This window comes from Pelophylax lessonae (genome assembly GCF_965119305.1).
Source record: "Pelophylax lessonae genome assembly, chromosome: 8".
NCBI classification, from domain to species: domain Eukaryota; kingdom Metazoa; phylum Chordata; class Amphibia; order Anura; family Ranidae; genus Pelophylax; species Pelophylax lessonae.
The window spans coordinates 253,534,556-253,652,216 of record NC_138775.1 but is presented as its reverse complement, the minus strand read 5'-3'; the positions used below and the strand labels follow the sequence as shown (position 1 = coordinate 253,652,216).

General features: G+C 43.3%; 3 protein-coding genes across 4 annotated transcripts in view; 2 read left to right on the top strand and 1 right to left on the bottom strand.

The window, feature by feature from the left end:
- Positions 1-5,288: 5,288 nt before the first annotated feature.
- On the bottom strand, positions 5,289-39,010 carry LOC309561397 (uricase-like). 2 transcript variants are annotated; one of them, XM_082265278.1, is made up of 8 exons: positions 38,966-39,010; positions 36,848-37,066; positions 30,705-30,821; positions 24,707-24,785; positions 10,371-10,557; positions 8,570-8,693; positions 5,608-5,691; positions 5,289-5,445 (listed from the first exon to the last, which is right to left on the bottom strand). In XM_082265278.1, the coding sequence occupies exons 1-8, from the start codon at positions 38,993-38,995 to the stop codon at positions 5,371-5,373; spliced, it is 915 nt and encodes a 304-aa protein (XP_082121404.1). In that variant the 5' UTR covers positions 38,996-39,010; the 3' UTR covers positions 5,289-5,370. The 2 variants fall into 2 exon arrangements, with proteins under 2 accessions (XP_082121404.1, XP_082121405.1); XM_082265279.1 differs by lacking the exon at positions 38,966-39,010 and adding an exon at positions 37,195-37,218.
- Positions 39,011-50,846: 11,836 nt separating this feature from the next.
- DNASE2B (deoxyribonuclease 2 beta) lies at positions 50,847-92,090 on the top strand. Its single transcript, XM_082264862.1, has 6 exons — positions 50,847-51,002; positions 57,773-57,944; positions 65,171-65,252; positions 74,640-74,801; positions 88,432-88,629; positions 91,717-92,090. The coding sequence occupies exons 1-6, from the start codon at positions 50,902-50,904 to the stop codon at positions 92,049-92,051; spliced, it is 1,050 nt and encodes a 349-aa protein (XP_082120988.1). The 5' UTR covers positions 50,847-50,901; the 3' UTR covers positions 92,052-92,090.
- A 12,099-nt stretch (positions 92,091-104,189) lies between these two features.
- RPF1 (ribosome production factor 1 homolog) overlaps positions 104,190-117,661 on the top strand; it is a 15,278-nt gene continuing 1,806 nt past the window's right edge. The window contains exons 1-8 of the mRNA XM_082266634.1: positions 104,190-104,463; positions 106,849-106,905; positions 107,460-107,540; positions 109,200-109,295; positions 109,881-110,034; positions 113,761-113,843; positions 116,181-116,362; positions 116,470-116,596. Of these exons, the coding sequence (XP_082122760.1) occupies positions 104,248-104,463; positions 106,849-106,905; positions 107,460-107,540; positions 109,200-109,295; positions 109,881-110,034; positions 113,761-113,843; positions 116,181-116,362; positions 116,470-116,596 (996 nt within the window). The 5' untranslated portion in view covers positions 104,190-104,247. The remainder of the gene's footprint in view (positions 104,464-106,848; positions 106,906-107,459; positions 107,541-109,199; positions 109,296-109,880; positions 110,035-113,760; positions 113,844-116,180; positions 116,363-116,469; positions 116,597-117,661) is intronic.

The window sequence follows — 117,661 nt, the reverse complement described above, 5'->3', positions numbered from 1 at the left end:
GTGGCCGTGGCAACCTACATTTTCCCACGAGGGTGCTTTGTTCCTGCTAAGGGTTGTGGTTATGGGGCTATTGCCTCCACTGTCGGCATTCTCTTGCTTTTACATTTCTGATGTTGTTTCTAGTTTTTCCTTGCTGTTTTCTGCTTGTATTGTTTATTTATCTTACGTCCTCTGACAGTCGCAGCCCTTCCATATGTTCTTCGCTATTGGGTAATGGCGCCCTCTGCAGGAGCAGGCTAGGTATTTTTCTGTATCTTCTCTGCAAAACTTCATAAATAAAATATTTACAAAAAAAAGAAAAAGTGCGTTAGCACATTGCAGTGCCATTTATTTTAAATGGCACCCCCAATGCACCAGTGCAATGCAGCCATAAGTTGCGGTGCACTGCGTCTTAAAAAAAACACTGCATTTGTTTGTTTTTTTTTGTTTTTTTGAAAACAATGAGCTGCCTTAAAGTCTAAGTGCCCGTTCACATACGAGCGACGCTACTTCGCACCGCGACCTCGGAGCGGCCGCCACGGACTTCATAACATTGAAGTCTATGGCGGTCGCCTCCTGGTCGCCCCAAAGAAGCTCCGGACCCTTTTTCTAAGTCGGAGCGACTTGTGTCGCTCCTAATAGAACAGGTTCGCAGCTTCCCTATGGGAGGCGACCTACGGTGACCTGTGAGGCGACCAGGTCGTCTCACAGGTCGCCCTAGTGTGAACCGGGACTAAGTCCACCTTTTACAGAAAAATAATACATGCACATATATTTGTTTGATTTTTAATTTTCTTTGCATAGGAACCTGCAGAGCATTGCATCCATGATCAGTGGTCGTGGATTCAAGGCCAGGCTCCTGCAGACTTCCTCCAGCTCCATGTCTGTACTAAGGTGCGAACTTTCAGTTGGAGAACTGTAGGAAGTGTCAATGGTCTAGGAGTGTTCCACATTGAAATCCATGAGTCTGTCTGCCTCGCTGGAAGATGGGACTTGTAGTACAAACATGCAAAAAATGCTGTGCTAATCATCAAGGAAACAAAATAAAATGATTAGATCATATAACTGAAAAACGGTCACACTCAATGACATAAAGCAATACCCAAAGAATCATTTATAACACACACATATAAATACAGTGAATTATGTGTCAAAAAATATAGTGACAATTAGTATAGAATATTGGTAATTGGTAGAAAACAAACAAGTGCAAAAGTTCATGAAAAATGTATTTTAAATTAAAAAATAAAAAGAAATGTCCTAAAAGTAAATTCCAAAAAATAAAAAAAGAAGGATCCATAGAAACATGCAAAAGGAGAGAGTCCAGCTTCCCAAAAAATCTCCATGGATCAACACCAATCAGTAAATGGCTGCTTACCAGAACAAATTATCCTCCAATTCAACTGAAAAGTCAAATGAGTCTTAGGGATAAATCTCCCAAACCCCTGCGCATGGATACTGTGAGTCCCCGTGTTCTTCTAGTTAGGCTATCACTCCCGGTGTACACATGCATATAAAATATGGCTGACTCATAGTGTAATACTATGTACAATTGTTCATTTAAAGGAGCAAATGCACTTACATGGTCCATGTTAAAATCAAGTCTAACGAAAAAGAAGCTGCAGCGGTGGCCATAAAAACTGAACACCGGAAAAAACGGCGTAGTAGCGCAGTGACGTCACGTTTGTTACCACCCAATGCGTTTAGTCATACGTTTGACGTCAGAAGCTGGACTCTCTCCTTTTGCATGTTTCTCTGGATCCTCCTTTTTTTCCTTTTTTTGGATATCACTTTTGGGACATTTATTTTTATTTTTGAATTTAACATATATATTTTCATGAACTTTTGCACTTGTTTGTTTTTTTACCAATTATCAATATGCTATTCTTATTGTCACTATATTTTTTTGACCCATCATGCATTGTATTTATGAATGATTCTTCTATATAGGATCACAGGTCTCTGTGTTCATTTCACAAGTTCCTTTCCCATACAGTTAGAAAACACTCCCCTAGGCTCACACTTAACCCCTTTAATCACCCCTAGTTTAACCCCTTCCCTACCAGTGTCATTATTACAGTAACAGTGCATATTTTTAGCACTGATTACTGTAGTAATGTCAATGGTCCCCCCAAAAGTGTCAAAATCGTCAGTTAGGGCTCCAATCTGTCCGCTGCAATGCCGCAGTCCCACTAAAAATCACAGATCGCCACCGGTACTAGTAAAATAAAAATGACATAAATCTCTCCCCTAGTTTGTAGATGCAATACCTTTTGCGCAAACCAATCAAAATACGCTTTTTGGGAATTTTTTTTTACCAGAAATATGTAGCAGAATACAAATTGGCCTGAAAGGATGAAAAATGTGATTTTTAAATTTTTTTTTGGGGGGGGGGGGGATGTTATATCGCAGAAAGTGAAAAAAATATATTTTTTTTTTCAGAATTGTCGCTTTTTTTGTTTATAGCGCAAAAAATAAAAATCTCACAGGTGATCAAATACCACCAAAAGAAAGCTCTATTTGTGGGAAGAAAAGGACATCAGTTTTATTTAGGTTCAGCGTCGCACGACGGCGCAATAATTTGTTAAAATAACGCAGTGCTGAATCACAAAGAATTGCCTGGTCATTAAGGGGGTAAATCCTTCTGGTCCAGAACTGGTTAATGGAAATGATGACATTGGGATAGTGAAAATATAATTTAACTTATTTTATAGCTTGTTTATTAAAGAGCTACTCATATTTATGATAGATAGATAGATAGATAGATAGATAGATAGATAGATAGATAGATAGATAGATAGATAGATAGATAGATAGATATTCCTTGAAACTGGCACATATGGATATTTTTAGCAGCTCTTAAAAGTCCACTAAAAATGAATATTTCGGGGTGGGTGCCGGTGGTAGAATCACTCACAGGCTTCCTTTACCATTCGGGGACTATAACAACAAGATCTCAGTACCTACAATTCTAGATCTGCTTGCTGCTTCCATTACTTTGGTGTGGCGCACGCCATGAATGTAGTGGGAGGAGTCTGCTGGTGTAGGTGGAGCTAATAGTTCTGATGTGGAGATCTCATTGGAATGTCCAAGAGCTATAAGAGGGACAGTCGGTGATCCAAACTGCTGAGATGCACCCATAGCTGATTTCATTTATATGGAGCAGACTGACCTATTCAGTGGGATGTATTTTAAGTACAAGTTACCTTTTTTGCTGTAAAATAATATTAGAAATGAAAAGTTATTTTATTAAATTTTGGTGACAATCAATGGAATAAAGTTGAACTTTCTAAGTGTAGGACCAGAACACAATGGTGCTTCTCAACTTGTTGGTGCTGAAACCCTCACAGGAAATATAGATGTATTTTATTACCAGACAAGATTGCATGAGAGACGATTGCTGATGCTTGTCAGTGCTCCGAAATGTACAATAAACATTTATAACATCTCAGTACGCTGTGTGTGATCTCTACGTGTCCATTGATGTTTCTGTGGCTTCATTCATTCTCTACCTGTAGGAGGTATCCTCCTTGTTTTGCATGTAGAATGTATCTACAGGAATGGCCAAAAATATTGGCACCTCTGTATTTCAGTCAAATAATGCACCACTTCGCCCAAAAAATTGTTTCAATTTCAAATGTTTAGGCATTCTCATGTTTTCTTTCGTATGTATTGGTATGACACAAAAAAGTGGTGAAGCAAAAATCCAAATCTGACACATTACAGTCAAAACTCCGAAAATGGACTGGACAAAATTATTGGAACCCTCAATTTAATAACTTAAAGCGGAGTTCCACTCTAAAAAATTTTTTTAGATAAAAATACCCCCGGCACAATCAGGGCTAGTACATTTAAGCAACAATAGCCTCTGAACTGTCCCCTGTTTCAATTACCTTTTAGAAGCAATACTTACCTTGAAAATGTCCTGTCCAGCGCTGCCATCTCAGGTGTGGGCAGCTGAAGCCGGAGCCTCTTCGGTGTCCTCTTCAGTGACATCAGAGTCCCAGAATGCCCTGCACCAGCCCTGCTCATCACTTCCGATGCAGGCGCGTCATCCCTGCACAGCTCCTGGGCATGTCCAAAAGCTGTTCAGCAGGGAATGACGCGCCTGCACTGGAAGTGACGAGCGGGGCCGGTGCAGGTGCATTGGCTCCTGGGATCGATGACGTTCATCTCCCAGAAGTCAATGCAAGGAGGAAGTGATGTCGGCGGCCGTGTCCGCAGAGGGAGGAAGAGGAAGGAAGGTAAGTATATTTTCTTTAAAAACAAGGTAACTGAACAAAAAAAAATTGTAATCATCCAATTAGATGGGGAAAAGTTCATTTTGAGGGTGGAACTTATACTGCAGCAGGCAGCCCCTCCTGTGCGAACCAACGTAGGTATACGTCGGTCGTGCGCCTGCAGCTAGGGGGTGAGCGCACGCCCCCACTCGGCAGCGGGAACTTGGATGCATGGGGCAGACGGCTCTGATTGCCACCTGACACCCGCAATCATTCCCCGCTGAGAGAGGACAGTCAGCTGTTGTAAAGCCGTTCTCTCTGGAATGATTACAGAGTGCCTGTGCTCCTTCTATATATATATATATATATATATATATATATATATATAAACCTTTTTTTTCTTTTTTTTCATCTTCAGCCATTGTAGGAGCATGGTAAACACAACTATATGTTTGTAAAGCCCCGTACACACGATCAGATTATGGAACTATCTGTCGTCCGTTTTTTGTGGCATGCTAGTCTGATGTGGAAAGTGAAGAGGTTATTTTCATACGAATTTTCCCGTACGACAGAATTCTACTTCAGAAGTGATGTCATGTGTTGGATTGCTTTGTATGTGTTCTTTCGTCTCTGAGCATGCCTAGTCTTGCTCTTAAGATTTTTTTCCGTCGAAATCTGTACTAATGAGACGAAAATCGGACGTTGTATTACGGACGACAAAAATTATATAGCCTTCACATCAGGATTTGCTTTCGACAGCCGAAAAGTCGGAGTCGGCTGTCGAAAGCACCATACAAACAATCCGAAAATCGGCAGATCGGTCGTTGGACGAATTCTCCCTTCAGATTTTCTTATCGTGTGTACGGGCCTTTAGTTATTGTTTCTGGGCTTCAGGCATCTAGCACTGTTTTGGGACTCTTGCCTTTGAACTTCTTCTGGCAGAAACTCACCTGGTTATGGAACGAAAGTGGAGCGTTTATTTTTTGGCAGCGAGCTGTAAGGCTGCTTTTTCTGTGCTGTGTCTAATAAAATGAATCTATCCAAAAAAAAAAAAATCTTTCTTCCTAAACAAATAAAGTGCAATTAAGGTGAATGCAATCATTTGAATATTTTATTTTTGGTAGTAGTAAATCACACTGGTCAGCAGACACTTCCTTTACTCCTGCAAAAATTATAACTTAGATGGAATTCTTCTTCGGACACTGCCAGCGATATTTCCATAGGGCTTGTCTGAGGGCAGCAAGATCTGTTTAAAAAAATAAAATTAAAATTATTATTTTTTCTGCGCAAACAAAATAAAAATCTGGAACAGCAAGTAAGTAAAACCCTGAAAGCTACATCAAAAAATTATAATTAAAAAAAATGTTACATTTCTAACCACAGGAGTATTGAGATTTGAGATGATTACCTCATCCTGGTTGTTTAGGCCAAATTTGCTCATGTCAATATTAAAATAATGCTTGTTTGGTAAAATAACTTCAATCTCTTCAATCTGAAAAAAAAAATTATACTACTGTCAGCAATGTACAATTGAGAGTAAATACAAATAACAGATTTGGCTACTTGAGATATATTGGTTCTATTTTTTTTCTCTAAGGGAAACAAAACATTTTTATCCGTTCTCTGCAATGTCCTTTTCTTTAAAATTCTATTAATTGCATTGAAAAAGCAGAAGTAATGGCCACGAGGTGCTTTATCTCAAAAAAGGAACTATTGGTGTTATGGTCACTGTAAACAGGATAAATGATTATGGTAACCACTTGAGTACCAGCTTGTAATACTTCTTCATTTCCAGGCCATGTGATAGTTTGACTAACAATTATTCCATTATGCAACACTGTACACAAATTACCAATTTAAGACTGGAAGGATTTGCCCCCTTAATGACCAGGCCCTATTTAGCGATTCGGCACTGCGTTACTTTAACGGACAATTGCGCGGTCGTGCGACGCTGTACCCAAATACATTTTTTTTTTACCACAAATAGAACTTTCTTTTGGTGGTATTTGATCACCTGTGCGATTTTTATTCTTTGCGCTATAAACAAAAAAAGAGTGACAATTTTCAAAAAAAAAAAAAATGTAAAAATCAAAATGTTTTTAACATTTTAGGTCAATTTGTTTTCTGCTACATATTTTTGGTAAAAAAAATTGCAATAAGCGTATTTTGATTGTTTTGCGCAAAAGTTATCGTGTCTACTATCTACAGGAAAGATTTATATCATTTTTATAGTTTTTTTGTTTTTTTACTAGTAATGGCTGCGATCTGCGTTTTTTTGCGGGACTGCGACATTGCGGCGGACAGATCGGACACCTAACTGACATTTTTTACACTTTTGGGGGTACCAGTGACTTCTCCCTGGAATGATCACAGAGCCCCTGTGATCCTTCTATATAGGATCACATGTCTCTATGGTCATTTCAGAAGCCACGCCCCCCCACAGTTGGAATCATTTCCCTAGGCTCACATTTAACCCCTTGATCACCCACAGGGTTAACCCCTTCCCTGCCAGTGTCATTATTACAGTAACAGTGCATATTTATAGCACTGATCACTGTAGTAATGTCACTGGTTCTCCCAAAAGTGTCAAAAATGTCAGTCAGGGGTCCGATCTGTCCGCCGCAATGTCGCAGTCCCGCAAAAGAAATCGCAGATCGCCACCATTTCTAGTTAAAAAAAAACAATAAAAATGACAAAAATCTTTCCCGTAGTTAGTAAACACAATAACTTTTGCGCAAACCAATCAAAATACGCTAATTGCAATTTTTTTTACCAAAAATATGTAGCAGAAAACAAATTGGACTAAAATGTTAAAAAATTTTGATTTTTACATTATTTTTTGAGAATTTCATATAAAAAAAATGTGAAAAATATTGTTATTTTTTTAAAATTGACGCTCTTTTTTTGTTTATAGCGCAAAAAATAAAAATCGCACAGGTGATCAAATACCACCAAAAGAAAGCTCTGTTTGTAGGAAAAAAGGGACATCAATTTCGTTTGGGTACAGCTTAGCACGACTGCGCAATTGTCCGTTAAAATCACGCAGTACCGAATCGTAAAATAGTGGCTGGTCTTTGAGCAGCCAAATCTTCCGGGCTTAAGTGGTTGAATAGCATAGGGAATGATTCAAATCCCAGTCCTGTTCTGCTGTTCAGGGCTCCATTGGAGAAATATTTACTCGCTTTTCAATCTCCACATACAGAACTGAACCTTTTTTTGTTAGAGTAGAGGAAGCGACAATTCATGCACAATGGGCGTTTGCTAACTTTCTTAAACCTCTTTTCCTCCTGGCAGAAAAAAAAATGGTCGAAACTTGTAAACTCATGTAGCGTGTTTAGGTGCGTCAAGCACTTGGGCGGCAATTCATTTAATTGGTCAGAATAATAATTTATTCTGGCCATTGAAATGAAAAAACTCTAAATGTGCCTAATGCGTAGGCGCGTCAAACTTTTTTTCTTCCAAAAGTCTGCTGCTTCTGGACTGGCTGTGGAGTTTTTTTTTTTTTTTGTGTCTCTAAACACCCCTGCTTCTAAACTCCTCTATGTGCATAGACACATAAGCTAACATGCAAGGGCGTTATTGGCAGGAAAGAAATGCCAGTAAGCAAGAAAGTTATTTTATAATTTATAAAAAAAAAACAAAAATATTTTAATATTAATTTAAAATGTATAAATTCATTTTTAATTTATAAAAAAAAATGCCAATAATAATTTAAAATGTATAAGTTAATTTATAATTTATAAAAAAAAAAAAAAAACCCCAATAATATTTTAATATTAATTTATATTTTTTTATTGCTGTCTGTGACCCTGTTGCAGATACAGTTGGATAGAGTCGGCAATGGTTAAAACTGTTGCCAGTGTTTTATTTTACCATCTGTGTCTTTACTTCCTGTCTTGGAGGCTCAAAAGGAAGTGAGAGAATATATTTCCAATGTAAGGGGAAATCTCTCTTGGGAAACCGTCACCAGAACTGGTGTCCCCATTGGAAGATTTCTCCTTTATTCCCATTCTGGTCCAAAATTTTGAATTTTTCCCTATACTTTCATTCCCAGTGATATTGGAGATCAGGACAATTGGAGAAGGTGCATTTCCCTAATGGAGACAAAGACAACAATAAAAACTTGAAAGTGGTTAAAAGTGGTTCTAACCCTTCCCCCCTCTCTAACCCTAACTTTTCACCATTCCATCCAAAAAAAAGTAATTTGTGGAAGGGGTTCTATGCGTTTTACTGCCCTGTCCGCTTTATTATACAATATATGAGGTAAGGCGTGGTTATGAGAGGGGTGGAGCATATTTGTCATGCTTTTTCGTTCTGAAAAGTTGTCGGGGGTAAACATTATTTTTTAACTTTTGGACAGATGAGAATACCTCTGGAATCCGGCTGAGACCCAACACTTGGATGTCATAAAGAGTTTTCTGGACGGATGGAGAGTATTCTCCTTTGTCATAAGGTCCAGCAAATATATCCATGATTATTTCCTTCATAATTTGCCTTAAGAAAAAAAATATCACACAGGATTTTAAGCTAATTACATTAATTACATTAGTCATGTGATCTTTGTCGAAGGTGAGATTTAACTTTGGAGTGGTTGATCCTCTCCTTTAGCAAAGATCATGTCTTAAATGTGGCCTAGAATTTTGGCCATGCAACCGGCACTGAAAGGAGACTGGAGCAGTATATTCTCCAAGAAGGAGACATATTTCAGCTGTGCCATTATTTACCCAGCCCAGCAGCATCTCAGTTACTAATTACATTCAAATACACAAACTCCTACACATACAGTGGCAAGAAAAAGTATGTGAACCACTTGGATGTAGCTGGTTTTCTGCAGTAATTTGGCATTAAATTTGATTCTGATCCTCATCGAATTCACAACAATAGATACTGTGCTTAACCTGATACCACATAAACCTGATACCACATAAACAATTCTAATTTCTCATGTCTTCATTAAACTCACACATTAAACATTCACAGTTGGAGGAAAAAGTAGGATTAAGCCCCGAAAAGGGTGAAACCTGTCTAAGGAGTTCTCTATAGGTGGAGAACATAAGCTGAAGCCATCTTTCACCCATCTCATTCATATTTATGCAACAGGATATCTGTGTCTGAGTGCAGACTGGAGCCTAACAAGCCAATTCTGTCTGACTTGCACCATTCTTTTCACATGCTGATCCAACAGACACAGGTTTGGAGGGCATTTGAGTGGTACTATTTTCATTGTTTTGGCCTATATTTTAAGATCGCTGTTTATAAGAAGCATCAGCTGATGTCAACCATGCCTCTCAAAAAGGGGCTCTCTGAAAACATTTGATCAGGAGTACATGATCTGCATAAGGTTGGAAAGGGATACAAACCAATCTCAGAGTGGTTAGGCATCCATCAGTTGACAGTTAGACAAACTGTCTATAGATGAAGACAGTTTAGTACTGTGGCTACTTGTACTTTTCCTTGAATAGGGCATCCAGCAGAGATGACTCCCGAGGCACAATGCAGAATCTTTAAAGCAGAGTTCCACCCATTTTTTTTTTTTTTTTAATGTACAATCATTCTCATGCCCATCTGCAATGCTATTCTAAATGGCAATTTATTTATTTATTTTTTTCAAAATGCCTTCTTTGCCATTTCTTTATGCAGCACTTTTGGTTCCTAGGCAGTGTCAGTGAACTACAGATAACTGTCATCTATGACACGAGTCCATGGGAATCACCTAATGCTGATATCTTGCATGATTTCCAGACCAGAAATGAAGTGATGGGGAGGAGTTAAGCGCCATTTTGTCCTCTGGATTGTCCTCCGATTGACAAGTTGCCATAACGATGGAGTGGGAACTTCTGACAAGTACATATGACGGGTCTCTCGACTGGTATTAACCCCAATGGCACAGAAAGATTACCGCTGTGGGGGTAGGGGGGATTAGATGGCAGACAATTTCAACCAAAACCTCAGCCAGTAGCACAAGGGACACTTCACATTGATGGTAAGTACCGTCCCTTGTGCTGATTTATTATTTTATTTTAACTAAACTTGTGTTTTATACAACAAAAAGCAGGGAAAGGGCATCTGTGATTATTCTATGAATTTATATTACTAAACCTCCTTTCTACAATCTTCTGTAGGAACATTAAGCAAATTCTGTGCGCTGGTCATGTAAGTCTCTTTACGCACCATTTAGAATCAAAGTTAACCCCTTGATTGGTGTTGTATCTCCACTTGCAGTTGACCACAGTGGAAAAGCAGCGGTCTTTCACATCTTGGAGTGTTGTGAACTGATCCTTTAAAAACCCTTCAAACCCGGACTGTGTTGTCTTCAAGACTCGAAGTTCTTTGATCCCAGAGTGAATCACTGGCTGACCTATACAAGCCGGACAAAACAATGCAGAAAAAAGAACATAAAGACAAATCTTTGGTTGGTAATAAAGATGGTATTAATACATACAGCGGGTATAGAAAAGAACCACAACCTTTAAAATAATCCCTAATGGTTGCTTGGCAGCATGAAACTAAGACAGGTACAGTTTTTGTTTTATCCAGCTGTATTTACTAGTGCAACTTATAACATCCAAGTAAAAGATAAAACATCAATTAAAAAAAAAAATCAAAAACAGAATAATTGAGTTGGAAGAAGGATCACCCCCCCCCCCTCTAAAAATGACTTGCAAGCTCAATCAGGTGTAGCTAATCACCTTTTCAAGGACATTTCACTTTCAACTTTGATCAGCTGTGGTCATATTGATTAGTTTAGCATGAAAAGATCTTTCCTGGAGCATTTCAGTCCCTGGTAGTGCAACTGAAGCAAACAATAAACTATGGGTGGCAAAGCACTGTCACCGGGATCTCCGGGATAAAGTTGTGGACAGGCACAAGTCAGGAGATGGATACTAAAAAACTCAACGGCTTTATCACTTCTTAGAAGCACAGCAAAGTCTATTATTAAGAAGTGTAAGGTATTTGGTACAACACAGACCCTCTTTGGATCAGGACGTCACTCAACACTTGATGAAAGAGCCAGGTGGAAACTGATCAGAGAGGCTCCCAAGAGACCTACAGCAACTCTGAAGTAGTTGCAGGAATTTATGACAAAGAGTGGTCATTGTGTGCATGAGACAACATGAGACAACAATATCACAAATTCTTCACAAATGTGGCTTGTATGGGAGGGTTGCAAAAAGAAAGCCACTCCATAAGAAAGGCCGCATGCAATCACAACTGAGCTTTGCCAAAACACACCTTGAATATTCTGAGGCCACATTGAAAAAGGTGTTATGGTCAGATGAGACTAAAATTGAATTATTTGGCCTCAACACCAAACGATCTGTCTGGAGGAAATCCTATACAGCTCACTATCCAAATAACACCATTCCTACAGTAAAGCATGGAGGTGGGTAATATCCTGTTATTGGGGTGTTTCTCTGCAGCAGGGACTGGAGCACTTGTCAGGATAGAAGGAAAATGGATGGGGCAAAATCTGCTGGCAGAAAATTGTCAATGGAAAGAAGGTTTACCTTCAAACATGACAATGACCCAAAACACACAGAAAAAAAATAACTACACAGTAGTTGAAGGAGAAAAAGGTGAATGTCCTTGCATGGCCTAATCAGAGCCCAGCCTTAAACCCCATTAAAAATCTGTGGAATGACTTGAAGACTGCAGTCCACAAACAGTCACCATAAAATGTAACTAAACGTGAGCAATTCTGCAAAGGAGAGTGGGCAAATATTGCAAAGCCTGGATGTGCAAAGTTAATAGAGACATATCCCAACAGACTAAAGGCTGTATTTAAAGCATAAGGTGGTTCAACAAAATACTGACATAAGGGGGTGATCCTTTTTCCAACTCACAGTGATTCTTTTTTTGAAGTTTTTTTTTATCCGGACATTTTTGTGTTATATCTTTCACTTGGATGTTAAAGGTTGAGTAAATTAACCACTTACCGACCGACCGCCGATTTACGTTGGTCGTTTGAAGCTAAATACCGGGGTTATGGCAGCAGATAGCTGCCATAACCCAGTATTTTTGAAAATGGCGGGCGATCGGCTTTCAGGTAAGGGTGGTCCCAGTAGCGGATCTTACGGTGCACCGGAAGAGGTAACCCACCTCCCGTCGCATCCCGATCCTTTTCCCCGCTTACCAGACCCGCCGGCAGCGGGGAAAACAATCCGGTCCCGGATCCTCTTAGACATGAAGATGGCCCTCACTCGACTCTATGGTCTTGGAGGGCCGGAGCAACGTCAAACGTCGTTGCCTAGCAACCGGCTTAAAGAGCCGATTTTTTTTTAACAATTTTTTATTCTTTTTTAGTGTACATGTGAGATCTGAGGACTTTTTGACCCCAGATCTCACAATAAAGAGGACCTGTCATGGCTATTTCTATTACAAGGAATGTTTACATTCCTTGTAATAGGAATAAAAATGATCAATTTTTATTTTTTTTTTAAAACTGTGTAAAAATAAAAAAAAATAATAAAATAAATAGGAAAAAAAAAACACCCTGTCCCCATTAGCTCGCACGCAGAAGCGAATGCATACGGAAGTCCCGCCCACATATGTAAACTGTATTCAAACCACACATGTGAGGAATCGCCGCGATTGTTAGAGTGAGAGCAATAATATGAGCCCTAGACCTCCTCTGTAACTCTAAGATGGTAACCTGTAGAAATTTTTAAAGTGTCGCTTATGGGATTTTTAAGCACCAACGTTTTTTTTGCCATTCCGTGAGCGTGCACAATTTTAAAGCATGACATGTTGGGTATCTATTTACTCGGCGTAACATTCTCTTTCACATTATGGAAAAAATTGGCCTAACTTCACTGTTTTCATTTTTAATTAAAAAAAGTGATTTTTTTTTCAAAAAAAATTGCGTTTGGAAGACCGCTGCGTAAATACGGTGTCATAAAAAATATTGCAACGATCTCCATTTTATTCTCTAGGGTCTCTGCTAAAAAAAAATATATATATATATAATGTTTGGGGGTTCTAAGTAATTTTCTAGCAAAATAAACAGATTTTCTCTATCGCTCATTGACAGACGTAGTCCTCGGTGATACAGCACCTTCGGGTTATGTTGCCTCCACAGGAGCAGGACTAGACAGGAAATAAAAATGCTCTGGCCACACCCCAGGGGCAGTCCCCGAGGGTATATCCTCTCTCTCTCCGCCACAGCAAATCAGTTTTTTTCTGTCTAGTCAGGAGTAAGGGCCTAGATACCTTGCTGGGATCTTCGGTCCTGGCAAGATTTTTTTCTTAAAAAGATTTTTTAGACAGCTTTTTTCTCCAGTGTTCCTGTGAGATCTTCAAGCAAGAAAGCTGAACTGGGCGACGGGCTGGATGTTGAGATCCGGTGGTCACCCCAGTTCAGCCTACGAGCGCGTGCAGGCCATAGCTCCGCGCTGGGTCGGCCGCGACATAGTCCCACTGGGGGACTGACCCCGCGAGTTAAACGTCTCGCTGAAACGCCAAGGACCATGAGTCACGGCGTCTGTATTGGTCGACAGCCCTCCCGCCCCGGTGGAGAGGGGTACTGTCAGGAGTTGGTGCCCGTCTGGTTCCGGTATGGTGAGTAGTATGTTCCCCCTTTTCCCCTGACGGGTCTTGTGGTGAACGCGAGCCCCTCTCTGTATGGTAAGATAGAGTCCCCCTCTATCCTATAACATGGCACAGATCCCCCTACTTTGAGTGTGATTTTATGTGCAAAAAGCCAGGAGGCTTGGTTTGGGAGCTAACAATCTAATTGTATACATGTTAAAAAGATTGTAATCAGTGGCAGTATGGGAATCTTACTGTGATAATAATAAAGTACCTACCAGTCAGAAGCCACGGACATGTAGACTGCCTTCCTAGTCAAATCTCCAGCAATAGCAGGCCTTCCGAACGGCCATGCGGTCCGCCAGGGCCGGTACCGCCAACCACGCCAAATCCCCATGCAGAGAAGGTGTTGTGTGCTCTGCAGCACGCCGCTATTCGGTACAGGCCGCCGCCATTTTTTTTGCTGGATCGCACAAGCCGCCATTTTGGCGTAGCCTCGTGTCTCCAGCATGGGGGCGGCCATGTTTGAGGTGATCCAAACACCTCGTGGAGCTAGGGGAGGCGCCGGAAGGCGTGCAGAGGGGCGGAGCCGCCTCCTTTCTTCCTGGGCAGCCAGCCAAAAGACTTCCTGTTTGTGAAGACAGCGCTTTAACCTGTTGCAGTTAAACTCTGAGCATCAAGTGGTGAGCCTGGGGGTCTATCTCTCTCTCTCTCGATCGATAGGGATCCCTAGCAGGTAACACTAAGGGGCTTTTGTGGAGCTGGGGGTCTGAAAAAAAAAAAAAAAAAGTTTTTTTATTGAATTGTATTATCCGGGAAGTTACTGGAATAATCATGGACCCTGCCACACAAATTCCCCCACCTGTTTCCCTCGAGGGGGCCACGGGACCCGCCGGTGCACAGAGTATGGATGCATTTACAGCAGTTTTGGAGTCTTTGGTGGCTCGGGTGGAGGCAGCCTGTCAGGGACGGGGGTCAAGGAAGCGACCCCCGCCTACCCCTATATTATCTGACACCTCTGACTCAGATTCAGAGATGGTCACTGCAGCTGCAGGTCCCTCTGCAAGGGCTGTTACCTCAGGTAAAGCTCCCTCAGACAGTGAGGAGGACGTTCCTTCTCCCGCTATAATTCAGGAAGAAGCATTGGTGGACGCACTAGTTGTGGCAGTGCGGGAAACCTTAAGACTTGAGGTTTTACCGGCAGAGGCAACTGAAACAGAGATTCCCTTTGGTACTAACAAGCCCATCAAAACGGTGAAGGTTTTTCCTGTACCCAAGTGTTTTGGTAATAAAATTAAAGGAGAATGGGAGCATTCTAAGCGTACCTTTACGATTTCCAAGCATATTGCTAGACGCTATCCATTTGAGGAATCCTTCATTAAGAAATGGACGGTACCACCAGTGGTGGATCCACCTATTTCCAGGCTGAATAAAGCCACGGTTATCCCAGTGGAGGACACTTCGTCCTTTAAGGATCCGGTGGATCGAAAGATGGAAGCGGAGTCCCGCACTATCTTCTCCCTGATAGGGTCAGCATTTAGACCAGTAATTGTTATTGGTCTTGTTTCCCAGACACTAACGGAATGGGCGAGATTGGTACGCCAAGACCTAAGGGGAAAATATATCCCCCAGGGAACATCTGATTTGATGGAACAGATTATACAAGGGCTACAGTTTGTCTGTGACGCAGCCTTGGATGCTACCCCCCTATTAGGGCATGTATCTATGTCAGCGGTAATCCTCAGACGTGTGCTGTGGTTAAAATGCTGGTCAGCTGACCTAGGTTCCAAAAAGACCTTGACGAATCTCCCCTTTCAGGGGAATCGTCTATTTGGGGCCACCCTAGATGAAATTATTAAGGATGCCACTGGGGGCAAGAGCACTTTCTTGCCACAGGCTGCTAAAGCTAAGGGACCTCGCAACAAGCGAGGACCTTTCTTTACCGCCCATAAAGGGTTCGTACGCCCGGCTGGAACAAGCGGGAAAGGCAAGACTCCTCCAGGAGGGTTTAAGAAAGGCTGGTCGGACAAACAGAGGACCGACTCAGCCAAACCCGAAGCAAAGGATTACACAGCCTGAAGGTGCGCCCCCACCCGGGTTGAGGGTGGGGGGACGTTTTCACCGGTATTCAGGACATTAGATCGAGCATCGACTACTACTACCGGTGCGATTCTTCCCTTCCAACATTTAAGTACTACAGGGAGCGGTAGTCACCGTTCCCTGAATAGATCTTTTCCTTTACCTTTTCCTAAGATTAGTCTCTATTCCCCACAGGAATCGGATCTGGTTGACCAGACAGACCAAGAAGCCTCTAGCCGGGTGACTTCGGTCCCTGAGGTTCAACCAGAAAAGATCACCCTTCCTGATAGGAATCAGGTATCTGATAAATGTGTGGGAAGAGAAAACGACCAGACTTTCTCGGATGGTCGGGCCAGATAGCTCTAGGGACGCCTGGTTCAGATCCAGTCAGCGCCAGTGGTCCTAGAAATTCTAGGCTGGCCTCGTCAAGCCGGCCTGGCCCACTTGGACATGCTAGTCGCAGACGTTCCGTGGGAACTTCGTCTCAGGGAATGTCTGTGGTCTCAAGGACCAATTTACCATCGTGCTTTACAGTCGCTGGTTTTAATGGCCTGGCCATTGAGACCCAAGTACTGAAGGACAGAGGGTTGTCAGCTTCAGTCATTCCTACCCTTATTAAAGCAAGGAAAGCGACTTCCAGCAAGGTCTATTATCACACATGGAAGACTTATATTGCGTGGTGCGAATCTTTAGGATTTCCTCCACGTACCTATTCGGTGACTCGAATATTGGCTTTTTTGCAAAAAGGGGTTGAGCAGAAACTAACCTTGAGCACCATCAAGGGTCAAGTTTCAGCATTAGCAATCTTCTTTCAGAAACCTTTAGCTACCAAGTACTTGGTGCGGAATTTCATCCAGGGGGTGCGGCACCTGGCTCCACCAGTCCGCGTGCCCTTACCGCCCTGGGATCTTAATTTAGTTTTGTCGGTTCTACAGAAACCTCCCTTTGAAAACATCAGGGAGATTCCCTTGCTTACTTTATCCCAGAAGGTGGCCTTCTTTGTGGCTATCACTTCTGCCCGCAGGGTGTCAGAACTGGCTGCATTATCATGCCAGTCCCCATACCTAGTGATTCATAGGGATAAGGTAGTACTTCATCCTAAGCCATCCTTTCTTCCTAAGGTGGTTTCAGATTTTCATCTGAATGAAGATATTGTACTACCTTCCTTGTGTCCTCAGCCCAATCATCATCGGGAACATGCGTTGCATTCCTTGGATGTGGTTCGGGCAATCAGGGTATACCTGAAAGCTACGGAATCATTCCGTAAGACGGATTCACTTTTTGTGATCACGGATGGCCCCAGAAAGGGGTTGCCTGCATCTGCCGCGACTATTGCCAAATGGATTAGACAGACGGTGGTACAGGCTTATTCCTTTAAGGGTCAGAGTCCTCCGTTCCCTGTTAGGGCGCACTCCACTCGAGCGCTCAGTACTTCCTGGGCCTTTCGCCATCAGGCGTCAGTGGTCCAGGTATGTAAGGCGGCCACCTGGTCGTCGGTACATACCTTTACAAAATTTTATAAAATTGATGTGACGGCATCGGCGGATGCCTCATTTGGCCGCAAGGTTTTGCAGGCCGCAATTTGAGGAGACCGGTGGTCTACCTCGAGGGTTTTTTTCTGTTTGAAAAATTTCTTTTTGTTGAGTCTCATCATTAAGGATGAGCATTGTAAACTTCTAGTTGGCACCGGTTGGACCTTCTAGATTGGGATTTGATTTCCATTTTCCCACCCCTCATTTGTGATACTGCTCTGGGACTTCCCGAAGGTGCTGTATCACAGAGGACTACGTCTGTCAATGAGCGATAGAGAAAAATGGATTTTTGTAAAATCTTACCGTAAAATCCTTTTCTCTTAGCTCATTGACAGACGTAGTCCCCGCCCCTCTGTTTTTGAGTTGGGTTGGGTTAAATTCTCTAAGCACTGCTTTTGTGACATAACTGATTTGCTGTGGCGGAGAGAGAGAGGATATACCCTCGGGGACTGCCCCTGGGGTGTGGCCAGAGCATTTTTATTTCCTGTCTAGTCCTGCTCCTGTGGAGGCAACATAACCCGAAGGTGCTGTATCACCGAGGACTACGTCTGTCAATGAGCTAAGAGAAAAGGATTTTACGGTAAGATTTTACAAAAATCCATTTTTTGCTTGTAAACACCAAGTGTCAAAAATAGGCTTGGTCTTAAAGTGGTTAAGTAAAGGGGACATGTCATCCCAATGAAGCTAATATTTTAGCAATAGTTGTGCGCGTTCCCCAACAAGAAGTTCAGGGAAGCAGCACACGGCAGCCAATGGATGCAGGAGGGACAAAAATCAATTACTAATGGTTTTCATAATGTCTAGTAAGGAATTGTTTACTTTAATGAAGCTGCAAATTATTAGTAGGTTGTTAAAAGAAAATTACCTTTCGTACTACTTTAATGAGGTTGTATATTAATAAAAAATGTATTTGATATACAGCTAGAATGTGTGCCTGAATCTGGTTTGACATCAGTCCCCTACCATCATCTACTCAACAGCAAATAACCGGGGAGAGAGCAGGGCAGCACTAGGGCCCAATCAGGTTCTAGCAGAAATAGTAGAGTGAACAAAGTTGGTGACTTATCAGTATGTTGCTTCTCTTGCATTGTCCAAGTAACAGGAGGGGGGTACAGAGGTGATACCGATATAGCAGACCTTCTACCTAGTTAAATAGACTTACCTTACACCTGGATTCAGAACTGGAAAAGGTGACATCACAGTCCTTCCTGCAAAATTCAGGGCAAGACTCTAGAACAGTGTCCTTGCAACATCTCATGAGATACATGATCCTCAGCATTTTCAAGATCTCGGCGGAAGGACTGTTACATCACTCTCACATAGACACTGCTGGAAATGGGTATATTTTGTAACTTTCCCAACAGATGCTTTTTTAGATGTGGAATGCAGTGTTTTTATATTGCGTGAGGTGGGCAACTTTAGTGACTACACTATCCTGGCTGGCCTGGCAGAGTTATTTCAATGGCAAAGGTAGCTGGACAGACCTACAAACTACAAATCCCCTGATATATACAGTAAAACAATTTACATAGAATTAGATTATTTAGATTTTTTGATGGATATGGCAACTATAACACTACTGCCTGTAATAATTATGCCATTAATGGGTACAGTAACTGTTAGACCTTATTCACACAGGCAGAGCTGCTGTTAGAAATCACGGGCCCCGTACAGACTACCTGGCAGGGCCCCCCCAAGAAAATATTAAAGATATATTTAGCTAAAATTACAACAAAATCATTATTATATCACTATTATCAGACACAAATATAACATAACTCGCATAATTCCTGCTAAGAGCCGGTTCACATAGGCGCGACCCAACTTGCCGGGGCGACCTGTGAAGTCGCTGGGCGCAGCTCGCACCGCGACCTCGGAGCGGCATGCACGGACTTCATATCATTGAAGTCAATGCAGGTCGCCCCAAAGTAGCTCAGGACCCTTTTTCTAAGTCGGAGCGACTTGTGTAAATAAAAAAGAAAATGAGATGAGAAAAAGATACAGGCTGGGCAGTTGGAGCTCAGTGATCAGAGAGACAGAGAGAGAGAGGAACAAAGTTATAATTTACAAATAAACTCCTGAGCAGAGATAAGTGCTGGGAGGGGGAGGCCACACAAGGGAGGGGGATTAGTGAGGGACAACTGTCTCTTTCTCAACAGATAAAGGCTGATAGCAGGGAGAGGGACAGATCAGATTCAAGTGCTGGAGGAAGATTTCTGTATTTGTTGTCCATCACTAATCCCCCTCTCTGTGTGGGCCCCCCTGTGTGCTCGGGCCCCCTACAAGAGGGCTGGTGGTCCCCCCCTATCAGTGGCCCTGCACACAGGGCACCTGCTTAGCACCTCTGAACTCCTTGTCTCCTGGCAGGACAAAAGGTCTGTTTAAGCAGTAACGAACTCCACTGTCCAGAATGTTAATTTATTCCGTTCATTGAAATGCATTAACGTTCAAACTTGCCTAAGCGCTTCTAGCATTTAGGTGCATTTACACATGTTTAGGCATGTCTAGCGTTTTTCTGCTCTTTAGGTCCTCCTGAACGCGCTTGTGATGTTCTTTTTGTTTTCAGCCTGTAAATGCTGTTCTTATAATATGCCTGTAATTGCCTATGTGTTCATAGATACATAGGCTAACATAGAGGCGCTTTTACAGGCTACAAAGAAAAAAAAAAGCCAAACGTCTGTAAAACAAGTGTTTAGAAACCCTGTCTGCATGAGACAGTTACCTGCAATAACTACAACTAATATAATAACTATGGCACTGATAAATACAATAAAATAAAAATTCCTAATACTCCCATAATCCTTTCTAAACACATGGTCTACTGTATATCTACAATGTAGAAGGCACCAGCTTAGTTACTATTTGTGTGATCAGGTGCTCCAGTTTTTGGGCCGGTTACTCATTACCTCTGTACTTCTGACCCACATTCGGCATGATGGTCCCTATGTGTTCTGTCCTCTGGGTTGTTTATTCTGATCTTGGCTGAATGAACACAATTTGGGTGAAAGGCATAGGCAGAATAAACACTGTTAGCCTGTAGAATTCCAAATACAGCTTGGCAGTATCGCTGAATTATATTAGATTTGGCCTGTCCAAACCATAGGTGCCTGGCCTATACAGTGGGAATTGCTTACAGCGGAGGGCTGGCAATCTGTGCAGAGGAGGGTTTTGATACCTTCTAATAAGTTCAATTGGGAGTATAAGCGCCCATGCACTCTGCTCTACACCTATCACACATTTTTGTATAACACAGGGAGTAGCACACTTGATCCCATTATGTTAACAGATTCACCCTCCTAGCATACACTATTGACAATTATACACACCGGCCACCCCTTCACATCAATTTTGTGAATGACCGATGATGCCTAAATACTCCCCATATGCTTGAGTTCCCTATCCCCATGACTAAGCTGGGGGGGGCTGAGCAAAACACGTTGCGCATGGCCTGATTGGAGTCCAGGCTGAGGTTGCCACTCCATTCACCTCACAGGACACCTAGATGTGTGGCATTCGGGGGTCACCCCTCCTCCTCTTGAGTACATCGTAGGAGCCAGGATAGACTCCAATCCCTGCCTGCACTCTTGGCAGCCGTTGTGGATGAACTAGTTTGTTTACCCCCCATCTATTGAGCCTGAGCAGCACACTACCAAACAACTTGTCACAAGGGTTTTGATACCTGCTATGCTTTTCCCTGACAGATGCGTTCTCTCATGGGTGCCATCTGACATTTTTACATCTCTGCCCAGAGTACCCAGAGGAATTTGTAGCTTAGCTTATACATCTTCAAGGTCATCCCCTAGAACAGGGATCCTCAAACTACGGCCCTCCAGCTGTTGCAGGACTACACACCCCATTAAGCATTGTAAAACTCTGACATTCACAGACATGACAAGGCATGATGGGAATTGTAGTTCCTGAACAACTGGAGGGCCATAGTTTGAAGACCCCTGCCCTAGAACAACCTTTCTCAATCGGGGGTTGTGCAGAACCCTAGGGTTCTTTCAGAAATTGCTAGAGTTCCTTGAGCAATGAGCAATGTCCGCCTCCCAGGTAGGTTACCAATGACATCAATGATCTAGCAATCTGTAAAGAAGTTTCCCAATGGCCATTAATGTAAGGGGCATTCTTCCCACTGCCCACTATGCTAATGTACTATGAGCTGTGGGTATAATAATTCTTGGCAGGGGTTCTCTGAGACCTGAACGTTCTTTCAAGGGTTCTTTTGAGAAAAAAAAAGGTTGAGAAAAGCTGCGTTAGAAGCATCTCCAAGGTTTGCCTGTGCTTTGTTTTGTTTATATACACTCAGTGAATTGCGTTGGCCAGCCATGTATTCTTCAACACATGGGCAGCTTGTTTCTCATGATGGAGCAGCCAAAGTACCCCATGAAAGGTTTAGAGCAAACCTGCAAATGTTTTCATCATTCATAAAATAATAATTTTATTTAGTGACTTATTGCCCTCAAACTCTTTCTGTGCTCCCAAGGCACCCACAAACTTCCAGGTATTTCGATGTCTTCAACTTGGAGCGTCACCCATGCCCCTCCTGGGCACCTACAAGTAAGTGAATGCCCTGTAAGTGTCTGTTGAGAGACTCTCATTGGCTAGTGCACAGGTGAATTTCTAAGGCACAAAACCCCACTTACTAATCAATGCTTTTACAATTTCAACGGTCAACATCTTCAACTGGTCACACTGCAATTGGAATACATTATGCAACAGCTACAGTTACAGTTATAAATCTCTTACTGATTGCTAGTAATTGGTAAGGTTTTCTTGTAAAAAAAAGTAAAAATGCCCCCGCAGTGCTGATTACAGACAGCCTAGTCCTTTACTTACCTTCATCCCTGCTGCAGCAATGTAACAAGGTCCTAGCAGGCCCCCTTTTATATTCTATATGAATGCCATGTCCCCATTCATTTCTATAATAAGTAAACCTTTTCCAAGGTCCTCTGGAGGCAGCCGTGGGTGCAGCTACCCATAGGAATTTGAAAACTGGAGTTACCATACACATTGTTTTCTGGAAACTGTATGAGGTTAATATCTATAATGACAGTATTCAGTATATAGATTTCTTTTTTATTTGACAAACTTTCTCCACATATAACCACTCAAGGACCAAGACTATTTCTGACACATGTTGTTTATAAGTTAAAATCAGTATTTTTAGCTAGAAAATTACTTATAACCACCAAACATTATATATATATATATATATATATATATATATATATATATATATATTTTTTTTTTTTTTTTTTTTTTTTTAGCAAAGACTCTGGAGAAAAAAAAGGCAGTCGTTGCAATATTTTTTTTCTCGCAGTATTTGAGCAGCAGCCTTTCAAACGCAATTTTTTTTTAACAAAAACCTTTCACTGCATTTTAAAAAAACTAAACAGTAAAGTTAGCCCAATTTTTTGGTATATTGTGAAAGATGATGTCACGCTGAGTAGATATATACCTAACATGTTACGGTTTAAAATTGCGCACACTTGTGGAATGGCGACAAACTACGGTACTTAACCACATCCCGCCCGCCCTATAGCAAATTGACGGCGGGATTGTGGTTGTATTATCCTGACCGGACGTGTATTATCCTGACCGGGGGCGGGCAGATCGGCGATCGGTGATGCGAGGTGTAGGTGTACTGACGTAGGCTCTTTACCATATGACCAGCCATGTCCAATCATGGCTGGTCACATAGTAAACAGGAAGAGCCGTTGATCGGCTTTCCTTAGATCGTTCCGATCGATCCTTAGAACGAGTAAAGGAGCGCCGATCGGCGGCTCCCCTGACGGGGGGGGGGGGGGGTCGGCACTGGTAATCAGATCATTGATTACCAGTGCAGACCCTCGGGGGGGGGTGCCACAAGAACCACCAGGGATGCCCACCCATGACCCCAGGGATGCCCACCTATGACCCCAGGGATGCCCACTATGGCCACCAGGGATGGCAATCAGGGCTCAGGGAGCCCCCCATTGCCCTTCCCATCAGTGCTGCCCGCCAGTGCCCTCCCTATCAGTGCTACCCACCAGTGTCCATCATTCCCATCTTTCAGTGTCGCCCACCAGTGCCCATTATTGCCCACCAGTGCCGTCTATCAGTGCCCATTAGTGCCCATCAGTGCCGCCTATCAGTGCCGCCTATCAGTGCCCATCAGTGCCACCTATCAGTGCCCATCAATGACGCCTATCAGTGCCCACCAATGCTGCATATCTGTGCTATCTATCAGTGCCACATATCAGTGTCTATCAGTGCCGCCTATCAGTGCCACCCCATCAGTGCCACCCCATCAGTGCCTCCTCATCAGTGCAGTCTCATCAGTGCTCATCAGTGCAGGAAAAAACTTATTTATTTACAAAATTGTATAACATAAACAAAAAAAACTTTTTCTTTTTTTCAAACTTTTCGGTCTTTTTTTATTTGTTAAGCAAAAAGGAAAAAACCCAGAGGTGATCAAATATCACCAAAAGAAAGCTCTATTTGTGGAGGGGAAAATGACATAAATTTGGTGTAGGTACAGTGTTGCATGACCGCACAATTGTCATTCAAAATGCAACAGCGCTAAAAGGGGAAAATTGGCCTGGGCAGGAAGGGGGTGAAAGTGCCCTGTATTGAAGTGGTTAAAAATCTCCATAGGCGACGCTTTAAACATTTTTAACGGTTACCAGTTTAGAGTTGCAGCGTAGGTCTTTTTTTAGAATTGTTGCTCTCGCTCTGGCAAGCGTGGCAGTACCTCACATGTGTAGTTTAAACACCATTTTCATTTGCAGCCGTGACCGCTCGCTGGGACAACGGCCAAGAGGCTCCTGAGCCACATTGGCTGTTATCTTCTGTAAGCCGACCGCCGGCTGTAAAGTACTTTACCGGGATGATGCCTGCCGCTGCATATCATCCCGGTACAACCACTTCTCCGATGCCGACGTACAGGTACATCAATTCGCGGAAAGTGGTTAAATGCAGACCAAACGGTCCAGCAAAATTGGGGTTAGGGCAGACCATATAGCTAGAGCCAGATAATACAAAAAGCAACTCAGGGGCTTGGTGGATGTCCGGAATCCCAACTACCCTGAAAGTTTCTTTGGGAACATGAATGATGTACTCTGTAGAATGCTGCAGACTTTTTACCTTTATCAAAGCATAAAACAAATAAAAACATCACTTTTGAGTAGAATGACACAGAATTACACTGCTTTTAATCACCCTCTAAGAACTCAAAAAGAAGATGTGCTAAAAGATGTCAGTTCTAAGGTGCGTGTGTACGTACAATGCATTATGAATCATTCTATTGTCATTGATTGTGTACTGCAATACAAAATAATTACAATTTATAGCAAGGTACAAAAAAAGAAAAGAAAATCAGCTTACCTCCACGCTTTTGTTCCACTTCACAAAAATGAACACCTTCTGATGAATAGATAAATGCGTGAACATGCCGAACCCCGTCCTGCAACACAGCGGAGACAAGTCATGTTTTACATGACAAGCGTCGGTTCTAAGGTTGTGTATAATGAAGTTGGAGAAACACAAGGGAGGATACTTATCAAGCAAATAAGTTAAAGCATTACACTATATCAGGTGAAGGCAACCTTGGAGAGGTGGAGATCTACCTGAACAACATGAAAGAGGTCAAAGATCACCGGGGTCGGCGCCCTTTTATTAAAAAATAATTAACTAGCAAGACCTAACTAAATAGTAAGGAAAACTTAGAAAAATATAAAAGAACAAATGTCACTGTAAAAATTTAAACTTAGCCAACCCTACAAGTGGACAGTGTCAGCCAGTAGAACAGAGAACAGGGTTGATAGGGCAGGGAATGGTGTGTGGACAGTGTCAGTAGGGCAGTGGGCTGTGTCAGTAGGGCAGAGGACGATGTCAGTAGGGCAGTGGGTTGTGTCAGTAGGGCAGAGGATGATGTCAGTATGGCAGAGGACGATGTCAGTAGGGCATTGAGCTGTGTCAGTATGGCAGAGGATGATGTCAGTAGAGCAGTGGATGGTGTCAGTAGGGCAGAGGACGATGTCAGTAGAGCAGTGGATGGTGTCAGTATGACAGAGGATGATGTCAGTAGAGCAGTGGATGGTGTCAGTAGGGCAGAGGACGATGTTGGTAGATCAGTGGATGGTGTCAGTATGGCAGAGGATGATGTCAGTAGAGCAGTGGGTTGTGTCAGTATGGCAGAGGATGATGTCAGTAGAGCAGTGGATGGTGTCAGTACGGCAGAGGACGTTGTCGGTAGATCAGTGGATGGTGTCAGTAGGGCAGAGGACGTTGTCGGTAGATCAGTGGATGGTGTCAGTAGGGCAGAGGACGTTGTCGGTAGATCAGTGGATGGTGTCAGTATGACAGAGGATGATGTCAGTAGAGCAGTGGATGGTGTCAGTAGGGCAGAGGACGATGTTGGTAGATCAGTTTTTATTTTTATTAATTTTTACAATATTATTTTTGATTTTTTTTTTTTACAATTTTTTAGGAGCATGGCCTAGGAGCATGTTGGATGGCTTTGGTGAAAGGGAAGCACCCAGGGAGGCCGAGCAGCAGAAAAGAGAGGATCAAGGACAGGAGGAGCAATGGGGGAGGCATTTACTGGAACCAATCCACTGGATTTTCCTTCTGCAGTAACTGAATGCCGGAGGAAGGGAGAGGAAAGCTGGCTTTCAGCTTGCTGCCGGAGGAAAATACAGGGGATAGGTGGATGATGAGTATTTAAAAAAAAAAAAAAAATCGGAATTTCCAGCAAGTGACTGGGGATTTCAGATTTTCCTTCCCCACAGCATGTCGCCCTAGGCAGCCTTATACTGGCGCCAGCCCTGCCCATAGCAGTGTCCCCTGTCCCCTCCTCTTCCACCTATACAAGCGTCCTCTTCCCCCCAATATCAGTGTCCTCTGCCCCCCCTTACCCCCATACCAGTGTCCTCTACCAACCCCCATCCCCCTCTTAGCAGTGTCCTCCTCCCCCTCCCCCCACCCAATAGGAGTGTCCTCCGCCTTCCCCCTTCCCATAGAATTGTCCTCTGCCCCTTACACAACACCTCCCACACAAGCTTAAGCAGTCTACTACCTATTTGTGTACAAAGAGGAGAGAGTGAAAGGAAGCAAAGCTCAGGAAGGAGGGCAAGAGTTGCCGGAGTTAACTTTTCATATTAACAAACAGATGATTGGTTGCTAGGACTGCCCTATGTCCTGAAAAGTTAACTTTGCCAGTGGAGGAGGAGGGCGTGGAGGCTGGGTACCTAAGTAGTGGGGGTCAGAAAAGCAGGGACCTGTTCTTTATCTACCTACCTGGGGGCCAGCAACCTGTCACCTGCCTGTAATGAACAGGTTGCTGGCCCCCAGGCTATATGCACATGGACTATTTGGCCTTTCACTGTTAAATCCTGGCATTTTCAGGCACCTAGGTGGCACAGGTGCAGTGTCCATCCTACTGCCAGCAGCCTGTCAATATCTATGACAGGCTGAAATGTGTGGTGGCTTGATGCTGTACTGAGTGGTACTCATGATTAGGGGAATGTGTATTCAGGGACGCATCCCCTGAATGCAGAATTCCTGGGTTCAAAGCATACACCCCTGAACGCATATGGCTCTAAAGGTGAGTGCAGTTTGGTATAGCGTCCATTTACTGCAGATTTTAGCCTGTCATAGATTTTGAATGCTGGGATTACTACCCTTTTTGGTAAGCCCAAAAACAGCCTTCATTGGAGAAACTATCTATAGGGACCTATTCTGAGGAAAATTAAAGAGTTGGGCAGTCATCCTATGTTAATGTTGGACTTGCACTGTGCAGAATTATTGATGTCAAGACTGAAATTGTGGAGGTGGAGAATGTGTTGACAAAGAACTGTTTATTATGCTTCTGCTGATTATCAGGTGCAGTTGGCTAGCCTGCCATTAGATGGCTCTGTTCCCAATATAGTATGGTATAGGGATAGGAGTAATTGGGTGTTAGGCCCCTTTAGGAGGAAATGTATGGAGTTAGTGTCCATAAAAATGTCAGGATGGGAGGGGCCTAGGGAATTTGAGCATCAGAGCAAAACACCCCAGAGCTTTTCGTATGTAGTCGGCTACTGTCCTAGGGCCCTTAACAGAGTTGCATTCCCAGGTGAGGTAGTTCAATAACCAGTATGATCATGTGTTGTTGTCCTGACTCTATTATGGTTGCCTGCAGGCCATGAACAGGATGCAAAAGGCCTTTCAGGCCAGGCCTGAGTCCTCTAATATGATAAGGTGATAAGGGAAGATGGCTTACAGATTATGTGCTGGTGTTCTGCACAAGAATGACTACTAAAAGTTTACTCCTGTGTATGGCGTTCACCGAAGAATTCTGTCAGTTAAGCCTAGTACACACACAACGAATTTCCGCCGACCGGTCGTCCATCTTTTGTCCAGAGTTGTGTTTTGTTGGTTGGAATGTGCCTAGACTGCACACGAATTTTCCCGCCCGACAAAATTCTACTTCAGAAGTGATGTCATGTGTTGTTTGTTTTCTTTGTCTTCTTTCTTCTCTGAGCATGCCCAGTCTTGCTCATAAGATTTTTCCCTGTCGAAATCTGTACTGACTGCACAAAAATCAGCCGTGTTTTAACGGAGGACAAAAATTTTATAGCCTGCACACCAGATTTTTTTCGGCCGAAAAGTCGGAGTCGGTTGTCGGAAGCATCATACTAACAACCCGAAAATCGGCAGTTCGGACGTCGGACGAAAATTTCCAGCCGAATTTCGACTCGTGTGTACGGGCCTTAAGTCAATGTGATGTTTGAAGTCACGGCCACCTTTGAGAAGTTACAGTAAAGTGCGGAAGATATATTTTATGTGTGGACATTCCTTTATTCTTGAACATTAAGACTTTGGCTAGCGATGTCATTAGTGGGCCTACTGCCAGGAGTTTGACACAATATAGTAAAGGGTTTCATCTACCAGCAGGTGGGTAGCTGAAAACGTGAAGAAAATGTGGGGGGGGGGGGGGGGGAGACTTGCACAGTTTGGCGCCAACACAGCCATTCACAAGCCCCCTTATATGCTACAGTAAAAATCGTTAAAAGGCTGATTGTATTGACAATCCTTATTTCTACAGTAGAGGTGGTTCTTAGGCCTGAAGAATGTGAGTGACCAAAGATAGTGGACTTTCTCCACATTACACGTGAGTGTGTACCCTATCTCATCCCTGAGCAAGGAGGCTTGTGGATGAGGCCCTTGGCCAACATGGCTGTTGCTGGTGGCGAATGGGGCCAATGAATATATACAATGCAAAAAATAATATAAAAAGGTGCAAATAGCAGTGCTTTAGCAAACTAAATGTCATCCAGTTAGGGTTTACAGCTACTTGACACATCCCTATTTCCATCCCTTTCAGTTCCTTTCTTTAGTAACTGAATGTCTAAACATCTAAAAAGTGCTGACAGCCCTTCCGTCTACAACAAACTTTATTACTTGATTCTTGTTACTTCCTGATGTGACCAAATTTTATCAAACTCGTATTTGCTCAGTAAAACATTCATAGAGAGAATGTGGGCTTTTGCTGCCTTCTCTGCAACTTTTTGCACAGTACTGTGGTTTATAAATGTGCCGCTGTTTTTTTTTTTTCTTCAAGCTGCAGTGGGGCCATAATTCTGATTTAAATCTACACCCTTGTGTTGATCACTAAAGGGGTCCATTAACCACTTTACCACTGGAGGATTTTGCTGTCTTACGTCCAGGCCACTTTTTGCGATTCGGCACTGTGCGAATTTAACTGACAATTGCGCGGTCGTGCGACGCCGTACCCAAACAAAATTTACGTCCTTTTTTTCACAATTTGGTGGTATTTGATCACCTGTGCGATTTTTACTTTTTGCGCTATAAACAAAAAAAAAAGCGTAAATTTTGAAAAAATAACAATATTTTTCACATTTTTTATATGAAATTCCCCCAAAAAAATGTAAAAATCAAAATTTTTTTAAAATTTTGGCCAATTTGTTTTCTGCTACCTATGTTTGGTAAAAAAATCACAATAAGCGTATTTTGATTGGTTTTGGGCTAAAGTTATTGCGTTTACTAACTAAGGGAAAGATTTCTGTCATTTTTGATGTTTTTTTTTTAACGAGTAATGGCGGCGATCTGCGATTTTTTTTTGGCGGGACTGCGATATTGCGGCGGACAGATCGGACCCTTGACTGACATTTTTGACACTTTTGGTGGTACCAGTGACATTGCTGCAGTAATCAGTGCTATATATATGCACTGTTACTGTAAAAATGACACTGGCAGGGAAGGGGTTAATTTTATTGGAGAGGGAGGGGTTAATGTATGCCTGGTGCTTACTGACATGTGTGGGGGGAGGGGACTGAGTGACACAGGGACAGATCGCATGTTCAGCTATGCTGAACCCTGCAATCTGACCCTGCCTGTCACTTAGGAGATCCGCCCGCTTTGTTTACACAAGCAGGCGGATCTCCACACTCGATTCCCCGACGATCGGGGAAGAGCAGCGGCGATCGCCGCTGCTCCTCCCCTGGCCCAACTCCTGCTGTGACTGAAAACAGCGGGAGCGAAAGGGGAGTGTAGGTCTACGTCACCAGACGATAACGAACCACTTTGCCGAAGTAGAGCTCTAGTAAGCAGACGGCAAGTGGTTAAAAAAGTGGACTTGCCACCTGGCTTTAAAAAAAAAAAAAACACAAAGCTCTTCTCCTTATTAAAGCCCAGCAATATGCTGTACAAATACTGTATGCATTGTGCTCTGCTAGCGTTAGGAAACTGAAGATGGTAGAGCTTAATAGAAACAAAATAAAGCAGAGACAAAAACAACTTGAGTCGAGGCACGTGACCTGTCAAATCACATGACTGTCTCTCCTCCAATCACAGAGATCTCTCTGTTGCTTCTTCAGAGAGGTCTGCGTTTTGTAAATTGAGTATATCGATACCCACTTTCTACAACAAAATGGCACCCGTACACACACAGTCTGAGCATACATGGAACCTCACTTTGTTGGATTAAGCTTAAACCATTTTCTAACATGGTAAGGTTCACTGTATGCCCAGACTGTGTTCGGTAGGGTGCCATTTTCTTGTAGCCTTGAATATGCCTGACCAGCCGGTATTCAGCCCGACCAGCTCCTGCAACTAATATGGCCAGTTGGCAGGGATAATGAATCTGGGGCTTCTGAATGGTATCATTTCATTTGGTTTTGGTCTATTTAATATCAGCTTTCTGTTATGAATCAACCCCCAAGTATTTACACCTGATCAGTCAAATGATTAAATGAATCACCTTGCTAGCAAAAATTAAGTGGTGCTTTATGAATAGTGACATCTGATTGGTCACATTGGGTTATAGGCCATGTGGTACCCTTAGCCAATTACAAAACTCAGGCATAGGTTATCTAGATACCTTTTCAAAGCGTCTCCACGGGGCTTCTTCAATGTAAGTCTTTGCTTGTGTAACGTGGTCAAATGACGCCAGGAAATGATTGCAAAGTTCTAGGGAGAACTCCTCAATGGTTTTTATCTAAAACAAATAAATAGATCAGTATACAAGGCACCCATATACAGTACCTTTATGCAAAGAACTAACAAGGTAAGTAGTTGTCCAACATATCTGCTGTAACAGATGAAAAGGGCCAAGAACAGGGCAAGTAATAATTCCTTTGTTAACCTTCAAATTAGGGATCGACCGATTTTCGGCAAAGCCGATATTTTGAGGGCCGAAATGCACTTCCCCGATATATCGGAATCGGCCCCTGAGGTTACCGATATTGCCGATATTTCGGCAAAGTGCTTGTACCGGAGTGATGCTTGCAGCTAGAGGCATCACCTCGGTACCGGCGTCCATAGCAGTCTTGTAATGACAACCGATGCGGCTGAGAAGCCGCTCGGATGTCATTACAAGGAGCGGGAGGAGACCCGGGCCAAGAGAAGCCCCGATCAAAGCCACATTCGGCTCTGATCGGGTCTCCATGTAAAAACCCGGAAGTGATGTCACGACATCACTTCCGGGTACTCGGTGCCAAATTCCAAAAAATTACAGCATTCAAAACAGCCGCACTTGGCGTTTTGAATGCTTTTAAGTGCAGAGGAAGGGTTTGGGGTCTTTTAGACCCCTAGATCCCTCCACAAGAGTACCTGTCAAAAAAAAAATGTATGAAAATATCGGCTGATACTGATATGCGATGACCAAAATATTGGTATCGGTATCGCCAATAAAAAAAAGATATCGGTCGATCACTACTTCAAATATACCATCTTGTTCGCCATTCTTTTATTAGAAGCAAATACATAGTAAAAACACATGTCTATTGTGCTAAATATACAGTATTATCTATAATATCTGCCCGTATTTCATCATATTCCACCATGGTAGGTGCTTTGCTCTGCAAACAGGACAGTTATCAACAGGTTACATTTGAAACAGCCTATTTACTGCAATAATAATCCCACATATTTAGTTGGGGTTAGTCCTTCCTGCCACTTGATTGAGGTGTTAGTTAAGCCCTGGTCACTAGTGTGAAGAATAGTTTGCAGACATGCAGTGAGGCCAGCTCTCTGTGGATCTAACAGATATAACCATAGTAGTGATCCAAAAAAACCCTAAGTACTTTAAGCCCAGGTCAGCGTGGTGAGACGCCCCTAAAAGGCATGTTCACGACACCCTGACACACAGGAAGTGGGTTGAATGACGCTGGACGACATTCAACCTGGCAGACTGGTGGCATCTAGTGGTGGAGAAGAAGTATTGCAGGGGACAGCTACAGAATGAAGGTATTGCAGCCAGCGCTGCTTTTTTCGTTTTTTACCTGCTAGGCCTCATTTCTTTAAAAGATGGAGTTAACCTTTAACCCTAATAATTTTTTTCCCTCTATTGAAACTTTTACTGAAAGAAAAAAGTCTACAAGATAAACTCAGCAACGTGGAGGTTGTCCTTGGTGGCTTCTCATTCTGCAAGTGCTTGTTGCCTTTAAATCATAAGTATCCAAATAAAGACCTGTGATTTTTTCTGATCTGCACACTGTACAGATTAGTGCCTGAGAATGTATTGAAACGAAAGGGTCAACATAACAGTCAGTAAGGCAACTAGCATTTTCAAAAAGAAAATCTGCAACAATGACATTATCATATGTTGCTTAAAGTGGATGTAAACTCTATTCATTAAATTTGACCTGGGCACATATATATATATATACAGTCAGGTCCTTAAATATTGGGATATCAACACAATTCTAATCTTTTTGGCACTATACACCACCACAATGGATTTGAAATGAAACAAACACGGTGTGCTTTAATTGCAGACTTTCAGCTTTAATTTGAGGGTATTTACATCCAAATCAGATGAAAGGTGTAGGAATTACAACAGTTTGTATATGTGCCTCCCACTTTTTAAGGGGCCAAAAGTAATGGGACAATTGGCAGCTCAGCTGTTCCATGGCCAGGTGTGTGTTATTCCTTCATTATCCCATTTACAAAGGAGCAGATAAAAGGTCCAGAGTTAATTTCAAGTGTGCCATTTGCATTTGGAATCTGTTGCTGTCAACTCTCAATATGAGATCCAAAAAGCTGTCAGTGTCAGTGAAGCAAGCATCATTAGGCTGAAAAAAACAAAACAAACCCACCAGAGAGATAGCAAAAAGATTAGGTGTGGCCAAATCAACTGTTTGGAAAATCCTTAAAAAGAAAGAACGCACCGGTGAGCTTAGCAACACCAAAAGACCCGGAAGACCACGGAAAGCAACTGTGGTGGATGACCGAAAAATTCTTTCCCTGGTAATAGAAAACACCGTTCACAACAGTTGGCCAGATCAAGAACACTCTCCAGGAGGTAGGTGTATGTGTGTCAAAGTCAAAAATCAAGAGAAGACTTCACCAGAGTGAATACAGAGGGTTCACCACAAAATGTAAACCATTGGTGAGCCTCAAAAACAGAAAGGCCAGATTAGAGTTTGCCAAACAACATCTAAAAAAGCCTTCACAGTTCTGGAACAACATCCTATGGAAAGATGAGACCAAGATCAACTTGTACCAGAGTGATGGGAAGAGAAGAGTATGGAGAAGCAAAGGAACTGCTCATGATCCAAAGCATACCACCTCATCAGTGAAGCATGGTGGTGGTAGTGTCATGGCGTGGGCATGTATGGCTGCCAATGGAACTGGTTCTCTTGTATTTATTGATGATGTGACTGCTGACAAAAGCAGCAGGATGAATTCTGAAGTGTTTGGGGCAATATTATCTGCTCATATTCAGCCAAATGCTTCAGAACTTATTGGACGGCGCTTCACAGTGCAGATGGACAATGACCCGAAGCATACTGCGAAAGCAACCAAAGAGTTTTTTTAAGGGAAAGAAGTGGAATGTTATCCAATGGCCGAGTCAGTCACCTGACCTGAATCCGATTGAGTATGCATTTCACTTGCTGAAGACAAAACTGAAGGGAAAGAACAAGCAGGAACTGAAGGCAGTTGCAGTAGAGGCCTGGCAGAGCATCACCAGGGATGAAACCCAGAGTCTGGTGATGTCTATGAATTCCAGACTTCAGGCTGTAATTGACTGCAAAGGATTTGCAACCAAGTATTAAAAAGTGAAAGTTTGATTTATGATTGTTAATCTGTCCCATTACTTCTGGTCCCTTAAAAAGTGGGAGGCACACATACAAACTGTTGTAATTCCTACACCATTCACCTGATATGGATACCCTCAAATTAAAGCTGAAAGTCTGCAGTTAAAGCACGTCTTGTTTGTTTCAATTCAAATCCATAGTGGTGGTGTATAGAGCCAAAAAGATTAGAATTGTGTCGATGTCCCAATATTTATGGACCTGATTGTGTATATATATATATATATATATATATACATATATATATATATATATATATATACATATACATATATATATATATATATATATATATATACATATATATATATATATATATATATATATATATATATATGTGCCCAGGTCAAATTTAATGAATAGGGTTTACATCCACTGTAAGCAACATATTTTATATATATATATATATATATATATATATATATATATATATATATACTGTGTGTGTATATATATATATATATATATATATATATATATATATATATATAGATATATATATAAATAAATTTAAAAAATATATATATATATATATATACACACACATACATGGGAGGGAAAATTGGCATTGATGAACAGAACAGAAATGGGAAATCTTCAAAAAGACTGTATGTGAACTCCCTGCAAAGTATATTCCCATGGGTAATAAGTTTGAAGGCTAAAAATAAAACCTATGTGGCTCTCGACCAATGTTAAAAAAAGCTATAAATAAAAAGAAAAGAGCTTTTAAAAAATATAAAAATGAAGGAACAGTATCATTGTTTAATAGTTACAAAGAATATAACAGAATATGTAAAAAGGAAATCAAGGACACAAAAATTCAAAATGAACGTCAGATTGCAAAAGATAGTAGGACAAACCCCAAAAGATTCTTCAAATATATTAATAGTAAAAAGGTCAGATCTGAGCATGTAGGCCCTTTACAAAATAATCTGGAGTGACTGGGTACAAAGAGAAGGCAAATTTATTAAATACTTACTTCAGCTCTGTGTATACAAAGGAGCATGGGGGAGCTCATGACCATAATGAGGATGGTATTGACACAGCCCCAAATGATCCACAATGGCTCAAATTTGATATGGTCCAGAAATATTTAGACAGAATAAGGGTGGATAAAACGCCTGGACCAGATAACATCCACCCACACATCCTAAAAGAATTGATCTCTGTCATTTCAAAGCCATTGTTTCTAATTTTTAGGGACTCGTTAAAGACTGGAATAGTACCACTGGACTGGCGTAAGGCCAATGTGATGCGTATATTTAAAAAGGGATCAAAGTCTTTGCCAAGTAACTATAAACCTGTTTGTTTACCTGTACCCCAAGGTTCACTGTTGGGATCCTTACTTTTTAATATCTTTATAAATGATATAGGGTCTGGGATTAAAAGTACCATTTCAGCCTTCGCAGATGACACCAAGCTTTGCAGTGGAATAACTTCTTTACCGGATGTCTCCAACTTACAAGCTGATCACATTGCACTGTTTCATTGGGCAACTATGTGGCAAATGAGATTTAATGTTGATAAATGTAAAGTTTTGCACTCGGGGGCTAAGAATACGCATGCATCATACATACTAGGGGGAGTAAAACTGGGGGAATCCATAGCAGAGAAGGATCTGGGTGTTCTGGTAGATTATAAGCTTAATAATAGCATGCAATGCCAAGCTGTAGTTTCCAAAGCAAGCAAAGTCCTTTCTTGTATTAACAGAGGCAAGGACTCCAGAGAGAGAGATATCATTTTTCCCCTGTACAAATCATTAGCAAGATCTCATCTGGAATATGCACTTCAGTTTTGGGGAACCAGTTCTCAAAAAGGATATCGGGGAACTGGAGAAAGTACAGAGAAGGGCAACCAAACTGACAAGAGGCATGGAGGAGCTCAGCTATGAGGAAAGATTAGAGGAGCTGAATTTATTCTCTCTTGAGAAGATGAGGTTAAGGGGGGATATGATCACCATGTATAAATACATAAGGGGTTCATATAGTGAACTTGGTGTTGAGTTATTCAATTTAAGGTCATCACAGAGGACAAGGGGGCACTCTCTACGTCTAGAGGAAAAGAGTTTTTGTGTCCAAAAATGGAAAAGTTTCTTCACACTAAGAGCTGTGAAAATGTGGAATAGACTCCCTCCAGAGGTGGTTCTGGCCAGCTCGGTAGATTGCTTTAAAAAAAGCCTGGATTATTTAAATAATATAACTGGGTACTAATATTTATAGGTAAAGTTGATCCAGGGAATATCCGATTGCCTCTTGGGGGATCAGGAAGGAATTTTTTTCCCCTGCTGTAGCAAATTGAATCATGCTTTGCTGGGGGTTTTCGCCTTCCTTGCGATCAACTGCAGGTATGGAATTGTGTATGTGGGATTGTACGGTTGTGTTTTTTTTTTTACTGTTTTTTTGTTTTTTATTGGTTGAGCCAGATAGACTTGTGTCTTTTTTCAACCTGACTAAGTATGTAACTATGTAATATCTGTAGTGTTTACTTATCTCTCTCCAAAGCACTAAGTCCCGTGTCTTTCTGCTGCTCTGTTCCACTGTTAACAGCATGATAACTTCTGAAAAGTTCTCAGACACAGGAGATAAAAGCAGCTGAAAATTTGTATCAGGGTGGGTTCATAGAGATAGATTAGCAGAGAGCTGGTCTATTTAAAGCACACCTCTGCATGTTTCATACCTTCTCTGCCTATGTGGAAGGGGGGGTTGTGCCTTTCCTCCAATCAGCTGTCATACAGTGTATGCCAAGGCTCCACACCCAGTGCTGGAACAGGAAGAAAATAATTCTAACATGGTGTTCACTTTTTAAACAGTGTAGAAAGCTGAAGACAGCGGATAACCGCAGATTAACAAAGGTTTACTTTACATACAATATTACTTAATTTTTAACATTTCTGAAGTCAGTATTAAGAAGAATAAAAATGAATTACCCCTTTAAATTTTGCTAGAGCGTAGATGGTGTTCTTCACAGTGTCTGTTGGGATGATGTCAGAATTATCCCCATATAGATAATCCTTCTTTGACTGAAGAGTGAGTTCAACAGAGGCCTCGATTTCTTTAATAAAATGTTCATTGCCTTCTCTTTTAATCTGGAGAACTTTCACTGCATTCTTCCCATAGCCAGTGCGTGCAAATTCCACATCTGAGTCCTAAAAGATTTTAAGGTCAATGAATACCCGAGCACTAAATTCTCATAAAAACTTCAAAGAGTAAATACAAATTCCGAAGTAACTTTGAGTAGCTTTAAATATGTAGCTTTCGAGGAAACAATACCTACCATGAAAACAAAATCCTACCATAAGGCCTCATTCACATCTAGCATAATGGGAATCTGCGTTCCCACAAACATTTTCGCAGGATGCGAATAGGACAGCCAATATGCGACATATGTGACAAAGAGGCTCCAGAACTTTTTCAGGTGTGGAGCGTTTTTTTCATCTCGCATTTATAAACTTTATTAAAGCACGAAGAAGGTACAATCACACAAAAAGGCAAAACACACCACATCAGCAGAAGTAAAATAGCAGATTTCCGCATAAGACATACATAGCTGAACGTATGTCCAGGCCATATCGCATGTAAGAGACCCAAACCTCCTACTATTTTGTTTTTTTTTTTTGGAAGAGGAGGGCAGGGCGTCAGGGTGCCAACTGCCAACCCTCCAAGGCAATGAAGAAAAGAAGAGAAGGAAGAGAAAGAGAAAAGACGAAGGGTGGTCATGCCCTCTATCGATAAGATAAATAAGTTCCAAAGATCCCATGTCTTGGAATATTGTTCCCTCTTGTGTTGGGCCGTGAGTACCAGGTCCTCTATCTTATTTATCTCTTTCATCTCGCTTTTTTTTAACATGCATCTGCTAACTACACCTGAAAACGCATGAACAATTAAGGGCACCGCACGAACAATGCTCGTTTGTGTCATGTTTTCCAATTGCACATTTCTGAGTGCATTCCAGAAATGTGAAAGTGTGTTATACAGCCCAAGGCTCTTTCACATGGGCGGCCAGTAAAAACAGGTGGCTGAGCTGTGGTTTTACTGCATCCTGGCTGCCTACCTGAATTTTACCATTACAACCTGACAGGGCTGTAGACATGCCGCAGCCGTGCCAATTTTATCCCGAGCTGCAAAATTTGACAGGCGCCTGTCAAACTTGCCTGTTGAGACCAATGGGTCAGTGAACTTTAATTTTTTTTAGATTGTTTTAAACTATAAATATTGTTTTTTTCCTGGAAGATTTCTACGACTACCTCTACTGCTCATGTGCACATAACCTACATTTTTTGATTGACCTGCAAACAATTATAAAATCATTTGTTTAAAAATAAACTTTTCCAAAATGTTAGCTCATTTATTCTGGATCTTGAAAAAGGAATAAATTGTCTCAAAAGACACACAAACCAAAAGAAAATCGAAAGATGAGTCTAACAACTTGTTTGATTGATTGTCCATCTATAGTCAGCTTTAAGCCTAGTACACACGCAACGAATTTCCGCTGACCGGTCGTCCGTCTTTTGTCCAGAGTGGTGTCTGTTGGTTGGAATGTGCTCTAGACTGCACACGAATTTTCCCGTACGACAGAATTATATTTTAAGTGATGTCATGTGTTGGATTGCTTTCTATGTGTTCTTTCATCTCTGAGCATGCCTAGTCTTGCTCATAAGATTTTTCCCCGTCTAAATCTGTACTAATGAGACGAAAATCAGACGTGTGTTGACGGAGGACAAAAATTTGAATGCCTGCACATCAGGATTTTGTCAGCCGAAAAGTCGGAGTCAGCTGTCGAGAGCACCATACTAACAATCCGAAAATCGGCAGATCGGTCGTCGGACCAAATTTCTTATCGTGTGTACGGGGCTTTAGACTCCAAGTAAGGGAGTTAGAGCCCTGTATTCTGGTTGGAAGATCTCTTTGCTGGAGTCCATAACAGAGATAAGTCCCAAATGATTCCTCCTATCAGCAAATTTTAGTTTTGAATGGACCTGTCATTTAAATGCATTTCAAAAATTCATTATTACTAATCAGTCTTGTATTTATCTCTTTGTTCATACCTTCAATCCTCCAGAGTAGTGATGTGCCATCCTCCTTGGATGCCCAGGAACATCTAACATAGAACCTTCAAATATTGTGTTTTGTAATAGGTGGAGGTGTCAGGGGCTTGTCAGGGGCCACCCAACTGTATTTTGTCCCAGAGCCAGCTGCTGTTTGCTTAGCTGAAACGTTGGCTCTACCCATATAGTAAAATGATAGGTCAGAGCCAGTTATCATTTAACAACGCTGTTTAGACAACATTTTCGGGATTGAAAATTAACTAGTCTAGTTTCTCAATACTGATTGGCTAAGTGACCATGCTTTGATTTCTGCATTAAACAAGGAAAAACCCCATTAAGGTCAAATAAGTTTATTGTAGAGGAGTGGAAACCAGATTTAAAATATACCCAAAAAAACAACAATGTAATTTGTTGCAGATTACCAGTCCTCAGATGTGGAAGCTGCATTTGTTTTTATTTGCTAAGAGTTTTTATTTTATTTTTCTCTGGCAATCCTGCCAGAAAAACAGTTCCTGTCCTAGAATGACAACATTAATCGCAGTGTGTCAGAACTGAAACAGGTCAGGACTACAGAACCACCCCATCTCTATGTTATGGAGACGAGCAGAGGGGGGGGGGGGAGTTTCAGTAGTCCTGACCTGTTTCAGATCTGACGCAGTATGATTATTGTTGTCACTCTAGGACAGGAAGGGTTTTTCTGGCAGGGTTGCCAGAGAAAAATAAAAGAAAAACTCTTAGCAATTAAAAGCGAATGCCACTGCTAGTCCTTAGATATAACTGAGAAAAATATAACGGATAATGCCTTACGTATACTGGGTTTTTAGCCCAAGTTTTACTTACTTTTAGGGCCATATACGTTCAAGGACATTTGTCAGGAATACAGGTCTTCTGCATTTACTAAAGGTGGAGAGTGCAAAATATGGTGCAGCTCTTCATAGTAACCAATCAGCTTTCAGGATTCATTGTCAAAGCTTAATTGAACAAGCTGAAGTTAGAAGCTGATTGGCTACCATGCACAGCTGCACCTGATTTTGCAGTGTCCAATTTTAGTAAATCAACCCCCATAGGGTCCACTTGGTACAGCGTCCAGCCGCAGTGTATTTCAGCCTGTCGAGGACATTGACAACCTGAAGGCAGCAAGGCTAGACATTACACCTGTGCCTCCCGGGCACACAAAAACACCAGGACTGGACCACGCAGGGGCTAAATGCCCAGTATGTGTGAGGCCTAAAGCTGCCAATAAATGGACTGCATTTTGGCCAGTTCAGCAGGAACAGGACTAACTTCGATCCATGTGTGGACAGGGTGGTTGTACAGAAGTTGATCTACCAATTGACTTCTGTCTGTTTTTTCCTGATTGATCAGTGCTGCAGGCTAAAGCTGGCAACACTGACCAGTGTATTCTGATGGCGGGGAAGTCTCCCTGCTGTCAGCATACAATAACTCAGCGAGTAAATATAATACACCTTCCTATCTATTTACCTTACACATTCGCTGTGTGTGGGGAACTATTTGCTTTTGCAAAATCCAAGCATACTACTTCCACAGCCACCCCTCTATCCAAGGTTTCACTTGCCTCTTCATAAAAGGAAATCAGGTTTGTCTGACAATGTCTGTCTTTTATGAATCCATGCAGTCTGTTTTTTAAAATATTTTTTTTTCAGCAAGAACTCATCTATGTGGTCTTTTATTAAACTTTTCAATATCTTCTCGACCATAGGAGTTAGGCTAACAGGTCTATAGTTACTTGGTAAAGACTTTGATTCCTTTTTAAATATAGGCACCACATTGGCCCTACGCCAGTCCAGTGGTACCATTCCAGTCTTTAATGAGTCCCTAACAATTAGAAACAAAGGCTTTGAGAGGACAGAGCTCAATTCTTTTAGGATTCGTGGGTGGATGCCATCTGGTCCTGATGCTTTATCCACCTTTAAGGATGTGCCAAGCAAGGTACATGTAATACTGTTCCCTGGCAAGGGGTGGTCAGACGGTTAGTACCACTGTCACATACAATCTTCTCTGGTTGAAGATAGCATTGGGTTAATCTCCTCTCGGCCTGGGTCTGGTGAGCTGACACAGCTCTGGGCCAGTATGTTTTCTTTCACCAGGCTACATGCTGCAACACAGTATGTCAGTATTAGGCCTGGGTTGTTTTATATGGTCTGGGACACTTCTGGAAACTTAAATTATAAGGGGATGGAGGAAAAGGCCAGGTGAATACAGGTGACTGCGTTGTCACCATTGGACAAGACATGTAGTGTCACTACCAACTCAAGCAGTGTGCCCCCTCCTGACATGAAGGATATGTAGTGTCTCTGCCCATGCTTACTGGACCATGTAGCTGTGGTTATGTGTGGAAGAAATAATCAATATAAATCGATTACCTATAGCGCTTGCTGTGATAAATAATGAATATACAGTGGGTACGGAAAGTATTCAGACCCCCTTAAATTTTTCACTCTTTGTTATATTGCAGCCATTTGCTAAAATCATTTAGGTTCATTCTTCTTCCTCATGAATGTACACATAGCACCCCATACTGACAGAAAAACACAGAATTGTTGACATTGTTGCAGATTTATTAAAAAAGAAAAACTGAAATATCACATGGTCCTAAGTATTCAGACCCTTTGCTGTGACACTCATATATTTAACTCAGGTGCTTTCCATTTCTTCTGATCATCCTTGAGATGGTTCTACACCTTCATTTGAGTCCAGCTGTGTTTGATTATACTGAATGGACTTGATTAGGAAAGCCACACACCTGTCTATATAAGACCTTCCAGATCACAATGCATGTCAGAGCAAATGGGAATCATGAGGTCAAAGGAACTGCCTGAAGAGCTCAGAGACAGAATTGTGGCAAGGCACAGATCTGGCCAAGGTTACAAAAAGATTTCTGCTGCACTTAAGGTTCCTAAGAGCACAGTGGCCTCCATAATCCTCAAATGGAAGACGTTTGGGACGACCAGAACCCTTCCTAGAGCTGGCCGTCCGGCCAAACTGAGCTATCGGGGGAGAAGAGCCTTGGTGAGAGAGGTAAAGAAGAACCCAAAGATCACTGTGGCTGAGCTCCAGAGATGCAGTCAGGAGATGGGAGAAAGTTGTAGAAAGTCAACCATCACTGCAGCCCTCCACCAGTCAGGGCTTTATGGCAGAGTGGCCCGACGGAAGCCTCTTCTCAGTGTAAGACACATGAAAGCCCGCATGGAGCGAAAAAACACCTGAAGGACTCCAAGATGGTGAGAAATGAGATTCTCTTGTCTGATGAGACCAAAATAGAACTTTTTGGCCTTAATTATAAGCGGTATGTGTGGAGAAAACCAGGCACTGCTCATCACCTGTCCCAACAGTGAAGCATGGTGGTGGCAGCATCATGCTGTGGGGGTGTTTTTCAGCTGCAGGGACAGGACAACGGTTGCAATCGAGGGAAAGATGAATGCAGTCAAGTACAGGGATATCCTGGACAAAAACCTTCTCCAGAGTGCTCTAGACCTCAGACTGAGCCGAAAGTTTACCTTCCAACAAGACAATGACCCTAAGCACACAGCTAAAATAACGAAGGAGTGGCTTCACAACAACTCCGTGACTGTTCTTGAATGGCCCAGCCAGAGCCCTGACTTAAACCCAATTGAGCATCTCTGGAGAGACCTAAAAATGGCTGTCCACCAACGTTTACCATCCAACCTGACAGAACTGGAGAGGATCTGCAAGGAGGAATGGCAGAGGATCCCAAAATCCAGGTGTGAAAGACTTGTTGCATCTTTCCCAAAAAGACTCCTGGCTGTATTAGATCAAAAGGGGGCTTCTACTAAATACTGAGCAAAGGTTCTGAATACTTAGGACCATGTGATATTTCAGTTTTTCTTTTTTAATAAATCTGCAACAATGTCAACAATATTGTGTTTTTCTGTCAGTATGGGGTGCTATGTGTACATTCATGAGGAAGAAGAATGAACCTAAATGATTTTAGCAAATGGCTACAATATAACAAAGAGTGAAAAATTTAAGGGGGTCTGAATACTTTCCGTACCCACTGTATATACGTTAAAAATATAAATCAATAATCCGTGAAAAATCTATAAACATATGATGAATAAATTAGCAATCAAGTCCATATGTGAAAATAAATATGTGTAAAAATAAATATCAGATAGTCCAATATATAATGTAAATTCTTTTCTTCTTCCCAATAAAATGTGACCCTTCACCGTGGAGAATAAGTGAAATTCAGACTCACCAGAAGACGTGGGTCCTGTATGCCTTACGGCATCAGGACCTACCTTGCTTTGGAGACAATCTCCAGGTACAGGAACGTCCCTCCTGGCGGACCCGGATATCCCTTCTCTGGTACCGATATCGTTGCTTGCTCACTCCGGGGGGTTCCAGCACAGCTCAGCGGATCGGTGGTCCTCCTGTATAGGGTCAGCTCCAGCCACGGGGTATAAGGGACAAAAAAACTCGGATAGTGCAATATTGAATGTGAATCAGATTTTTATTGCACACCCCCGGTTCACTCCAAATACATGCAGTCCCAAAAGGTTAAATAGGTGTAAAGTTGAATAAAAACCACTACAGAAGATCAAATGGTGAAGAAAATCCAAACTGGTGTGATAAACCAACGGAAAAAACAGTCCATGCATATGCAGACACGCCGTCATACACGTGGGCTTACAGTGGAGAGCGGTAGTTCCGGTTATGTGTACCCTGCTGCTGACAGCATGGTTCAGTGGCAAAGGCACATTACATTCCACATGGTGGTGGGGAGTAGGCATGGCTTTCTGGACAAAAATAATGGTCCTGGGTACCTGCCACTCGCAGAAGGGGATAGATTCCATGAGCTTTAATGGAAGCAAATGCAAAGCTAGCACTTTTGCTAAGCTGCATTAAGACACCAGGCATGATGGTGATTTGGGGACTTTTTTTATTTCAACCCCAGCATCTGTGAAAGAGAACCCTGCCTTGGGAAGAATGCTGCTGAGGACGATAGGGTGGGTTAGGGAGAATTCTGCAGAGGTTAAGCCTTTGCTTGATCTCCTCATTTTGGCTCCATGACCCTCTTCCCCGCTTGAGGCTTCCTTCCCTGTCGTTGCGCTACAGATGTTGCAGAAGATGCAGCAGGAGAATCTTGTGGAGGGAGGTTTGGGATTTGAAAGTGAGGAATGAAGAGGGGAAGTGAAGGCCTTTTGCTGCCAACTTGTCCCAATGAGGTGCTGCTCCCACTGAGCTATATGGTGTAGAGTCATGCGTTTCCTTGTTTAATGTGGTACCCAAATGGCTGATATGTTACAGGTAGAGGCTGCAGACCACAATTATGATGTTGGCAGTAGGTACATTAAAATGGCCCGCACTGCAGACCTCTTTGGACCAGCCCTTGGAATAGCAATGGCTTGTACCTATGGGGAATTTCTGCCAGAATGATTATAATGGCTGCTCCCTCTCTCTATGATCTGAGGAATGATTGAGCACGACCAAGAACATACTACTGCAGAAACTCAGGGATGACCAAATATTTCTGCTCATTGCAGGGCAGAGATGTATAGTAATGAAGTAGAACTACTTAAGTACTGTACTTAAGTACCGAAAGGCGGTATCTGTACTTTCCTGGAGTAGAATTTTTTTCTCCTACTTCTACTTTTACTTCACTACATTTTTTCGATGATTTCGATACTTCTACTCAAGTATTTTTTTTTTGTGCTGCATAGTTACTCATTACTTTTAAAAAAATTACCACTGCCAGAACAGTAGATGGCAGGTTGCATAAAGCTCAAAAAAAATGTGTATAATGTCATTTGTAAATCAGCGCATACGAAAATAAAGGCTGTGTATAATAAAAGCTGCTATACCAAATCTTTCCAATAAAAAGAAAATATGAAACAAACAAATAAATGGTGCTACAGCGCTTAAAGTGCATCAAGAAACTACTAACAAACACAGGTTAATCATTTGAATAAATCATTTGAAATAATAAAAAACAATATGATGTTCAAACTTTTGACTTCTTTCTTTAATAACTACATAACACAGTACTTGTACTTCTACTTTCAGTACTTGAGTAGAAATTTTTTTTCAAAACTACTGGTACTTTTTACTTTTAGTACTTAAGTAGCAAATTTTTTGAAAAAACTACTTGCAATACTTAGGTAAAAAAAATGTTGAATACTTTAGTACTTCTACTTAAGTAACTTTTTCTGTGAGCACTTCCACTTCTACTCAAGTCACTTTTTGATCGAGCACTTGTACTTTTACTCAAGTAGAAATTTCGAGTACTTTATACAAGTCTGTTGCAGGGATATGACCAGATTATCAGAAGAGGAGGAGGGTGCATTAGCATTTGCCAAAAAATGGCCTTTCTGTGCTTGGGAGAAGGAAGGCTTTGCCATTCTTTTGTCAGCTTTGCTGCTGATATGTCACCTCTATTACCAAAGACCAGCAGGCATGCTTTTGCATATCTTTAAATGCAGGGTTCCGTCATTACCTGTTATCCCACAAGACTTATGTCCATGACCGATTATCCACCTACTGTTGATTCAGTTTGTTACACACCCAGCCAGACCATCTCTCTTTATTTAGGTGTGGCTCATTGCCTGAGCAGCAGCTAGTTTTCTGAGTGCCAGGTCCCCCAGTGCTTCCTCGTGTCCCTAGCTTCCGGAGAAGAAGTGACCCTTATACTCCTTGTGTATGCAGTTGGAAAGACTCCTAGTGACTCTGATATTCCTGGTGATTCTGTAGCTGAATTCTCCCTTTGTTCCTATTGTGTGTTTGCAAGCGCCTTCCAGTGTGATCACTGTATCTCCAGTGTCCCCAATGTCTTCCAGCCTGTCCACAGTGACTTTCATTGTGTTCCTGCTTGCAGTTTGTTTCCTTGGAACTGTTGTGTCCTTTGAGCATTCAAGTGACCTCTTGCCTCTGTTTTCTTTGTGTACCTGTGGTGCCCCCCTGACACCCCAGAGGCATGATGGCACCTCCAGAGGCAGGGGTGTGCCAGCAATTCACACCAGTGCTGAGTCCATGGCTAAAATGGGGGATCAGAGAAAGACAATTGGGAGCCACAGTCAAGAAGGTAAGGGTTAGGGTTCCGAATACCAAGCAGATCACTTACAGACACTCCAGATCTGTATCCAGCTTCACAGTGTCAGAATCTTTGCGCCAACCTGACAACACTGTAGGCAGTATCTTAGCTGGTTCACTGACTTTTCTCTCTCCATTTCCTAGGCTATGCAAATCCACCTCCAAATGAGGCACCAGCCTTTTTTGTGGCTTTCTCCTTCCCTGGCCTCCTCCTTCACCTATCAACAGGCAGGAACTCTTCCAGACCACTTTAGGCCTTTCTCCACATTCAACACATTTTAGGCCCCACACATGCTATGGGGCCTAATAACAGAGCTCAATCCAGCACCACCTCCCCATGCTTCAGTCTGGGGGCAGAGAGCAATTACATTACTTGCCCGAAATATATATATCTTTTCCCGGGCTGCACCAGTGGCTTGAACCTCCTACTGGGTTGGCTGAAGGAAATATAAACATTCATAACTCAGTCTTGTTATGAAATCTCATAACTAAGTGACACCTACTGGCAGCAGTGAGAAATCACAACCCCACTAAGCTTAGGCAAAGGCCCAGAGAAAAAACATACAATCAGTCTGGGCTTTAGGGTAATAGAGTCTGTTTGGGACAGGGTGCTACATATCTTTGCAGCTTTCAGCCCTCCAGCCCTCTCTGTTTCCCTGTATACTATTTGATAGGATCAACCTGTGTCTGCAGTGTCTTTCAGTGTCTCCTAGTCTATTTCCAGTCTGTTTCCTGCTTGGTGTTTTTGTGCACCTCTACCTGCTGCTGGAGATTCCAGTTTGTCTCTTTGCATTTATACTCACCCCTAGTTGCCCTGTGGGTCAACATGCACCTTTTCCCAGAGTCTCTGTGTTTTCATGCACACCTTCAAGCTTTGGCACACCTACTGTCTCCCTACAATCTCTGGCCCTCTCCTGTACTATGCCAGCAGTCTTTGGCCTTCTCCTGTACTACGCCAGTAGTCTCTGGTCCTCTCCTGTACTACGCCAGCAGTCTCTGACCCTCTCCTGTACTATGCCAGCAGTCTTTGGCCTTCTCCTGTACTACGCCAGTAGTCTCTGGTCCTCTGCTATACTACGCCAGCAGTCTCTGGCCCTCTCCTGTACTACGCTAGCAATCTTTGGCCTTCTCCTGTACTACGCCAGTAGTCTCTGGTCCTCTCCTGTACTACGCCAGCAGTCTCTGACCCTCTTATGTACTACGCCAGCAGTCTCTGACCCTCTCCTGTACTACGCCAGCAGTCTTTGTCCCTCTCCTGTACTACGCCAGCAGTCTCTGACCCTCTCCTGTACTACGCCAGCAGTCTCTGACCCTCTTATGTACTACACCAGCAGTCTCTGACCCTCTCCTGTACTACGCCAGCAGTCTTTGGCCCTCTCCTGTACTACGCCAGCAGTCTCTGAGCCTCTCCTGTAGAACGCCTGCAGTCTCTGACCCTCTCCTGTACTACGCCCTGCAGTCTCTGACCTAGTCTTGTACTACGCCCTGCAGTTTCTGGACCTCTTCTGTACTACTCCCAGCAGTCTCTGGCCCTCTCTTGTACTAAGCCAGTAGTCTCTGGTCCTCTCCTGTATTACGCCAGCAGTCTCTGGCCCTCTCCTGTACCACACCAGCAGTCTCTGACCCTCTCTTGTACTACGCCAGCAGTCTTTGGCCCTCTCCTGTACTATGCCAGCAGGCTCTGAGCCTCTCCTGTACAACACCTGCAGTCTCTGACCCTCTTCTGTACTACGCCAGCAGTCTCTGACCCTCTCCTGTACTACGCCAGCAGTCTCTGACCCTCTCCTGTACTACGCCAGCAGTCTCTGGCCCTCTCCTGTACTACGTCAGCAGTCTCTGGCCCTCTCCTGTACTACGCCAGCAGTCTATGAGCCTCTCCTGTACTACACCTGCAGTCTCGGACCCTCTCCTGTACTACGCCAGCAGTCTCTGACCCTCTCCTGTACTACGCCAGCAGTCTCTGACCCTCTCCTGTACTACGCCAGCAGTCTCTGGCCCTATCCTGTACTACGTCAGCAGTCTCTGGCCCTCTCCTGTACTTCGCCAGCAGTCTCTGAGCCTCTCCTGTACTACACCTGCAGTCTCTGACCCTCTCCTGTGCTACGCCAGCAGTCTCTGTCCCTCTGCTGTACTACACCTGCAGTCTCTGACCCTCTCCTGTACTACGCCCAGTAGTCCCTGGTCCTCTCCTGTACTAAGCCAGAAGTCTCTGACCCTGTCTTGTACTATGCAGTCTCTGACCCAGTCTTGTACCACCCCCTGAAGTCTCTGACCCTGTCTTGTACTGCGCCCTGCAGTCTCTGACCCTCTCTTGTACTACACCCTGCAGTCTCTGGCCCTGTCTTGTACTACGTCCTGCAGTCTCTGACCCTCTCTTGTACTATGCCCTGCAGTCTCTAAACCCTCTCCTGTACTATGCCCAGCAGTCTCTGGTCCTCTCCTGTACTACGCCAGCAGTCTCTGAGCCTCTCCTGTACTACACCTGCAGTCTCGGACCCTCTCCTGTACTACGCCAGCAGTCTCTGACCCTCTCCTGTACTACGCCAGCAGTCTCTGACCCTCTTCTGTACTACGCCAGCAGTCTCTGGCCCTATCCTGTACTACGTCAGCAGTCTCTGGCCCTCTCCTGTACTTCGCCAGCAGTCTCTGAGCCTCTCCTGTACTACACCTGCAGTCTCTGACCCTCTCCTGTGCTACGCCAGCAGTCTCTGTCCCTCTGCTGTACTACACCTGCAGTCTCTGACCCTCTCCTGTACTACGCCCAGCAGTCCCTGGTCCTCTCCTGTACTAAGCCAGAAGTCTCTGACCCTGTCTTGTACTATGCAGTCTCTGACCCAGTCTTGTACCACCCCCTGAAGTCTCTGACCCTGTCTTGTACTGCGCCCTGCAGTCTCTGACCCTCTCTTGTACTACACCCTGCAGTCTCTGGCCCTGTCTTGTACTACGTCCTGCAGTCTCTGACCCTCTCTTGTACTATGCCCTGCAGTCTCTAAACCCTCTCCTGTACTATGCCCAGCAGTCTCTGGTCCTCTCCTGTACTACGCCATGCCTGACCCTGTCTTGTACTAGGTAGTCTCTCACCCAGTCTTGTACCACACCCTTTAGTCTCTGACCCTGTCTTGTACTACGTCCTGCAGTCTCTGACCCTCTCTCGTACTACGCCCTGCAGTCTCTGACTCTCTCTCTTACTACGCCCTGCAGTCTCTGACCCTGACTTGTACTACGCCCTGCAGTCTCTGACCCTGACTTGTACTACGCCCTGCAGTCTCTGACCCTGACTTGTACTACGCCCTGCAGTCTCTGACCCTGACTTGTACTACGCCCTGCAGTCTCTGACCCTGTCTTGTACTATGCCCTGCAGTCTCTTACCCTGTCTTGTACTATGCCCTGCAGTCTCTGACCCTCTCTTGTACTACGCCATGAAGTCTCTGACCCTCTCCTGTAGTACACCAGGGCCGGCAGCCTCTGTTCAGTGAGTGGTAATGATGTACTGAAACCTCTAGCAACCAATCAGTGAGTGTGGACCAGTTCTTCATGTTTACATTCATTTTTTGAGACAAGTCTATGTGTGTGTTTATTGTTTTTTGGGATGGAGAGCAAAATTGCATGGGTGGGGGGGGGGGGGGGGGTTAAGAAAATCTCAGACTTTTTTTAACCACACCCCCTTTAGGCCATGCCCAACATTTAGTGTAATTGAAGCCATGCCCATTTTTTTTTGTCTGCTTTGTAAAATTCAACAGTTCAGTCACACCCACAAAATGGATTCTGCCGCCCCTAATTTACATACTGCTCCGCCTACACTGGCTTTCTGGAAAAAAGTGTCCCTATAAGTTTTTTGCAAATGTTGGCAACTATGATATAATGGTCACTGGAAGAATTCTCCTTACATTTGTGGTCATTGGTAAGAATCCCCCCTTACAGATAGCTAAAAGTTTGCTCAAGGAACTCCTAGCAAGTTCTGGAGGAACCCAAGGGTTAAACGGAACACTGGGAGAGAAAAACTTGCTATAGGGAGATCTAGGACCTCGTTTTGCTGTCTGGCAGGTTTTTCTGCATCACAAAATGAGCTTAAAGTGGAGTTCCACCCTAATTTTATACTTATCTGCATCTTCTCGCTCCGGGTCACCTGAAAAAGAAATGGATAATCGCATTTTTTTTTTTTTTTTTTACTTACCTCGTAGCGAAGAAAACATACTTACCTTACTTCCTTCTTCCTCCTTTCTCGGCCGCGGCCCGTCGTCACTTCCTGGCTCTGCAATGATTCCTGGGAGCTGAACGTCATCGCTCCCAGGAATCATTGCGCCTGCACCGGCCCCGACTACAGTTCCGGGGCGCACGCGTCATCCCCTTCTAAACAGCTTCTGGGCATGCCCAGAAGCTGTAGAGGGATGACGCGCGCGACCCGGAAGTGACGTCGGGGCCGGCGCAGGGCATCGTGGGACCGAAGAAGGCGGAAGAGGACGCCGAAGAGGACGCGGAAGAGGATGTCGCTGGCTTCAAGCTGCCCACACCTGAGATGGCAGCGCTGGACAAGACGTTTTCAAGGTAAGTATTTGTCCTAACAGGTAAGTGCAACCCTGGACAGATCAGAGGCTAGCCATTGTGGAATGCACTAGCCCTGACTGTCCCGGGGGTATTTTAAAAAAAAAAAAAAAAAATTCCAGGGTGGAACCCCGCTTTAACAGTACGAAATAAAATAATGAATATGTATGTATTCGAACTGAGTATTTAGATGCTTGCCTGGAGTTCAGCTTTAAACACAGGCACCACGCTGGTCACATGACTGCATTTCCTGTAGCTTTGTTGTATTAGAAACTATTAAACTTCTCCTTTTTGACAGCTTCTGAATTCACCGAGGAAAGAACATGTCTCCAGTCTATCTGATTTTACTATTAATCTTGTCTGCCGTCTGTCTCATCACATGTGAGATCTCCTGCCGCAATGAAGCTGGGGAACCTGTTGACTGGTATGTATCGTGTAGACGAAATGTTATCTTAAATAGAAGAAAGTGAAAGGGAACCAACCATTGTAGGTAAGAAGGAACATTTCAAGGAGGCTTCCAGGAGAGTTCATTATTGAGTTGACCCATCCTTTGCAGCTATACCAGATTTAAATCTTCTGGGAAGGCTGTCCACAAGGTTTAGGAGTGGGTCTATGAGTCTATGGGAATGTTTGACCATTCTTCCAGAAGCGCATTTTTTAGGTCAGACACTGATGTTGGAGAGAAGGCCTGGCTCACAGTCTGTGCTCTAAGTCATCCCAAAAGTGTTCTATCTGGTTGAGGTCAGAACTCTGCAGGCCAGTCATGTTCCTCCACCCCAAACTCACTCATTCATGTCTTTATGGACCTTGCTTTGTACACTGGTTGGAACAGGAAGGGCCAACCCCAAACTGTTCCCACAATGTTGGCCTTCTCATCCAACATCAGTGCCTGACCTCACAAATGAACTTCTGGAAGAATGGTCAAACATTCCCATAGACAAATTCCTAAATCTCATGGACAGCCTTCCCAGAAGAGTTGAAGCTGTTATAGCTGCAAAGGGTGGGCCAACTCAATATTGACCCTACAGACTAAGACTGGGATGCCATTACAGTTCATGTCCGTGTAAAGGAAGGTGTCCCAATACTTTTGGTAATATAGTGTGTGTGTGTGTGTGTGTATATATATATATATATATATATATTTATATATATATATATCTAGATATGTATAGCTATACATATATTAGGGATAGACCGATATGGTTTTTTCAAGGCCGATATTTTGGTCACAACGTATCGGTATATTTAAAGTTTTGAAAAATATCGGCAATATCGGCCAGTTCCAGGGCCGTTACCGATATATATCGGGGAAAGTGCATATCGGCCACCGACATATCGGCCTTGCCGATAATTGGTCGATCCCTAATATATATATATACTCTGTATATATAATCTATTTATTATCTGCTACCTTTCTAAAGTCACAGAGTCACTCAGCAAGCTTCAAGAAAATGAACAAAGAAAAGACACTATCCCATTTGGGCTGCCCACCAACAGCATGGAAAAATACAAACATTGGGGGGAGTTTCAGTTACAGTGAGTGTAGCATAGAAAGCAATGGGACTTTTCCTCTTAATCTTTTCAAGTTCAAGATAGTACTGAAAATACCTACAGGTAAGAAACCTTTGGATACCTCTTAGCACTTCAGCATCAGGGTGTTACATACCTGGCAGGAGAAGTTGATTAGATGAGGATGGCTTCTCTTTAGCTTAGGGCTCCTGATTAGGTGGACGGATAGGACAAGGGTGGCACAAGTGCCTTGCTGGTCTGCTGGATACTGGTACAGATGAATGGGAGCCACTGGTCAGGTCTCTGACGTGTGGATGACAGGCAGGGGACGGTCACTGGAGCAGCAGATGCAAAAGCTGAATACAGAATCAGCAGATGGGTACGCAGGCATGTGCATGATGGGTGGAGCTGAAGGCAGGTCTGGTTGAAGGTTGGGAAGGCCGGTCTAGCAGTTTGGCACAGAATCAGCAGCAGGTACTTGGTCAGGTTCTAAGCCATGGTCAGTATCAGGCAAGCAGATCCAGAGCAAAAGGAGCAGGCGGGAGCGTGGTTGTGGAGCAAGCCAAGATTGGTACAGGCAAATAGCAAGAGCAGGTCAGAACAAGCTGGGTCAAAATGAGGAAATCAGTCAGAAAATACTGAACTCAGGTTAATAGGTACTGTTGAAGATAAGCCAGCACTGGCCATGTGCAGCTATCTAATTTAAATAGTCTGCTTGGTGCCAAGAATAGCAGCATTTGCACACACTGTCATGCACAGGCCAATCTATGCTTGCGCATGGATTCTCATACAGAAGAGCCATCTTCCATACTGGCGTGACCTTTCTGACGCAGGAACTCAATTTGACTGCTTCTCCTTCTCATACTCCAGTTCTGCTGTAAAGGAGCCTGAGACCAGGACAAATTCAGATACTTAACCCCCTCCCACCGTGTGTATGCTAATTACGGCCTTACTAAACTGGATCTTCTTCTTCCATGAGGCTGCATATATGCATACATATGTTTGTCACCGAGAGCCCCAGGTCCCGTACTAAGGTTCGGGAACTGGTAAGCCCATTTCCTGATCACCTAATCATGGTGATAGCTTCTGATTGTCTATCACAGTGATCAGTCACTGTGCAGCCCACCACTGTGTTTTTTTTTCCTCTCCTGTTGAATGGAGAGAATGATACATTGTATCTTTTTCTCCTGCTAGAGGAGAAAATGTATACAAAACAAATGTGTGTAAAAAAAAAAAAAAAAGGGAAAAAAAGAAATGTTGATCAGGATTTGATCTAGATCAGTGGCAGGAATAGAGTTAAGCCCCGTACACATGATCAGATTATCGAACGATCTGTTGTCCGTTTTTTGTGGCATGCTAGTCTGATGTGGAAAGTGAAGAGGTTTTTTTCATACGAATTTTCCCGTACGATAGAATTCTACTTCAGAAGTGATGTCATGTGTTGGATTGCTTTCTATGTGTTCTTTCGACTCTGAGCATGCCTAGTCTTGCTCTTAAGATTTTTTTTCCGTCTAAATCTGTACTAATGAGACGAAAATCGGACGTTGTTTTGACGGACGACAAAAATTGTATAGCCTGCACATCAGGATTTTGTCGGCCGAAAAGTCGGAGTCGGCTGTTGAAAGCACCATACTAACAATCCAAAATTCGGCAGATCGGTCATCGGACGAAATCCAATCGAGAATCTGTGGAAAGAACTGAAAACTGCTGTTCACAAACGCTCTCCATCCAACCTCACTGAGCTTGAGCTGTTTTGAGGAATGGGCAAAAATTTCAGTCTCTCGATGTGCAAAACTGATAGAGACATACCCCAAGCGACTTACAGCTGTAATCGCAGCAAAAGGTGGCGCTAAAAAGTATTAACTTAAGGGGGCTGAATAATTTTGCACGCCCAATTTTTCCAGTTTTTTATTTGTTAACAAAGTTTGAAATACCCAATAAATTTCGTTCCACTTCATGATTGTGTCCCACTTGTTGATTCTTCACAAAAAATTACAGTTTTATATCTTTATGTTTAAAGCCTGAAATGTGGCAAAAGGTCGCAAAGTTCAAGGGGGCCGAATACTTTCGCAAGGCACTGTAACATACACATATGCGGTATCACTGCAATCATCAGGAGCAGGAGAATTTGTTTTTGTTTTATCTTTGGTGGTAGGTTATAATAATAGCAAGAAAAATACAATTACATTTTTTCGTTTCAATCTTTTTATTAAAGATTTTTACAAAAGGGTCTAAGATAGACATATTTCCAATATTATTGCAAAGGCAGAAGAATTGACAATTAAGTGGAATCTCTATTGGACAAAGCATATGCATAAGGAGAACACAAGAGATTAAACAAACATAAACCATAGAGGAGCGTATCCAGGAACTGTTAATTCTAAAATTAGAAAAAAAAAGATGGATGAACCAATAGTCTGATTAAACGTAGGGACTACTGTGCGTTGCATGAAAGAAAACTGACAGCTACGGTCGAAGACACTGTACTAACCATGTGAGGTTAAGTCCAGCAATCTCCCCTACTGAGCTGTTGTGTTCTGACAGGGGAACACTGCAATCAGCACCGTCTGAACACCCAGGTTCTTTTGGACAGACCGACATACACAGGGGAAGAATGTTAGCCCTTGTTTTTTGAACCAGGAAATGTCTCCCGACATTCTGCCCATGTGAACGGGGTTTTAGTGTCACTCATGTAACAAAGGTACATTTCCATATTTGATGTAACATTGAGGTCTGCTCCCAGACTGAAGGCTGGCCACCCTCAATATGCTACACAAAAACATGTTACCTACAGCGAATACTGTTGTAGTAAGAGATGTTTGCTCTGGTTGGAACCTGGAGTACACTCTTTTCATGCGCAATGACTATCGGCCCCTTTTCTGGGCTAAATACATTTTTTTTAAATATTTTTTTTACTAATTTGTGCCAGTTTTCTTTTGATAATAAGAAAAAATCAGGAGATGTCCATTACCATTTACCACCAAATTAAAGCCCAATTTGTCCTGACAAAGGTATAATCTGGATTTATTCCCTGTCCTGGTCTGACAATGCTATTCAGCTGCTCTGCACATGGCTGATCCCCTTAGTGTTGTCGGAACCTGGAAGCAGTGGCCAGTCACAGCTTTCTCCAGCACCAATGAACCTAAATGGTTTTTTGAACTCCAACATTGGTCAGTCTTTACAGTTCCTTATCTCTTCCCTTCAATTTGGCTTCCAGTCCTGACGTCAGTCCCAGGGGAAAACGTAACCCCCTACCCCTGCCCCTAATTAGGGTAGGACACAGACCAAGAATGTGCGATCACATGACCACAAGTAAAAACCAAAAAGGTACTTTTTACAGTGATTGTTAACCCCTTCACACCCAACCACAGTGTCCCTTTAGGTGCGTTTTTCCACTGAGGGAGACGGGGGCAGACTCCTACATAACCACTGTGATTGGCTTTTACAGTAGTCACATGATCAAGAGCCCATCCTGCTGGCTCCCAATCATAACTAGAGACTGAGAGCTGCCTATGACAGCTCGGTCACTGTGCTGGATGTATGCAGCGAGCGTTTCAGCCTACCATGGACACACACACTATCTCACAAAAGTGAGTACACCCCTCACATTTTTGTAAATATTTTATTATATCTTTCCATGTGACAACACTGAAGAAATGACACTTTGCTACAATGTAAAGTAGTGAGTGTACAGCTTTTAAAACAGTGTAAATTTGCTGTCCCCTAAAAAATAACTTAACACACAGCCATTAATGTCTAAACCTCTGGCAACAAAAGTGAGTACACCCCTAAGTGAAAATGTGTGGCCACCATTATTTTCCAGCAGTGCCTCAACCCTCTTGGGCATAGAGTTCACCAGAGCTTCACAGGTTGCCACTAGAGTCCTCTTCCACTCCTCCATGACGACATTACGGAGCTGGTGGATGTTAGAGACCTAGCGCTCCTCCACCTAATGTTTGAAGATGCCCCACAGATGCGCAATAGGGTTTAGGTCTGGAGACATGCTTGGCCAGTCCATCACCTTTACCCTCAGCTTCTTTAGCAAGGCAGTTGTCTTCTTGGAGGTGTGTTTGGGGTCGCTATCATGTTGGAATACTGGCCTGCGACCCAGTCTCCGAAGGGAGGGGATCATGCTCTGCTTCAGTATGTCACAGTACATGTTGGCATTCATGGTTCCCTCAATGAACTGTAGCTCCCCAGTGCTGGCAGCACTCATGCAGCCCCAGACCATAACACTCCCACCACTATGCGTGACTGTAGGCAAGACAAATTTGTCTTTGTACTCCTCACCTGGTTGCCGCCACATACGCTTGACACCATCTGAACCAAATACGTTTATATTGGTCTCATCAGACCACAGGACATGATTCCATGATTCCAGTAATCCATGTCCTTAGTCTGCTTGTCTTCAGCAAACTGTTTGCGGGGCTTTCTTGTGCATCATCTTTAGAAGAGGCTTCCTTCTGGGATGACAGCCATGCAGACCAATTTGATGCAGTGTGCGGCGTATGGTCTGAGCACTGACAGACTGACACCCCCACCCCTTCAACCTCTGCAGCAATGTTAGCAGCGCTCATACGTCTATTTCCCAAAGACAACCTCTGGATATGATGCTGAGCATGTACACTTCTTTGGTCGACCATGGCGAGGCCTGTTCTGAGTGGAACCTGTTCTGTTAAACCGCTGTTTGGTCTTGGCCACCATGCTGCAGCTCAGTTTCAGGGTCCTGGCAATCTTCTTATAGCCTAAGCCAGTAATGGCAAACCTTGGCACCCCAGATGTTTCAGGTGCCATGTTGAACTTCCAGTGACCAGTATGAGAGAGTGAGAGCGATAACATCAAATGTAACACATCTGCTTCCCATTCACACCTGAGACCTTGTAACACTAACGAGTCACATGACACAGGGGAGGGAAAATGGCTAACTGGGCCCAATCTGGACATTTTCACTTAGGCGTGTACTCACTTTTGTTGCCAGCTGTTGAGACAGTAATGACTGTGTGTTGAGTTATTTTGAGGGGACAGTAAATTTACACTGTTAGAGCCCATTCAGACTAGCGCAACGCGACTTTGGGGGGCGACTTGTGAAGTCGCGTGCACCGATGTGCACCTCGACTTCGGCACGACTTGCAGAGACTTCACATAATGGAAGTCTATGCAAGTCGCCTCCAGGTCGCCCCAAAGTAGTACAGGACCCTTTTTCTAAGTCGGAGCGACTTGTGTCGCTCCTATTAGAACGGGTCCTGTGCTAATCAATGGACCGTGACCGAGCGCGACTTGTCAGGCTGACAAGTCGCGCTAATGTGAATGGGCTCTAATACAAGCTGTACACTCACTACTTTACATTGTAGCAAAGTGTCATTTCTTCATTGTTGTCACATGAAAAAAATGTAATAAAATATTTACAAAAGTGTGAGAGGTGTACTCACTTTTGTGAGATACTGTATGTGCAACTTGTGGGTGGTCCAACCTCTTTGCTGCTGTTCATACGGGTTACATGGGCAGCAAAAGGTAATACAGTAACCTTTTTTAGACTAATCAAGCAATGCTATATTCACCATTTGGGGCGCTATCAAGGCAGTGACTTTTTATTTACTTTAATCTGAGGATAAAGCTTTGTGTATTGAGACTTTAGTATTGTGTACACTGTATAAAGTTCCATCAGTAATATGTTATGTTTTACAGGTTTGTGGTTTACAAATTACCAAGGTATAGAATCAATGAGACGGAGGGAACAGGACTGGAATATTTGTATCTGGACTCCGGGTCACAAGGATGGCAAGTCAGCAAATTCCTCATTAACATGACTCAGAGTGCTCTGGGGCAAGTGCTACAGCAGATGTATACATCTTATAAAGTGAGCACCCGTTTTATGTACTGTAATTGGTCAGCTGTAGAAATCTGATCTTACAATTTCACATAGAAGTTCCCATGTTGAATCAACCACCACAATCACCTGTCACTCAGGATACCTGTGCCATTTCAGGACTAATCAGGCCCGAATTTTTGCCTGAATTAGGACCTGAAACAGAGCCAAAGAAGCACTGGACCCTTGTGCAATCCGCTTCGCAGCAGCCATGGAGATGTGTGAACTGGCTCCAGTGAGAGCCGGGCACACTCTCCTGTCATGCAAATTGGATGCAGTGGAAACCCACATCCAATTTGTACTAGTGTACTAGTGTGAACCCAGCCTCAAAGTACACAGGAGGTGTGTAGTACATCCCTTCTTCCCCTCACACTTCCCAACTGTCAAAATGTCGGCTTCCTGTCGGAATGAATACAGGGAGCTGCAGCTCGGCTCGGTGCCTTATAGCAAGTAGAAGGGAGGGGCCAGGAGAATTGAAAAGGGACCTGAGAAGAGGAGGGTCTGGGCTGCTCTGTGCAAAACCATTAACCAGTTGCCGACTGCCTAACTTCTATCTACGTCTGCAGTCAGTCCCTCACAGGCAAAAAGCGTACTACGTCGCTAGCCTGTGAGGCTCTAGGGAGCGAGCGCGCGCCGCCAGAGGCGCGCTCCCGCTCGCGCCGCCAGAGGCGCGCTCCCGCTCGCTCACGGACCCCCCCCACGCGTGTGAGCGGCAGACCCGATGTCCGCCGCTCACTCGCGATCGTCGCGAAAGGCAGGCGGCTAACATAAACAAAGCCGCCTGTCAATCTCCCTTGTGTAACAGAAGAGATCATACGGTCCTGATATGTAGGACTGTCGATCTCTACTGTTACATGAAAAGCCACATCCAATCACAGTTAGAAGCATGCCCCTAAGGACACACTAACCCCCTCCTTCTCCAATAAAGTTAACCCCTTCCCTGCCAGTGTCATTTTTACAGTAAAAGTGCATATGTATAGCACTGATTATTGTAGTAATGTCACTGGTACCCCCAAAAGTGTCAAAAATATCAGTTAAGGGTCCGATCTGTCCGCCGCAATGTCACAGTCCCGCAAAAAAAACAACAAAAATGACAAAAATCTTTCCCTTAGTTAGTAAACGCAATAACTTTTGCGCAAACCAATCAAAATACACTTTTTGTGATTTTTTTTTACCAAACATTTGTAGCAGAAAACAAATTGGCCTAAAATGTTAAAAAATCTTAATTTTTACATTTTTTTTGAGGAATTTCATACAAAAAAATGTGAAAAATATTGTTATTTTTGCAAAATTGTCGCTCTTTTTTTGTTTATAGCGAATGATCAAAAAAAGGAGTGCTCCCGGTGATTGGTGCAAAATTAGCAGCTCACCTTAGGGGTAGACTCCAAGGAGTTACACACGCTTAAGAGTTATGGATACACAGCCTGTTCACTCCTCTCCTTCTGGTTTAGCTGACCCTCCGAGTGCGCCAGGAACAGCATAAAATAAATAGGAGAAGGGATCTAGTGCTCTCTGTTTAAGCTAGTTTATTAAATCAGGATGCACAAAAATCTACTTACATATCCCTGCACTTAAGCAGTGCGGGCTTCCAACAGCAGGCAAACATGGTAGTACACGTGTGTATCACCGGGAGCACTCGAGTGAGAGTGGAGCACTTCTTGCACTGTTCAATCACAGTTGAAGATTTCCATTTTAGTGTTTTTATTTGGACTTTTTTAGCTCACTTAATATCTATTATATTATATATCTGTGCACTATTGGGACTTTATTAATCACCTGATTTCAAACACTTGGATTGTTGAAAAGTTTATATTGGTATAAGCATTGATTTGCTTTCTTATTATGATTTATACATGCTATTCTGTGTATTATTAATTGTTAATTTTTTGATTCACTTGGCGCAGCAATATTTATTATTTATTTCTTTTGGTGGTATTTGATCACCTGTGCGATTTTTACTTTTTGCGCTATAAACAAAAAAAGAGCGACAAAAATAACAATATTTTTCACATTTTTCATATGAAATTCCCCTAAAAAAAGTGTAAAAATCAAAATGTTTTAACATTTTAGGCCAATTTGTTTTCTGCTACATATTTTTGGTAAAAAAAATCACAATAAGCGTATTTTGATTGGTTTGCGCAAAAGTTATCACAGCTACCAACTACGGGAAATTTATGTCATTTTTATTGTTTTTTTTTTTTAACTAGTAATGGCGGCGATCTGCGATTTTATTGCGGGACTGCGACATTGCGGCAACAGATCGGACCCCTAACTGACATTTTTGACAATTTTGGGGGTACCAGTGACATTACTACAGTAATCAGTGCTATATATATGCACTGTTACTGTAAAAATGACAATGGCAGGGAAGGGGTTAACTTTTATTGGTGATCAAGGGGTTAATGTTTGCCTGGTGCTTACTGACGTGTGTGGGGGGGGAGGGGATTGTGTGACACAGGCACAGATCGCAGGTTCAGCTATGCTGAATCCTGTAATCTGTGATTGACTGTCACTTAGGAGATCCGCCCGCTTTGTTTACACAATCGGGCGGATCTCCACACTCGATCCCCGACGATCGGGGAAGAGCGGCGGTGATCACCGCCTCTCCTCCCCTGGCCCGACTCCTGCTGTGTCTGAATAAGCGGGAGCGAGCTTCCGGCGGCGCGCGCGCGCCGCCCACAAGGGGAGGAGTCCAGCGACGTAGACCTACATTGCTGGACGATAACGAGCCACTTTGCCGCAGTACGCTCAATGTGAGCGGTCGGCAAGTGGTTAAAGTGTTACTAAACCCAGGAGCCTGCATTCACTATATCTGGTCTCCCACAGTACACAGAACATGGAAATGCAATTATTTTAGTAAATATAACCTTCTTATATACCTATTCTCATCAGCAGTGTATAGAAGTATCATGACTTCTGTCAGTGTCTGGTTAAAGCTTGTAGGAGGAGTTTCCCCTCTACTCTGATTGTCCTATGAGGCTGCAGGACCCCTGACCCTCTCTCTGGACAGTGCTGATTGGCCCTGTGCTGATCACATGCACCCTCCTAAGAAAAAAAAAAAACTCGCTAGCAATACACAACAAACTGAGCATGTGCAGAGTGCAAGGCTTTGTACTATCAGGAGATGGATTGGGGAGTGTGAAAGAAGTGGAGGATCAGAGAAGACAGGATCAAACAACCTTTTTACACAATGCAGAGGATTAACCCCTTAGGTTACACAGTGAGTATAACAAGCATGCTTTACTGCATATACACACTGACTTTACTGTTGTGGGTTTAGTAACACTTTAAGGGTCTATTTATACCACATGTGATAGGATTGTGCTGGGCAGCTATTCCAGCACAGTCCCACTGCATGACAAGGCAAAATGCCCCGTCTCCCTATCTGCCTGGTTCACACCACTACGTTTCCTGTACAAATCAATGAAAGGCTGCCACTGTCCACAGCTCTTTATTTATGTAGCACAATTCCCAGCATAGTTGCTGGCTGTGGGTCCCCCTGGGTCACCGGGTGCAAATAAAGTACAACAGTGGCGGCCGGTGTATTGAGGGCGCAGGGGCGCTGCCCCCCCATCCATGCGTCCGGCCCCCTAATCTGCATGCAGGGGCGCCAGACGCATGGAGCTTAATGTTTTTTTTTTAAATCACCTGATTAGAGCCAGAGGCTCTAATAGGGTGATGCAAAGGGTGGAGCCGGGGCGCAGAGCAGTGCGCCCCGAGCCCACCCATTGTGTGACAATAGCGAATGAAGATTTGCTATTGTCCAACCGATCCTCCTCCTGGCCAATCAGGAAGCGCATTTGATACACGCTTCCTGATTGGCCCGCAAGGCAAACCCCATGCCATTGGCCGAGGAGGAGGCGGGAGCGGGAGGACTGGAGGAGACGCGCCGCCGGGCCTGACGTCGGGACACTGATGAGAAGCCGCCCGCCGCTGCTCCAGGTAAGTAAGGGGGCATGCACGCTGATCTCTGCATTGGGGGAATGAATGCTGGTCACTGCATTGAAGGGGGCACGCACGCTGATCTCTGCATTGGGGGAATGTACGCTGGTCACTGCATTGAAAGGGGGCATGTACGCTGGTCACTGCATTGAAAGGGGGCATGTATGCTGTTCACTGCATTGAAAGGGGTCATGTACGCTGGTCACTGCATTGAAAGGGGGCATGTATGCTGGTCACTGCATTGAAGGGGGCACGCACGCTGATCTCTGCATTGGGGGAATGTACACTGGTCACTGCATTGAAAGGGGGTCATGTATGCTGGTCACTACATTGAAAGGGGGCATGTATGCTGGTCACTGCATTAAAAGGGGGCATGTACGCTGGTCACTGCATTGAAAGGGGGTATGTATGCTGGTCACTGCATTGAAAGGGGGAATGTACGCTGGTCACTGCATTGAAAGGGGGCATGTACGCTGGTCACTGCATTGAAAGGGGGCATGTACGCTGGTCACTGCATTGAAAGGGGGCATGTACGCTGGTCACTGCATTGAAAGGGGGCATGTAAGCTGGTCACTGCATTGAAGGGGGCATGTACGCTGGTCACTGCATTGAAGGGGGCATGTACGCTGGTCACTGCATTGAATGGGGGCATGTATGCTGGTCACTGCATTGAAAGGGGGCATGTATGCTGGTCACTGCATTGAAAGGGGGCATGTACGATGGTCACTACATTGAAAGGGGGCATGTACGCTGGTCACTGCATTGAAAGGGGGCATGTATGCTGGTCACTGCATTGAAGGAGGCATGTACGCTGGTCACTGAAATGAAAGGGGGCATGTACGCTGGTCACTGCATTGAAAGGGGGCATGTACGCTGGTCACTGCATTGAAAGGGGGCATGTACGCTGGTCACTGCATTGGAAGGGGGCATGTATGCTGGTCACTGCATTGAAGGGGGCAGGTACGCTGGTCACTGCATTGAAAGGGGGCATGTATGCTGGTCACTGTGTTGAAAGGGGGCATGTATGCTGGTCACTGCATTGAAAGGGGGCATGTACGCTGGTCACTGCATTGAAAGGGGGCATGTACGCTGGTCACTGCATTGAAAGGGGGCATGTACGCTGGTCACTGCATTGAAAGGGGGCATGTATGCTGGTCACTGCATTGAAGGAGGCATGTACGCTGGTCACTGCATTGAAAGGGGGCATGTATGCTGGTCACTGCATTGAAAGGGGGCATGCTGGTCACTGCATTGAAAGGGGGCATGCTGGTCACTGTGCATTGAAAGGGGGCATGCTGGTCACTGTGCATTGAAAGGGGGCACGCTGGTCACTGTGCATTGAAAGGGGGCACACTGGTCACTGCGCATTGAAAGGGGGCACACTGGTCACTGTGCATTGAAAGGGGGCACGCTGGTCACTGTGCATTGAAAGGGGGCACGCTGGTCACTGTGCATTGAAAGGGGGCAAGCTGGTCACTGTGCATTGAAAGGGGGCACGCTGGTCTCTCTGCATTCAAAGGGGGCACACTGGTCTCTCTGCATTGAAAGGGGGCACGCTGGTCACTCTGCATTGAAAGGGGGCACACTATACCTTATTTACTGAAGGCCCCTTTCACACTTTTGCGACCTCAAAGTCACGCAATTTTTACAGCATTTTTGCCGCAAAGCAATGCCTATTACATTTTTCTGTTTGCGCCCCCCCAAAAAAAATTGTGAGCACCAGCCGCCACTGCCTTTGAACATGTTTCTCCAAGTGTGAGCACTGAGACAAGAACCAGTCCAGTATCTTTGGGTTTTTAGGTTTTATTTAGGAACTTGGATGGGAGAAGGGATGAGTGGGATACTCCAACAACTGAACTATGCACAATTAGGCAGGGACTCTAGAGAATGCTGCTTGACGCTGTTTAATGCTGGCCGGATGCCTATTAATGCTGACTCGACACTGTGACTTTGTCTTTGACTATCAAAGTCCTTTTTAGCTCCCTGAGGTACTCCTTCCTGAGGTAGCTGACTGTACACCTTTCACTTCCCTATCTTTAGGGCTTTAAGACTTGGCACCCCCTTTTACTGCCACAACTACTGGTTAGATGGCTCCTGGATCCCCTTGACCTTCTGGAGTGGTCCCCTTTCCTAGGCAGACCCCTGGGCAGATCTTAAGTACTCACGATACTGTTTTTCCTGAAGACTTCTGCCCAGCAGCTCCACTTGGTCGGCAACACTCTGGATCCCTCTCTGCAGCACAGCTCAACCTCTGGTCCCCTTAGGCCGACTGCCTGGACCACCTTCACTCTCTGACAGGAGGAGAGACAGCCGTCACCTCCTCCTGGGACTGAAGCTCCCGCCAAAAGACGCTCTGTCACATTCTCCCCACAGATTTATATCCAATCCCAGGGTGCAATGCGGTAAACCCCGCCCACTGAGACAGACATAAACCCTGGTGTGCTATTGGCTAGGTTTTCTCCACTGACCAACAAGATCGCTCATTGGACACAGTGGGGAGACACCCCAGACACAACAGACACACCTGGAACATGTGACAGATAATCAGACAGGGCCACATATACATTTTCCTAGCACCGACCTAGGAGGGTGCTACACTTATAATAGCAAATTGAGCAATTCCCTGTCGTTAGAGACAGATGTGTCCCCTGGACTCTTACACCAGCTGGGTTGAGCTGTATTGATTAACGCGGGTTCAACAAAGACACACAAAAAAAAAATATCTTTACATCATACATGTGTGTTAGTGTACATTGCACAAAAATTGAGAATTTCTCAGTTTTTTTGCAGTGCAATGAACAAAAACACATGCAATGCACTGCAGCGCATTCTCAACGTACAGTTGCGCATAGAGTTGTATAAAGTGTAATTTTGTTACATTTCAATACCATGTAAAACAAGTATACGCAACATATCGCAACAGCGCACCACAATGCTGATACACAATGCACACCAGCAGATATAGGCACCACAATGTACGTCCAGGTGTTTGTGTTTTTTTTTTTTTTTTTTCTTAATTGTGTATTTTAATGTAATTTGTGTACTTTCATTTATGGTTTTTATGTTTTATTGTCTGTTATTTTTCTGTAAAAAAAAAATAAAATAAAAATGCAGCTTATATAAAGATGTTTTTCACTCATGTGCACAATAGTTGAAAGGGCTTTCCATTATTTTGGTAAGTTTCATGATAACAGGTTGCCTTACATCTAATTCGTGTAATTTAGCATCACATTCAGCATCATGTGTCCGCTGACTTGATATCTCTCATTTCCTAGAACAACAGCACAGCGTATATGATGTACAATGATGCCCCTCCAAGAACAAACAACTTTTCCACACACTATGGTCACACTAAGGGTGAGTTAAATCTCATTGTCTACATAAAGAATCTACAGATAGTTACACACTGTGGGCATGCTATAGCAGGTTGTCAGAGACTGTGGATATGCTATAGGAGATGGTCAGATGCTATGGAGCTGCTATGGAGCTGCTATTGAAAATGGTCAAAGACTATGAAAATGTTATATGAGATGATCAGACACTGTGGAACTGCTATGGGAAATGGTAATAAACTTTGGAAATACTATAGGAGATGGTCAGACACTGTGGACATGCTATAGGAGATGGTCAGAGACAGTGGACATGCTATAGGAGATGGTCAGACACTGTGGACATGCTATAGGGGACTGTCAGACACTGTAGGCATGCTATAGGAGATGGTTAGACACTTTGGAACTGCTATAGGAAATGGTCAGAGACTATGGAAATGCTATAGGAGTTGGTCAGACACTGTGGACATGCTACAGGGGATGGTCAGACACTATGGATTTGCTATAGCAAATAGTCAGCCACTGTGGGCATGCTACAGGAGACGATCAGACACTGTGGGCATGCTATAGGACAGTGATGGCAAACTTTGGCACCCCAGATGTTTTTGAACTTCATTTCCCATGATACTCAACTACACGGCAGAGTGCATGAGCATCATGGGAAATGTAGTTCCAAAACATCTGGGGTGCCAAGATTCGCCATTACTGCTATAGGAGATGGTCAAACACTGTGTACATACTATAGGAGATGGTCAGACACTGTGGGAATGCTATAGGAGATGGTCGGAGACTGAAGACATTCTATAGGAGATGGTCAGACACTGTGTGAATGCTATTGGAGATGGTCAGAGACAGTGGACATGCTATAGGAGATGGTCAGACACTGTGGACATTCTATAGGAGATAGTCAGACACTGTGAAAGCGCTATAGGAGATGGTCAGAGACAATGGAAAGGCTATAGGAGATGGTCAGACACTGTGGACCTGCTATAGGAAATGATCAGACACTTTGGACATGCTATAGGAGATGGTCAGAGACTGTGGGCATGCTATAGGAGATGGTCAGACTGTGGGGATGCTATAGGACAGTGGTCGCCAACCTTTAAGACCCCACGGACCACTAAACTTATAATTCTAAATCCTGCGGACCACTAACATGAATTTTCCATGCCTCATACACACAGTGCTCCTGTTCTCTGCCCCTTCCCCCAGATTACACAGCTGCCATATACACACAATGCTCTGACTCTCTTCCCCCCTCTGCCCTCCCCCCCTGCACTCTGAATCACTCTGCTACCTTACACAGACTCATCATTGAATCTTACCTCCTTATCCAATCATGTGCTTGAGCTCCGTGCTCCCTCCCACAGTCTGTGATCAGCGCTGCCATTGGAAGTCCCCTCTTTCCTCACCTCCTGCTCTCTGCGCTACTCCTGGTGCCTCCCTCTGAGTTTACAAAAGCTGGAACTACAGAGGAGGCATCGGGTATCTATGCACACTGACAATATTGACTGTCAGTGCGCTCTGAGAACAACACTGGAAACAACATTGGGCGGTATACATCCATCACAATGTTAATTGTGGAAGAACCCCTGGAAACCACCAAATTGTTCTCATGGACCATCAGTAGGCAACGGGCCACTGGTTGGTGACTGCTGCTATAGGAGTTGTTCAGAGACTGAAGACATGCTATAGGAGATGGGCAGAGACTGTGCAAATGCTATAAGGGGTAGACTGCAGAAATGCTATAGGCATAGGCGGCTCTCTAATTAGGCAAATTAGGCGGTTGCCTAAGGCCTCGCACCTACAGGGGCCTCGCGGCCAGTGGCGGAGCGACAACATTTAGAAGGGCGCAGTCAGGGAAATCTCCCATCCTCGGATATAAAAGTTGCAGCAGTGTGCTGCAGTCCCTTCACTGCGGCTGCCAGGTGTCTGTTGTCCGCTGACACTTCCCCCGCCTTCTCTGCCTGGGGATTGTCCGTCTGACCATGTAATCCTAAGATGTGGAGGAATCGGTGGGAGTGTACCTGCATCAGTAGGAAGTGACTGCCCGGTCAGCTCACTCTATCATCGGTTGTTGCTCTGGGAGGAGAGCTCTGCCCTGGCCCAGGAACATACAGGTAACCAGGCCCCCCACTTGTCACTCTGCAGGCTGGTCATAGATTTAAGGTGTCTACTACGCAAAGGGGGTGAGTAGCCCCAGGGAAGTTGGAAGAGTCTTAGAATGGTTGGTGGAGGAGGAGAAGAAGAAGGCCCTGGGTTGCTGGAAGAGAAGGAGAGGGCCCCTGGGTGGCTAGGGGAAAAGGAAAGGGCCCCTGGGTGGCTAGGGGAAAAGGAGAGGGCCCCTGGGTGGCTAGGGAAAAAGGAGAGGTCCCCTGGGTGGCTAGGGAAACAGGAGAGGGCCCCTGGGTGGCTAGGGGAAAAGGAGAGGGCCCCTGGGTGGCTGGGGGAAAAGGAGAGGGGCCCCTGGGTGGCTAGGGGACAAGGAAAGTGCCCCTGGGTGGCTAGGGGAAAAGGAGAGGGCCCCTGGGTGGCTAGGGGAAGAGGAAAGGGCCCCTGGGTGGCTGAAGGAGAAGGAGAGGGCACCTGGGTGGCTAATGGAGGAGAGGGCCCCTGGGTGGCTAAAGGAGAAGGAGAGGGCCCCTGGGTGGCTGAGAGAGGAGGAGAGGATTCCTGGGTGGCTGGAGGAAAATGAGAGGGGCCCCTGGGTGACTGGGGGAGAAGGAGAGGGCCCCTGGGTGGCTGGGGGAGAAGGAGAGGGCCCCCCGTGATGCCAGAGTCAGTTGCCAGGGAAGAGAGTGGAGCTGAGCCAGTCCTGCATATCTGACATCAAAGCCAAACATAGTGGAGCTGGAGCCCCTTGCCCTACACAATGACGGCACCCGAGGTGGAAGGTGAGGGGTAGCAGGGCTGTGACATTATATAGCATATGGACTCTGTACATTATTGGTAGTTTTGGTTGGAGTTGGTTTAGATGTTTAACTCTGTTGTTTTCCCCCCAGCTGTGAGGGACTGAGGAATGACAGCCCACTATGCTGGGACTTATAGTGCTCTAGAATGTGGAGGACTGAGGAATCCTCAGTCCCTTGCAGAGGGCACTACAAGTTCCAGAATAGCAGGCTGCCATGCCTTAGTCCCCACAGAGGGCACTACAAGTCTTAGCATAGCAGGCAGTAGTTCCTCAGTCCCCTACAGAGAGTAGTACAAGTCCAAGCATAGCAGGCTTCCATTCCTCAGGGAGGAATGGCAGTGAACTATACTGGAATATACAGTGCCCTCTGTGGGGACTCAGGTATGGCAGCCTTCTGCAGTGGGACTTGTCGTGCCCTAGACTGTGGCGGACTGAGGAAGGGAAGTGTAAGGGGGTATCTGGAAACTCTGATGCAAGGGGGAGCTTTGGTGACCACAGAGTTCCCTTTTACACCAGCTTTCCCCCTCAAACTAGGGTTCCCAGAACTCTCCTTACTTCAGAGTCCCCAACATTCCCCCTTAAACAGGGTTCCCAGAACTCCTCTTACATCAGGGTCTTCAGAGTTCCCTCTTACAGTGTAAGGGGGAAACTCTGGAGACTGATGTAAAGGGGGCTCTGTGAAATTTGATACAAGAGGGGGACTCTAATGTTAAGAGGAATTCTGTGGACTCTGATGTAAGGAGGAGATGCTGGGGGGAATCTGATTTAAAGGAGAACTCTTATGTAAGGGGGGGACACTGAACTCTGATGTAAGGAGGGACTCAGGGAATCATGACCTATAGGGAAACGCTGGGGACTGCCATGTAAGAGTAGACATATATATATATATATATATATATAGATAGATACATACCCGATGTTTAATGATCTAGAAACTGTGAATTCCTAGTACAAAGGTTAAGGCTCTTAATATATGCAATTTATACAGTTAATTTTTATCGCTTTAATTATTTTTCCCATTATGGGCGTGAGTGGGGCCTCATGTCCAAGTTTTGCCTTAGGCCTCACAAAGCCTAGAGCCGCCTCTGGCTATAGGATATTGTCATGTTGTAGGAGGCGGGGAGCTACAGACACCATTTAGAGATTTCAGCCATTCAGAGACTGCAGACAAACTGCATTGTATTGTCTGAGACAGCATATATACTACAAGAGACTGCAGGCTCGATGCAGGAAGCAGTTCGAATCTTCAGACAAGAGATATACTATAGGAAGCTGTCAAAGACTAGGAACATACTACAGGAGACTGCTAGAGATTACTGACATAGATTCCACTTATAGACTGATGCACTCACATTTGTAAGTTTTTACAACCTCCTTAAAAATTACCTTCTGCACATTTGATCTTCCACATAGCAAGATTCCTAATAAAACAAAAAAAAGTGACAAAAATGCATGATTACTTTTCTCTGATCTTTCATTATGGACCCTGTTGTAGGGTGCATCAAATGTGAGAATATTAATTGTTAAGGGGGCTGTTTGGAGCATAAATGGGGATTTTATTTGTAAAGTGTCTCTTTGATGTGATCTTAGTCTTTATATCAGTCTCATCTACTGTATGTCTACAGACTGTCACTGACTCTTTTGGCATGTACTGTATGTAGTACTGTATCTCCTCATGTCCGGTTGCATGTCCACAGTTTCCTTACATCTCCTATAGCATTAATGCAATCTCTGTATTCTGCAGTATGTAAGCAGTCTCTATCGCCTGCACCATGTATGCAATCTTTATCTCCTGTAGTATGTCTAATATTTGACTGTCTCTTGTAGCATACCCACAGTCCCTGTATCTGCAGTATGTCCGCAGTCCCCCATCATGTTTTCTGGCATGTTTGAAGTCACCCACCATCTGCTGTAACATGTCTGCATTCTCTGATTGTCTCCTGCAGTATCCAATTTCTGACTGTTTCTTCTAGCATGTCCATGGTCTCTGAATGTCTCCTGTAGCATGCTCACAGTTTCTGACTGTCTTCTGCAGGATGTCTAGAATCTCTCACTGTCTCCTGTACCGTGTCCACAGTTTCTGAACGTGTCCTCCTGTGCATGTGTCCACGGACTCTGACTGTCTTCTGCAGTATGTCTGCAGTCTCTGACTGTCTCCTGTAGCATGCCCACAGGCTCTGAGTGTCCCCTGCAGGATGTCTACAATCTCTGAATGTCTCCTGTAGCATGCCTATATAGCTGACTGTTTCTTGCAATGGGTCTGCTGTGTATAAGTGCCTCATGCAGTTTCTGATAGTCCCTGACCATCCCCTGTACAAATTCTGAGAATAACATATGGCCCTTTGGTGATGTCAGGGGCCACACTGAAGGCCTCCCTTATTGAGTAAGTTGACCATCACTGAGTTCTAAATCTGTCCAGACTAGGGGTCTCCAAACTTTCTAAACAATGGGTCAGTTTACTGTCTGTCAGACATTAGGGGAGTAGACTGTAGCCAGTAGGAGTAGAAAATGTCCCAGCATCAGGGGGAGTAGAGAGTGGGGTTGATTTACTAAAAACTGGAGAGTGCAAAATCTGGTGCAGCTATGCATAAAAACCATTAAGCTTCTAACTTCAACTTGTTTAATTAAGCTTTGACAATAAAAAGTGGACGCTGATTGGGTTGTTTGCAGAGTTGCACCAGATTTTGAACTATCCAGTTTTAGTAAATCAACCCCAATGTCTCAATCTTGGTCAGTGGGGGAATAAAAACTACATATCTCTTGTGCTCAGTAGGAGGAAGAACAGTTCCCCATCAATGGTATCAGCAGAATGAATAGTGCTCCATCATTGTCAGTGGAAGGAATAGGGTCCCATTATTGGTATTAGTGGGATGAATGGTGCCCCATTATTTGTATCATTGGGATAATTAGTGCGCCATGATTGTTATTAGTGACATGAATTATGCCCCCCGTTAGTGTCAGTGGAGGAGTAGCGCCCCAAGGGCTGGATAAAGGTTAGAAAAGAGAGGGGTGTATTAATTCCAAGATGTCCTCTCACCTTCTCAGCACAGCCATTTCGTTTTTTTGTTTGAAAAAACAAGACTGACTACGTGGTATTTGTCATGAAGCCTCGATCTGTACCTTTCCCAATTAATGAAAACTTTTGACGTTTTTACACTGGTTCCTTCAGAAGGTCAAAGCAAGATCATGACCAGAAGGTTCTAACCTTACACGCAGCTTTTGTGGATCAATATCAATTAGTCGGTTAAAAATTAGCTTCTTTTCATTCAACTTTCTGTACTGTTATACGTCCTAAAGCCACTATATGTTGTCTTTAAAGAGGAAAGTAGAGCTTTCTTCAATAGTTAACTAACTGGTATGGGCAAACATCTCCAACTGTACTTTGAACATAGCGCTTACCATGCATAAATATTATTAGCTCTAATAGGCTGGTAAACTGAAATTGCCTTATTAAAAGACCACGTGCATTAAAGTCCAAAGAAGCCAACTGGACCTCAGTTCAAAAAAGCTGAATACATTTCACACTAAGGATGCCATCTGTCCATGATTGAAAGGGCCAGTCTCTGTTTTGAATGGTATGTCCCCAGCAAACAAACATTCCCAGTGAGTGCAAGGATAAAAAATTGTCAATATGGCATGACCGGTGCAGCCGGGGCTGGGACAAACTACATTGATGGAAAGTACAGTGTGGTCCGAATCCTCAGGATAAATCCTATGGCTTTAGGAACCTCTGAAGAATCCAATCCAGTGCACCTAATGCATCACTTCTGAGAGACTGAAGAGATCTCTAAGCAGCAAACAGACAAAAAGATCAAAGTGCGCAGACTAAGTATAGTAGGTGTGTAAACATTTATTAAAGGAACTCAAATAGCAATTCACATAAAGTAAGACAAATTATGCTTATCGTGTTTTTTAAAAGGATTCCCAGCTGGGGAGGACACCAAGAAAACTGTCACAATGGATGCACTGGATAAGGTCTGGATGGCAACTGCAATAGATAAGAGAGACAGCAAGGGGCCACCAATCTAAGTGCAGAAAGGTGGAGAAGTAGATACAGCACACAATAATTGGCAACTCTGTGTGTGGATGATCTCATGCATCATTGGTGCAGCTGGGAGGAGGAGGCATCCAGGATCCCAAGATGGCGTCCCTGCTGCAAGGAGTGGAGTAGCCGGGGTGACCAGGCAGCCTCGTGACAGGAAGCAGCACATGTGGATCGACGGAGCACATGCAAGGACAGGAAGTGATGAAACAGGAAGTGATGTTGGGGGGTGGCAACAATTTTTGAAGCCGACGTCTCTTTTTCAAGACAGTGAGTGCCCCAGGTCCCCGCACAAAAAGAACCCACATTTTTTTCTTCAAAATGTGAATTATGCAGGTTTTGGAACCTGAGGCACTCATCAGCAGAATAGCAGATTCAATGCACTGGGAAGGTATGGTGAGTATAATTCATGTGCTGGAGGTGGTTTTGTCATGATGAGTGGGGGTATTGTATTAGAAAGAGTGGGTACTAGGTTTTGCTAGGGAGGCATTCTGTGAGCTACTTACTTCTGCACTCATGCAGTAAGTACCCCTACACTCTATGTTACACATTTCTGACCCCGGAACTCTGTGTATCACCCATTCCTTAACCCTGCATTGTATGCACTCATGGCCCATGAACTCTGTGACCCAGAGCATAATGGGCTCAGGTTTTATTTACCCATACCTCTTCAAGCCCCTCCTACTGTTAGCACAATGCGTTCTTACTTTCTTCAGAGTGCCCAAAGGTGGTCCAGGTCTTTTACAATCCTAGCAATACCCCAATGTTCTATAAGTAATGTCATCAGTAAGAATTGCAGGTGATACTCCAATATGGCGCTGCTGGAACCAGTCAAGAATGCGTTACAATTAGTGATCGTCCGATATCAGTTTTTCGTTGCCGATACCGATATTTTGGCCATTGCATATCGATATTGGCTGATATTTTCGTACATTTTAAAAAAATATATATATTTTTTTATTTTTATCACTTGACAGGTACTCTTGTGGAGGGATCTGGGGGTCTAAAAGACCCCAAACCCCTCATCTGCACTTAAAAGCATTCAAAATGCCAAGTTTGGCTGTTTTGAATGCTGTATTTTTTTTGAATCAGGCGCCGAGTACCTGGAAGTGGTCATTACTTCCGGGCTTTTACATGGAGACCCGATCAGAGCCGAATGCGGCTTTGATCGGGTCTTCGGAGGCCGTGCAGGCTGGTTTCCCGGGTCTCACGTTGGGACGGGAGACCCGGGCGAGCCGCGGAAGGCAGCAGGAGGGGGGACGTCCCCTCCCGCTCCTTGTAATTACAGCCGAGCGGCTTCTCAGCCGCATCGGTTGTCATTACAAGACGCCAGTACCGGGGTGATGCCTCTAGCTGCAGACATCACTCCGGTACAAGCACTTTACCAAAATATCAGCAATATCGGTCACCTTGGTGGCCGATTCCGATATATCGGGGAAAGTGCTTTGCCGATAATCAGTCGATCACTAGTTACAATCGTCTCTTGGGCTGGCTTACACTCTAATGTCCTTGAAACAGTCACACATATTACTATTATTGTGGTGGTTAGTATTCTAATTACATGTTGCACAAGGGAGGATGTTAGTCTCATATAGTGATTGGAACTGGTAATGCATCCAAGGAATTCATACAGATGGGTTTCATCCTACAGATCTCTACAGTTTACATGTCTATGTTGGAGCTGTTGCTCGGTGAATCCTTCCTTCTACATATTGCATGCGATGTCCACTATTTCTCTCTTATTCTATGACTGCTATGATGACCCAATCAATTAGCATGGTGCCTAAAAGGTTGTCAATCACCATAAAGATCTTGTTATGGTAGACATGGCTTCTAAGTTTAACATTTGAACAGGTACGGTACAGGTACGTCGGTTTGCGGGAAGTAGTTAAAGCAGGGTTAGGTTAAAAAAAAAATATCCCACGCTTTGAACATCTCACGGAGCACTGTTCAATCCACCATCTGAAAATAGAAAGAGTATGGCACATGGTGGGGATCCACCAAATCGGACAGAGAAAAGCTGTAAAGTGATTGCTTATAGGTAGGCAAGAAAAGAAAAAAAAAAAGATAAAGAGCTTTGTTTCACGTAACGTCCGTACACACGGGCAGAGTATCTGGTGGCATCGGTCAGTTCGATAAAAACTGGCAAACATATGGCCGTGTGTACGTCGAAGGGGCATGACCCAAAAAGGTCTGCCAATCGGCACCTGATCAGCATTCTCAGCCAATGGCTGAGAGCGCTCACCGGTGTGCTCTGGCAGGGGGGCTGTCCCCCTGTCAGAACAAAATAGCACAGGAGTTCATTGTACTAACATCAGATTGTTAGTACAGCGGCACCTCCTGAGCTCAAGCCCGCTGGGTTGAACAAAAAAAAACAACTAATGTGTACTAGGCTTTACTTCATGAGCCCTGTTCTTATTATACTCCCCCTAAAAAAAAAAAATGTCTTTGTGTCTTTCTAGGAACTCTATTTTTTGACCAGCACCAGGGATTCTGGCTAATCCACAGCATACCCCACTTCCCCCCATTCCCAGAGGATGGCTATGGCTATCCTGATACTGGTAAACTTTATGGCCAGACAGCCATCTGTGTGACCTACAAGTATTTTCAGTTTAAACAAATTGGTAAGTATGTTTTTAAAGGATTGCTTTTCATTGAAAATAGCACTCACCGTCACTTTATTAGCAACATCTGTACACCTGGTAATACACAGAGGGGGTCATTTACTAAAACTGGAGAGTGTTAAATATGGTGCAGCTGTGTATGGTAGCCAATCAGCTTCCAGGTTTTATTGCCAAAGTCTTGTTTTTCTTTTTGTTAAAAATAACAAACATGTTATTCTTACCTGCTCTGTGCAGTTGGTTTTTCACAGAGTGGCCCCGATCCTCCTCTTCTCAGGTCCCTCTTCAGTGCTCCTGACCCCTCCCGCCTGTTAAGTGCCCCTATATACAGACACGGCCCCTTTCTTTTCTTGTTGGCTGACTGACTTTGATTGAGAGCAGTGGGAGCCAATGGCGCCACGCTGCTGTCTCACCATTGAGGAGGAGGGTCCCGGGCAGCTGAGACACTGCTCCAACATTGCTGGATCAAGATGGGCTCAGGTAAGTATTAGGAGGTGCTTGGGTGGCTGCTGCACACAGAAGGCTTTTTATCTTAATGCATAGAATGCATTAATATAACAAACCTTCTGACTTTACAATCACTTTAAGGCCCCTTTCACACGAATAGTTAGAATTCAGATACAATGCAGGTAAGCCGCTCAGCTGAGAATGCTTATCAGATGTCAGATCCGTAGTCCCGGGCAGCACTCTACACACAAAAGTAGTGACCGCACTCTGATGTAGGAAGAAGCATTAAAGCGGAGTTCCGGCCACAAAAAAAAAATGTCAATGAAAATACCCCCTTGACAGTCAGGGCTAGTACATTCCACAATGGATAGCCTCTGATCTGTCCCGGTTCGCACTTACCTGCAAGAAGAAATACTCACTTTTAAAATTTCTTCTCCAGCGCTGCCATCTCAGGTCTGGGCAGCTTGAAGCCAGCGCGATCCTCTTCTGCGTCCTCTTCCGTCCTCTTCGGTCCCACGATGCACTGCGCCGGCCCCGCCGTCACTTCCGGGGCCGCAGCGTCATCCCTGCACAGCTTCTGGGCATGCCCAGAAGCTGTTTAGCAAGGTATGACGCACCTGAACCGGAACTGACGTCGGGGCCGGTGCCGTCGCATTGATTCCTGGGAGCGATGACGTTCAGCTACCAAGAATCATTGCAAAGCGGAAGTGACGGCGCGGGCCGCGGCCGCCGAGGGAGGAAGTGGAAGAAAGGTGAGTATATTTTTCTGCAATTACAAGGTAAGTAAAAAAAAAAAAAATCGTAATTATCCATTTCTTTTTCAGGTGACCTATAGCAAGCGGATGGCCCAAAATCGACTATGTCGATTTTGGGGCCGGAACTCCGCTTTAAATTTATTCACCACTTGCAAATCCAAACATGACTTGAAACACCACGGACAAGGACCAAAGGTTGACGCGTTTCACGAAATTACATTCGCTTACTCATAACCACACAAAATGCTTAGTGGAGAGACTGCTGATAAAGAGGCACGGCAGCTGAAGATCATTAGTGCAATCACAAGGATCCATTTCCATTGCCGTTACGCCTCCCGACCATAGTCACAATCCACCAGCATGTTAAAACCAAAAAATGTCTTATCTTCATATACCTCTACATTATCAAGGAATTCCATAGATGAATCAATACATATAAACCCATACAGTGGAAAGTGGAAAAATGGGTATGATGATATACACATATGCATCCCAGGCAGAAACTCCTCTAATTGACCATAAAAAATGTATAAAGATAAGTAAACAAAGAAAAAGGGAGAAAAAAAATATATAGGGGCCAGAGAAGAAAATGTAGAAAAAAAAGAAAAGACAAACTTTCACCACATATAGAGTGCAACATATATGCAATCAACTGTCCAAAAAAAATAAAATAATAAATTTAAATAATAAGTGCAAAAAAGATATATATACCGTGGGTACAGAAAGTATTCAGACCCCCTTAAATTTTTCACTCTTTGTTATATTGCAGCCATTTGCTAAAATCATTTAAGTTCATTCTTCTTCCTCATGAATGTACACATAGCACCCCATACTGACAGAAAAAACACAGAATTGTTGACATTGTTGCAGATTTATTAAAAAAGAAAAACTGAAATATCACATGGTCCTAAGTATTCAGACCCTTTGCTGTGACACTCATATATTTAACTCAGGTGCTTTCCATTTCTTCTGATCATCCTTGAGATGGTTCTACACCTTCATTTGAGTCCAGCTGTGTTTGATTATACTGATTGGACTTGATTAGGAAAGCCACACACCTGTCTATATAAGACCTTCCAGATCACAATGCATGTCAGAGCAAATGAGAATCATGAGGTCAAAGGAACTGCCTGAAGAGCTCAGAGACAGAATTGTGGCAAGGCACAGATCTGGCCAAGGTTACAAAAAGATTTCTGCTGCACTTAAGGTTCCTAAGAGCACAGTGGCCTCCATAATCCTCAAATGGAAGACGTTTGGGATGACCAGAACCCTTCCTAGAGCTGGCCGTCCGGCCAAACTGAGCTATCGGGGGAGAAGAGCCTTGGTGAGAGAGATAAAGAAGAACCCAAAGATCACTGTGGCTGAGCTCCAGAGATGCAGTCAGGAGATGGGAGAAAGTTGTAGAAAGTCAACCATCACTGCAGCCCTCCACCAGTCGGGGCTTTATGGCAGAGTGGCCCGACGGAAGCCTCTCCTCAGTGTAAGACACATGAAAGCCCGCATGGAGTTTGCTAAAAAAAACACCTGAACGACTCCAAGATGGTGAGAAATAAGATTCTCTGGTCTGATGAGACCAAAATATAACTTTTTGGCCTTAATTCTAAGCGGTATGTGTGGAGAAAACCAGGCACTGCTCTTCACCTGTCCAATACAGTCCCAACAGTGAAGCATGGTGGTGGCAGCATCATGCTGTGGGGGTGTTTTTCAGCTGCAGGGACAGGACGACTGGTTGCAATCGAGGGAAAGATGAATGCAGTCAAGTACAGGGGTATCCTGGACAAAAACCTTCTCCAGAGTGCTCTGGACCTCAGACTTGGCCGAAGGTTTACCTTCCAACAAGACAATGACCCTAAGCATACAGCTAAAATAACGAAGGAGTGGCTTCACAACAACTCCGTGACTGTTCTTGAATGGCCCAGCCAGAGCCCTGACTTAAACCCAATTGAGCATCTCTGGAGAGACCTAAAAATGGCTGTCCACCAACGTTTACCATCCAACCTGACAGAACTGGAGAGGATCTGCAAGGAGGAATGGCAGAGGATCCCCAAATCCAGGTGTGAAAGACTTGTTGCATCTTTCCCAAAAAGACTCCTGGCTGTATTAGATCAAAAGGGGGCTTCTACTAAATACTGAGCAAAGGGTCTGAATACTTAGGACCATGTGATATTTCAGTTTTTCTTTTTTAATAAATCTGCAACAATGTCAACAATTCTGTGTTTTTCTGTCAGTATGGGGTGCTATGTGTACATTCATGAGGAAGAAGAATGAACTTAAATGATTTTAGCAAATGGCTGCAATATAACCACCCACTGTATATATATATATATATATTATATATATATATATATGTGTATATATACATATATATATATATATAAATGAAGGAAAAAAGTATAGAAAAAAAGTATAAATGTGAAAAAGAGAAGAAGAAATGTATATAAATATATGTATAAACATAAACATAATGAAATGGAAGTAGGTAAAATCAGGAGAGGATGGCGATATAGACATATAGCATATAACAAATAATTATGAAAAATTCTCTTATCCAAAAAGCTATATCCAAATCCTTTTCTTATAACTCAAGACATTTAAATATTTAAATATTCACATGTGTATCCTAAAGTTCATTCAAATACATATAAATATATAAATTTTTCTCCTTTTTTCTCTGTTTACTTATCTTTAAACATTTTTTATGGTCAATTAGAGGAGTTTCTGTCTGGGATGCATATGTGTATATCATCATACCCATTTTTCCACTTATGAGTTGAAAAAACATTTATGTATGGGTTTATATGTATCTATCCATCTATGAATTTCCTTGATAATGTAGAGGTATATGAAGATAAGACATTTTGGTTTTAACATGCTGGTGGATTGTGACTATGGTCAGGAGGCGTAACAGCAATGGATATGGATCCTTGTGATTGCACTAATGATCCTCAGTTGCCATGCCTCTTTATCAGCAGTCTCTCCGCTAAGCATTTTGTGTGGTTATGAGTAAGCGAATGTAATTTCGTGAAACGCGTCCACCTTTGATCCTTGTCCGTGGTGTTTCAAGTCATGTTTTGGATTTTCAAGTGGTGAATAAATTTAATGTTTCTTCCTACATCAGAGTGTGGTCACTACTTTTGTGTGTAGAGTGGTTAGAATTCAGCTTTTAGCTGCAGAAAGAGGAACTTATTTACCGCAGCTAAATGCAAACAGTGCATCCCCATGGCCCCATTCAAGCACTGCGTTTAGCAACGTTTTCACAACATACTGTTTTGTGCATTTAAGAAAAATGAAGTTGACAGCGTCCAGGAGCGATGTACCGCAGATATCTGTATATAAACGCAGTTAATCGCAGTACAAAAAAAAAAGTAAACAGTTGCTATACAAAAGGCAAAAAACGACCGCAGCTGCATATAATCGCACATAATTTGCAATGTATTTATTTATTTCAGGTACTTATATAGCGCTGTCAATTTATGCAGTGCTTTACATATACATTGTACATTCACATCAGTCCCTGTTCTCAAGGAGCTTACAATCTAAGGTTCCTAACTCACATACATACACAGTAGGGCCATTTTTTTTTTTTTTTATACAGGATCCAATTAATCTACCAGCATGTCTTTGGAGTGTGGGAGGAAACCGGAGTACCCGGAGGAAACCCACAGAGGCACAGGGAGAACATGCAAACTCCAGGCAGGTAGTGTCGTGGTTGGGATTTGAACCAGCAACCCTCTTGCTGCTAGGTGAAAGTGCTAACCACTACACCACTGTGCCGCCCCAATTGTGCCAGGAGTGTTGAAATTTCAAAATAACAAAACATGCTTTTACCAGCGGCACAACAACCACCCGTGTGAAGGGGGCCTAATTGAACAAGCTGAACTTAGAAGCTGATTGGCCACCATGGACAGCTGCACCAGATATTGAGCCCTCCAGTTTTAGTAAATCTCCCCTACAATTATCTAATCAGCCAATCATATAGCAGCAGCAGCAGCACAATGCATGAAGTAATGCAGATACAAGTTAGGAGGTTCAGTTAAAGCTGAACTCCAGGTATGATTTGATTTTAAATGCATACATTTAGGAAAATAATTATTTGTTCCCCCGAAGATTTTGTAAATTTGCCCACTTACAAAGAAATTAAGGTTCTATCATTTGTATCACAGGTGTATTTTAAATGACAGAGACAGAAAATGAAGCAAAAAAATCAAGAAAAAAAAACAAATGCTATAAATTAAGTTACAGTTCAGTGAGTAAAATAAGTATTTGATCCCCACGCAAAACATGACTTAGTACTTGTTGGAGAAACCCTTGTTGGCAAGCAGAGAGGTAAGACGTTTCTTGTAGCAAGTGACCAGGTTTGCACACATTTTAGGAGAGATTTTGGTCCACTCTTTTTTGCAGATCTTCTCTAAATCCTTAGTGTTTCTTGGCTGTCGCTTGGTAACTCAAAGTTCCAGCTCCCTCCAAAAATGTTTGCTAGGATTATGGTCTATACTGTTTTCCATAACTTCCAGGAAGAGCCTATCCTCAATGGACATTGCTACCTGATTGTTCTCCTTTGCTTTCCTGAACACTGTTCATCCTAAATTGCCTTGGTCAGTCATAGGTATTGCTGTCACAGGGGGAACTTAGGAAATGAAGAGGTACAGGGTTGCTGTGTGGTAGCTCCTTTATGAGGATGTTATTTTGACAGGGCTGGAAAAGAGAAGGGCGACCATACTCTAGTATACTAGTGAGCAAGTTGTTAACAGATGTCGGTTTGTGTGCGTCCCCCAGGCAAACATCACCTATGATGACCCATCCAAGATCAAGTTTTCGGGCATATGGGGCATTGGGAGGACAATTGATCTGGTTTCCTCCTTTGTGGGCTTGCAAGATATCCCTCCCTAGGAGTAAGATTATCCGAGCCTGATCATCTAGTTCTGGTTTGAGATGTGCTATGTGATTCAGGTGAGTCTAGTGAACTGCTGCATCTGGTGTGGGGATCTCAGATCTGTTGTCTGGGATCTGATTGCAGTCTATTATGGTCGGTAAAGCCCCGTACACACGCACAGATCGTCGTCATACAAATGTTCGTCTTTTCTCCCCGGGATGTCGGTGTCTGTTGAAAAGTGCAAAGACAGCACAAGGACAGCACAAGAATTTTGTCCGCAGACTTCAGCTGACTGCAGAAGTGATGTCATGTAATGGTTAACTTTCCCTGTGTTTTTTATTTTCTGAGCATGCCCAGTCTTGCAAATCTGCGGTCTGTCGGCTGATTTCTGTACTGACAGGCGAACAATCGTCCGTTCTGGTGTCCGCAGACAAAAATTTTCATGTTTGCAAGAAAGACTCTTGTCCGCGGATTGTGTGCAGACAGTTGTCGGAGGCACCATACTAACACGCGTACAATCGGCAGATCTTTCGTCCGCCGACGTTTGTATGACGACGATCTGTGCGTGTGTACGGGGCTTAAGCCCCGTACACACGTACCGATCGTCGGCATACAAACGTCGGTGGACGAAGGATCTGCCGATTGTACGCGTGTTAGTATGGTGCCTCCGACAGATGTCTGCGCACAATCCGCGGACAAAAGTCTTTCGTGCAAACATGAAAATATTTGTATGCCGACACCAGAACGGACGATTGTTCGCCTGTCAGTACACAATTCGGCCGACAGACCGCAGATTTGCAAGACTGGGCATGCTCAGAAAATAGAAAACACAGGGAAAGTTAACCATTACATGACATCACTTCTGCAGTCGGCGGACAAAATTCTTGTGCTGTCCTTGTGCTGTCTTTGCACTTTTCAGCAGACACCGACATCCCGGGGAGAAAAGAGGAACATTTGTAAGCCGACCATCGGTACGTGTGTACGGGGCTTTAAGGGTAGGCATGTCTTACCATCCACAGATTTGATTTGTAGGCTGTCAACTCTTCTCCCCGCCGTCTCCACTGTACCTGCACAGGTCTAAAGGCCCGTACACACGTACCGATCGTCGGCATACAAACGTCGGCGGACGAAAGATCTGCCGATTGTACGCGTGTTAGTATGGTGCCTCCGACAGATGTCTGCGCACAATCCGCGGACAAAAGTCTTTCGTGCAAACATGAAAATTTTTGTCTGCGGACACCAGAACGGACGATTGTTCACCTGTCAGTACAGAATTCGGCCGACAGACCGCAGATTAGCAAGACTGGGCATGCTCAGAAAATTAAAAACACAGGGAAAGTTAACCATTACATGACATCACTTCTGCAGTCAGCTGAAGTCTGCAGACAAAATTCTTGTGCTGTCCTTGTGCTGTCTTTGCACTTTTCAACAGACACCGACATCCCGGGGAGAAAAGAGGAACATTTGTATGCCGACCATCGGTACGTGTGTACGGGGCTTTAAGGGAGTAAGGACTGCTGGGGCCCTTAATGTTTAGAATGTCAAAAAACACAGATCTAGCTAGTGACTTATTACCCTGATCATCCAAGATAGCGTAGAGCTTGACTGCTTTGTCACTGCGTCCTTTTGGGTAAACTCTTATGCCCCATACACACGTGCAGATTATCTGCAGACTTTTGTCTGCAGACTTACCAAAACCATATAATATGAGGTCAAACCTAAACACTTTCAATTTGTATGCAATCCGGCAGGCCCTTGCACTACATAGAAAAAGTAAGTCTGCAGACAAAAGTCTGCAGATAATCTGCACGTGTGTATGGGGCATTACTAGACAGATTTTGGAACAGGATCTGTAATTCCTTTGCAGACTTCAGTGCACTGTGAAGTGATTACTATTGCATCTGAGCAAGAGTCTTTGGCCTCCCGCCATGCTCCTTGTCACTATGGGCTGGTGGGAAGGTTCTTGGAGCTGGCCCTGGGTGCAGAGCTATGTTGTGATCTGTGCTGCCACACTCTGTACATTTAACACTGACCTTACAGTCCTTGGCAAAGTGTGTTGATGAAGAGCAGCACTTGTAACAGATGTTGTTTTTTAGAAAAGGCCTTGCGATCCCATTTCAGAAGAGGATGTGACATCTTATGCAGAGGGCAGAACTTAGCAGGGTCACTTTCTTGATCCTCTGGCTGAGACTTTGCAGATCTGTGGGAAGAAATGTTAGTTTTGTGCACTGCTACTGGAGCCCTTAGTTGCTTAGGGCCAGAAGTGACATAAGACACTGGAAAAATGAAGCAGGGGTCATCTTTCGTTCCTGCTTGTAAGTCTACAAAGTCCACAAACTCTCTAAAGGGTGGAAAAGGTACATTGGATTTTCATTTGTAGTTACAGCCATGAGCGATCCTTCTTTCGTGCAACTCATAAGGAAGTTTTTGTGCTAAGGAGTTAATACCTCTAGCTGAGTCAAGATAAGAAAGGCAAGGTAAGTCTCCTTCTGCTTTAGCAACTTGTAACTCCATACACAGGTCACTAAAGCCCCGTACACACGCACAGATCGTCGTCATACAAATGTTCGTCTTTTCTCCCCGGGATGTCGGTGTCTGTTGAAAAGTGCAAAGACAGCACAAGGACAGCACAAGAATTTTGTCCGCAGACTTCAGCTGACTGCAGAAGTGATGTCATGTAATGGTTAACTTTCCCTGTGTTTTTTATTTTCTGAGCATGCCCAGTCTTGCAAATCTGCGGTCTGTCGGCTGATTTCTGTACTGACAGGCGAACAATCATCCGTTCTGGTGTCCGCAGACAAAAATTTTCATGTTTGCAAGAAAGACTCTTGTCCGCGGATTGTGTGCAGACAGCTGTCGGAGGCACCATACTAACACGCGTACAATCGGCAGATCTTTCGTCCGCCGACGTTTGTATGACGACGATCTGTGCGTGTGTACGGGGCTTTAGTCTTTGGTAACCTCTGCTAGGTATTTTTGGGAAGTTCTCTATCCTTTTAAATAGTGTACTCTCTATAGCCTCTGGTGACCATAACATCTATCCAGTCTGCTCCAGATGTTTGTAAGGCCTATCTCTATGTGGTTTATATTAATGCCTCTGATCCTTTTGGCATGCTCAGCAGAATCATTGCCAAGCCACTTTACAAGGAGATCTATCTGTTCCCTGCAGTATAGATCTAGACCTTTGATGGCACTATGGAAAGAAGATCGCCATACCCTGTAATGCTGGGGGCGATCATTAAATTAGACAAGCACTTGGGTAACTAACTCACGTTTTGCAAGGAACTTGGCAAAGTCTATAGTAGCCTGATTAACATTAGGGTAGGCTTCTGGTATATTGTGGTGTAGTTTATAGGCATACCTGGTAGAAGTCTCTTCTTTAGGCGGGCTGGGTTCATACTTGCATAAGGTTGGCGGCTCGTACCAGCTTGTTTCATACCCCCTTGAAGTGAAAGCAGGTGTTTGATGCTTGTATGAAGGCTGAGTAGAAGGTTTGGTTGGAGCTGGATAGCCATGATCTCGGTCAGATTTTTCTTGCTTGTAGCACTGGGGTTCAAGGTCGGCTTCCTGCTGCTTTGTTTGATGTGACTCACTGACGTCATGTTTGATTTCTTGCTGTGGAGTACTGCTCGGGTTAGAGTGCTGGTAGACATAATCTGAAGTGTGCTGCATGGAATCTTTGTGGTCCTCCTCTAGACTTAGTATGCTGCTACCTACTCTTGGCTCATCGTAGACTGCTGCTTCTGCTTCTGCAATGGTGGTAGTAGTGTCTTGGTCCACTGCCAGCCTCTCTGTGTTAGCTTCAAGGATAGCCTGCTGCATTTTCAGAGATGCCTCTTGCTGAGCTAGTTCAGCCTCCAGGCGTACTCTTTGTTGTTCTCTCTCTCTTGCTCCTGCTTCACCTTTTCTGCTTCAAGGTGAGCCTTTTCTCTTTTCATCTGCAACTCTTGGTCTGCAAATGCGGTCCTGGCCCTCGCTGCTTCAGCTTTTGAATGGGACGATTGCTGCTGCATTTGTGACAGATGACTTAGATGAGCTTGTTGTGATCGTGTTTTGTAAGAAGATGCTCGACTGTGAGACATGGCTGCGGGGGAGAAGCTGTCCTGCTGTGTAGAGACCGTTGTGGTGTCGTTGCTGCGTGACAGAGCACGTCTCTGTGTATCCTGGCTGCTTGCTTCACCTGCTAAAGGCCTGTTTCCTCTAAGCCTTCTGACTGTATGGATACTGCATAGCCCGGCTGTACAGTCTTCCAAAGTCAACTCATCTTCACCTCAGAGGTCAGCAAAAAATGTCACTTTTCTAGGACAGAGAGCTAAACCTTCCTGCTCCATAAACTTCAGATACCATATTTCTTTGATCTCAAATTTATTAGAACAAGCCAGGTGAAACTATAAATTGATAAAAATAAACATCAATTGGTACAAAATTACATACAAGAAAAAAACAATGCTCTATAATACAGGATGGGATAACAAGACCTCACTTTTTAAGCTCTCTCAGGGATGATGGCGAGAGATTGAGGAAACATGCCTTGCTGTAGCTTCTGAAAATGGTGGCTGCTTCACTTCCTCTAGAATACACTGGTTCCTAACAACTTTATTAACACATTCTATGAGTTTACAATATGTAACTACAGCAGAATAACTGAAGCTATACCAAAAAAGAACAGTAGGTGGCATCTGCACTCTGCATATAACTAGCTTATGTAAATCAAGAAAACCCAACATGTTATTTTAGGCAACATATACACAAGTAATCTGAATAAAGTCCGGTGGGCAGAACAATGCCAATAAATATCTAAAAGATTCAGAGGATTGGGAGAAAGTGCTGTGGTCAGATGAGACCAAAACCGAGCTATTTGGCATTAACTGGACTCGCTGTGTTTGGAGGAAGAAAAATGCTGACCATGGACCTATGAACACCATCCCTACAGTCAAGCACAGACGTGGAAACATGATGCTTTGGGGCTGTCTATCTCTGCTAAAGGTACGACTTTTCTGCATTGAGGGACCAATGGACGGGGCCATGTATTGTAAAATCTTGGATGAGAACCTTCTTCCCTCAGCCAGAACACTGAAGATGGGTCATGGATGGGTCCTCCAGCAAGATAATGACCCAAAACGTACCGTTAAGGCAACAAAGGAGTAGCTCAAGAAGAAGCACATAAAGGTCATGGAGTGGCCTAGTCAGTCTCCAGACCTTAATCCTACAGAAAATTTAAAGAGGGAGCTGAAACTTCGAGTTGCCAAGAGACAACCAAGAAACCCTAAGTATTTAGAGAAGATCTGTAAAGAAGAGTGGATCAAAATCCTTCCTGAGATGTGTGCAAACCTGGCCACCAACTACAAGAAATGTCTTACCTCTCCTTTCCAACAAGGGTTTCTCCACCAAGTACTAAGTCATGTTTTGCTTGTTTTTTTTTTCTGGGTTTTTGGTTGATATTCTGTCTCTATCATTTAAATTACACCTGTGATAAAAATTATAGACCCTTCATTTCTTTGTAAGTGGGCAAACTTACAAAATCTTCAGGGGATCAAATAGTTATTTCCACCACTGTATTTACAATGGTCCAGCTTGGCACAATGTAAGTAGACGGTGCTACTACAGTGATCAATGCGATCTTCTGGGTCCTGTGGCTGCCATTCAAAGAACACTTTTTTTTTTTTAATGAATATAAGGTGTTCTCTGATTGGATGAGGTGGAGAGGAGGGGTGGTGATGTCACAATCTCCACCTAATCCGATCACTAAAGTAATCATAAACTTTCACAGGGTTCCATCCTAAATGAGATATGCACAATTACATTGGTCCAAGTTTGACTAATGTAAGTGTGCAATACCCGGGGTACAGCTGAAAGTTTGCATCAAACACCAGCATGGGAGAAAATGCGATTCCAGTGATTTTGACTCTAGCATGATTCTTGTGCCAGATGGGCTGATTTGAGTCTTTCTGTAACTGCTGATCTTGGATTTTCACACCCCTGCTCTAGATTATGATCGGGCTTCTGATAATGTAAACAAAGCCGCCTGTCATTCTCCCCTGTGTAACAATGGAGATCAAATGGTTCTACTATGTAGGACCGTTGATCACTGTTCTTACACATCAAGCCACAGCCAATCACAGTTAGAAACACGCCCCTAGGACACACTTAACCCCTCCCTCTCAAATAAAGTTAACTCCTTCACTGCCAGTGTCATTTTTACAGTAACAGTTCATATGTATAGCACTGATTACTGTAGTAATGTCACTGGTAACCCCAAAAGTGTCAAAAATGTCAGTCAAGGGTCCGATCTGTCTGCCCCAATGTTGCAGTCCCGCAAAAAAAATTGCAGATCGCCGCCATTACGCATTAAAAAAAAAACAACAAAAATGACAAAAATCTTTCCCTTTGTTAGTAAACGCAATAACTTTTGCGCAAACCAATCAAAATATGCTTTTTGCGATTTTTTTTTTTACCAAACATATGGTAAAAAAAAAATTGGCCTAAAATGTTAAAAAAATTTGATTTTTACATTTTTTTTTTTGGGAATTTCATATAAAAAAATTTGAAAAATATTGTTATTTTTTCAAAATTGACGCTCTTTTTTTGTTTATAGCGCATGATCAAAAAATCGCACAGGTGATCAAATACCACCAAAAGAAAGCTCTGTTTGTGGAAGAAAAAAAAAGGACGCCAAATTCGTTTAGGTACAGCGTCGCACGACCACGCAATTGTCAGTTAAAGTCACGCAGTGCTGAATCGCAAAATAGGCCCTGGTCAGGAAGGGGGTAAAATCTTCCGGGGCTTAAGTGGTTAACAGCCCTTAACCTCCCCTCTATGTTATCCTATGTCCATGCACACATAGACGTTTTTAGCAGTTTATCAGCAGGGGAGTTTATGGACTGTTGTCTGAACGCCCTAAAATCGTGTTCAAGAGAAGTTCTTCTGACCACAAAAGCCACTGAACACTGAAAAACGCTCATAAACGCACATAAACTCTAGGCAATTTAGCACTTTATCTAGCGTTTATCTATTTCAATGGTGAGAATAAATTTAAATTCTGCTCAATAAAATAAATAAACTCCCAAACTCCAAACTCTGTTAAAATTTGAAAAAATGCAGCTTAGGTGAGTTTATAACACTGATTTTCTCCTGTCAGGGTAAACAACCTTAACAAGAAACCAGTGTGCATAAGGCCTAAAGCAAATACTTGAGATTCTTTTAGGCCCGGTTTACACTACGTCGCTCCGACTTAGGCGCGACTTGCACGGACTTCATAAAATGAATGTCTATGCAAGTCGCCTCCAGGTCGCCCGGAGTAGTACAGGACCCTTTTTCTAAGTCGGAGCGACTTGTGTCTCTCCTATTAGAACGGCTCCTGTACCGCACAATGGGAGTGTGAAGGACCGCGACTTGTCAGGCTGACAAGTCGCGGTCCAAGTCGGACTAGTGTGAATGCGGTCTAAAGCTTTTTTTTTTTATACGTGCCAACCAAAAACAAAATTTTAATAAATATATAAAATGAATACTAATGTACATGATTTCTTTTTCCTGGATTTTTCCCTGGATCACTGGACAGCTACCCAACTTCTGTACTACAACCCAAATGTTTACAACTGCTCCATCCCCGACCTGTACCAAGAAGATCTTTGGGGCCTGTGTACCATATGTCAAGGCAAGAGGTTTCCTTGGGTAGATGAGACAAGGATTGCTGTGCTGAGATCAGCAGAAGGAGAATTATTTTTGAATTTTGCTAAATCCAAGTACTTTGTGGATGGTAAGTAAATAAGGAGATTTTTTTTAGTAATATTGAGTCTTCATTGAAGACTATTGTCTCCATTCCTGTGGTCCCTTTTGTGAAGGAACATTATTTTAGGGATCCGTGTACCTCTAACACCCAGGCACAACATTGAATTGAGAATGAAAACTGTATTCCAAGAACATAGCTAAACACATAGATAAAATGCATGTATAGGAACTGTTTTACCTGCCAAGGATTTGTGTTTCTGCCTATTTATTTCTGAGATGTACACAGCTCTGTCCTCTCTGGGGCAGAAGACCTGATTTTTCTCTGCTATAGTTGAGTTGAGAACATAGGTGTGCACAGCCTATGGCATTAGCGTGTGCACCCCCAAAGCTCAGACACATATGCGTGTATATATACTGACAGTGTCAGTAGAGCAATGGACGGTGTCAATTGTTTTTATTTTTATTATTTTATTTTTTATTTTTCACAATTTTATTTTTTTAAAATTTTTCTTGACAATTTAGGAGCCCTGTTAGTTTCGGTTCACACTGATCCGACCCAACTTCGGGCGACTAATGCCGTCGCCCATGCACCGCGACTTCGTCGCAGCTTGCAAGTCGCTCCGACTTTGCAAAAAAAAAAGACGCAGGAACCTTTTTCTAAGTCGGAGCGACTTAAGTCGCTCCTATTAGAACGGTTCCATTGCACAGCATGGGCCGCTACTTGTCAGGCGACCAAGTCGTCTGACAAGTCGGAACAGTGTGAACCGGCACTTAGGGGGCGTTGGTGAAATATCAGGGGTCTAAACAGGGGGAATCTTTGCTCCATGGGGTAATTAGGGTGTGCCAGGTGTGCGCACGCTTATGGTTAAGAAATACTACAGATCTACTTCTCAAACTTTCCCCACTCCCCGTGACTATAGAGTGAGCAGAGAAGCAGCAGAGTGATTGGCTCTTCTTTCTGGCACTTATTTCTCTCCTCCTAGCAGCATGTTCCTTGCACTGTAGCACAACTGATTGGCTCCTTGTGCTGCTTCTCCCTCCCCCAGTTCAAGCTTTTCTGTACAGGGACTTAAAGGGCAGCTGATATTTAAATTAGAGTTGTTGTGAGGAATTAGAATGCCTTCCAGTTTTTTATTGCTTTCTCCAATAGGGAGATTCACCCTCTTTATTTTACTTTCATCAAGAGTAAAAGTAAATTAAAATCCCAAATTTTGTTTTGTCACCAGAATAGGAATGAAGGAGAAAGAGAGTTTTCGGTGATGCTGTAACAACAAGAAATGTTCTCACTTCGGAGGGGTTTCAATTCACAATGGGACACAGATGGCAAGCCCCCCCCCCCCAAAATAAAAAATAAAAAAAATAAAAGAAGATGTAAAAAAACTGGAAGCTTATATTCTCCCTTACTCCGTACAAAAAGTTAGCCACTGCCCGCACCTATAACTGGTCTTTGCAGCAAGGAGCATTGGAGGGCAAAAAATGTCAAAAAAAGGCCAAGGAAAATTCCAAGCTCTATACTTTCCGACCAGCCTGCGACCAACATAATTGACCTGTCTAACAGTATGCGTTACAAACAGGGGTTTAGTTTGACTAAACCCCTGTTTTAACGCATGGCCTTTTTTTTTATGTAGTACTTTTTCTTTACAAGGTTAAATAGATTAGGCTTTCAATGTGGCTGAGATTAGGTTTAGAGTTAGTTAGGTTTTGCCTTTACTTCCACTTAATTAAAAAAAAAAGTCATCCTGTTATTCAGTGATAGAGAAACTAACCGTACATAGCACCTAGAAGTGCAGAGGAGTGGTTTGGATTATGCCACCTAGAGTGGTAGGAACTGGTGCACAAGGGTTTCCTGAGATAATAGTAATTAATACACAGTACATAGGGGGAACTGCACACCCCACAGACCCTTGATGGGGAACTTGTCAATTAAAAGTTGAAAAGTGTGTGTGTGTGTGTGTGCGTGTGTCACATCCTGACTGATGGCAGCCTATTCTTGCATAGTCAATGCTTGGTTTTTCTCAGAACATATTTATTATTAACCGGTTGAAGATTGACCACAAGTTCTCAATGGGATTAGGGCCTGAAGAGTTTCCTGGCCATGGATCCAAAATGTTGATGGTTTTTCCCCAAGCCACTTAGTTATCACTTTTGCCTTTTGGCACGGTGCTCCATCATGCTGGAAAAGGCATTGTTCATCACCAAACTGTTCTTGGATGGTTGGGAGAAGTTGCCCTCGGAGGATGTTTTTGTTCCATTCTTTATTCATGGCTGTGTTCTTAGGAAAGTGAGTCCACTCCCTTGTGAGCGAAGCAACCTCACACATGAATGGTCTCAGAATGCTTTACTGGTGGCATGACACAGGACTGATGGTGGCGCTGACTTTTTCTTCTCCAGAGGTTTTTTCCAGATGCCCCAAACAATTGGAAAGGGGATTCATCTGAGAAAATGACTTTACCCCAGTCCTCAGCAGTCCAATCCCTGAAGCTTTTACAGAATATCAGTCTGTCCCTGACGTTTTTCCTGGAGAGAAGTGGCTTCTTTGCTGCCCTTCTTGACACCAGGCCATCCTCCAAAAGCATTATCCTCACTGTGCGTGCCGATGCACTTACATCAGGGTGCTGCCATTCCTGAGCAGGCTCTGCACTGGTGGTGCCCTGATCCCGCAGCTGAATCAACTGTAGGAGATGGTCCTGGCGCTTGCTGGACTTTCTTGGGCTCCCTGAAGCCTTCTTCACAAATGCAGTGGAAAAGTTTTTTATGGCATTAAGTAAATTTTTATGGCAAAGAGGGACTTTGCAAATAAATGCAAATTATCTGATCTCTCTTCATAATATTCTGGAGTATATGCAAATTGCCATCATAAAAACTGAGGCAGCAGACTTTGTGAAAATAATATTTTTGTCATTCTCAAAACTTTTGGCCACGGCTGTAAGCGTAATTTTTCTTCCTTTTTTTTATTCCATTTATGATGTCTACAAACTCTCAATAAAAAATGATTCAACATAAAATCCAATTGCTTGTTATGGGTTACTAATTTTTTTTTAATGATGGTCTTGTTTATGTTACATACTGGCTCCTCTTTCACCGTGTGATTCCTTTCCTAATGCTTGTCTAATAGATATCTTCACAGCCTGGATCGCCCAAGTTCTGGATTCAGACTTACTGACAGAAACATGGCAGCCGAAGGGGAAAGAGCTTCCATCAAACTGCTCCCTGCGATGGCACGTCTACAACATTCGGAGGATCGCCCTGCCAAACCTTTCCTTCTACTCTCATTATGATCATTCCAAGTGGTGTGTTTCCGAGATGTACAGCAGGAGCTGGATATGCATTGGAGACCTGAATCGCTATCCTGAGCAGAAATGGAGAAGTGGAGGCTTCATTTGCACCCAGATGGAGCTCATATACAAAGCATTTAGAGGAATGATCGCCTACTACACTGAATGTAAATAAAATGTTCATTTACAGGTATTACTTTTTGACTTGGAACAATCATAACCTCCCACATGCAAATGAGAATAAAAGTTAGCCCAAGATTTTATAACTTCTGATCCAAAACTTAACCTAACTCCTGAACACTGTTATGAAAAAATATTGCATTTTGATAAATATATGCTGCTAATAACTGTAGTTTTGTGTTTTATATATGAATTTGTTTTTATTTCATATGCCTTGGTCCGTTTAATTACCAAGACTTCAATATATAAGCATTTAAAGGCCCTTTTATGCATGACAATAAAGTAATATTAAACATAGAATTCTACTTCACAGCATATTTAAACCCCAGAACAAATGGTTAATGTATTGCAGTTCACAGTCCTTACATGAAGTGGCTTTTAATTTTCTGGTTAAAAACATTTAAAAAATTACAAAAAATACACTAAAGAAATAGGAAGAGATGGCCTGGCTGCCATACACTTGACCCGGTGGTTAGCAAAGAAAGGCAGCCTCAACTCAATTCATGCAGGTCACGCCCTGGGGATGCAAAGCTGAGGCTGCTTTTACCTGCCAACCACTTGGGCCAGGTGAGGTGTGCGGCAGTCGGGCTATTTCTTCCTGTTTCTACAGTGTTTTTTGGTTCTGGACAAACCTTTCCCCAGCCTGTACCCTCACTGGTCAGGGGCATCCAACTCATTGGACCTTGACAGCCTAAGTGGGGACCCCTAAGCATTTATCGGCGGTCACAGTACGTACAGAAAATACCTATTGATCTTGCCAAAACTGAAAGTGCCTCTAACACACATGGCAGAAAAAAATATGATCACTTCTGATGAAATTGCTGTAGTTTTTTTTTTTTCTCATTCTTTTAAATTCATCTTTAAATAAATGTTGTCAAAGCTCTCAATTTATTGGTAGTTTCAACTTCACAATTGTCTAAATTCTGGTGGTCGATCAAACTCACAGTTCATTAGTTTCAGGTGATTATTTGCAATCGTATGAGTGATTCCAGTGTGGAAGGAAAGTGGTTGAAATTCTCCACAAATTGGCTTATGTATGGCAGCTTTTTTGATATGCTATACAAAGCTGTATTTTTCAATTTCTTCCACAAGATGGCAGTATGATGACAGTGAACTATAAATATTCAACACACTGTCATTACTTTTCTGTGAGTACTTGGGGTTTCTCCCTAGCTAAATTGTATGGGTTTCCTGCATGGATGGGGTGAATTAATATTATTGTGGATTGGGTGAATTGGCATTATTGTGGATCGGGTGAATTGGCATTAACTACTTAAGCCCCGGAGCATTTTCCTGCTTAACCTCCCTGGCGGTATGATTATCTCAGGAATTACATACCAAAAGCGGTACAATTGTTTTCATGGAAATTTGGCGTTATGTATTATAGGCCTACAATTCTTAGTAATTACTGACTTAAACCTGACCAAAACAAGACTCTAGTAGACATCCCAGATGTGATAAATTGGAAACACAAACACGTGAATTATAATTGAATCAATAATATTATTTTATTATTTAATATATAATATATATAATAAAATTATATTATTGATTAGATTATAATTCATGCATTATATATTATAGATATATGTGTATATATATATATATATATATATATATATATATATATATATATATATATATATATATATATATATATATATATATATAATATATAACGCATGAATTATAATTGAATCAATAATATAATTTTATATATATATATGTGTGTGTGTGTGCATATATATATATATATATATATATATATATATATATGCATATATATATGCATATATATATATATATATACCGGTATATATATATATATATATATATATATATGCGCATATATATATATATATATATATGCATATATGTATATGCATATATATATATATATATATATATATATATGCATGTATATATATGCATATATATATATATATATATATATATATATATATAATGCAAAATGTGTTTTGTGTTTTGTGCAACGTTTTTTTTTTTTTTTAATTTCCCTCCCTAGTTCCGCTCCCATGCAGCATTGCTGCTGCAGGGAACGGAACTAGGAAGTGATAACGGACAATTGCGCGGTCGTGCGATGCTGTACCTAAATGAAATTAACGTCCTTTTTTTCCCATAAACCGAGCTTTCTTTTGGTGGTATTTAATCACCTGTGCGATTTTTATTTTTTGCGCTATAAACAAAAAAAGAGCGACAATTTTGAAAAAATAACAATATTTTTCACATTTTTTTTATATGAAATTCCCCCCAAAAAAATGTAAAAATCAAAATTTTTTAACATTTTAGGCCAATTTGTTTTCTGCTACATATTTTTGGTAAAAAAAACCCACAATAAGCGTATTTTGATTGGTTTGCGCAAAAGTTATCGTGTTTACTCACTAAGGGAAAGATTTATGTAATTTTTATTGTTTTTTTTTTTTTTAACTAGTAATGGCGGCGATCTGCAATTTTTTTTGCGGGACTGCGACATTGCGGCGGACAGATCGAACCCCTGACTAACATTTTTGACACTTTTAGGGGTACCAATGATATTACTACAGTAATCAGTGCTATACATATGCACTGTTACTGTAAAAATGACACTGGCAGGGAAGGGGTTAACTTTATTAGTGATCAAGGGGTTAAGTGTGTCCCTAGGGGCGTGATTTTAACTATAAAGGGGCGTGGCTTATGATGTAACCACAGAGACATATGATCCTACATAGCAGGATTGTATGATCTCTGCAGTTACACCAGGGAGAATGACAGGCGGCTTTGTTTACATCAGCCGCCTGCCTTTCTCCCTCTTCAGCGGGAGATCGCGAGTGACCGGCGGACATTGGAGCCGCCGGTCACTCGCCCAGGGATGCCCGTGAACGAGCGGGGGCGGGAGCGCGCCTCCGGCGGCGCACGCTCGCCCCTGCGGGCTCCTGGGCGAGCGACGTAGTACTACGTCGCTTTGCCTAGGAGGGGCTGACTGCCGCAGTAAATATACTGTGGGCGGTCGGCAAGCGGTTAATCAAACTATTTTGTACTGCTACAGGCCCAAATCTTTGTAGCACATTACTATTCCTTCCAAACAGTTCATATAAGAGCCAAAAAAGGGTTCAGATAGCTATTTACTTTGAATATTTATGACTATATTTATGACTTTGAATATTTATTGTTTTGTACTTTTTTAAACTTTCCTTTGTAACTTCCCAAAGGCATGAAATCCATGAATTGCCTGGTCTTTGCCAGAGTCCCTTGCAAGGAGATGTGTTTTTTTTTGCTCAGCTGTATAGCAAGGACGGGGGTGGGGGTTGCCAATGCAAATGCTGACTTTCAGAAAGTCCGTTATTGCCTAGGGTGGGGGTCAAAAGTAAACATGTATTATATCACAGCTTACAAATTCTTAGATGTGATAGCTGCATTCGTTCTCTTTTGTTATGTTTTCTTGCCTTTATTTTCACCTGGTGATCCTACCAGTAAGTGTGTTGTTTTTCAAACGAACAAGCTCTCCTGTTGAGATAAATTGCTTACCACTGACAGGGGTACTTACAAAGATCAGCTTTTATTTCTTCCTTTATCCCAAAAAGAAAAAAACGGTTTGCTGTAACTGCTTATAAAGTATTGGCTGGAGTTTGGCTTCAATTCGTTAGTGTATCTAAATCTTCTAGTGTATCTAACGCCCCCTGATTAAAGAGGTTGTAAACCTCCAAAAAAAAAAAAAAAACCTGAAAGACAAAGGCATAATGAGCTAGTTTGCATCGCATACTAGCTCATTATAAAATACTTACCTTAGAACGAAGCCCCCGCAGTGCCGCCTGCTCACCGCTGACATGGCCAACATGTTCATCTGTCTTCCTTCCGGGACTGCATCCTCCGGCCATCTGATTGCCCAGAGCCGTGAATACGTCACTCCAGCGCATGCACACGGGAACCGCCGTTCACGGCACAAGGCTCTGAAGGAATGGCACGGGCGGCCGTGCCTTCAAAGTGCATGCGCCAGCGATGTCACCGGCTGCATGCAAAGTAAATATCTCCTAAACGTTGCATGTTTCGGGGTATTTACAGTCAGGGCTGCTGATAGGGGGTGACCACCAGCCCTCTTGTAGGGGGCCGAGCACACAGGGGGGCCCACACAGAGAGGGGGATTAGTGATGGACAACAAATACAGAAATCTTCCTCCAGCACCTGAATCTGATCTGTCCCTCTCCCTGCTATCAGCTTTTATCTGTTGAGAAAGAGACAGTCTTCCCTCACTAATCCCCCTCCCTTGTGTGGGCCCCCCTCCCAGCACTTATCTCTGCTCAGGAGTTTATTTGTAAATTGTAACTTTGTTTCTCTCTCTCTGTCTCTCTGATCACTGAGCTCCAACTGCCCAGCCTGTATATTTTTCTCATCTGATCTTCTTTTTTATTTAACATAGTTGTTTTTTTTTTTAGATTTAGCAGGAATAATGCGAGTTATGTTATATTTGTGTCTGATAATAGTGATTTTGTTGTAATTTTAGCTAAATATATCTTTAATATTTTCTTGGGGGGGCCCTGCCAGGTAGTCTGTACGGGCCCTGCGATTTCTAACAGTAGCCCTGTTTACAGTACCTATAGGTAGGTCTTATCATAGGCTACCCTATAGGTACAGAGAAAGCTTTACTTTCTCTTTAACTATGCTGCAGTGCAAAGGTGCCCCTTATGCTCCTTCATCTAGAGTGGGGGCGCTCTAATACAGGAGGTGTGCTACTGGCCAGATCACCAGGTGAAAACAGAGAGAAAAAAGCCTAAGAAAGAAAACTCATGCAACCACATCTAATGAGTGGAAAGCTGCAATATATTACATTTTTGGTTTTGGGTTTAGTACCGCTTTAGGTGTGGCCCTAGACATCATGAAAGAGCCATAAATAATATTGTGTGAGTGTGATGCTACGGAAAGCTATCAGACTGCAGACATGCATAGTAGCAGATAGTGGTTGTTGGAGACTGGCTGGACACATGCTTCAGGAGACAATCAAAGATTGGAGACACTTTATATGAGACTTCTAAGGACCACTATTGAAGCCCCTTTATATCCATAATGAATGCAGCTGCAAGACTTATCCACCTTACCAACCGTTCAGTGTCCTCCAACCCTCTCTGCCAATCCCTTCATTGGCTTCCACTCACCCAACGAATAAAATTCAAAGTGCTAACAACAGTTTACAAAGCCATCCACAACTCTGCCCCCAGCTACATCACTAACCTGATCTCAAAATATCAACCTAACCGCTCTCTTCGGTCCTCCCAAGACCTCCTGCTCTCTAGCTCCCTTGTCACCTCTTCCCATGCTTGCCTCCAGGATTTCTCCAGAGCTTCTCCCATTCTTTGGAACTCTCTACCCCAATCTGTCCGACTGTCCCCTAATCTATCCATCTTTAGACGATCCCTGAAAACCCTTCTCTTTAAAGAAGCCTACCCGGCTACTAACTAATAACGCTGTTTCTCTTGCTCCATCAGCGCATCCCCCACAGCTATTGCCTTTTGTATCAATTGACCCTCCCTTTTAGATTGTGAGCTCTAACGAGCAGGGCCCTCTGATTCCTTTTGTTCCAAATTGTAGTGTAACTGTAATGTCTGCCCTCATTTTGTTAAGCGCTGCGCAAACTGTTGGCGCTATATAAATCCTGTATAATATTAATAATAATAAACAGTTATAAGTATTAATGCGGCACTCCCTTTGAGTGCAAACTAAGTGAATAATTTCCCTGTGTGGTATGTGGATATATACGGCGGGTAGAATAAGTCTTGAACACATCACCATTTTTTTTAGGTATATACATTTCTAAAGGTGCTATTGACATGAAATGTTCACCACATGTCGGTAACAACTCATACAACCCATACATACAAAGAAACCTAAACAAATAAGTTCAGAAATTAAGTTATGTGTAATAAAATGGAATGACACAGGGAAAAAGTATTGAACAAATAAAGAAAGGGAGGTGCAAAAAAGCATGGACAGCCAAGACACCAGCTGAAATCTATCAGTAATTAGAAATCAATCCTGCCCCTTGTCAGTGCACATTAATATCACCTGGTTCAGTCTCGACTGATGGCCTATAAAAAGGTGTCTCATTACCAAGGTGTCACACAAGAAACTTCTGATGATGGGTAAAAGCAAAAAGCTCTCTTAAGACCTTTGCAACATTATTGTTGCAAAACATACTGATGGCAAGGATTTCAAAACTTTTGAATGAGCCAGTGAGCACAGTTAGGGCCATAATCTGAAAGTGGAAAGAACATAATTTCACCATAAACCAGCCATGACCAGGTACTCCTCACAAGATTTCTGACAGAGGGGTGAAAAGAAATATAAGAGTTGTCCAAGAGCCAAGGACCACTTGTGGAGAGCTACAATTGTTTCAAAGAAAACAATAAGTAATGCACTCACCTGCCATGACCTGTGTATGCACACCCACCACGCAAGACTCCATTGCTGAAGAAAAAATTTGTTGAAGCTCCTTTAAAGTTTTCTGCACAACATTTAGACAAGCCTGTGAAATACAGAGAGAATATAATCTGGTCAGATGAGGCCAAAATTGAACACATTTGATGTCATAATACACACCATGTTTGGAGGTGAAATGGCACATCACCCCCATACCAACTGTGAAGATTGGAGGTGGGAACATCATGGTGAGGGGCTGTTTTTCAGCATTTGGTTCTGGCAAACTTGAAATCATTGAAGGTAGGATGAATGGAAAAATGTACCAATAAATCTGCTGCCATCTACCAGGATGATGAAGATGGAAGGAGGGTGGACATTTCAGCAAGACAATCATCCCAAACACAAAGCCAAGGAAAGTCTCAACTGGTTTTAAAGAAAGAAAATAAAGCCGTTAGAATGGCCCAGCCAATCACCTGACTTGAATCCAATTGAAAATCCACAGAAAGAACTAAAGATCAGAGTTCATAGAAGAGGCCCACGGACCCTTCAAGATTTGAAGACTGTGTGGAAGAATGGGCAGAAATCACACCTGAGCAACGCATGCGACTGGTTTCTCCATACAGGAGGCGTCTTGAAGCTGTCATTACCAACAAAGGATTTTGTACCAAGTATAAAAATAAATTGCAGTTAGCGTGTTCAATACTTTTTCCCGGTGTCATTACATTTTTTTTACACATAACTTAATTTCTGAATGTATTTGTTTTGGTTTCTTTGTGTGTATGGATTGCATGGGTTGTTACCGACATGTGGTGAAAATTTAATGTCAATAGCACCTTTATAAATATATTTACCCAAAAAAAACGGTGACGTGTTCAATACTTATTTTAACCGCGGTATATATCACTTTACATTACATAAAATAATAAAGTGCTAAAAATTACAAAATTTTTTTTAAAAGCAAAATATTTTTTTTTTCATATACCCAGTGAAGTAAACAGCCTCAGATGATACACAGAGAAGAGACAAATCCTCCTACATACGTTTTACATGAATATCTGCTGTCTTCAGCTGTCCACATTCTTTAAAAAGTGAGCATTGTGTTACACATTTTTCTTCCTATTTCAGCAGTTGGTGTGGAGTCTTGGCATACACTGTGTGTGAGCTGATTGGAGGAAAGGCACCCCCCCCTCCACATAGGCAGAGGAACAAAGAAACATGCAGAGCTGTGCTGTGAATAGACAAGCTCTCTGCTTATCTGTCTCCAAGTCCCTTCCCCGACACAAATTTCCAGCTGCTTTTATCTCCTGTGTCGGAGAACTTGTCAGATGTTATCATGCTGATAACAGAGGAACAGAGCAGCATAAAGACACTGGACTTAGAGCTTTGGAGAGAGATAGGTAAACACTACAGATATATGTGCCCAGGTCAGATTTCATGAATGGGGTTTACATCCACTTTAAATCACGGAAAACTTCTGTGATGTGATAAAAAGGCCAGGAAGTCTATAACCACATTATTAGTAAGATCAAGTCTAAAAATATGGCATCCACATTAACTCCTCCTCCACTTTGTGCACAAATGTTACAATGTGTCACCACCGCCATGCATATGTGCCTCTGCCACTCTTACTCAATGCACTCACCTCAAAGTATGAGCCTAAAAACATAAATTGTTAGCTCACATGTGCTTGAACCCCCTAGGACAGGGGTCTACAAACTATGGCCCTCCAGTTGTTCAGGAACTACAATCCCATCATGCCTAGTCATGTCTGTGAATGTCAGAGTTTTACAATGCCTCATGGGATGTGTAGTTCTGCAACATCTGGAGGGCCGTAGTTTGAGGATCCCTGCCCTAGGGGCATGATTAGATTGTATCACTTCAGCACAGGTATCCTCAAGGAGCTGCGATTTCCTTGGTGGTTATAAAGGGCTTGTACCTCTTTAAGAGACCCTCTGTCTCTCTGCTGCCAGAAAAAAACACAAGGAGGGTCTCCATAGTGTAGTATGTAATATTATCCCAGATTTTTTAAAAAAGAAATACACTTAATTTAAAACTCAGGTAAATGTGCCTTTAAAATCAATGAAATCCAGCACTCGGCGGCATCAGTGTCACCCGTCTTCTCCCGCGCGTTACGTCACCGCCCTTGTGACTTCCCCCTTTATAAACCAATACCTTCCCACCTGTGCCCCCTGCGGCCCTCCTAAAAATGACTTTTGATAGGTCGCTCAGCAAGATCTTTTTTTAACTTCTTCCGGGCCGCCCGCCTGCTATAAAACTCACCCAATAAAAAAATAAAAAAATGTTTTCTTTATTAATTTAGGCCAATTTGTATACTGCTACATATTATTAGTAAAAGAAAATCCCAATAAGTGTATATTGATTGGTTTGCGCAATAGTTATAGCGTCCACATACTAGGGGAAAGATTTATGACATTTTTATTTATTCATTTTTCTAGTGATGACCGCGATCAGTGATTTCTAGCGGGACTGCAACATTGCAGTGGCGGACAGATCGGACACCTAACTGACACTTTTGGGGGTACCAGTGACATAACTACAGTAATCAGTGCTAAAAATATGCACTGTTACTGTAATAAGGACACTGGCAGGGAAGGGGTTAACATCAGGGGTGATCAAAGGGTTGAGTGTGTCCCTAGGGAGTGCTTTCTAACTGTGAGGGGGATGGACTCACTAGATAAACATAGAGATAGGTGTTACTGAATAGCAGGAACACCAGATCCCTGTGTTCATCTGTGACAGAACGGCGGTCTTGTTTACATAGGCGTTCTGTCTCTATGGGGAGCGATCGCGGGTGGTCGGCGGATATCACTCCCACCGGACCTGCTGATTGGCTTCTCCTCTGGCCAATCAGCGCACGTGCGCCCCCATTGGCTATTACACGAAACAACGTACCAATACGTCGTTTGGCGTAATAGAACCCGACCTGCTGCAGTATAAGTGCGGCGACTGGTCGGCAAGTGGTTAAAGCGGAGTTCCGTTCATTTTATGTTTATTGAAAGTCAGCAGCTACAAAAAGTGTATCTTCTGACTTTTAATAATCACACGCTCACCTGTCCTAGGATCTAGTGATGCGGCAGCCCGAAGCCTCCTCTCCTCTCCCTGGCCTCACAAGTGTGGGCACCCGGCTGTGACAGCTTGGAGCTTCACAGCATGGTGCGCACTGCGCATGCGCGAGTCGTGCCTCCTCAATGGCCGGGCAATCTTCTGGCACTTGTGACGTGCCCCAGAAGATTGCAGAGAGGGAGGGGGAGAGAAGAACCTCCGCTCAAGCCACCTAGGCGGTCCAAGCAGAAGTGGGAGTGGGTACCTGTCAGAACTAGGTATCCACCCCCCCAAAAAAAAATGACATGCCAAATGTGGCATGCCAGGGGGCGAGGAGTCCCAAAAGCGGAAGTTCCACTTTTGGGTGAACGCCGCTTTAATGAAGTGTGAATGAGTCCTAATGTGAGGTAGAGGCTCAGACTGACGGCTGGAATGATAATACAGACTATAGGACGGATGTATGGGGTGCTGGCCCACACCTCCCAACTTTTTGAGATGGGAATGAGGGACGTCTATTACCGTGTTTCCCCAAAAATAAGACCGGGTCTTATATTAATTTTGGCTTCAAAAACCACACGAGGGCTTATTTTCAGGGGATGTCTTATTTACGGTATGTACAATGACTATCTTCAAATGATTGTAACCCTAAAATAAATATCCTGATCCATTAAAGCATGATAGACAGCACAGTGCTTGTGCTGTGTCATTTAGCCCTCTCTATGTTCTAAAAAGCCGAGAATAAAACAATAAAATGTTAAAAAAAAGTTCTCTCCCCCTGTCAGCTCAGAAATCAGCATTATGACATTCTGTCCAATGCTTATTCGTTCCCAAAAATAAACCTTGGATAAAGTCATTGTAAAATTATGTAATCGATCTTGTCAAAAGATTATATAATGTGCAGTTTGTCTCCTTTTGTAACTTTATTGTGGAAAATACCTTATTTACAGCGCCGCTGGGCGCTCACGTGACCCTCTGGAGCTCTACTTTCCCTCTCTGAATACTGCAGAGGGAGGGGCTGAGATCAAGGATTTTACTAGGGCTTATTTTCAGGGAAACAGGGTAGCAAAAATATGTAGGAATAGGGCACACCCCCTGTCCCACCCCCTTAACCACTTTACGTCTGCTCACAGTAATATTACTGCGGCAGAGTGGTTCGTTATCGTCTGACGACGTAGACCTACGTCGTCAGACACTCCCCCTTCTGGGCGGCGCTTGCGCGCCGCCGGAGGCTCGCTCCCGCTGTTTTCATTCACAGCGGGAGTGGGGCCAGGGGAGGAGCAGCGGCGATCGCCGCTGCTCTGCCCCGATCGCCGGGGATCTAGTGTGGAGATCCGCCAGCTGTGTGTAAACACAAGCGGACGGATCTCCATAGTGACAGGGAGTGACAGATCGGACTGTTAAGCATAGCTGGACATCCGATCTGTCCATGACTCACTCAGTCACCTCCCCCCCTACACGTCAGTAAGCACCAGGCATACATTAACCCCTCCCTCTCCAATAAAATTAACCCCTTCCCTGCCAGTGTCATTTTTACAGTAACAGTGCATATATATAGCACTGATTACTGCAGTAATGTCACTGGTACCCCCAAAAGTGTCAAAAATGTCAGTCAAGGGTCCGATCTGTCCGCCGCAATGTCGCAGTCCCGCAAAAAAAATCGCAGATCGCCGCCATTACGCGTTAAAAAAAAACACCAAAAATGACAGAAATCTTTCCCTTTGTTAGTAAACGCGATAACTTTTGCGCAAACCAATCAAAATACGCTTATTGCGATTTTTTTTACCAAACATAGGTAGCAGAAAACAAATTGGCCAAAAATTTTTAAAAAAATTGGTTTTTACATCTTTTTTGGGGGGAATTTCATATAAAAAAATGTTAAAAATATTGTTATTTTTTCAAAATTGTCGCTCTTTTTTTGTTTATAGCGCAAAAAGTAAAAATCGCACAGGTGATCAAATACCACTAAAAGAAAGCTCTGTTTGTGGGAAAAAAAGGACGTAAATTTCGCTTGGGTACGGCGTCGCACGACCGCGCAATTGTCAGTTGAAGTCGCACAGCGCCGAATCGCAAAAAGTGGCCTGGACGTAAGACAGCAAAATCCTCCGGTGGTAAAGTGGTTAAAGGAGAAATATACAAAATTCTATTCGTTAAACCCACAAAGGCTTTTTTTTTTTAACCACTAATATTCCTCTATACTGGATTTTGGCCTATACAAAGGCAAGGATTTAGAAATTGGATGAAAGGTTTAGCACTGGGAAACACTTTTTGGAAGATAAAACATGCATTTTATAAACAATAACATAGTTCAGACTAAAATGAGGGACAAATTAGGAGGACAGAGGGACTTTGTTCCAAATCAGGGACAGTTAAGAGCTATGCTGTCCTCCCAGCAGCCTCTCTGAGCCCCTGGAGAAGCCTCCTTTCTGTTTCCATGGCAACAGCCGGAAGCGGAAGCGCACAGCTCCCCGGAAGTGGTGTCTGTGGGACGCACACACGTGTAGTGAGTAGTGTCCATCCTTTCCCGTCCGTCAGCCAATGAGAAGCCGCTCCGGACACTCGGGTTACCATAGAGATATATAACCGAGTTACCTAATCTAATTGCTCCACTATTCTGACAGAACACCTCGCTCTGTGTTTATACTCGCTCTGCTCTCCGCCCACTTCCTCCTTGGCTGACGTCACTTCTGGTGGCGGGCGTGGCTTACCCTCTGCTCTCACACATGGCCGGTGAGGAGGGTTGTCAGGCCGGGAAGAAGAAGCGGAATAAGAAGATGAAGGTGGCGGAGGATGAGGAAGGTGGCGGAGAGAGCAGCGCTCAGCCCGGGGAGCCGGAGGAGAACTCGTCCGCCTTCCCGCCCTCCTTCAGCCTGTCCGAGATAAAGAACAAGCAGCGCCGACACTTCATGTTCCTGAAGATGAAGCAGGAGAAGAGGAAGGTGAGGAGCCGCCAGGGGGCAGCACTGTCCCTTACACACGGGGGGGGGGGGGTCGGGTCGGGGGTCTTCGCTCCTCGTGTTTGCATTGATTGGCTGGGGCTGTCACATGGTGTGAGTCACATGCTCCTTCATACCCGGAAGTACAGGGCAGTGTTTATTAGCTGCCAGTGCTGGATAGAGTACAGAAATGGAAGGGAGGGGCTGTGTTGATGGATGGTGTTCCCATTCACATGTGTGCTTATAGGGGACACTGATTACCTGGGGGAGACTCAGCTGTAGACAGGAAGTCCCATACAAAGCAGTGTGAGGATGACAGCGCCCTCTGCCTGTATACAGAAACGCAGTGATTACCTGTAGGGCAGGGGTGTCAAACTCCAATTTCATCGCGGGCCACATCAGCCTTCTGGTTGCCCTCAAAGGGCCGGTTATATCTGTAAGACAAGATGTCCAGAGTCCCCCCCCCCCCCACCATCAGAAGCCAAGAGTCCCCCACCCTCCCTTACATCAGTGCACCCCCTTACCTTATGCTGCTGGGTAGCAGAAAGTGCAGGGTCTGGAGGAGGGCTGGAGTCAGCTGCCGGAGTCTGCTCAATGCGGAGACCAGGGGAGGCAAAGACAGTTAGTGCTGCAGCTGCACAGAGGAGGAGTTTTGTCCTCCTCTCTGCTGCTGAGACAAGGTAGGGGTGGAGAGGAGTGCCTCTATGACTGCATGGAGAAGTGCAGAATCTGGTGGAGGAGTTCTCTCTGCTGCTGAGGCAAGGTGGGGGTGGTGACGAGCCTCTCTGCGACTGCACAGGGAAGCGCAGGATCTGATGGAGGAGTTCTGTCCTCTCTGCTGCTGATGTAACTTCAGCTCCCCACCCCCTGCTTTTCAGAGCTGAGAGATCTTGTGTAAATTCTGCACTTTGAATGGATATCGGGGATAGACAGCTGTAGGAGTATTTGTGTAATCTCTGTGTATCACCTGAGGATAGTCCCTTCACTGATTATGTAAGGCTAGGGCTTTGACAAATTTGCTTTGAATGTAGGAGCCAGCTAAAAAATTTAGGAGCCAGTTTTTTTTATTTATTTATGTTTTTAACCTTTTTGTTACTTTCACCCCCCCCCCCCCCCCAGGCCAATTTGCAGCACCGTCTTACTTTGAAAGGCAATTGGGTTGTCGTGCAATACCGTACCCAAATTACATTTTTCTCATTTTTTTTTTTTTTGAGACCGATGGAGCTTCTTCTTCAGAGCCATTGCTTCCTGCTCCAGGCAGTCTCCCCGGAAAGCTCGATCTAGACGTGCATCCAGCGGAGGAAGGAGAGAGCCGCACATTTCCTGCCCCTATCAGCTCTGCTCCTCCCCAGACCCAGCGTTCCTACTACTTTACAGCCCCTCGTCTGCTCTGTCCTGCCCAGTGGTGGCAGGTGCATTGGGGGCGCATGGGCGCTGCCACCCCCTATCCATGCATTTGGCCCCCTAATCTACATGCAGGGCGCATGGCGTTCAATGGGGCTTTTTGTTTTTTTGTTTTTTTTTTAGCATGTGATTAGAACCAGAGGCTCTAATAGGCTAAAAAAAAGGGTGGGCTCTGCGCCCCGAGCCCACCCAGTTGTGTGACAATAGCGTATGAATATGGGTCTGAGACCCGTTTCCTGATTGGCCGAAAAGAGAAGCAATGCCATTGGCTATGGAGGAGGAGGGAGGAGACACAGAAGACTGGGGGGAAGAAGCCGAAGTTGCAGTTTGCTGCTGCCTGCCCTCCCTCCCTCCACATATCCAGGCGGGGGGGATGGTGCGGTCCATCTAACCCCCCCCCCCTTGGCCCATGGAGCACCAAGCCGCCAATAGTCCCGCCCCTCTCCTCCTTTAACCTGGCTTCACAACGCTTCCCTTCCCCCACCCCTGCTAGCCACTGGGGCTGGCACCAGACACCAGTCTGCGTTTTTCTAGTCGCAATGGGGACCTGGGGATTGTCGAATCCCTGTGTAAGGCTTTACAACCACTTTAACAAGCTGCAGTGCTAGTGTGAAGGGGGCCTTATACTTGTTCTTGTTCCTGCCAGAACTCCGCTGTGTACCCCACAGAAACCCACACAGTCACTGCTTCCAAGTCTCCCAGCTGGGAAGGTATTTCTTCTGCATGTGTAGAAAAATCTTCATGTATTCCTCTGGAGAGGCCATCCACCATTGGGAGGCATAATAAATGGCTTCTACATGAATGCATGCATAGAGGCTGCTGAACAGCTGAGATATGTCAAAGGACAGGTGAGTATAAAACATTAAGGGGGTTTGCTGGGGAGAAGGGGAAGTGTTAAAGGATTACATTGCTAAAAGTACACTTATCCTTTAAAGACGTCTGTTGCAGCTATAAAACCTTACATTTTTTTTTCAAATTTTCCAGGAAAAAATCGCTATGAAGAAGAAACGTAAGAAGGCGAGGGAGGCACTTGGTGACAAAGTATGTACAACCATAATTAAAGGCTAAATGCAGCCAAAACCAGATATATAAAAATCAGCACAAGGGACATAACTGTTTGCCCTTGGGTATCAGCCCTGCCCATTTGCTTTTTGATAAACTATTTAAACCCTCTGCTGTGCTCTACAATATACAATAGACATTCATTATTCTGAAGTCCAAGATAAAATCTAGGAGTGTTAGACACCATGAGATAATCTTGCAGAGCGCACAGGACAGCTATGAATTTCTGGCAGGATCCACAAGTATTTTCTCTGCACTTTTTATATAATCATAATTTTATATCATTTTTTTTATATAATAGACCAAAAGAGAGCAAATAAGAAAACTTAATTGTTGGGATTTAAATACACTTATTAAAGTTGGTAGTGTAAGAGGTTTAACATGAAGCAGTGTGCTAAATCCTCTATTGTTGCATGCCTTTTATTGTGCATTTGTGATGTATGGGAGATGACTGTAACTGACCAGCGTAAACCTGTTCAAGATGAAGAAATGTGCATCTTTGTATGGCACTAATATTTATCTTGTGTACCTAGGCACCACCAAAGCCTGTCCCCAAAACGATTGAAAACCAGCGTGTTTATGATGAGACAACAGTGGATCCTGAAGATGAAGAGGTAATTCAATATTATGATATTTCTTGGTGTCTTCAGGCCACCAAAGCCTTTACAAAGCGGAACTAAACTGTATCTGAGCACCACAAACTGAAAAAGCGATTTCATTAATTTGTAATATTCAAAGCAAACTCCCCCATTGAGCCATTCCTGTTTTATTTGGTTGAGAAATCACTTTGAAAATCATACCCTCTATCATTTCTAGTTGTTGCCATCTTTAGTAAGGGCAAATGATTAATGTAGCATTTACTTCCTGGAATTCATCTGTCCTTAGTTCAGACATGCAGACTGGAGGGTGTGCTTAGCTGAGAAAACCTCTCCTCCAGATAAAAGCGAAGAAATGGCCATCAAAAACTAAATAAACAAGTAAATATCTGCCTATATATTTAATAAGGGTAGCAGCATAAGGATTAAATATACTTAATGTTGATTGAGAGAGTTTAGTTCCGCTTTAAGGCCCCATTCACATGGACCCCAAAGTCACATGACAAGTCGCATCGCATGTTTTCCATTGAGTACCATTTATATCTGTGCGACTTAGTTGTTCCTGCACTACTTTGATCCGACTTTCATGCGACTTGAGGGCCATAGACTTTATTGTAAGCCCTCAAGTCGCATCTGCATGATACAGGCAACTTGTGTGTGACTTTCAGACATGCGCAGTTCATTTCATTTTCTAACAAATTCCACATTTTCAGAACAATTGGAATTCCAGTCGGTCGAAAATGTATTGACCGATCCAATAGAATAGCTGGTTGTGAAGTAGCGGGCCAGGAAGCTGGCTGCTGCGTCCTTAACTGATGACTCCCCACTGACAGCTGAATAAAACAAAAGAGGGGCACCAATTAAAAATAAAGGAAAAAAATAGTGGGGACCCCCCCCCCCACCCCTTCTATCCTTACCAGGCCCTTCAGGTCTGGTACAGATGCCCAAATTTGAAAAAACAGCATGAACCCCCCAATCCGTACCAGATACTTATCTGGGTATGCAGGGCTGCAGGTCAGGAAAGGTGGGGGGGGGGGGGGGGTCGGCGGCAAGGCCCCCTCCCAGAACCATACAAGGCCAGGTGCCCTCAATATAGTTGGAGCCCCAAAGCACCCCCCCAAGGGCGTGTACCTCTGGTATGGGCAGGGAGATGGAGGAAAGGTCTACAGTAGCCTGGCATTGTACCTGCGATCCACCAATTGTGGGTGCAACTCTTTTTACAGGTCTGCAAAAATGTGAATTTTGTTATTTTTATTCAAAGGTGGACTTGCCTTTATTTGTATTTTCCACCTGTCTGTGGTCTTGGCATCTGCTATATACACAGATAAACCACTCACCTGTCAGCACCCATCCCCCCGCCAATCCCCCCCCCCCCCCCCCCGAGTGACTATCCTCCCGCAACTTGTTGACTGGACAATGGAGGAGCATCCCCAAATAAGTCATCCCTGTGCTCTCACTTCTTGTAAGCAAGTTCAGAATGGTAGGGTGAAAGCCATGTGACAAGCAGTAAAGCACCGATTGGCTGTGCTGACCCTCCCTCTCCAAGTGGGTGCTGTATAGGGGATTGCAGGAAGCAAGGTAAATACAGATTCATATAATTTTATTAGCTGTGTTTTAAAAATAAAATGTAATGTTCTACTGAATACCTAACTGGATTTTTTAAATACTATCCTATAGGTGGCATTTGATGAAGCTACGGATGAATTTGCACCTTATTTTAACCGACAGACAGCACCAAAGATACTGATTACAACATCTGATCGCCCTCGTGGGGTATGAGATATAGCACTCAAACTTTTCAGTTTATTATATTTGCCCTTATTTTTCTTCAAGCTGTTTGTGGAAGTTTTTCTCTGTATTGCCTGTAGGAGTTAGAGAAGTTGATCTTTTATTCCATTTTGAAAAGTAAGAGCAAGATTTTTTATTTTTTTTTTTTTTTCATTCTGCTGTAAAGTAGCAGTAAGCAATCCTTTAGATCTGCCTCCATCACACGGTGATCAGGCCCTGTGCTCTGCTGCTGTATCCATGATGCTATTACTTAACGTCATGGTCTTTCTATAACCATGATATCAACGCATTTCTATGTAGAAAACTGAACTTTGGTGGGATGTTCAAAAATTTCTATAGTGTTCTTGGGAGGAAGAAAAGCTGGGTAATGGAAACCTGAGAACTGATACATAACATCAGGGATGTAAGTTTTGAATCTCACCCAAAGGCCACCAACATTTACTGTTGTTGGTCCTGGAGAACCACTGACCTGGGACAAATTGTCCTCAGCCTGATAATGGCTTATGATTTTCTTTTTCTCATGTTTGAGTTTTGGTTCCATTTTCACATTTTGTTTCCTATTCTTCACAGCGAACCGTAAAGTTTACAGAACAGCTATCATCTATCATTCCAAACTCGCATGTTTATTACAGAAGGGGTCTGGCACTGAAAAAGATAATCCCACAGTGTATTGCCAGGGATTTCACAGACCTGATTGTCATTAATGAAGATCGGAAAATTGCAAGTATCCTTTAGCCTAGCCTCTTTATATGTACGAACATTGTGCATCGCAAGGGTTTGAAAGATGACTGCAGATTTATTATAATACATTTTAATATGTTCTATCTGGTGTTGGGGTGATTTTTTTTTTTTTTTTTTTTTAGGCTCAATTTATACAATTCGTGAGCAGATCTCTGCTGTTCAGATACCTTCCAAACTCTACACTTCATGCCCACAGGTGCAATCACTACTTCCCTCATTCAACCCCACCGCCATGGACGAGGTTGCAAAACTACTTGCTGACGTCCATTTAACCACCTGCCCTCTGGATCCTGTTCCATCCCAAATGCTACGTTCACCCTCCGGCTCTATTCTACACTCTCTAACCCACATCTTCAATCTCTCCCTCTCTTTTGGCATCTTTCCCAACTCTCTAAAACATGCACTGGTCAACCCAATACTTAAAATGCCCTCACTGGACCCAACCAATCTTAAAAATCTATGCCCTATTTCCTTGCTCTCCTTTTTTATCCAAACTCCTTGAACGTCTGGTCTACAACAGACTGGGCAACCACCTTGCTGAGAATGGCCTCCTTGATCCCCTTCAGTCTGGATTTTGACCTCAACACTCCACGGAAACTGCTCTCCTAAAGCTAACAAACGATCTACTAAAGGCCAAAACCAATGGACACTATGCTTTACTCCTAGACCTTTCTGCTGCCTTTGATACGGTTGACCACCCTCTTCTCCTCAAAAAACTCCATGCCTTTGGTCTCCGTGACTGTACTCTTCTTTGGTTCTCTTCCTACTTATCCAACCGCACCTTTAGCGTTATTTACAATTCTACTTCCTCCTCTCCTCTTCCTTTCTCTGTTGGGGTCCCCCAAGGTTCTGTTCTTGGACCCCCTCCTATTTTCAGTCTACACCTCCTCTCTGGGTCAGCTGATGGCCTCCCATGGCTTCCAATACCATCTCTATGCTGATGATACTCAAATCTACTTATCCACCCCTCAGCTCACTCCCTCAGTCGCCTCTCGTATTACTAATTTACTGGCAGATATCAGTTTGGATGACAAACCACTTCCTCAAACTTAATTTATCCAAAACTGAACTTATTTTTCTTCCACGACGTGCCCCTTCCCCTGATCTCTGTCATAATCAATGGCACTACTATCAGCCCATCACCGCAAGCCAAGGTCCTAGGTGTTGTCCTGGACTCTGAACTCTTCTTCAAGCCCCACATTTAAGCACTGTGAAAATCTTGCTGCCTCAATCTCCACAACATCTCCAAAATACGCCCCTTTCTAACCAATGACACAATAAAGCTCCTAGATCACTCCCTGGTTATCTCGTGCCTTGACCACTGCAATTCCCTTCTGGCTGGCTTACCACTACATAGGCTATCCCCCCTTCAATCCATCATGAATGCTGCCGCCAGACTCCTCCACCTTACCAATCGCTCAGTGTCCGCTATTCCGCTCTGTCAATCCCTCCACTGGCTCCCGCTCACCCAACAAATTGAATTCAAAATCATTACAACTTACAAAGCCATCCACCATTTAGCCCCCAGTTACATCACCAACCTAATCGCTATTTTCGTTCCTCTCAAAACTTCCTGCTCTCTAGCTCCCTCATCACCACCTCCCATGCTCGCCTCCAGGACTTTTCCAGAGCCTCTCCAATCCTATGGAACTCCTTACCCCAATCTGTTCAATTATCTTCTACTCTATTGGCTTTTAGACGATCTCTGAAGACCCTCCTCTTCAGAGAAGCCTATCCTAGCTGCACCTAACACTCTACTCCCTTTTCTCCATCAGCTCATCCCCTACAGTTATTGCCTTTTGTTTTGCTTGACCCTCCCTTCTAGATTGTAAGCTCTAACGAGCAGAGCTTTCAAAGTCCTTTATTGAATTGTCTTGTAAATGTATTGCCCAGCAGCTTTCATCTTGTGAATAAACAAAGAGGTCGCTGAACTCAGTCCATTCAGAACTACAAGCCGTCAACCGCAAAGGCCAACAGTAGTTGTAGTTCAAGTAATTCACAGGAAACTGTAAATGAGCCCCATACAGCCGCATTATTTTCAATTAGTGACAGCAGGCGCTGGGAGAAGGTACCCGCTCACTAGGGAACGGGGTGAAGCTGCAGCAACTGGAACATGTTACATGTTCCACCCTAAAAACAGGTGTAACATGTTTCAAAAGGTGTACTTATCCTTTTTAAATACACTGAACAAAATTATAAATGCAACATTTTGGTTTTTGCCCCCATTTTTTATGAGCTGAACTCAAAGATGTAAGACTTTTTCTATGTACACAAAAGGCCTATTTCTCTAAAATATTGTTCACAAATCTGTGTTAGTGAGCGCTTCTCCTTTGCCGAGATAATCCATCAACCTCACAGGTGTGGCATATCAAGATGCTGATTAGACAGCATGATTATTGCACAGGTGTGCCTTAGGATGGCCACAATAAAAGGCCACTCTAAAATGTGCAAATTTTATCACACCGCACAATGCCACAAGTTTTGAGGGAGCGTGCAATTGGCATGCTGACTTCAGGAATGTCCACCAGAGCTGTTGCCCGTGATTGAATGTTCATTTCTCCCCCATAAACCGTCTCCAAAGAAGTTTCAGAGAATTTGGCAGTACATCCAACCGGCCTCACAACCACAGACCACGTGTAACCACACCAGCCCAGGACCTCAACATCCAGCATCTTCACCTCCAAGATTGTCTCAGACCAGCCACCGGGACAGCTGCTGCAACAATCGGTTTGCCAAAGGCCTCTTTCACAGGGGCGTTCCGTATGTCCGTATATCACCCCCATCCGATTGCGGATGACACCACTGACATCCGATTTGCATCCTTTTAGTTCTGTTCCGTTTTTTGGAACAGAACCCTATTTTTCTTCCATTTAAAAATGGAAAAGACGCAAAATCGGATGTCAGCGGTGTCATCCGCTGACATCCGCAATCCCATAGACTTACATTATGTCCGTATATCATCCGCAAACGGATGGGATGATATGCGGACTTACGGACCGGATGACACAAGTGTCCATAAAGTGCCCATAGTCCCATATTCCATAAAGTGCCCATAGTCCATAAAGTCCACAAGTGTCCATAAAAAAAAAAAGTGACTGAACGGACGACAAAAACGGAGCGCCCGTGTGAAAGAGGCCTAACCAAAGAATTTCTGCAGAAACCGTCTCAGGGAAGCGCATCTGCATGCTTGTCGTCCTCATCGGGGTCTCCACCTGACTGCAGTTCGTCGTTGTAACCGACTTGAGTGGGCAAATGCTCACATTCGAGCATTCTCTTCACGGATGAATCCTGGTTTTCTTAGATCTTTTAAGTTCAGCTCATGAAAAATGGGGGCAAAAACAGGTGTTGCATTTATAATTTTGTTCAGTATAGTTCAACTTGTTCAAAGATATGAAAGACAGCCTAACGGGAATTACACTGAAAATGGACTTTTAAGAGCACGTACTGAAGTCATCATAATGGGCCAGACTATCAGGTGAGAATCTGACTCAATGTTTCTAAAGAGGTAACTAAAAAAGAACACTTTGCTATTTATCAAATTTCATAACCAGTATCAAACCTGTGAATTATTTCAAAAAGTAGTTGCGTCAGGGCTGACTTGTGTACATCTCAATATAGTATCTGTACCGTTTGTTACTCTCCATCCTTCCTGGCTTAGCTGTAAAATGTCTGCAGATGTACTGTTATGTCTTTAACTCACAACCTCTAGATGGGCTTGTCCTGAGTCATTTACCAGATGGTCCAACAGCACACTTCAAAATGTCAAATGTTCGCTTGCGCAAGGAGCTTAAGGTAGGTCTTGAAGCCATTCACTCTTATTTTTATAACCATATTGACTTTCTTATGAACTTCCATGTCTTGATGCTGCTTCTTTATATGGACTAAGAAGGTTTTTGTTGGGTGTAATCCAATGCAACCAAAACCACAACTTACAATGGAGAATAAGATTACGATTTTGACAGTTCCAAATCGCATTACAAGTCGCACACCATTGCCGGCAATGGAACCGTTCATATCAGCGTGACTCTTGTTGCAGCGATTTATGAAAACGGTTCATGCACTACTTTTTTAGCAATTTAATTGTGACTTGCATAGAATTCTGTTAATTGAGTCGGAAGCCTCAATTAAATAGGCAGTGCCAATTCCACTAATATGCGGCTTTGAAATTGTGCTGAAGTAGTGCGTTTTTTTTTTTTTTTTTTTTTTTTTTTTTTTTTTTTTTTTTTTTGCCACACCAGTGTGAACCAGGGCTAATGGTTAAATTTGTCAAACTGGAGAGTGCAAAATCTGGTGCAGCTCTGCATAGAAACCAGTCATTCAGCTTCCGTGTGTGTGTGGTTTTTTTTTTTTTTTTTTTTTTTTTTTCCTAAGCTTAATTGAACAATCTGAAGTTAGAAGCTGATTGGCTACCATGAACAGCTGCATCAGATTATGCACTCTCCAGTTTTAGTAAATCAACCCCAATCATTTACAGTAATATGTGGAAGCAGACCACAGGATCAAGATGCATCTGCAAGTGTGGCTTCTACTTACAATGATAAAAGTTTTTATTATCTATATACAGATTAAAAAAAAAAAAAAAAAAAATGTTATATATATATATATATATATATATATATATATATATATATATAACATATTTTTTTTTTTTTTTTGGTTCAATAACCTCTACTCCTATTTTAGATCAAAGAAAAATATATAAAAAATGCACTCACAAGCCTTGATGAAAGGCTTGCTGTGATCGCCCATGGATCCCTGCAAAGTCTGGTTGAATTGCATTGATTCTGATTTGACCATATTGCTTTTAACACATTTGGTGTGCTGTATACAATTTTTTTCTTTAAGAACAAAGTCTAAGCTATGAAATAAAAGCAGGTCCAGTTATCAGTTTGCTCTGTACATAGGATTGGTTAGCTTGACAGTGTTCTGGTAACTCCCTTAGTACTGTTTTTTTTTTTTTTTTACCTGATTTATGTAAACCTTTTTTTCCTTTTGCCAAGTTTTAAACCACGCTGCTGCTATCTCTGCCTTTTTTTTGGATTTGGTGCAGAAACATGTTGAAAGTCTGTGTGTTGCTGGATACATTATTTCCCATTGCTGGGAACTCGGTTTAGAGTCAGGGACCACGTTTATCAAAGGTGCCTTGATGCCGGTGCAGTATAGCTTCACACTTTTTCAGATCTATGTGAATAAAACTACTAATTATATATGAAGGTTTCCTGCTTTGTAATGTTGCACTTTTTTTTTTTCTTGACTGTTTTTGAGAAAAGGAGATTGAGTGATTGCAGTGAAAAATCTGAGAATCTACAAATCTGAATTTAAGGAAATATGTCCTGTTGAAGTTACGAGTAGCCGGAGTAATAACTTGCACAAGAAGGTTTATAGACTCCCCTGTGGCTGCACTGATTGGCTGTCGTATTAAGTGAGTCACTTGGTCCTCCATACCAAGAAACACCTCCTAGCACTGAACAGAGGCTGGGGAGTGAAAGGCTTTAAAAATAAATGCAATATTTTTATTTTATTTTTTTGCAGGTAAAAAAAAAAATGTGCATTTATTATTTTTTCTTGTACTGCAGAGCATTTCACCTGTGATCAGCAGATCATGGGTGCAATGTCAGACTCCTGCAGACTGTCAGTATAGCTGTCTGCATGTACCTCTGATACAGACAGGCAGTTACTGGAGTCCAGGAAGATCCATGAACTACGAGAGCGCTCCCCCAGTGCCCCCCTAGCTCATTCAGAACTACAAGCCTAAATACGGGTGTAACTTGTTCAGAAGGGTGAACTGATCCTTGAAGCACAGTTGAGTAAATCCTGCAGAGAATGGACGGAATAGAGCAAACAAGCTTCTTTACCTTTTTTAAAGTAACGTGGTTTACCCATTCAGGGCAAAAACTAAATTACAAGAACTACTATTTTGAAATTTCTGTACATAGGGAAGAAAACAAAAATGCACAACATATAGCAAAAAATGTATCCATGGACTTCGAAGAGAACCCATAATCTTTTGAGGCCCATATCTTTCATGCCTCAGGCAGCACCTCCAGCATACAGACACCCACATCACATTTATGTTGCATTGCCCTTGTATGGAGCTGGGGAAAGTCATTCAATTTTTGTCACTTGCAGAGAAAAGGAAAAGAGCCCACAGAGCACAAGCCAGAGGTCATCCTAAACAACTTCACCACGCGTCTCGGACACTCCATAGGCCGCATGTTCGCCTCCCTCTTCCCCCATGACCCCCACTTTACTGGACGACAGGTGGCCACTTTCCATAACCAGCGGGACTACATCTTTTTTAGATACCACAGGTAATTCATTCCTATATACCCCAATGCAGATGGTTTTGTGTGATTTATCTTCTACTGGTGTCATTATCTGCATGGTTCTCCAGTAAATTTCTATGATTTCTTTGAAGGTACCTGTTCAAGAGTGAGAAGAGAGTTGGTATCCAAGAGCTCGGGCCCAGATTTACATTAAAACTGAGATCCCTTCAGAAAGGAACCTTCGACTCGAAGTATGGCGAGTACGAGTGGGTCCACAAGGTTTGTATTTCACATGAACTTTTAAATCCTTTTTCTTGAAATGTTTGCTCTTCCATATTGTCATTGTACTCTTACAATCACTAGGGATTCGGATGTGATGCCAGCAGCCATAGCTGTTGTCAAGTTTAGGTTATAATTTTATTGTGATAGACACAAACCTTTTCTTCTTTTTAGTAAGTGGCCAGGAAGGTTGGGTCTTCTATTAAACAGATTTACTGCTACAAGGCGACTGCTCTGCGCAGAATCGCGTGTGTGTGTGTGTATGTATGTATGTATGTGTGTATATATATATATATATATATATATATATATATATATATATATATATATATATATATATATATATAATGTGTGTATATGTGTGTGTGTGTGTATATATATATATATATATATATACCGGTATATATATATATGTATGTATGTATGTATGTATGTATGTATATGTGTGTGTGTGTGTGTGTGTGTGTGTGTATGTATATGTGTGTGTGTGTGTGTGTGTATATATATATATAATATATATATATATATACACACACACACAATTCTGTACTGCAAGGTAGGGGGCGGGCATGCCACTTCTGCTGTGATTAGTCACAGCAGAAGCCAATCAGCGGGTGCTGGCCAATGGATGTCGGCCAGCAACCGCTGATCGCTGAGGGGAGACCCTGGACGGCGCTTTCTCCTATTTAAAGAAGGCAGAGCTCTGTCCTGTCAGTTGGAATGTGATTTTGTGTCCCTGTAAAGCAGGGAATAATGTCCAGCACATCCCTTTAGTAAAAGCAGCACACTATGTACACAAACACTGGCTAGGCACACATTTTAACCCTTAAATCGCTCTAGATGTTAAACCGCTTCCAAGCCAGGGTCATTAGTGCAGTGACAGTGTATGTTTTGGCACTGATCACTGTATGTGTCTCTGGTTCACACAATGTGTCCGATTGTCCACTGCACTATCACAGTCCCTCTATAAGTCGCTGATTGCTACCATTTACTAGTAAAATAAAAAAAAAAACCCTAAAAATTCCAGTACATATACCATAGTTTGTGGATGCTATAACTTTTGCA

What these genes read in the sequence shown, in the direction of transcription:
- LOC309561397 (XM_082265278.1), bottom strand. Translation starts at nt 38,995, where the DNA reads ATGGCACATCACTACTCTGGAGGATTGAAG. An exon ending in CTCTAGCAAAATTTAAAGGG is followed by an intron (nt 30,822 to 36,847) that starts GTAATTCATTTT and finishes TATTTGTTTTAG; the next exon opens with ATAAAAACCATTGAGGAGTT. An exon ending in AGTGGAACAAAAGCGTGGAG is followed by an intron (nt 10,558 to 24,706) that starts GTAAGCTGATTT and finishes CGGCTTGTATAG; the next exon opens with GTCAGCCAGTGATTCACTCT.
- DNASE2B (XM_082264862.1), top strand. Translation starts at nt 50,902, where the DNA reads ATGTCTCCAGTCTATCTGATTTTACTATTAATCTTGTCTGCCGTCTGT. An exon ending in TTTTCAGTTTAAACAAATTG is followed by an intron (nt 74,802 to 88,431) that starts GTAAGTATGTTT and finishes ATCACTGGACAG; the next exon opens with CTACCCAACTTCTGTACTAC. An exon ending in ATCCAAGTACTTTGTGGATG is followed by an intron (nt 88,630 to 91,716) that starts GTAAGTAAATAA and finishes CTTGTCTAATAG; the next exon opens with ATATCTTCACAGCCTGGATC.